Here is a 144,179-nt window from a genome sequence, read left to right on the forward strand (position 1 = left end):
TATTATATGAAGAGACAGAAGGTGTGGAATAAGGAGAACTGAGAGCCTCAGACTTCTAAACTGGATTTAAAAACTCAGACATCTTTAAATAAGAAAGGAAGTGGTACAAAGAATGCTACTTTATATTCCATAACAAGAAAAGCAGAATAAGTCTCATTGCTACCCCAAAGGGATTTTGCTGGTAGTTTTCTCTTACAAAATATTTAAGGTACTCATAAGAGAATCTGTTCCAATACACTTTTAAAAAACTAAGTATATCTCACTTGAGCCTGATAACAAAAAAACAGGTATAAAAAATTCACTGGATGACATTTCACTGTACACAAGACAGTTTTAATCAGAGATGCGGCTGACGTCCTAACTTTGGGCTGTTAATGAGGACTTCTAAACGTATGGCTAGTGACCATAAACAAACCAGCTCTACATGTTGAGATATGAGATTAATAAATGCTGTGGCGGATGGCCTGGACTATTACCCGGCTGGGACGCCAGCTGGGTTGAAGGACTGAGGGAGAGATCGTGTTTGGCTACATTATCTCCCCAGGGATCCTAGAGGGCAGCCTCCCTGGGTTGCTACAGCACCATGGATTCCCGCAGGGTCTGCTGGGACTTGTAGTTTGAAGCAGCCCTGTTGGTTTCCATGGGTGCCACCAGGGGGTGCTGTAGGTGCATCTGGATCCTCGTAGGAACCTCTTCTGCCACACCCAGGAGTGCAGCCAGAAAAGGGTCAAGAAATACCTCTGGGTGCCTTACCACCAATCGGGGAGCTAGAGTCGGGTGGAGGTGGACAAAGCTGCAAGGAGGAGTGGAGGCAGAAGATAAAAAAGAGGAGAAAGAAAAGAGAGAAAGGAACGGGACTGAGTAATCAGTGATTGGTGCACTGTGTGCTAAAGAAAAAGAAAATAAAAGTGTGCTTTAGGGACTTGTGTGTCGCTGAGCCTGTCTAGTGTCCGGGTTAGGGGGCTGTTCAACCCCCAATCTTACACAATACATACAACATATTAGAACATTAGAACAATCTAGACGAGAACAGGCCATTCAGCCCAACAAAGCTCGCCAGTCCTATCCACTTTTTTCTTCCAAAAAAACATTAAGTCGAGTTTTGAAAGCCACTAAAGTCTTAGTGTCTACCACATTACTTGGTAGCTTATTCCAAGTGTCTATCAGATATGTCAGATTATTAGATAGACCTTAGTAGTAACAATCCATAATTATAAAATTATTAAAATTGGGACATTGGAAAATTGTAAGAATATTGAGACATTTGTGTCTGACAAATAATCTCATTGTCAGGACAAATTTCCTCGTGAGCAGGTGGCATTCTGTATATATCAGCTCATTTCCACTGAACCACCTAAATGAAATATTGTCCAGCGTCATATGTCCCTGTGTCTTCTGACAATATACAGTAAGTCTCAACAGTTCAGGGGTGCTGCACCTGCGTTCATGCAACTTCATTGTCATCATGAAGTCAACATCTGACCAGTGACTGGTTTGAATCATCACATTTGATCATCTCAGCCCTGATCTTGAGTTGATGCTGGTAAGCTGCAAATATTAATGTTTATTACTGTTTATCAAGGGACAAATTGTTCTGATTTTACTGTCAGTCATTTGTATATATTTGTATTTTGTATAACTGTGTTTCCAAGTAACCAAGTGCTATATGCAGAAATATTTAATTTCTGTTTTGTAGTACAACTCTAGATCTAATGATTATATGATCATATAAAGAAACAGAAAACAAAACTTTTGCCCATAATTGCATATACAAAAAGATACAGAATTCCAGATATAAAAATGTATATGGTCCACTTTTATTCACAAAAACACAGATATACATTGACGTTCTATACTCTAGCTTCCAGAAGATAGATAGATAGACAGATCAGGTACTATATGAATTAAGGATAGATAGATAGATAGATAGATAGATAGATAGATAGATAGATAGATAGATAGATAGATAGATAGATAGATAGATAGATAGATAGATAGATAGATAGATAGATAGATAGATAGATAGATAGATAGATAGATAGATAGATAGATAGATAGATAGATAGATAGAAGTCATTAAGACTGAGTACTTAATGGGATGTTTAAAGGTCTTCCAAGTCTATTTGATAATGTGGCCAGGCTTCTGTCACACCGTACAAGCTACTGCACATCATCCAAGTTTGCACTGACATCCTTATATGCATTTCATTTCCCACGAATGAGTATTGACTCTGACATGAAATTTATTGGCAAATATTTTTTATGATTTGGCCAAGATTATTGATACTATAATAGAGCATTGAAGCTCTGTCCTAACATCAAAAGCAGAATGAACAAGTGAGGGCAGCTTTTATACAGTAAAGCTTTTCTGAGGCCCCTGAGACCAGCAAAACTTACAGGAGCATAGGGTACACTGAAGTATAATTCAGGATACATTGATTTTTTAAATTTGGAGCTGTGTATAGGGGGTTTTGCATTATTCCATAAAAACACTGCACTGAAATAAGACAATTTAAAGTATTTAAAAATGATGACCTAATGTATTTGAAGAAATGTTCTCAGTGCCACTACAAAATTGTGATGAAACATATTGATTTGAGTATCAAAAATTCAGAACTGCAATAAAACTACAATAAAGTAGATGAGCTCATGAGTAAATCATCAAGCAAAAATTATAAACTTCTATGAATGAGACTTCTTTTTTACGTTCTGCCTCTAATTAAAAGTTTTGTGTTCAAATTTCCCCCAACCCCAAAATTTAAAGATACACACCAACACAAAGAGGTTTAATTATTACAATGTCTTTTTAAGGCAAACTGCCCTGCTGTAAATCTACTTGACATAAACAGATATGACAAACAGATCTTCAATTCAGATTTTCAATCGTTGTTAACTTTTACTATTCTCCTTTGGTTTTTTCATTTTTATCTGGTTTTATGTGATGGTGTTTTGCACCATTGTTATCTGATCAAAGCACTGTGCAAATGACTGTGATGGAGGAATTGTTGACAAGACCTACTGCATCAGATCTTCTAAGATGAAGCTTAAAAACAATAAGGACTTACCTCAGCACATCTAAGTTAAGGAGAACGCCCAATGGGGTTGAGTGCTATATTAGCCCTGGAACCCCTGGAGAAAATGTTTTTCTAACATAAAACGCTAAAAAATATAAGAACATAAGAAATTTGACAAGCAAGGGGTGACTGTTCAGCCCATCAAGGTTGTTTGTTTAGTTATATATATATTAGTTATAAAGAGACATGGATATGACAGCACGATCGGACACAGTGGCCCCTCTATCTCCATATGTAGTACTGAATGTGTGTTTCAGTAAATGTTTGTGTTTGTTATGTTCGTGTACGTGTTTGATTGAGTTTGAGCGTAGTCAACCGACAACATTGATTACAAGATATCGTTGCCACTACCTTTTAAGACACAAAACCAAACATCACATCTTGGACCAGAGAGTTATAGAGATGCTTCGGGGCCTGGGACTTCTCTGCCAGACTATTACATCACCAGACTCGCCTGCTGTATCTTACACAGAGAAGAGGCGCCGGATGCGGTGTGAGAGAAAATGGAAGCAGGGCAAGCGTGGAGGCATCTGGGCTAGGCTAGCCGCTAGACCGTACAGACCTGTGATACCATCTCTCGTTGTGGCCAATGTACATTCACTAGACAATAAAATAGAACACATTCAGCTTCTGAGATCTGCGCGGCATGACACGAGGAACTGCTGTGTTTTTATTTTTACGGAATCTTGGCTTAATGACAACATCCTGGACTCTGCTATCCAGCTAGCTGGGCTAACATGCTATTGAGCCGACCGAGTCTTTATGGAAGGAGGTAAGACTTGCGGCAGGGGAGTGTGTGTTTACTTTAGCAACACTTGGTGCAGAAATACTATCGTTGTGCATAGACACTGGTGGAATTTATTATTATTAAGTGTCGACCCTTCTACCTACCAAGAGAGTATGCATCGATTCTGCTTGTCGCTGTATACATCAATACAACTGATAACACAAGTGATAGGAAGGTGGTACTCAATGAACTCTACCAGGACATTAGTGAACAACAAACAGTGCACCCAGATGGATTCCTCATCACAGCAGGAGACTTCAACCACGCAAATTTAAAAGTTTTATTGCCCAAATTACACCAACATGTGGACTTTCCTACAAGAGGAGACAACTCACTGGATTTGGTGTATACAACCTGCAAGGGAGCCTACAAGGCCTCCCCCTCCCCCACCTAGGTCTCTCTGATCACATCACCATCATGCTGAGACCTGCATACAGACCCAGAGTGAGAACCATCAGACCAATGCAAAGCAGGTACATGTGTGGCCAGTGGGTGCCTCCAGTGCTCTGAGGGACTGTTTTAGCACTACAGACTTGGACATTTTCAAACAAGCAGCCACTTACAATAACCACACAGACAAAAACTCAGCCATTTGGGACTCAAGACCTCTCTCTGCAACTGGGTATTGGACTTTCTTACTGGGAGGCCACAAAATGTGCGGGTCGGCAATAACACCTCTAAAACCATCACGTTGAGCACAGGGGCCCCACAAGGGTGTGTGCTCAGCCCATTGCTCTTTACCCTGCAGACCCATGACTGTGTACCTATCTACAGTTCCAATCACATTGTCAAGTTTGTGGACGATACAACCATCGTCGGCCTCATCACCAACAACAGCAACGAGGTGAGCCAACTGGTCCAGTGGTGTAAAGACTCTTCCTGAACATGGGAAAGACCAAAGAGATTGTGGTCGATTTCAGGAGAGGTCATTCACAGCACCCCGCACTGACCATCGACAGTGCAGCTGTGGAAAGGGTGAGTACATCTCCGAGGACCTCTCCTGGTTAGATAACACCACATCACTGGCCAAGAAAGCTCAAACCCGCCTCTACTTCCTACGCAAACTGGGGAGAGCACAAGTTCCACCCCCCATCATATGCTCTTTTTACCGGGGCACAATCAAGAGCATCCTCACAGGCTGCATCCCTGTGTGGTATGGAGGCTGCACTGCCTCTTGTAGGAAGTCCCTGCAACACTTAGTGGATGCGGCTAGTAAGATCATTGGTGTCTCACTGCCCTCCCTCAAGGACATTTTCCACACCCGTCTCACCCGTAGAGCCATCAGCATTGCTGGTGACTCCTCCCACCCCTTACACTCCCTTTTTAGCCTCCTCCATTCGGGGAAAAGGTACCGGAGCCTCCGGGCCCGCTCCACAAGACTGTCTAACAGCTTCATCCACCAAGCTGTCAGTATGCTAAACTCTGTCTACTACCTTCCTCCCTTGCCCTCTGCCCCTGGACTGTAACAAGAGTCACTATTTACCAAGTATCCTACCTCAGCTGGTATTATATAAAGACTCAATATTACATCTGCTGCTGTCTGTCTTTTTGTACATCTCATAACCTACTCTATAATCCACCTTCTCATTTTTTACTATAATTGGCTTTTGCACTACTGACTATTGAACATTGTACACAGGTCAACTTTACAAGTTCTAATGTTATTTATCTTATATGTTATCCATCCATCCATCCATCTTCCAACCCACTGAATCCAAACACAGGGTCACGGGGGTCTGCTGGAGCCAATCCCAGCCAACACAGGACACTAGGCAGGAACCAATCCTAGGCAGGGCGCCAACCCACCGCAGGACTCTTATATGTTGTACTTTTATATATTTTTTTAATATATTTTATTGTACTGTGAAGATGAGAGAGAAACAGTGTTTCGATTCTCCTGTATGATCTACACATATAGTGTATTGACAATAAAAGGCAATTTGATTTGATTTGATCATATTATTACCATCTGATTATCATAATTCTATTACCATAATTTTTCTGTCCTCCGAGACCATCTGACCATAGCATTAGACTTATCACTATAGTCATTAGAAATTCGAAAAATTAATTTAGCAGATTAATCCAGTATCAAGGACTCTGTCTGTTACTTGTTTTTCTGTATTATGTAAGTGCATGTTTACTGCATTTGTTATTTTTTGGTATTTCATTTATTTTGTTTTTATTTTTGCGCTTTTTTCTTTAACATCTTGAAAAGCACTTTGAGGTACATGTTTTGTATGAAAACATCGGGTTATTTCAGGTCAGATTGGGGGAGTATGCACTGGTACAGCGTGTTGTCACACCCACCACACAACAAAACAGCTTGGGATCCTGGTTGGCAACCCCCCAGGCTGACATGCGGCCCAGTCCCACCCTTCGGAAATGACCCTCTATCTGGCACAGCCAAGTGTTACGTGGGTATCCCCTTGGCCTTTTCCTGACGCTCAGATCCTCAACAATGAGGCTCCTGTGAACTTGATCACCCTTGGGGAATCACGCCACATAGCCGTAGTGCCATAACTGACGCTCCCTCACATTGAAGTTAATGTGCCTCATTCGGGACTCCATGAGCAACAAAGTCAAACCAGCAGTACCCAAGGATTCTCCGAAGAGACACAGTACCAAAGGAGTTCAGTCTTCATCTCAGGTCACTGGATAGCGTCCCATGTTTCACAACCATATAGCAAGAAAGGAAACACCAGGACTGTAAAGACTTGGACCTTCATCCATTTGCATAGATATTGGGAGCGCCACGCATCCCTTTCCAGTGACCTCATGACCCCCCATGCTCTCCCAATCCCTCCACTGACTTCATAGGAAGAGTCACCAGAGACATGAATGTCACTGCCGAGGTAAGTAATCCTCTTGACAAGCTCTGCAGATAGACACACTGCCAATGACTGTGCCTAAGAAGTCATTAAAGGCCTGGAGCTTAGTTTTTATCCAGGACACTCGTGAGCCCAGACACTCAGTCTCTCAAGAGCCCTGATCAGAGACTCCATTGACCCTGCGAAGATCACAGCATTGTCAGTAAAGTCAAGATCAGGGATTCTTTCTTTTCCAACAGATGCCCCACAGCTGTTGGACCCCACGACCTTGCCCAACACCCAGTCCACGCAAGTATTAAACAGAGTAGGAGCAAGAACACACCCCTGACAAACCCCAGAATCAACTGGGAAAAAGGCAGAGGTTCTGCCTGCACTCTTCACAGTACTCTATACCAGTGTACAGGTTGGCCATGGTATCCAGCAGCCTTAAAGTCTCTAGATGTCCCACAGGGCAGCTCGATCAACTGAGCTGCACACTTTACAAAAATCAACAAAGGTTGCAAAAAACTCTTCCAAAATTCGTGTTTGCACTCCATGAGAACCCTCAGTGTCATGATGCAACTTCTTAGGGCTCCAGTTGTTGGTAAGTGAGTAAATGATTGCAGATCCTATTCAGGATGACCCTAGCAAGGACCTTACCCAGCACAGAGAGCAATTTGATTCACCATCTTCAGTATTCAACGTTTCCCTCCTCTTACTTTGCTTTCATCAGGGTCAGCATCACAATATTTACTAGGGTACATTGAAGCACAATTCAGGATATGTTGATTTTTTTTAATTTGGAGTTGTATATAGGGGGATTCACATTATTCCATAACCACACTGCACTGAAATAAGACAATTTAAAGCTATTTATTTCTTAGCTGTAGTTCTATTCTATTCCAATCATATACATCAAACTGTTCAATTTAAGTTACACACAGGCCTAGTCCTCTTTCATGTCAGGTCATTGCATCCATCCATCCATCCATCCTCTTCCGCTTATCCGAGGTCGGGTCGCGGGGGCAGCAGCATGAGCAGAGATACCCAGAGTTCCCTCTCCCCGGCCACTTCTTCTAGCTCTTCCGGGAGAATCCCGAGGCGTTCCCAGGCCAGCCAGGAGACATAGTCCCTCCAGCGTGTCCTGGGTCTTCGCCTGGGCCTCCTCCTGGTTGGACGTGCCCGGAACACCTCACCAGGGAGGCGTCCAGGAGGCATCCTGATCAGATGCCCGAGCCACCTCATCTGACTCCTCTCAATGCGGAGGAGCAGCGGCTCTACTCTGAGCCCCTCCCGGATGACTGAGCTTCTCACCCTGTCTTTAAGGGAGAGCCCAGACACCCTGCGAAGGAAACTCATTTCAGCCGCTTGTATTCGCGATACTCATTCTTTCGGTCACTACCCATAGCTCATGACCATAGGTGAGGGTAGGAACATAGATCGACTGGTAAATTGAGATCTTTGCCTTACGGCTCAGCTCCTTTTTCACCACGACAGGTCATTGCAGCAGATATAAAATGTGTGAGCTTTTCTACAAGAGACACATTGTGACAGTATTACCTGGTGGTGTTCCAAACACATTCTTGTCTTGCAATTCTCATGTCTAGGTTAGCTAAGCTTCACTCATGTCCGCCCTTCAGCCTTTCATCAGCACACACACATTGGTTTGGGGCCATTTGTGACCATGGAAGTCTCAGCCAAGTAAGAGGGGATTAAAGTGCTTGGTGACAAAATTAGAGGATGAATTAATACTAGTGAGGCTGTCAGCTTAAGGGTGTGGAGACAATGAAAAAGAAAAGTTAAATAAGCAGAAAAATGTATATGAAAGAGAAGGAAGGCACATGACACAGCAAAATTGTCAGTGTTAAATTAACACTCAGCACATATAGGGGCACACTTCCCATCTATATATATAAAATTCTTTTCGCGTTTGAAACGGAAATGACGTATGACCGCGCGATATGGAAATTACGTTGAGAACAAAGCGGACGCTGGGAGGCACGGAATGTCGGGCTGCTCTGCCGGGTCGAGAGCTTCACAGTTTCGGGCAGCGTCCTCTCTTCTCGCACTGTTTGTGACAATTCAAGTGCCCCATCAGCTCCTGGGATGGTGGAAATCTTTGCGAATGAGTGTAATCAGTGCCATCGAAGCAGGACTCTGTTTGTAAATTGCCCTTCATGACTAGTTACTGTCCCTTAAGGTGAGTTCGGGTCACTAAAACCCCGTAATATTCAAGGTTGCTTTTGTAATCAATTATTTTAAGAACATGGAGAGTTTACATCTAAGAAGATGTACAGACTTCTTCATGTAAAGTGTTGGACTTGGGAATTGTTTGGACCTTCTGCCCGGTAAGAACGTTAGGGCAGTGTCCACATTTATCAGAATTATTTTTCTCTTGAATCACAGGCACAGAGTGCAAAGTTGTCAGGCGCTGTAATTCCTTTTTGTATTTGGCGCCCTCGCACCGACAATTAACCTGTTCCACGTCATCCCTCCATAGGCACGCGATGACGTGAACATGTCTACAAAAAATGGCGTCTTCTGCCCTGCAAAAATACTATAAAAGTCGAGCAGCCGGCGCACGCGCGTAGCTGTGCCGGCCTTTGAGACGGTGACTGCGCTTCTGCCTTAAGTGAAAGTAAGCACTTTTCATTTTTCTCCTCCTTCCCCTGAGCTACAGCCCAGACAACTGCAAACACGGGATCCTTTTTCTAGACCGCGGCAAACTAATATTAAGGCGCTTCGCACTTTCTTTTGCACATATAGGATTATGAGGTCGCGGAAGGCACGCACAGGAGTGGAGGACCGACAGTGCCATCCCGGCCGGTTAATGGAAGGGCCGTCTCTCCAGTCTACATGAGACCCGCCGCAACGCTCCCCAAAAGGCACTCATATCGTCAGCGAAGACGTCCCTCTACACTATATAAAAGAAAAAGGCAAATTTCCTTTCTTTATACCTTTTTTCCTTTTATCCCAAACCAAAGCCTTTCTCTCTTAACACTGCAGAGGACACAAAACTAATTTTCTTTAATTGCTGGTAATGCCAGTAAGGCACATTACCACAGGCAGAAATTTGGACGTTCATATAGAAAATGTAATTTCTATACCACAGCCGTCGTGTAGCGCCTTTCAAATGGGATCTACTACTGAGAGATGATCCAAATACATTTTAGCTGCTGTTAGTACTACTTGCCTGTTGTGTTATACCACCTGTGAGGGATGGCCGGCCAAATATTCTGGTCCACACCTCCAGGCCGCCAGATGGAGCCCTCCCAGCAGCATGGAAGTTCCCCGAATTCCAGCAGAGCCTTATGAACATTGTAGTTTTTATAAACAACCCTGCTGGATACCATGGGGACCACCAGGAGCCGCTGTAGGGAGGCTTGCAGAGTGCTACGTGCCCTATAACCCGGAAATGCATCCTGATCACATGACCGGAAGGAACGACGTGCTTCCGGGTTGAAGAAAAGGACTTTTAATCTGACCTGGAAGTGATGAGGACTCATGGATTGCAGGGCTGGAACCACTTCCGGGTCAGGGACTATAAAGGACTCTAGGAAACCCCAGATGAGTGAGCTGAGCTGGGTGGAAGGGTGGCAAGAGAGGAGGATTGGTGATTAATTATTGGTGATTGTATTGTATGAGTAGTGTGGAGTGGAGGGTGCTTTGTATACGTTATTATTATAAAATAAATAATAATTGTAATTTTACCTGCTGTTTGGAGTGGTACCTGAGAGTTCAAGAGGTCGATAGGGGCCTCTGCTGCTACACGCCTTTAAAATGTAGTTTACCCGAAACCAATCCAGTAGTGCACAATGTATCTTTACTTCTTAAAATTTTAATGTGTTACTGTTTAATAACTTATAGACTACATTTTAATTTTTTTCCCTCGCACTCAGTGAGCGAAGCCACTGGGTAATCAGCTAGTATAATAATAATATACAGCATGCTTTTAAGGATTCATTTCACACTTGTGAAGAGAGAAAAGGCAGTACAGGGCAAAGTATCCCAGTGCGATCTCCATTTAATAGTGACAAAGCTACACAAAAAAAAAAAAAAATGAAAAGGCAAAGCCAAAAAGACAAACGGCAAATATCCACTAATCATTAGTGATCATAATTTTAAAACTTCTGCAGGCAGTCTAGCTTCAACAGTCAGTGAAAAATGCACACAGGGTGTAGACTATTAAATGGACACTGACTTCCAGTTTCATTATGGTTTTTTTTTTTGTTTTTTTTGTTTTTTTTTATGGCAGGGTGACCAGAATGGGCAAAGTGGAAGGGATGTCACATGTCTTCAGAGGGGTCCTCCTCCACTCTAGGGTTGGTGAAGGAAGAGAGGTTAGTAGCTGCAACCCACCCTCATCTATCCTGTAAATGCAGAGACTGAAAATCCAATATCAAAATGTATTATCAAAAAGATGGTTTTTAATAAATGAGTGTTGTGATGATAATAGTTTTGGATGGATGGATCAATACGCATTAAGCAGTAACATTAAAACAAGTGGGAATCAATTGATCAGCAGATTTTCAGAACAGAGCTAAAGGGTGCTTAATTAGAAATCTGAAATTCTAAATAAAACCATTTCTTTATAAATTCTTGGCTATACTTTTAATTGAGATATCAGTTATAAAGAAGCTATTGACAGTCTATTAACATTTCATTAATTACACTGTTAGCAATGATCCTTTACCATAACAAATAATTCAACTTTTAAAATATGTCACTGTCATTTTTCATAGCTTTTTATCATGTTATTAAACTTTATATTATGATTTATAACATGTAGACCCTTAATAGCTGCTTATAATGTAAATTCTTTTGATACAGCATCTTTTCTTTATCTTTAAATAAGGTGCAGACAAGAATTTACTGCAATCACATGCTATTAAAATAAGACGACATCTGAAATATCATCAATTGATGCATAAGCAGTAACATGCTGAAATGATAAGGTAACCCAGAAAATGACATGAAACACAAAATGACTATTGTGGAAGATTTCTTCTTGTAAGAAAAAAGAAGCTTCACCAAAAAAAGAAGTTTTGGGGACCATCCCCGTATATTGTCGAATGGACAAAAGAATGCAAAAGAAAATGTTTGTGTGATCAAGAGCAAGTATTATTTTAGCAGTACATTGAACAAAATAGTGTTTATACACAGTAATGAATTGAAGACAGGAAGTGGTTGGCAGGATGTGACATCAAAAACGGGGAGACAGAAGCAATGTCATCTTAACGTAAACCAGAAGTGATGTCATCAGTGGTGGCCGGAAGTAACGTCATGGATGGCGCCTGTAGTGACGTCTTGGTGGCCATTTTGGAACCCAGAAGTGAATTGAATTATTTTTCTTCAGTTTTCCTGCTGAGAGATTGAGAGATTTGGGTAAGTACCATGTGACAACCCCTTGTCTTGCAATGTTTCACTCACCTTTAAGCTTTTTGACTGCCTCCTAAATGCACGTGTGTGACACTATGTCAATACATTTTAGCAAACGTTACCTGAATATTAGTATTTATACCACTAAATTCACTGACAATTATTATCCACAGATTTTTAGACAGCTAGTCTCCAAGCTCTGGATATCATCTAATGTTGTATTTAATGCATGATGTTATAGTCATTGCTTGTGTTCTATTCCTTGCCTGTTCCTGGTATTGTAGTACTGCCTCTGGTACGTAAAACACTTGCAATTAAGAACTTCATTGAAGTATGTATTAAACATCTATATAACTTAAAATATAAGCTGCTTGTTTGTCTATTTGTTTGTCTGTTCTCCAGTCATACAAAAACAGCTGGAAAGATTTTCACAAAAATTTGCATGTGCATCTGCGTTGGTCCTCCTTACAATATATGCTATGCATCTTGTCAGGGAGTGGTGTTTTAATTGGTAGGCAATTTAAAAACCTGTGCCAACACAGAAACTACAACTCCCATCAATCCACAGGAGCAGACTGGGACTGATAGGAAGACACCATTATCAGTACGCACAAAGTTTTATAGAAGCCAAAGCTGGACCTCATCTATGACCACAGATACAGTGTTTCCTTCTCAACTAGTCAAGATATAATTATAATTTATTAGGGGGTCTGCACCCTGCTTGCTATGCTCGCCAACACCCACAGCCTGCGCTATGCGCCAGCCATTTCACATTTCTGCCACTCACATTGTGAAGAAGGAGGCTGAATGCACCCCAAGGAGACGCGGTCACTCCTCCGAAACCCTCTCTTAAACGGTGATACATTGAGAAACAAATACAGTCTTTTTTTACCTCCATTTTGCTCGATCAGCCGGTGGCTTGCTGCGGCTTCTGTGCTGCGTGATCTGCATCTTGCGTGTTTTATTTCCGGCCCCGGGCGTGGTTAAATCTCTTGGCACAAAGTCTCGTCTTATGGGATATGAGTGTTTGATATTTTTTAGTTTATAATTTAAAAATGGAATAAGAATCTGAAAATCTAACAACATTACATTAAACTTCGATAAAATCTGAAAAGAATGATACCAAACATATATTTGTAGGTTTTAAAATAAGCCTGATTTAAAGTGTGACAAAAAAGTGACATAAAATCATTGCATAAAATCGTTGCACTTTTAGGCTTAGGATTTTATATATAGAGAGTAGATTATAATGTATTGTTATATTATAATTGTAATTTAATATTTTTATTGTCTCACTGGATTACAGCTTTTGTCTAATTGTGGACTGTATTTAACCATGTTGAATTTCCAAAAGACTGTTTTTCCACATTTATTTTAATCTAAACCATTTTCTGAGAAACATATGGATCCAAAATTGGTGTATAGTGTTGCTAAACCCTTAAAGACTGGGAACTTTAGCACCAAGTTCATGAAACAGTATGTGAAAGGAAACTAAGCTCTTTAGCCCACCACCACCTACTACTTTGTGATGCGCTGTTATATTTGACATAATTTGAAAGTGGCAGCCTGCTCTATGTTGGTCAAACATGCAGATAGGAATTTCAGTACACTCTGTACACATTACAATAACTCAGAAATGAACTTTTTATACCATATACTTTATCAAAGCAAAATCTTAGTATTGGCTTTCTTAACCACATATTGTTTATTAGTTTAATGCATCTGATTGTAATTTTTTTTTAAAATTTTATTAATTTTAATCATTCCATACAAATAGATCAGTTTTTACAAAAAATAGGATTGAAACCAGATCGACCCCCACCCCTGAGAAAGAGATCATGGCCAATGGGGTGAACCTTAAAGCTTGCAAACATACCTAAATTGATTAGTTTAATAGGGCAATAGAGATGAATGGAGAAGAGAAAAAATGCAGAGACAATTGCTTCCTTGGTGCTTTAAGAGCTTATTCTAAAATATTATTGATTAGATCCTGCCAGGTTTTGAAAAAGTTCTGTACAGATCCTCTAACTGAGAATTTGATTTTTTCCAATTTCAAATAATATAAAACATCGGTTTTGCACTGACTTAAAAGAGGAGAGTTAAAATTCTTCCAGTTTAGCAAAATAAGTCTGCGTGCCAAAAGTGTAGTGAATGCAATCACAGTTTGTTTGTCCTTCTCCAATTTAAACCCATCTGGAAGAACACCAAACACAGCTGTTAATGGGTTAGGAGGGATTGTGACACCAAGGCTGTCTGAGAGGCACTTAAAAAGATTGGTCCAAAATAATATTAATTTGGTGCAGGCCCAAAACATGTGACCCGGTGAGGCTGGGACTTGATTGCAGTGTTCGCAGGTTGGATCTTGCCCTGGAAACATTTTGTACAGTTTTAAGTGAGACAGATGTGGTCGATATATAATTTTGAATTGAATAAGTGTATGCTTTGCGCATATGGAGCTCGAGTGAATTCTCTGTATTGCTATTTTCCACTCCTTTTCTGATATAATTGATTGAGATCTTTTTCCCATTGTCCTCTTTTGTCTTTGAAAGGGAGGGACTGTAATATAATTTTATATGTTGCAGAGATGGTGTTTAAGTCCTCGAAATTGAGCAATATTTTTTCCGGCATGGAGGAGGGTGCAAGATGAGGAAAATCGGGCAGGTTCTGTTTAACAAAGTTCCTGATTTGAAGATAGTGAAAGAAATGTGTAGCTGGAAAGTTAAATTTGGAATGTAATTGTTCATAGGATGCAAAGATGTTGTCTATATAAAGATCTCTAAGCAATTTAATCCCAAATCTTTTCCAGATATTAAAAACTGTATATGTTTGCGAGGGTTGAAAGAGGTGGTTCTCATGCAGGGGTGCTACAGATAAAAGATTCTCCATCTTAAAATGCTTTCTACATTGGTTCCATGTCCTGAGTGAGTGAAGCACAATTGGGTTATTAGTATATTGGCGATAACTTGGATTTATTGGGGCACAAAGCAGGGAATATAAAGAAGTACTGCAGGATTTTACTTCTATTGCGGACCAAACCTGTGTATGTTCATGTATTTGTGTCCAGGTTTTTATGGCTTGTATGTTTGCTGCTCAGTAATAAAACTGAAAGATGGGTAGAGCCATGCCACCTTCTGCCTAAGGTCTTTGTAGGGTCGCTCTTTGGATACATGGGTGTTTTAAGTTCCAAATGAATGAGGTTATTGTTGAATCTAATTGCTTAAAAAATGATTTATTGATGTATATTGGAATGTTTTGAAATAAAAAAGAAGCTTAGGAAGAATATTCATCTTAACAACGTTAATTCTTCCAGCTAGAGTGAGATGAAGGGTTGACTATCTATGCAAGTCTTGCTTAATTTTTTCCATACAGAGGGCGAAATTTTGTTGATAAAGAACTTTGTGTTTACTTGTGATATTTACCCCTAGGTATTTAAACTGATCTGCAACGATAAAAGGCAGGGTGTCCAATCTAAGATTATATGCTTGAGAATTCACTGGAAAGTGTACACTTTTATTCAGATTAATTCTGAGACCAGAGATCTTTTGAAATTCTGTAAGTGCTGTTAAGACTGCAGGCACGGAATTTTGTGGGTCTGATATATACAGTACCATATCATCTGCATATAGAGAAATTTTCTGTTCCAGTCCTTCTCTGATAATCTCCTTTATCTGATAAGCACTTCGACAGTGAACTGCCAGTGGTTCAATGGCGATTGCAAATAGTAGTGGTGACAAGGGGCATCCTTGTCTGTTACCACGTTCTAGTTTAAAGTAGTCTGAACAAATGTTGTTAATACAAACTGAAGCTTCTGGACTGGTATACAGTAGTTTGCTCCATGCACAAATGTTCAGGCCAAACCCAAATTTCTCTAATGTTGTGAAAAGGTATTTCCATTCAATTATGTCAAATGCTTTTTCTGCATCCAATGATAAGTATAAGATAGTATTGGCTTTCTAACAAATATATTTTATGCATATTATTACTGAGTGCATTAGAGGTAAGCAACTATAAAAAGAATGAAATGCATCTGTTTAAGGATGTACCAAGTCACCATTCAGAATACAGTAGAAAGAGAATGACAGGTCAGCATTAGCATCTTTTGCTGTTTCTTGATGGTAGTCATTTATTCAGGACCATTTTATGATGAGGCAGTTATAATTTTAGTCTTTGATGCCAAGACAGCATCATGATTTGTGGCAATTTTAAATCTACTTTGATCCATCTTTATAAAATTATACTGCCACTGGTGCTCTCTCCTGAACCCCTATGCCCACCACCCAACTTCCGTCACCCCTCCAACTGTAAATGTTCTCCACAGACTACAGACTGAGTGAAGACAATTGAGGTAGATCTGGGCATGTAATGAGGATCCACATTTACATATGACATGCATAATTTTATAGTGAAATGCAAAAGCACTAACATCAAGTGCTCCATTCCAATACTGTTTATAGCATATCATTTTAGATACAGATTAGGTCTGAGTAGGAAACAGAATATTAGATAGGAGTGTTTACTACGGGCTCCAAACTTTTAAGTAGATGAGCCTTCTCATCAATTCTTTTCACAGAAGTCTGGGTAGAATTAAGACCAAAATATATATATATATATAGAGAGAGAGAGAGAGTTATCTGCAGCCAGGTAGCAAGCCCAAACATTGCTAACGGGCATCCAGGTGTGATCTTAAAGTGGAAAAAGGTGTCATCAGGATACACATGAAATATGAGCAATAAAAGTGAAATTCCGATATGGCAGCAAGATTAAACGGTGCAGAAGAAGTTAGAGGCAGAATGCTTTGAATTTGTTTAAACATACAGATTATGTCCAAGCTATAGTGGGACATCAAATTTCTATGATGTAATTGACCATAAATATTCACTTACTTGTCTGCAAAACCAAATAAATAAAAATAGCAATAAGATTGTAATCACTGTTAAATAATGTTCAGCATTCTTTTAAGTGATTGCTTTATTGCCAATTACTTGTCCTCAATAAAACAAACAAGCATATTATACATATAAAATCCTCTACAAAGTACATTAAAAAAAAACAAATAAATAAGAACAGTAATGAGAAATATGTTTTCTACTCAGAAGTCCTTCAGTACTGGACTGCATATTTCTGTCAGGTAAGTTCCCATGTCCCATCCAGGGTTGAGCCTTATTAAGCCTATCATTAGAAGAGTAAGTATTCAGCACCCATAACTGTTGTTCTGCCTCGCAGAATAGCTGTTTGTTGTTCAAAGGAATATTAACATAACCTTCTGAATATCAATGTACTGTAAATAGTTGTAAGGAAGCAGAAACAGAATTACAGAAAGTCAGTAGTTAGACAGCAAGTGTTTGTTAGTCCCATCGAAGCAAAGCCTGTAAGTATTATTTTAAGTTAATTGGATAAGTATAGAGTGAAGTTATATTGTTTATTTTAAATTGGTAGTTATTTGTAATTTTCTTCTTTTCGGTTTCACTCTAACTTCATAAAATTGAAATAAAATTGATGACTATATGAATCTTTTGTGAAGTAAAGTTTGGCTGCTGTTCAGTTTCTGTTTCAAACACCACAGACGAGTACAGTATAATTGCACACAAGTTAAGTGGACTCAACAACTCAATTTATTTTGTAACTTTAAAGAGAACAATAAACATGGCTTGGAAAACTTGCCGATACATATAAGATTGAATCCAGGAGCAAAACTATTGATGTAAACTGCATTTCATGACTTTACCACACCTTGTTACCTTGCCTCATGGGTCGTAGAATTGTGCAGGAAGAAGAAGAACAGCAAGAAGATAGTAGTAAAGACCTCCAATTGTCAATTGTGGAGGACAGGTGGAGAATGGGAAAGGAATATTGATGGAAGAATGAAATGGACATGACACATGCAGGAGTAGTTCTGATAGTTAGCCTCAAGAGCATATTGGGTTGGTTCCATAGAAATAGCCATCCTGAGCAAAAGAGAAGTTTTTGGAGGCTAATAAAAATGCTGTAACACTACCTAAGAGAGGAACAATATTATTAATAACCATATTATTTAAAGAGATAATATTTTTTGAAAGATCTCAGTAAAGGCAATCTAGATATCCATACAGTACCTTACACAATTAATACAAGCTCATCTTCCATGTGTACTGTTTGTACAAGGTGGCAGCAGTTTAGAGAGAAAACAGAATCTGGAGATAGCACAGAGAGGTCAGAATAACATGGGGGTCATAACCAGCAAGACAACAATTAAATAACCAAGCTTAGTAGGTGTAGCCAGTATCTTAGTCAGAAAACAAAACCGTAAATCATGAGCCAAAAAGGGTACACATAACAAGAGCCTAGAAACACAAGATGTATACCATAATCATAGGACAGAAAAGAATGGTGTAACCAGTAGAAGCAAAAACTAACAAAACAAAATGACACAAAGTTTTTTTCTTTTAGTGATCCAGTCTTGGATGAATTAGAAATGCGTGGTGCCAGCATACTAGTAACATCATGACATGTGACCTTCCTAGAACTGTCTGCCATCTCCCATCCTATCAACCAGTCTCCAACATGGTGGAAGAATGTGCTTCGTTTTTAACAACATTAGAAGCACAGTGAAGGAAAAAATAAATGCAATCCCTAGAGTTCTTGGAATCAGAACCCTGAAAACTGTATTATGACACCATGGTTTTCTAAACTTACTCAGTGTGTTTAAAATTTTTCAGTTCAGATCTTCACAAGGATCTCAGAATTTCAAAATACTACAGTTCTTCAAATGTAATATTAAACTAATTAATTTTAAACCACTGTGGGAACCAGCCCAGACACAGATGGTTTACAACCACACACACGTTTATTCATATTTGAACAACTATTTACAAAAGTACCACACACACAACCTAGTTCCCCTGCACCAAGCACCCTCAGTCCAGGCCTCTTCCAATGCCTTCCTTCACCGCCTCCACTCCTCTCCTCTGAGCTACATCCACTTCCACCCGACTCCAGCTCTTTCTGCTGCCGCCGCGCTGACGAAGCCCCATGGATCGGCACGTGTTGGCCACCGACACGGATCCGGGCAGTCCCTGCCTGCAACACACAAACAAAGTCCAGCCCCCCAGGGCCGACTGCCGTTGGGCATGAGACTTACCTCCCGGATCCCGTCTGCGAGAGGAGACTTCCTCGGCATGGCTTTCCCAGACGCGGTACCGTCCCAGCCATCATTAGCGACGGGTCGCTCATGTGAGTCCGCTGCACTCCTGCTACGCCAGGTCTTTTCTTCCCGCATCAGGTGGAGATGGTGCATCCGTGAACTGTCGGCGGTGGTCTGGGTGAGTCACTCCCTTGGGGTTGTGCGCTTACCGCTACCGCGGTGCGTATGTAGGTTCTCCTGCTGTACAGGGCTGTCCACAGAATTCTGCCTTGTAACAGAGAGTCCCATCTGGGATGCCATTGTGGAGACCAGCCTCAACACAGACAGGCAGACACCAAAGGTTTACAACACCACACACGTTTATTCATATTTACAATAGGTACACAGTACCACACACAACCCGGTGCCCCTGCACCTCATACCCTCAGACTGGGCCTCTCAATGTCCAGCCTTCCTTCACCGCCTCCACTCCTCTCCTCCGAGCTTCGTCCTCTTCCAACCGACTCCAGCTCTCCAACTGTTGGAAGGCAGCGCCTTTTATGCTGTCCCGGATATGCTCCAGGTGCCCCTTGATGAACTTCTGCCGGCACAACCGGAAGAACTCTGGGTGACCCTGGACTACCTTCCGCCAGCACTTCCTGGTGTGGCGGAAGTGCTGGCTTTCAGGGCTTCAGGAAACCAGAACCCGCCCCCTGGCGATGGCCACAGGCCCCTATAGGGTTGAGCTTCCCAGCTCGGTTCCCGTGACCCCCATAGCAACCAGGTTGGCTGTCCTCTCCTAGCAGAGGCGCTATATAGGCGTCCCGGCTGGGTGCCTGTGACACCACGTAGAAAGACTCAAAAGGTAATTTTAAAGTTTATTATGTATCTACTTGTACACAAGCATTACAGTCCTAGAAACCTTAGAAACATTACAAAAATTGTGACGAGAACAGGCAATTCAGTCCAAAAAATCTCATCCATTCTTTTCACCTATCCATCCATCCATTTTCCAACCCGCTGAATCCGAACACAGGGTCACGGGGGTCTGCTGGAGCCAATCCCAGCCAACACAGGGCACAAGGCAGGGAACCAATCCTGGGCAGGGTGCCAACCCACCGCAGGACACACACAAACACACCCACACACCAAGCACACACTAGGGCCAATTTAGAATCGCCAATCCACCTAACCTGCATGTCTTTGGACTGTGGGAGGAAACCGGAGCGCCCGGAGGAAACCCACGCAGACACGGGGAGAACATGCAAACTCCACACAGGGAGGACCCGGGAAGCGAACCCGGGTCCCCAGGTCTCCCAACTGCAAGGCAGCAGCGCTACCCACTGCGCCACCGTGCCGCCCTCTTTTCACCTATATTGTCCAAAATAAAACCAATATGAGATTTGAAGATCCCTAATGTCCTGTTCTCCACCACACTGTGTGGCTATTTTTCCATGTGTCTATGGTTCTTTGTGTGTGAAGAAAAACATTCGAACATTTGTGGAAACTCTGCCCTTAACAAATTTCCAGTCGTGTTACTGTGTTCTTGTTGCAGAGTCCTATACCCACACTCATCCTCTGCTTCATTCTCTTCAATTGCTGTTCTGATGTAAAGGTCCCTGCAGAGTACTAAACAGGTATACCCAATAAAGTGGCCACTGAGCCTATATATCTTTCAGAATGAAAATATATATAAAGGGTGGAAGCTTTACAGCTCCAGAATTATTTTACAGTAATACCTCATTTAATGAATCCTCTGAGATCAAAGCTCCTTTATAATGAAGTCGGCATAAAGTGTACTATGGTGCATGTGCAAGGTTAAGTCCTCCCTGTCCTCTAGACCACTGTGAAAGTCCGTCATGCAACCTCCCTACACAGAATAGTTGGTGTCTGCTGTTGATACTGTGCTTGCTAACACAACACGTGAGAGCTTAAGTATTTCATATGTACCATAGTTATTTTAATATTGTTATAAATTACTGTAATAGATTGTATTTGCCCAGTATGTTATGAAAACATACAAGTAATATCTTTAGAAACTAAAATACAGATTACAAAGGGTGTAGAAGATGGTTAAAATAAATGCTACATGGTACAATCATTGGATTAACAGCCATGAAAGGAGCCGATACAGAGCATGGAAGTGGGAGTGTGGATGGATAGCCCTTTCCAGCAGGCAGGAGTTGCTTCACATCTGCTATAATCTTTTGGCCTGCATGCATGGCTGCCAGCAAGCCTCCATAAAAATCCTGGTGTGGTTCAGCTCACGGAGCTGGGGAAAGTGAGGCAAATGGTGTAAACTCTGATCCCCTGTGTGCAGTGAGATGAAGAGTCAGTGGCCTGAACATTCAGTGGAAGGAGTCATAGAATATAAGAGTAGAGACAGCAGTGAAGGCAACACCCCATTGCTAAAATATGTATCCTGTAAGTGCTCTCCTGGACCAGATGAGAGGCCATGATGGATAGACACTATACACTATATACTGTGGTGGATCCTTGCTGGGACTGTTCTTGATTATTATCAACTAACAAGCTGCTTAGGTTTGTAGATGATACCAGCTAGGTGGATTGGCAGACAATCTAGGAACTATTGAATCATTACAGCATAGAGGCTTTTGCAGATTTGTGGCAGATGAAATTTATTGTAAGTAAATGTAAAGTACTACATGTAGGAAGTAAACATTTTAGGTATGAAGACACAATGGGATTTCTGAAAATGGGATGTACACCTTATGAGAAGGATTTAGGAGTCATAGTGGACTTGACACTATCAAATGCCAGTGTTCAGAAGCCATTAAGGAGGCTAACAGAACATTAGGTTATATAGCACGAGGTGTGGAGTACAAGTCCAAGGAAGTTATGCTTAAGCTTTGTAACACACTGGTGACGCCTGACCAGTGTAAAATGTTGGTCTCCAGGCTGCAAAAAGGACATAGCAGTGTTGGAAAAAGCCCAGAGAAGAGCAACTAGGCTGATTCCAGGGCTACAGGGGCTGAATTATGAGGAAAGATTATAGGAGCTGAGTCTTTTCAGTTTAATCAAAAGAAGATTAAGAGGAGACATGATTGAAGTGTTTAAAATTATGAAGGGAATTAGCACAGTGGATTGAGACTGTTATTTTAAAATGAGTTCTTCAAGAACACAGGGACACAGCTGAAAACCTATTATAGGTAAATTTCACGCAAACATTAGGAAGTTTTTCTTTATGCAAAGACCCACAGATAGTTGGAATAAGCTAGTGTGGTAGACAGTAAGACTTTAGTGACTTTCAAAACTCAACTGTTGATGTTATTTTGGAAGAATTCAAAACAACATAAATGAAGCCACATGACCTCATCCAAGTGAGCTGGACTAGGGTAGAAGAGGACACCCTTACCTGGAGGAAGGTGGAAGGTGATTATTAAATTTGTTTGAGAGATTATTTTGTACATTGAAGAAAGAACCTACAAAAGGTACTGTTGTATAATAAAAGTCACCTTTGCTCGTGGAATCCCAAATGAGGCAAATTACCTGCATTGTGAGAAAGTGTCAGTTACGGCACTGTGGCCGTGTGGCATGATTCCCCGAGTTTGACGTGGCTTGCAGGATCCTCATTGTTGAGGATCCTAGCAGCTGGACCAGGCCAAGGGGACTCCCAAGTAACACCTGGCTGCAGCAGACAGATGGTCATTTCTGGAGGGTGGGACTGGACTGCGTGTCTGCCTGGGGGGATACCAACTGAGATCCTGAGCTGTTTCGTGATGTGGTGGATGCAGCAACGTGATGTGTCAGTGCATGCTCCCCAACCTGACCTGACCTGATTATTCCTAAACATCACGCAGTTTGCAGTAAATGGTTTAAGGTGCCAATGACAATAAATATGCAACTTCTGTGCTACAAGCAGAGTTGTTATATTTCAACTGACTTGTTTTAAAATTGGCTAAATGGGGTAAAACAGGCACATTAAAGGGCATAGTATAGTTCTGCAGGCAATAATTTTTCAATAGAGCTGAAATTTACTAAATACCTTAAAGACACATACTGTATATAGGATTGTGAGCATATTCTGAAAATTCACTTTGAATAAACAGAGGAACTGGGGAAAAAAGTCTAATTAAAGGGTTAGTTTGAAACGACACACAAATGAGACTCAGATTGAAACATGCACCCACTACGACTCTTCAAGGAATGAGCATATTGAAAGCTACAGTATGTGCCATAACTCCAACTCCAACTCTTAGCTCATGTGTTAAGTCCGCACTTATCATAAGACACTGAATTCATGAAGAATTATAATGCATTAAGAAAATCAACTCCTAGCAATTTTCTTGCAAAACCCTCAAGATTTATAAGGTCAGAGCATTTTGATCTATAAACAATCTCCAAATGTATTAACCTCGCTGCCTTCTACCATTAGATATTCACAGCACAAATGTCAAGCAGGAATAAAGAAGGATTAAATATTTGTATTTCAGGCAGGAATTTCATATGATAACATCTCAAGAAATATAAAGTATGATTTGTAAAATGTTCTTCTGATAATTTTAGCATTTCTAATTAATAGAACTACGTATATAATTACTTGGGTTAACTGTGGTGTATGCTTTCTTTGCATGTGGCTGCATCTAATAATCCTGCACAAAGATAACTTGGGAAAAGAAGAAGCAATCACTTCCATTAGCATGATTAATATAACAGAAATATGCTCACCCTAAACTAAACAGCAGCAGTAAATGCTTACTGTATACCTATTTAAATTAATATATAATGCATGATTATCACCTCCCTGTACTCCCAATATGTAATGTGTTGCCAGTTTTATATCTCCCACTGTCTTCATTTCATTTACATTCAGAGACACGCATTTTAAGATTTTCTCTTTTCAACCATTTGCAAGTGCAAGTAAGGCTAAAACGTATCTTGTGCAGAAGATATCTATTTGCTTTGTTAATAGGTAATGTGATAATGACTTTCTTATTATTGGTTTATTTCACCAAGCGTTCAGGAAACTAAGAAAAAACTAAGAAGCTGTCATGCTGAATGTGTTTAAGATTGGCACAGCATGGCAGTACTGCAGTTGGAACTGCTGGCTCATGAAACCAGCAAACTGGGCCTTGTTATTGTCTGAGTGGAATGTGCATGTCCTTGTGTGCATTGGTTTTGTCCAGGTAGTCTGGCTTTCCTCCTAAATATTAAAGACACATTACGTTAATTGTTTATTTTAAACTAGCCCCCTGTAAGCTGATCAAGCCGCCCTGTGGGACATCCTGAGACTTCGTGGTATCCCCTCAAAGTTGCTGGATATCATGGCCAGCCTGTACACTGGTTCTATCAGTGCTGTGCAGAATGGAGGCAGAACCTCTATGTTTTTCCCATTCTGGGGTTCACCAGGGGCATGGTCTTGCTCCTACTCTGGTGAGTTGCTTGCATGGACTAGATGTTGGGCAGGGTTGAGGGGTCCAGTGGCTAAGAGGTATCTGTTGGTGAAGAAAGATTCGCTCATCTTACCTTTGCTGATGATGCTGTAAACTCAATCAATGGAGGCTCTGATCAGGGCTCTCAAGAGACTGAGTGAGAAGTCTGAGTGTCTGGGTTTGCAAGTGTCCTGGATAAAAACCAAGATCCAGGCCTTTAATGACCTCTTGGGCACAGCAATCAGCAGTGTATCTGTCTGCGGAGAGAATGTCAACCTTGTTGAGAGGTTTCCTTACCTCGGCAACAGCATTCATGTCTCTGGTGACTCAGTAGACGGATTGGGAGAGCATAGTGGGGGGGGGGGGGGGGGGGGGGGTCATGAGGTCGCTGTAAAGGGTTGTGTGGCGCTCCCGATACCTATGCAACAGGACAAAGGTCCAAGTCTTTAGAGTCCTGGCGCTTCCTGTTTTGACCAGAGTTGAAGACTGGAGTCCTTCGGTACTGTGTCTCTTCAGAGAATCTTTGGGTACCACTGGTATGACTTTGTGTTGCATGAACATTTGCTCACAGAGCCCCGAATGAAGCACATTACCTGCATTGTGAAGGAGCGTCAGTTATGGCACTATGGCCATGTGGTGCAATTCCCCAAGGGTGATTCAGCTCGCAGGATCATCATTGCTGAGGACCTGAGCAGCTGGAGCAGGCCAATAGGATGCCTTGTAACACCTGGCTGCGGCAGATAGATGGTCATTTCCTTAGGGTGGGACTGGTCCACATGTTTGCCTTGGGGAGTTTCTAACCAGGATCCCAAGCTGTTTCGTCTTGTGGTGGGTGAGGCAAAGTGCTGTACCAGTGCATACTCCCCAACCTGACCTGACCTGACCCCTGTGAATGTACATGTATGTCTGAGAGGGCTCTGATGGGCCGGTTTTCTTCCCGATTGAGTTCCCTGCTGCTGAGATAAACTCTGGTGACCCGTGAATTGGAGTAAAGAGATCTGTGAATGTAATGTCATGTTATTTTACTTTGAAACCAGTTAAAATTTGGACAATGGCTTGAGCCGTTGTAAACTAGGACGTGCACATCATGTAATCAAGACATGGCCCTGAAAATGTCAGGCTCCACAGTTTCATGAAAGAAAGAGACTCTACTGAACATGAGATGTCTGTGTATGTGGCATATTGTGATGAGGATGGTATAATAATATTATGATAAAAAATGTGTACTTAGAAAAAAATATTTTAGAATCAACTGTTGTATTTATTGCAAGTTAAAAATAGCACAGATAAAAATCTCAGAAATTCTGGTCAGCTGACCTGGAAGAATACAGGTGGGTTGAGATGAACGGCCATTAACAGGCCAGTGTAGCCTGGAATGGAAAAGATAGTTTGGTAGAATTTATGATGCCACTTCCCATCCAGGTGGAAGACCTGGTCTAGAATGCGGAACCAACTGGAGCTGTGGCTGAATGAGGTTGGTATGAAGTAGGGAAGCAGCTTATCCTATTGGTCCAGAAGGTACTGTATATCAAGGAATATAAAGACATAGGTATCAAAGACACTCCAACTCTCTGTCATTTTCCATCCATGGAGGAGAAGAAAACCTCTCTTTGCGGCCAAATTCAAAGGCCATGCCAAAGCAAACACCAACACCTGGATGTCTAAACAAGAAGAACTGATTATTACCTAAGCTGTAATAATATTATTTTGCCAACACTTACATTTATATTTTAGGCAGATTATTGATAATACATAAATAAATGTGTAACCTAATCTCTCCTGCCTGTTCTGGTACTCTGTCTTGTTGTCTGAGGTCATAGATATAAAATATAATGTAGAATATTAAGTATATAAGCAAGAATTTGGGGGGCATTTTATTAATGTCTTCATAAAGAGTATAAAGGGGAGAATAGGGTTATCCTAAGATCCTAGCATGACAAAACACATATGTACAGTAGAAGGAGGTGAAGGAAGGCATTGGAAAAACATACCTTTTAATTTTACTCACAGTGCCTATAAAAATATTCATCCTCTTGAAATTTTTCATATTTTATTCTTGAACAACACTGAATCACAGTGGATTTAATTGGGCATTTTTGGTACTGATCAACAGACAAAGGCTCTTTAATGGCAAAGCAAATCTCTGAAAAGTAGTCTAAATGAATATACAAGTATAAAATACAAAATAATCGATCACATAAGTATTCAGTCCTTTTGACGTGATGCCCCTAAATCATCACTGGTGCAGCTATGTCACACTAGTTTTAGAAGTCACAGAATTAGTTCAATGGAGATCATTTATCAGTAGTTGAGGACATTTCAATTGATTGCAGTAAAAATGCATCTGTAACTGGAAGGTCCAACTTGAGGTGAATCAGTATAATAACCTAAGTTGCACAATTCAGACGAAACAAGGAAAAAAAGAAGGAAAAGAAAGAACAATTCAAGCAACTCCAAGGTAAAAGGTGATTGAAAAGCACAAGTCACTGCATGGATATAAGAAAAGTATCTACATTATTGAATATCACTTGGACTCCATTAAATCAATCATTAAAAAATGGAAAGAGAATGGCACAGTTGTACATTTACCTAGAGCAGGCCATGCACAAAAACTGAGTGATCAGGCAAGAAGAAGACTAGTGATGGCCACCAAGACACCCATGATAACTGTGAAGGAGCTACAATGACTGAGATCGGAGAAGCCATGTAGACAACAACCGTTGCTCAAGTGCTTCACCAGCCATAGCCTCGAAGATAAGAAAGCCACTGTTAGAAAACACACACATGACATCTCAGCTAGCATTTGCCAGAAGGCACAGGCAAGACTCCAAGGTAAGTTGGAAGAAGGTTTTATGGTTTAATGAGACTAAAATTGAGCTTTCTGGCAATCATAATAGAAGCCATGTTTGACATTAGCCAATCCCTGCACATTATCAAAAACACACCATCTCCACCATGAAGCATGGTGGTGGCATCATCATGTTGTGGGAATGCTTCTTTGCAGCAGGCCCTGGAAGGCTTGTAAGGGGAAAATACAGCAAAATACAGGGAAATCTTAAAGAAAAATCCAATACAGTCTACAGTACAAGAAAATTTGTTTTCTAGCACTACAACGACTACAAGCATAAATCCAAAGCTACACAGAAATGGCTTAAAAATAACAATATTAATATCTTGGAGTGGTTGAATCAGGGTCTACATCACAATCATATCGAGAATTTGTGGCTGGACCTGAAGAAGGCTGTTTACTCCTGATCTGCATGCAACCTGACAGGGCCTGAGCAATTTTGTAAAGAAGAATGCAGAGAAATGTCAGCGTCCAGATGTGCAAAGGTGAGACTTGTACACACAGACTCAAGGCTGTGATTGCTGCCGAATATGCAACTACTAAATGCTAACTTGAAGGGATGAATATTTATGCGGTCAGTTATTTTGTGTTTTAGATTTGTAATTCATTTTGAGATCTGTTTTACTTTGACATTAAAGAGTCTTTTTCTGCTGATCAGTGTCAAAAAAGTCAAACTAAATACAATGTGATTCAGTATTATTTAATAATAAAGTGTAAAAACTACCAAGGGGGTGAATAATTTTTCTAGGCCCTGTATCTTGAAAGGAAATTGTCTGATTCAGTACTGGGTAGAATGTACAAAATGGACAAAAAATGGACAAAAATCCCTTAGAGATTTACTTCCTATGGCATATACAGTACATAATGTAGCATTGCCTTTATTCTTGTCTGTTGCCATTCATTCATTATCAAATCAGACTAATCCAATTCAGGATTGGAAGAGCTGGAGACTTTCCTGGCAACAACAGAGGGAAGGTGGGGAAAGGGGCTAGAAGGAGCAGTAGTCTATCACACAGCCTACTCACTGACTGACCCACACTATCACATACATGGCCCATAATGCATATAATAATATTATGTTTTATCCATTCATCCATTATCCAATCTGCTATATCCTAACTACAGGGTCACGGGGGTCTGCTGGAGCCAATCCCAGCCAACACAGGGCGCAAGGCAGGAAACAAACCCCAGGCAAAGTGCCAGCCCACCGCAGATTATGTTTTATATTTCTTCAAATATATTAGTGTGTTGTGAGTTTTATTTTAAATGCATTTTATTTATAAATATGTATAGTGTTCTGAGCCTGTGCGGTAAGTAAAAATTGAATTAAATTGAACTGACTGGAGCAAATGTTTATTGTGGTCAAGAGGACAATGTGCACATCACCAATGCAGGCACTGGACTGTACAGTACACAGCTTTGCCTTTTTCTTTAGATTACCAGCTTGCTACACAGCATTTTTCATTAGTTACTTTCAGGCAGGATTTCATTTCAAAGCTTTATGTGAGAACCTCTTAAGTGTTCCCGTTGAAAGATTAATAGTAATAATGAAAGCGTATAAGAATAACAGGCTTCCAGGCATGCTGTATTGTAAGTCTAAAAACAGCTCCACACTGTTCCTTCAAAATAAACAATTTGGAAGGTTCTGCCTCCCATTATAGTATTTTGAATTATACTGACATGCTTTCAGACCACGGCCCTCGCCGGAATAAGTGCCAAAAAAAAAAAACGAATGAATATCTCCAAGTGAAGGAAAGCACTACATATAATTTTCATCGTGAAATTATTGATAGCAAATAACTGCTCAGATTGAGTGTATGAACCCTTGAAAAATTTTAAATGGAAAGTATCTTAATCCTGTAGGATTTCAGATCGGAAAAGGCACAGTTTAAGTGGGACAAAGCCCTCTAGGGTGTAACATTCATGTGCAAGGAGTCTTCAGAAGTGCTGGGAAGGGCTGAGTTTCCTCTTCAATTTTCAAACTAAATGGACAATCCAGTCTTTATCATTAGAGCAGATAACATCATACAGAAACAGTGCTAAATCAGATAATGGAATGCTTTAAACTACTGCAAGAAGAAAAGTTTAAGGTATAATAACTTTTCTTATGTCACCTATGAGGCCAAGATAAGTCAAAAGACTTTTTAACAGTCATAATGTCTTTCTTTTTAAATATCTTAACATGGTAAAGTAAATATTGTTTCTTGTATATCTTGTCACACAGCAATATGTGGTTTTGGATGCGGTTACTTAAAGATTTGTTATTACATTACTACATTAAGTGCGCCTATTATTCTTCTACCAAAGCGATTATCTGTGTTCTATGTAAAGCACAGTGTGCAATTAGCTTATTTAACCTATATAACAATATTATTATTTATTCCACTACATTTGCCAGCTTTCAGATTTATAAAATTTGGACCAAGCCAATTTTTGTTAACACTTTTCTCTCATGAAAGAGCACATGAGATGACATAATGCGCACAGATAATAAAGTGAATGTTTATCTGAGCTGTTAGACAGTTTCGCCCCAGGGAACATGGAAAACTGAGAACATTACTTGATCTCCAACAGCTGGGATTAAGTAATACTTTTTTTTCCTTTTACATCACTATTCTGACACTACAATTAACTTAATTATTTAAACAGTACAGACCAAAGGTGTCTGAAAGTCTTGTGTTCAGGGGTCTCCATATCCTACAGCTCTTAATTTATGATACATGTGGTCTGAGATCTGTTCATGCATCAATCATGTTTTAATAAGTAGGGTTCTGTTTATTTGAGATTATTTTACGGAGCACCATTTCTCTCAAGAGAATGACTGGCCCTGTAAGGGGGGAAGTCTCATCCCATTTTACAGTGCGTATGCTTTGGGGAATGTTTTCTCTTTTTGCTGCATTATGCCTACCTAAGGGAATCCATGTGAGCATACACAGTGAGTCCTCCATTTTGGAGAATATTTTACACCAAATTAATTCCCCCCACATGCAGATTTGACTATTGCTTTAGATAAAAGAGGCCTTATTTGCTCAGCAGCTTATAACACATATGTTTTCTGTTGAATTAATGCGCACAAATGATTTTATTTTTCTGCATTATAAACTCCTGTTTTTTGTTGCATGATACATAAAGTGCAGATTCCATTTTTTCCAGTTTTTCTATTTATGTTGTCTCACTCTTTTAATCAAAAGGGATAAACTGAAACTGTATACTTGGAAAGCGCTGAAACATTTTTATTTTTATATATGCTAGCTGAGTTAACCAGCATTTGTCCTGGTGAGAGGGAGGGAAGGAGAAAGGTAAAAAAGTAATTAAAAATGATATATTAAAACTTTTCCATCCTTAAAGAAATTCTCCGCCTAAAAAATATTTGTTCATATGTTAGCCCATTTAGTTTGTAGTGGCAGCCTAGAAAAGTTTTTAATCTCATGCTTTTATGGTGAAAGTACATGACAAAGATTTGTATTGCATAGGACCCAATAGTGACCAGTGCTGTAAAATGGAAAACGATGTGAAAAACATCTGTCAAAAAAATAAAAAACATTCTCACATAACCCTCATTGCATGATACATATGGCTGTTCATATGCTCCCAAAAAATGCCAAATGCATGTACATTTTGATAAAATATTAATGCGTACACTACTGTTCAAAAGTTTGGGGTCACCTGGAAATTTCCATGTTTTTGATAAAAATGAATAACTTTTATTATCACGATGCCTTTAGATTTTTTTTTTTAAATATAGACAAAACATTACTAGTGATTATGATGGCTATTATTGTGTGAAATGACCGATTCTTAATTTATTATTCACATATGGTTGCAAAGTCCCATTTTCAGCACCAGTTCCTTCAGTGACCTAAGGGTAAACTCCCTTAGCTTATTCTTAATTAGTTATGTGTTAATGCTAATTGGTTATTCGAGAAACCTTTCTAACAACATTAGCACCACTGAAACCTGTTATCATGTTCAATAGTGTTAAAAGGTACTGGGATTCCTGAAGTTCAGTTCTGGGTTGAAAAATGGCTGAAATGAAAAAGTTTTCTCTTACTGTAAATTCTATCAGTCTTGAACATTGGAAGTTGAAGAAGCCAAAACAACCTGGAGTATCACCATTTAAAAGCAATAAGTCATCAAAAGAATTGTGTTCAATGTTCTTGAATGTGACCAGCCCTTTTCAGATCTACCCTGCCAACATGTTGGATCCACTCCGAGTCCAAGTAGAGATTTGATTTACAATGTATGGGACCTGTGAACAGTTCTCTGCAGCTGGATGGTTTTACTTTGTCTGAGGAACATAAATAATAGATAAAATAAAATTGAAGTAAAACACACACAGTATCCTGCAAATTAAATATGTTTTGAGATCATATACTTGCATTATAGTAAATTTTGCATTATCAGAATTCACACATAGGGGCCTTCCTGCCAAAAGGTTTGGTGTGTTGTGTCCACTTGAGGTTGTCAGTGATGATAACTCCAAGAAATCTAAGATTGCTGACCCTTCGCACAGAATCGCCTCAATATATAGTTGAAGAGAGGATGGTCAGATTCCTGTTTCCTGAAGAAGAGTTTGTCACCACTATGTCAGAAGGCAAATGTCTTCTCTGTAAGACATCTCATTATTACTGGTAATGGGGCCTACAAAGTTGGTACCATAAGAAACTTTAATGAGGAGATGTAGATGGGTCTTGATATGCAGTCAAAAGTGAACAAATAATATAGCATAAGGCTCAACACACTACCCTATAGGATACTTGAATTAAAGATCAGTGTGATGGAAGTGATGCTACCAATCCATACAGTACATACTGTGTTCTGCCAATTATAAAGTCCAAATCCATTTGACGACGGTGGCACAATGTCCCAGGTCTAGACATCTTTTGATTAAGTTTGATGCTGAGTTGTATTCTATCACAGTACTCTGGTATCTTCTTCTTTTTCTTCTTCTTCCTCCACACACTCTGGTATCTTCTTCTTCTTCCTCGTCACCTCTTCCCACTTCTATGTGGAATTGATATGCCTGACCAACCTTCTCCATACAGCTCCTGCACTGTTTCCACAGTCAGATCATTTCCTCCAAATTTTTGAATTTATAAAATCAGACTCCTTTTCGGCTTTCCCTACTTTCTCTTCCCCTGAGCTTCCATTTCCATCCCTCCTTTAGATTAGATTAGATAAACTTTATTAATCCCAAAGGGAATGTCACATTCAAATTTTGCCCCCTTATTCATGGTCTCTCCTAATCACTTGTCCATACCAAATCAACCTACTTTCCTGTACTTTCTTAGATATCTCTCTGATTGTCTCATTATTCTGCCCTTCTTTGTATCTTTAAATTTCCATCTCAACTTACTCTTTCCAGCCAGATAAAACTTCTGCTGTGTTCCCTTTACTGCCCATGTCTCAGCTCCATACATCATTGTTAGTCTTGCCAATGTTGTAAAAACCTTACTTTTAATACTTGCCTTAATTCTTTGATCACTCATTATTTCTTATACCTTCTTACCAGTGTATCATCCATTTTGCCCTCTGTGGGTTATCTCTGCATCCAATTTTCGATTTTTAGCTAACACTGATCTTAGATATTTAAGCTTATAAACTTTTTGTTATAGCTCTCCATGCTGGCTAACCTCTGAATCCTGATCATAATTAAATCTCTTTCCTATTTATCTTCAATCCTCTATCTTCTGGTGCTACACAATAAACATTATACAGCAAAAAGCATGCACCAGGGGATTGGTCTTTTGTTCAGTAAGTCAACACATCCACAACCAGAGTTTTAAAAAGAACCCTGGCGCAGACCTACTCTAACTGGAATCTTGCCTGTTACACAACTTCTAACCCTAATCCCTGATCCTGGACAATCTTTACATAACACTCTGGTACTCCTTACACTCTCATGTACCTCTAAACCTTTCATGTGGAACCCAGTCAATATGTCTTCTCCAAATCAAAAAATGCCATATTTAAGCCTTTCTGTTTTTCTTGATGCTTTGCTATTAGCAGTTTCAGTGCAAAGATGGTAACAGCTGTTCCTCTGCCTGCAATAAAACCAAACAGTTCCTCCACTATGATGCTCTTTTCCTGAAGCCTTATATCTCAAAAACTTTCCCAGATTTTCATTGTGTGTGATATTACCTTTATCCCTACATAGATTCCACAATCCTGCACTTTATATTGTTTAGCTATGCCAGAATGTCTTGCAAGTACAAGTGACATAAGAACAGAGGATTTTTCACAAATGAGACGAGACAAAGCAGTCCATCAAGCTTGTTTGTTTAGCTAATAGTTAAGGTGTCCCAATATCTCATTCAGATACTTCTTAAGGGTTGTCAAGGTCTCTGCTTTAACTGCACGTCTCAGTAGTTTGTTTCAGATTCTCACAACTCTCTGTGTATAGAAGTGCTTCCTGGTTTCAATCCTAAATGCATGTCCTGTCCATTGTGGACTGGTTGTGATGATATGCAAGCTGCAGGTGCTCCAAACTATCTGGAATACCATTTTTAACACTAGAATCCCTGAAGCCTACGAAAAGACTCATAATCCCAGCTCACCTTAAATCCCTTCACACCTCTCCATCAGCGTCTTTTGTTTTGTAAATGCGCTCATCAGCACAAGCAGCAAGCAGCCTGCTGTCCCATCCCCCGCCTTGATGGAGCTCACCAAGGGCATGAAGTTTCTCCCAGCTCAAGTCAAGGCTCCTTATCTGCGTGCGAGGTTCAAGGAGTTGTATAGGGTAAATAATATAGTATATCGTTATTTGGAATGCATACATTTCACATGTATTCTGTGTCTACAAAGATCTGGGTAAGTGTAGCATGAAAGGAAATGCCAGGCAAGAAATGCTGAACACATAACTAAAGTAGAAACTTTTTCCTTGTTATACTAATAATGACGTGAAGTGTATAATATGTGAGACTTTAGTCCAAATATCAAATAAACACATGCGCTTCTATTCAAGAACTAGTCATTTAGCCCGTTACAATAACGTGCGCTAGAACAGTAGTGCATAAACATTAGTAGGAACAGTCTATATTAAATGGCAAGGGACTTTGACCTCATTCTTTTTGTTGGTCGTATTTTTCTTTCTTTCAGCCTTTCTTTTGTTGATGTTTACTTGCTGAGCTGACCGTTCTTCGTGGGCTGCCGCCATGTATTGTGTGTCTTTAATTTTCTGTGACAGTAATACTGTCTTGTACGGCTCTATTCAATAAGGGCACGCACAAAAAAGGGCGAGCTTCAAAAGGGCAACCTCAATTGAGCACGGCGAATAAAGGCGTTTGTAGATAATTTAGTTCAAATGGCTCTGGAATATGTGAAGAGCAACAAAGGTGCAGATCTTTATTTACGTGCACCTTTATTCGCTACGCCCAATTGAGGTCGCCCTTTTGAAACTCGCCTTTTTGTGCGCGCCCTTATTGAAGGATGCCTGTGCGCGCCCTTATTGAAGGATACCGTCTTGTACGTCCGCTGGCTTGTACGTGCGTAATATACCTTTAATTTTCTCTGGCAGTAATACAGGCGTGCACATCGGTAATATGCCTTTAATGTCCTCTTACAGTAATACTGGCTGTATGTGGCTGTAATATGCGTCACTTTACTGTGTACCTTTAATTTCCACTCGTAGTAATACTGGTTTGTATTTCCGTAAAAACGCCTCTAACTTTCTCTGACAGTAATATTGCGCATCGCACCGTGCCCCCGCACATGTGCACTTCACCAGAAGACACCACCACACGGACACCTGGACGCACACACAGGGATTTTATATATATAGATATAACCAAAGAAAAAAAAACATTTGATTTACATGTTGCTGTCAATGAGTTAAAAACCCAACCTCAAAGGTCAATCGCCAGAAAGTTGATTTGTATTCTTGAATGGTGTAGAGGTAAGAACTGCTGCCTTATAACCCGAAGGTTCCGGGTTTGAGACCGAGTGCTCCGCGTTTGGAGTAGTGAGCTGCTATTATTATTATTACTATAACATAATAAAAACATTCATTTGATTTGAGTCTACTTGTAAAAGTACTACTTGTAAAAGTTAGCGCCTGTTTTTTTTATTATTCAGTGTTTTTCTCTCAATGCCGTGCACATGGTACAACGAACTTGCCTCTCCGTCTCTGGGTTGATGGCATTTATTTCCATTCTTTTCAGAAGAGCAGCACTGTGGCTGATGCCTGCTCAGAACTATTGGATGTACCGGCAATCAAAGATACGATGTCCTGTGACTGCTATCAGACTGGACAAAGGCAGGACCAAAACAACAAACATGACAACGCTTTCACTGGCTAATAGACTGCTGCACTCTGCTTGGCACCATAAAGTAAAATGGGATTCCACCTGCAGCTATAATCACTTCAGTATATGAGCAATTTGCCACACTAGTGTTTAGATCTGGCAAGTGCCATGATGACAGTGTATGAGAAAAACACAAAGAACTCAGAAGATAAAACGGTTGGCACTTGATCATTAAGTAATCCTTAATGACACGATTTTAACATTTATGCACCACATGGTGTTTGCCATAAAACACATGCCATCGCTTTTACCTGACGATCCATACAGGTCCATACAGTAGAAAGAAAACCCACCTAGCTATATTGCAGCGTCTAGAATCTTACCAATTAACAATGTTTCAGTGAAACAAAAAAGATAGCTGTTTCTGGTGTCTCTTCCTGAAGCTTGTCTTGTGCTAATGTCATTTAGTTATTCACCAGAAAAGTGCTGGTTGCAGCTGTGTTTCCTTTCACTCTGAAACTCCCCTTCATTTACATTTAAAATTTGACATTTGCAAATATAAAATTAGTTTTCAAATTAACAATAATCATTTGTCCTTTATTATTTTCTTGAATTTTGGTCTACTATTTTTTAATTTGAATGATCTGAATCAACATGTGGTAATATTTTTAATATAGCTATTATGCCATAGATCCTTTTTGTAACAAAGTCTTTTTTAGATTTTAGATTTGCATTTCAAATTTACATTTTCCCTGCAAATATTTATTTCTGTGTCAATGTCAAACTTGAAAAATATTTAGGTAGGCAAATGTCCTAAGACCTGTTTAATTCTGTTTAGGGTCTTGGAGATGGCATCTGTCACAAGGTGAAGGCCAATTCCATGTAGGATACCAACCCACTGCAGGCAGTCACTCATACAGAACCTGTTAGAAGTGGTTAATAATGGTGTGACTTTGGGATTTGGCATAGAGATTGCAGTACCTAAAGAAAACAGCAAATAGTCAGCACAGGTTCAAATGGTGAAGGACGTGTTTCACTTATATGCTGGAATTCTATGAGGAAGCAACAAAACCATGCAAGGGGTGCATATGATATTATTTGTCCTGATTTTCAGAAAGTATCCAATAAGGTACCAAGTTAAATGTTAGTGATCAAACTAACTTCAAGGCACAGTGTGTATGTGGGTACAAAACTGGTTCAAACATAGGAAGCAAAGAGTTATGGTAAGGGGAACTTTTTCTGAATTAGATGATGTTTAATGTGGTGTCAGTTAGAGATAAGTGTTGGGGCTGCTGCTCTTTTATTATACATAAAGAACCTGGACAAGGATATACTCAATAAGCCGGTTAAGCTTTCAGATGATTCAAAGGTGGAAGAGCTAATAATGCAGAATCAGCTAAATTGTTATAGAGGTACCTGGGCAACATATAGGCCTGGGCGGATTTATGGCAGATGAATTTTAAAGTAAATGTAAGGTATTACACATAGGAAGTGAAAATGTTTGATTTGAAAACACAATGAAAGGTTTGAAACTTGAAAGTACACCTTATGAGAAGGATCTAGGAGTGACTGGACTCATCATTATCTACATCAAGACAGTTTTCAGAAGCGATCAAAATGACTAATAGGATGTAAGGTTATATATCACGATTTGTGGCGTATATGTCAAGAGAGGTTATGCTTATATTATATAACACACTAGTAAGTCCTCATCTGAAGTTCTGCATACAGTTTTGGTTTCCATATTACAAAAGACGGGAGTCCAGAGAAAGTCCAAGGGAGAGTGATTTGGCTGATTATAGGACTAAGACATATGAGCGATGAATAGATACTGAAGGAGTTAAACCTTTCCAATTTAAACAAATGGAGATTAAGAAGTGACATGATCAAAGTATTTAAAATTATGAAAAGAATTAGTACAATGGCTAGTACCTGTTACATTTAAATTAATTTTCACATTAAGAACACAGAGGCATAGTTGGAAACTTTTACAATTTTAAGTAAATTTTTCGGTACTTTTCTATTATCGTGATGCAAATCATATTCTCGTTTTTAAGATTAGGCACCCAAAGGGAATGTTAGCATTAGTTACCTATAGGTAACTATGCTCCACCCCCACTAACTTTAAGGTTAGTATTTGTGGTTGGGGTAGGCCAGCCTAATAATTTCAATTCCAAAAATTAAGTAACTGGGGTGGCTGCCCCACCAATTTGCGTCACGATAATAGAAAAGTACCAATTTTTCTTCACGCAAAGAACCACACACACATGGAATAAATTACCAAGCAGTGTGGCAGGGAATAAGATTTTAGTGACCTTCAGCTCTTCACTTAATGTTATTTTGGACAATCTTGGTGAATAGAATTGGTGAGCTTTTTGAGCTGAATGGCCTGTTCTCGTCACAATTGTTTTATAGCAGTGCTTCCCAACCTCAGTCCTGGTGAACCCCTGTGGCTGCAGGTTTTTGTTCCAACCAGATTCCTAATCAGTGACAACACCTGATAGCACCGATCTCATTTAATTAGCTGGTATTTTTGTTTCTTTTATTCGACATTCAGAAAAGCACAGCAGCATGATTTTTACATTTATAAGACATTTAGAAATATTTCTGCTTTTGCTCTAGATTTAAATGCTTAACTCTCTTTTGTTGATTTCAGTATATTTTGCCCTTTCTCTGTGCAGTTTTCCCCCTTTGTTGTGTCTTATTGATGACAATTAAAAATGAGCAGAGCAGACACACTGGCAAACAACCCTGAATAATCAAAGGCTGCAACTACTTTAGCATCAGACCCACTAATTAGTAAAAAATGGATTAATTAAACAATTAGAACACCTAGAAAAGTAGAATGAAAATCAAGTTGAAAATATTGTTAAAAAGAAAAAAAATACATTATTCCCATATAACTGCTTGGTACATTTCATTTTTTTTTTTTTTTTTTTACTAAACTTAGTTTTCTAATTTCTCTATCGTTCCCAAAATACAGAACTTGGGAAATAACAGTTCACATAAATAGCCCAGGAGTCCAATTAAAAACAGAAGTTGGCTGGAACAAAAACCTGCAGCCACAGTGGGTCCCCAGGACTGAGTTTGGGAAGCAATGTTCTAAAGTATGATCTTAAAATATGCAACAAAAAAATGTATTAAATTTTTTTCACTGTAGGAGAAAAAGGCTTATCAGGGCACACCAGACCTCTTTTTGTCCAAGCACAGTTTCCAGACACTTCTTGGATTCCCACAACCTCCTTCCAAGTGAGAATAATCTTAAATATGAAGGTATTCAGAGTACCAATATCGATGGCACACAAATATGGGTAGAACTGCAAAAAATCAATGCAGTGTGAAACTGGACCAAGCATTAATATAAAAGTTCCTGGATAAGGCAACTGTATCAAGCACTCTGCCTCATCACATTATACTTCATTAATTCAAGCACAATTATTTACATCTGCTTATGCAAACAGAAAGGTCATAGGTTCATTGACAGTGGAGAGCTTGAATATACTGATTTTGTTAAGAACAGCATCTTGGGCAAAAATGCTTTTGGTTTCACCTTCAAGTGTAAGGAGTTTTTTTCCTCTGCTTCAAAACAAAAGTCACAGTCATTCATTCATTCATTTTCAAAATATAATTATTCCAATACAGAAGGAACAACTGACTGACTTATTTTTCCTTGTTTTTCCAGTCTCAATCTCAACTTTCATTTTCAAGAATGAAATCCAACATGTCTCCTTCCCAGGTCACAAACTGCCCTGATCTTTTAATGGTGTGCTTAGACAGTCCAAGAAGTGGGTGTGGCTTGTGCTCTGACCAACCAGAAACAGCCTTTGTGAGGCGTGGAGTCTTTTTTGCTGGAGATAATAAATAGATCTGGATTAGATCTCAAGGTTTAGCTTCTGTGGCTTCAGTGTCTCTTTTGAATAATCCCTTCTTAAGTGCACCTACATTTAAATGTTATGCTTTGTTAAAGACGCATCTGTAATCTTGTGACTGCACACAATTCAATAGTTCTCCCTGCACATTCATCCAAAAGCATTTCATTCTGAAATCAAAACCCCAACTACAGCTAGTGAGTATTCATATATAAGAGGCATTTTATTCTTTTACAAAATTGGAAAATGTTTTCAAAAATAGTGTTTCAAAGCAGAAGGACAAAAAGCTGGCACTGACACTGTGCCTACAGATAGTTTTAACAGATTAAAAATGTATTATTTCAATAAGCTCCTCTCAGCACTGTGATGACAGATGTCCGCTTTTTTCAACTAAAATCACTTTAACAGCAAATAAAGCACTGCGGATTGCTTCTGGGATTATACATGAAGTGTAAATGTCAATTATTAATTATAGATATTTCAAAATTGTGTTATATAAAATTACACACACATATATATATATATATATATATATATATATATATATATATATATTATATATATATATATTTCATATTTACACAAATGTAAATGAATACAAGGATGTTGATATTTCCAATAACAGAAACATGCCATATAATAATAATACATTTTATTTATATAGCGCCTTTCCCATATAACAAAAAAAGGTCAGTGAAAATCAGTTATACTCACTACAGTATGATCCAATGAGGCCAAGATGAGTACAGTGAGAATGTGAAAAACAAGCCAACATTCTGTAATTTATATCACAATTTTCTATCATTATAAGGCAAGTATGATATCATGATACAACTGTGTATAAATATTTTTAGAGTTGGACAAAGACTGATTAAGTGACTTGGTCAATACCAGAAAAGGAGTTGGACACAGGAGTTAAACCAGGAAAAAGTCAATTTTCCTATCCACTGCACCATGGGAAAAATACTGTATATTCCTTGAAATAAACATTTTTATTTTGTATACAGGAATTTCTTACAAACCTACTTTTTTCATAGCTGATAATTTTCATGTATTTCGTGGTTTTAAATGGGATACTGAAAAATAGTGAAAAAAAATATACAACCGTATATATATATATATATATATATATGCTGTATATATATATATATATATATATATATATATATATATGCTGTATATATATATATATATATATATATATATATATAATATATATATATATATATATATATATATATATTATATATATATTATATATATATATATATATATATATATATATATTATATATATATATATATATAACTGCTCAAAACATGAAAGGAACACTTTGAAAACACATCAGATCTCAATGGAAAAAAAACATCCTGCTGGATATCTATACTGATATGGACTGGGTAATGTGTTAGGAGTGAAAGGATGCCATATCATTTGATGGAAATGAAATGATCAACCTACAGAGGGGCTGAATTCAAAGACTCCCTGAAAATCAAAGTGAAAAAATGATGCGGCAGGCTAGTCCATTTTGCCAAAAATCGTACTCAGTAGTTTGTATGGCCCCCACATGCTTGTATGCATGTCTAACAACGTCTGGGGGGGCATGCTCCTAATGAAAAGACGGATGGTGTCCTGGAGGATCTCCTCCCAGATCTGGAACAGGGCATCACTGAGCTCCTGGACAGTTTGAGGTGCAACCTGGCGGCATCGGATGGACCGAAACATAATGTCCCAGGGGTGTTCTTTTGGATTTAGGTCAGGCGAGCGTGGGACCAGTTGATGATATCAATTCCTTCATCCTCCAGGAACTGTCAGCATACTCTTGCCACATGAGCCCGGGCATTGATGTGCACCAAGAGGAACTCAGGACCCACTGCACCAGCATAGGGTCTGACAATGGGTCCAAGGATTTCATCCAAATACCTAATGGCAGTCAAGATGAGGACCCTGTAGAGGTCTGTGCGTCCCTCCATGGATATGCTTCCCCAGACCATCACTGACCCACCACCAAACCGGTCATGCTGAACAATGTTACAGGCAGCATAACATTCTCCACGGCTTCTCCAGACCCTTTCACGTCTGTCACATGTGCTCAGGTGAACCTGCTCTCCTCTGTGAAAAGCACAGGGCGCCAGTGGTGGACCTGCCAATTCTGGTGTTCTATGGCAAATGCCAATCGAGCTCCATGGTGCTGGGCAGTGAGCACAGGGCCCACTAGAGGACGTTGGGCCCTCTGGCCACCCTCATGAAGTCTGTTTCTGATTGTTTGGTCAGAGACATTCAAACCAGTGGCCAGCTGGAGGTCATTTTGTAGTGCTCTGGCAGTGCTCATCCTGTTCCTCCTTGCCCAAAGGAGCAGATACCGGTCCTGATGGTGGGTTAAGGACCTTCTACGGCCCTGTCCACCTCTCCTAGAGTAACTGCTTGTCTCCTGGAATCTCCTCAACGCACTTGAGACTGTGCTGGGAAACACAGCAAACCTTTTGGCAATGGCACATATTGATTTGCCATCCTACAGAAGTTGGACTACCTGTGCAACCTCTGTAGGGTCCAGGTACCACCTCATGCTACCAGTAGTGACACTGACCGTGAATGAGTGAAATAACAGATGAGGAAGGAAAAATGTCAGTGGTTTCCACCTATTAAACCATTCCTGTTTTGGGGGTCATCTCATTACCCCTCTAGTGGACCTGTTGTTAATTTCATGGTGGCAGCTGAAACTGATTAACAACGCCCTCTGCTACTTAACTGACTAGATCAATAGCCCAGAAGTTTCATTGACTTGATGCTATACGCTGATTAAAAAGTGTTCCTTTAATTTTTTTGAGCAGTGTATATATTTACGGGCAGCACGGTGGCGCAGTGGTAGTGCTGTTGCCTCACAGTTAGGAGACCCAGGTTCGCATCCCGGGTCCTCCCTGTGTGGAGTTTGCATGTTCTCCCCATGCCTGCATGGGTTTCCTCCGGGTTTTCCAGTTTCCTCCCACAGTCCAAAGACATACAGGTTAGGTGCATTGGCAATCCTAAATTGTGCTTGGTGTGTGTGTGCGCACACCCTGCGGTGGGCTGGCGCCCTGCCCGGGGTTTTTTTCCTGCCTTGCGCCCTGTGTTGGCTGGGATTGGCTTCAGCAGACCCCTGTGACCCAGTAGTTAGGATATAGCGGGTTGGATAATGGATGGATGGATATATAGATATAGATAGATATATATTTGTATGAAATTTGTCACATATATTTCCATTAGCTGAACTCAAAATGGTTAAGGGTAATCCAATAACCAGTGTCGACGCAAGGACTACAATTCTCATCGAGCAACGGTAGTGTGCTGGGGCTGATGGGAAGACAACTTTATCAGTGTGCACAAAGTTCTGTACTGGCCAAAGTGGGATGTAAACTCAAAACTGCAGGTAGAGTGTATCTTCTCAAATAATTTGGATAACAGTTTCATTGTTTTACTGGATTATAGCTTTTATCCAAGAGTATGTCTTTTTGTGTCATCATGGGTTCTGTTTAACCATGTTGAATTTCTAGAAGACTGTTTTTTTCCTGTTTGTATTCATCTAGACCCTTTTCTTATATATATACAGATCCAAAAGGGGTGTATGGTATTGCCAAATCCTTAAGGAACAAAATTCATTTTTTTCAACAACCAAAAACCTCTTAAAACTTCAAAACACCATTTTAGTGAGTTTTGTAGTTGAGAAATCTCATGGGAAACAAAGTGTCAGTTTTGCAAAATTGTATGCAAAAGGAATCTTGATGGTTTCACTCACCTCTACGTATTATTTTATGATGATATAAGACATTACCAACAGAACAAAGTTCATACTGCTGGGCCAATGGAGTGGTGGCCTGCTCTGTGCTGGTCAAACAAGGAGATAGGAATTTAACTGCACTGTGAACACATGGCAATAACTTTGAAATGAACCAATGGCACTACATTTTTTATCAAAGCAAAACCTCGGATTTTTGAAAAAGCCAACACTATTATAGTTCTTTATATCGTTATTAGTGCAACAGAAATAAGCCTTGATGAAATAGAATGAAAAGGGATTTATTTTTTAGTCACTGTTCACAATATTGAAGACAGAGAATGACAGAGGACGGTGTCAGTAACTTTTACTCTTTCTTGATAGAAGACATGTATTCAAGTCTATTTTATGTTAGGGCAGTTATAAATTATTCTTGATTGAATCAACTTTGAATCATCTTTAAAACATTTTTGAACACAGCAAGTGGTACTGTGTCATTTAAGGGATGTGTGTGAACCCCAAACCCCCCAATATAGGTGCATTCTGCAGATTCAATTATTCAAGAGGCAATCCAATTTATTAATGTGGGATTAAACATCTACATCTAACACAATACAAAGAAGAAGCACTCATGGTTCCAGTCCAGCTCGGAGATACAACAATTATGGAATCCAATCATGAATGACAAAGACAAATTCTCAACTCATGAATGCAGACATATTGATAGTTATAAGAGATAGTGTGGACAACAACAAATGGGGCAATTTCATTTCTGCCAGCACTGACAAAGGGGTCAGCATTTACAAAACTTATAAATATTTGCTTTTTTTTACCTTAACCCATTACATAAATACACTCAGTGGCATCTTTATTATGTATTACGTACACATGTGGCTGCAACTCATTACGTATAAGATGCACACATTGGTGTGTTTTACCTGATTGGACAAGAAGTGTAACTTTGTGTCATGATATCTGGGGCAAGACATGATGGTCTCAGCATCTCAGAAACAGCAGCTGTCCTACAATTTATACAGCTTACATAGAAAGGTGAAGGATAACAGACTGCAAATCAACATGCCAGTGCAGACTCAAGGGCACTACCAAGGGCAGCATGTCCTTTATTTGTGAAAGATGACCCTGAGGGGATTTGGAAATAAATGGCCAGGAACATTGGAGTGATGCATGGCCTGGGTAGAAATGTGTAAAGTTCTCCCAGAACACTAAAGGGGCAGATGGCCCTGCAGTTGTCAGGAATCCCAGGTCCTCCTTGATTTCAAAAAGTATGCAAATTCATCGTGGGTTGGCAGAACCAGAGAAACTTCCAGACTGATGGGAGAGCAGGGACAGAGCAGCTTTGGTTGTTTCAAGGGAATCCTAGTACACCAGAGGCCTCTTCATGAAACTCTAGAATGGTGTCCCTATTTACTTTAGTAGTAATTCTTGGACTTAGTTGGAAATGAGCTCAGGAAAAGGTTTAAAGTCTCCTTAGACCCATCGAATGGCTGAGTGTGAAGTCAGGTGGAGAGGAAGGACAAACAGTCAACTGTTTGGAGGAAGAGATAAAGAATGTGTGGTAAAAGGCATTGTTAGCGTACTTTTTAGTGGGCAAATGTGTGAGCCATTTCACCCACTAGACAGAGGCTGAAAATCCTTTAGGGAATGTCCAAAGAAGCAGCAGTTTTCTGTTTCCTTCTGTGTATTTTGTACTTTATGTTTATCGTGTGGTTATAGATTTCTAGTTTATAGTCATTTTATATATAATGGAGTTAGTGAAGGGCTGCATCATTGTGCATCTGCAAAGAATATAAAGGTTATTTCCATGCTGAAAAGGAAAGAAGGTAAATGACAAAACATTTTGGCTTTATAGCCTTAATCAGGTATGCAAATGAAAAGGAAAGAGCAGGTAACATACAGTATATAGGAAGGAGAACATACAGTATCTAAGGGAGATGAAAGTAGAACTGGTAAGAAAAAGCTGCCATTAGAGAAGATGAAGGTAGAGAAAAGTTAGTCAGCCATTAAGAAAAGGTGAAATATGTGATCCAATGGGTGAAAATGAGCGTAACTTATTCTGTTTTTCTTTGAAAAATATTTTTGAAGCCCTGTCAAAAAACATAAACAGACAAAAAAGACTGGCTATGATCAAGGGGTGTGAAATTATCTCAGAAATTCGAAAGTGCTCTCGAAAACAATCTGCTAGTTGTACCCCTGTTGTACCTACGTAAATGACTGGACACTTCAAGCTGGAAACTCAATAAATAAAATATTTAGGCTGGCAAGACACCTCTTCATTAATTGTCAATAGGAGAAAATCAAAGGATGATAAGGAAAAATCAGTCTGAAAAATGGGAAGATTTATTTAATGACCTATGGAAGAGATAGAGTGAGTGTCAGGGCTCGTTTATACTTCACGCTCCGAACATGTATGTGCACGCATCATGGCTGCCAAGTGTTCACAACATTCATTTGATGTGTCCTCTGAGCACATCCTCAGAAATTAATGCGACATGTGCGTGAGTTTCAGTACCAGCAAAAAGTTGGGGGGCACAGTGTGATAAAAGTCGGAATGTGAAGTCAGAGTCTCTATTTATTATCTACATGTGACAAAAAGCCGCTATATGGATCCTCCAGGATTGATGTGCGTGCTTTGAATGTTTGATGAATGGTTTGATGTGGTGAAGGAAAATGCCGACATACAAATGCATTTGTGGTGCTTTTATATTCAAGGGTTGCAGATTCCCCAATGTAATTACACAATAGATTTTAAAAGTCTCACATACCATCTTCTGTGCCGTCTGTTTTTTTTTTTTTTTTTGCACCTTCACAACAGCATCAAAATGTATGGCAGCGTATTTGAGCCATAGAAAAAAAATTAAGGGCATGGTGAAAAGGTCTATTGGCACACACAGAACACATTACATTTATGATGTTCCAGCTCTCTGCACATTTAGAATCCTTAAATTTATACTTGATAACATTTTCATAATGAAATGCATTAAATTATGCATGTTACATTTTACAGATAAATCGTTAACTTCATTTAAATAACGAATATTGATAATTACAGATGTTGTGGCGTCACGGTGGCAGAGCATAGCGCTGCTGCCTCGCAGGGAGTCGCGTCCCTTGTGTTCCCTGTCCGGAGTTTGCATGTTTTCCTGGTGGGTTTCCACAGTGTGCTCCGGTTTCCTTCCAAAGACATGATGTTTTGGGGATTTGGTGATGCTAAAATGACGCTAGTGTATGTATCTGCTTGTGTTCACCTTGCGATGAGCTGATGCCCCGCACAGGGATTTTGTTTCTTTCTCACACCCGATGCTTGCTGGAATGGGCGCATCCCCGGATTGATGGATGGAAATCATTAAACATCCTTTTCAGAGATAATGTGGCAAGGTGTCCTCAGAATTTAATGGATGTTTCAGGCAATTCACAACACAGCGAAGCCAAACGTTTTCTCACTGTGATGATATCTCGCACTACCACCTGGTGGAATCTTCCAGATTTACGTAAAGTATGTGCGCAAATATAAACAGTACAACACTTGTGTAGCAGTAGCGTCCGCTGGAGCATGCGTCGTGTCACATGAAGTATAAACCCGGCATTAGAATGCAATGTGAATTTCATTATTGGAGTTTCTCTCAGACTTAATGTTACAAGGTCTGCTTCTGGCTTGATTAAGGGTGTTGTGGTTGACATGAGTAGTGTATCCTCTATCAATGAAGAAACTCCTCATTCTGAGTGCTTCATTACAGAAGTGAACCTCATTACTGCAGAGGTAGCACAGTATAAGGAACTGTGAAAGAGGTAGAGTTTTTATTATGTCAGGGATCAAAGGAGCTGTAGAGAACGTAACTGTGTGAGTCAGCTGTCTTGTAATAGATAGATAGATACTTTATTAATCCCAAGGGGAAATTCACATACTCCAGCAGCAGCATACTGATAAAGAACAATATTAAATTAAAGAGTGATAACAATTCAGATAGACAGACAATAACTTTGTATAATGTTAATGTTTACCCCCCCGGGTGGAATTGAAGAGTCGCATAGTGTGGGGGAGGAACAATCTCCTCAGTCTGTCAGTGGAGCAGGACATTGACAGCAGTCTGTTGCTGAAGTTGCTCCTCTGTCTGGAGATGATACTGTTTAGTGGATGCAGTGGATTCTCCATTATTGACAGGAGCCTGCTGAGCGACCGTCGCTCTGCCACGGATGTCAAACTGTCCAGCTCCATGCCTACAATAGAGCCTGCCTTCCTCACCAGTTTGTCCAGGCGTGAGGCGTCCCTCTTCCTTATGCTGCTTCCCCAGCACACCACCATGTAGAAGAGGGCGCTCACCACAACCGTCTGATAGAACATCTGCAGCATCTTATTGCAGATGTTGAAGGACGCCAGCCTTCTAAGGAAGTATAGTCAGCTCTGTCCTTTCTTACACAGAGCATCAGTATTGGCAGTCCAGTCCAATTTATCATCCAGTTGCACTCCCAGGTATTTATAGGTTTGCACCCTCTGCACACAGTCACCTCTGATGATCACGGGGTCCGTGAGGGGCCTGGGCCTTCTAAAATCCACCACCAGCTCCTTGGTTTTGCTGGTGTTCAGTTGTAGAGGTTAGACAGAGGTTTTAAATCCTGGAAAGCTGACAGAAAGGCTGGTATCTACAAATTGTTGCGTTGTATTGGAAAGTTGACTTAAACCTGAGAAGTGGATGGAAACTAATAAAATCATTAATAAACAGCTGTAGCTGGCTTGGTGAGCTAGACAAGAAAATTTATTTCCAGGCCTAAAGACCACCCAGCCCTCACTGGGCATTCTAGTATCATAAGTGTTAAGAATAATTTTTTTCCACATTCATTCAAACATTTACAGGTGGCTGCACAGGACTTTTAACAGATGGTGGTGGAGCAGAACACCACCACAGAGGAGCCAGAAAAGAAAAACAGAGAAAAGTAAAGATTAATAAACACTGTAGATTCATTGAAGAGTATGATAATCTGGTACAAAGTGTAGGTAGGATGAAAAGAAATGCTCTTCCACTCAGCCAGCAAAGATGTTGGCATTACCAGGTTCTGTTCTAAATGTACGGTATATATAAACACAGCAGACTGTTTCACAACTGAACTGGAAAATGAGACGCCATATAAGAAAAGGAGAAAATTGGACAGTCATATCTGTTTGTTTGTTTTGCCTGAATGATTGAAGATACAAAAGCTTTCTTACCATAGAAAAGGTAGCAGAGGAATTAAGCAAAATGAATATACAAATAATACAATAAGGTACAATTCTTGTACAGGCAGGAATCAATCACTAATGCTTACACAGCTTCACTTCTTGCCCTGGATAAAAGAAAGTAAATACTTTGAATACTGAATGTCAGAATTTTCAATGCTCAATGTTGTCATCATTTTATCATAGCAGATCAAACTTACTTATGGAATAAAAAATTCATGGTGAAATTTTAAAATACATATTAGCTTTCTTAACTATTAAAAACAGTAAACAGTTGAAAAATAAAAACATTTGTTTGATGCTATTATGTATGTTTCATACAATCAGTGACAGGACTGAGAATTGGACAGAGGTCAGTGGAGCTGTGTTAAGTCATTTCGTGTTTTATTTTAAATATGTGATATTCTTAAATGTGCGTAGAGCTGTGAGGCCACCTAACGTGAAGTGTACCACGTAAAACACTAAGGCAGGCAGTGTGGTGTACTGGTTAAGGATTTGGACTTCAAGCCCTGGGATTGTGAGTTCAAATCCCACTACTAACACCAATGTCAAGTCACATGACCTGCCTGTGCTGCAACTGGAAAACCACAAAAATAAAGAAAAGTAACCAATTGTATCATAAATGTTGTAAGTCACCCTGGATAAAGGTGTCAAATTACCAAATAAGTAAATGTAAACTGAAATGAAATTTGAACAGGCAGTACAATGATGGAATTGAAGCTTCTGCTTTCAAATTACTCGAGTTCACTCTATGAAGTTCATCTTGGAAATTTTATTCAAGCAGATTGGCATCTTCTAATGATAATTAGATTGTATGCCTCTTGGTTATGCTAGATTAGCCTAAAATCAGTGAGTGTAAGTGTGGCATGTGATGGACTTGCCTTATAGCCAATGTTTCTGGGAAAACCTTTAGCACCAAACACTCCATAATGGAAGAAGCAAATTCAGTAAAAGGATAGACGTGTGGTGTTTTATGCCTTCCATTTAAGTTCTGACTCTGTCATATACGGTTCTGAGCTAATACACTCCAATGACAACCATCATGATTTGCAAACACATTTGAAGCATTTGTGCAACACTCTGTACAAGAAGACTTTTTTTTAGAATCAATCACGTCATTTTAGAATGAATCGGCTAATTTGCTATCTTGCTTAAAAGAAGAATGACGCTAGTACAAATTATAGTTATTAATCTGTGTTGACACAGAACTTAGAGATACCTGCATAATAATTCATAGCAAATGTGCACTGCTGCCATAAGAAGGAGCTTGCTTGAGCATGTTAAATATCAGTCATTCCAAAAGCTTCCAGGATTCAACAAATGAAATGAAGGGACAGCAATTCTCTTTCTCCTGCCTTTGTACCCTTTACTCACTGAAGTGGCCTCTTGAATCTCCCAATGCACAACTCCTAACATGTCCAAATATGCCATGTAACCTGATTTTTTGGACTGCTGAACCATTCGGTCAACATTTTTAATAAATGTTGGTTAATGACACTTCAAATATCTTAACTCCAGTCACATCATCTTCTGAAAGCTACACAAGGATGCCTGTGGATTTTTTCCAGTTATGTTGTGTACTGTAAAAAAATACACTACCCAACACTCCCCGTAAATTCTATAGGTTTTATTGACCCCCAACACTTATCTCTTTTCTACTTTTCATGTAAAAACACTTATTAATCGTCGCTTTGAATCTTAGTTGGAATGTGACCCTGCTGCAGCACAAAAACACCTCTCACTTATTTTCCGACCACTTCCTCCTGAGCACAGAGCCCGGACCTCTCTGTGCTGCTGCACCTTGACCAAACTTCCACTTTGACACAAGAGACCACAAAACTCTCCTACATTCTCTAAAGCATTGTAGTGGACTTAAAAGGATTTGCTATATCTGAATGTGAAAATTCAGCGTGCAAAGAAAAAATAAAATGTAACCAGGCTGCTGAAATCTTTACTTGTTATGAGACATAAGATTGAATAAAGATAATGACCGCAGCGGCACGTTGGCGCAGTGGTAGCGCTGCTGCCTCGCAGTTAGGAGACCCGGGTTCGCTTCCCGGGTCCTCCCTGCGTGGAGTTTGCATGTTCTCCCTGTGTCTGCATGGGTTTCCTCCGGGCGCTCCGGTTTCCTTCCAAAGACATGCAGGTTAGGTGGATTGGCGATTCTAAATTGGCCCAAGTGTATGCTTGGTGTGTGGGTGTGTTTGTGTGTGTCCTGCAGTAGGTTGGCACCCTGCCCAGGATTGGTTCCTGCCTTGTGCCCTGTGTTGGCTGGGATTGGCTCCAGCAGACCCCTGTGATTCAGCGGGTTGGAAAATGGATGGATGGATAATGACCGCATGGTGTAGCATTCAGGCGCGTTCATTGACTTGGTTAGCTGGTCTAAAAGTTTGAACATTTAGTCATTAGTCACATCTTTAAAGAGTTTGTAATCAGTTTTCTTTATTATATATTTTGTAGCCAGTCAGTCATATTCCAAAATAACAGTGATAATTGAATGAAATTACATGCATTAGTAGTGTACATAAAATGTTTTTTCAATACCAGTTCACAATATCATGTGGATAAAATTGCTTTCATAAACAGCAGATTCCAACACAGTTGATGAAAAGATCCATGTGCTGTTGTTAGTTATTGGATTGGAAGGGTCTGTGACATTTTTGTTAAAATTTTGTAAACATATTTTTCAAAGAAGTTCCTGATAGAGATTTAAAATCTGTGCTGAAGTCTCAAGCTAAAGTTTTGGCTGCATCCAACCATGATAGATAGTGGATGATATGGCCTCTTTCTCTATAAATTACAAACAAACGCTGAATCATTATGATCTTTAGATAATACAGTCATGAGATTGTTTTTAGTGTAATGCATATATGTGTTTAGTCAGTGTAGTATAAAGTGTCACTGAGCCATCTTTCATACATTTCTACATAAGTTAGATTGCTTTTATTTTTGATTTTTACGGACATGAGCACTATGTCACTTACCTGCTTCATTTTCAAGGAGCAGCAGGAATGAGCTGTTGTAACTGAGGTTGATTCTGTGCAATTGAATGGATGAGGAGGCAGATCCAGACTGTTAGTATATGATGAGTCTTTCCCCTGCATTCATAGGCAGAGTGGTGGCTCTGAGGCTAGGGATCTGCCCTGGCAATTGGAAGGTTGCCGGTTCGAATACCATAAATGCCAATAGGGACTCTGCTCTGTTGGGCCCTTAAGCAAGGCCCTTAACCTGCACTTGCTGAGCGCTTTGAGTAGTGAGAAAAGCGCTATATAAATGCAAAGAATTATTATTATTATTATTCTGGTCCAGTAAGGGTTGGGGATTAATATATACACTACTAGCCTTGTCCCACTGCTTAGCCCGTATATTAGTGAAAAAGGACAGTGAGGAAGGCCCTGCCCGGCTCCCCACTCCTGATGTCACACTTCCCCCTCCCCTCGGCCCGCAGCCTCTGTCTCGGATTAGCACAAATATATCATTGCTGAAGCCAACTATGATTCTTAGCGCAATGAGAGAAGTCGCAAAATCAACCGGAATGTTCAAGCAAATTATATAAAAAAAAAAAACAGATCTAAATCCTTGAAATTGTTCTCTCGTTCGCTAGCTAAGCGGAGGTAAGATACACCCTGATGCTGGAGCATGAGTGAGGAGGGACACGCCCCCGCTCCCCTCGGCCCGCTGTGTGTCTCTCAGATTCGCACAAATAAATCGGTAGCGCAAGCGAATTATGATACATAGCGCGATGACAGAAGTCGCAAAATCAACCTGAATGTTCAAGCAAATTATAGAAAAAAAACGGATCTAAATCTGTTAAGTAGTTCTCTCGTGAAAAGCGGAAAGACATGCAGACAGACAGACAGATGTTGGATTTTATATATAGAGAGATTATTCCTACCAGTTAAATAAATATAGATTATCATTATTGGTGAATTGAATAAATACATACACAACCAACGTTATTCCTTCCTAATACTCTGTCATGCCAACCCGCCTACATCTGACCACGCCTACATCTGACCCCACCCCATTCCATGTCCTGCAGCAAGGTGTATGTAGTTCGTTGTGCATGAATGTGGGTGTTTCACTGTTTTCCTGTGAGGACTGGCTGTCAAATGAGTAAAAAAACAATAAATATACAAGTAGAAGTAACAGCTCGCAAGGTAAAACTGACCCAGTAAACTAGTTCATAGTTGAAGTCACAAAGAATATTTCTCTGTTTTGAGTTTGCAAATTTGCCAATGCTTCTCAATTGCAGATCTGAAATTTCAAAAATGTGTACAGTGTTGCATATTCAAGTTATCTCAATGAAAAGTGAACTATCCCAACAAATTTACTTTGAAAAATAAGTCTGCCAAGTTTCAATTGTGAATGCCATGCTGGATGGACCAGCATCCTGGCCAGGATGGGTGCAGGTGCCTTTCCCAGAACAGAGGAATACATAGAAGGACAGAGGGTGTCTGCTTCCCAGTGTTTTCCCCCCAAAGATACAGTGGCAGCATCCCACTGGTGGAACACCCAAGTGGATATGCACAAGGCAAGCTGGGAAATGCAGCCCCAAAGGACAACTCTGTCATGGGTGCTGTCAGGGGAAGCTGCAGGGGATCATTATACCATCTTTGAAGAGCTTCCACTTGATCAGAAAATGCTTCCAGTGTGTAATGCTGTGGTCCCGGAAGTGCTCCCAGGTCCAGCCTAAAAGAAAACAGGTTTCCTGCATGAATAGTCAGAATCGGGAGAAGGTGGATGAGACTGTGTGGGAGGTGTGGAAGAAGAAGGAAAAGCATATTACTTTGTTGTGCAGCTTGAAAAGAAGGAAATTAGAACATTGTGGAGGTGTTATATGGTATAAATATCTTATACAGTATTTGAACCTGGGACTGTGCTGTGTAGTTGTGTCTGGGAGTTTTGGGAGCTGCTATGCCCCCTGGTGGTCAGACAACATATTCGGTTCACTTGGAGCTGAGTTGTTCCATGTGAACAGACAGACAGACAGGCAGAAAGACGCACATCGCATCGCAGTCTGTTTTTGCACTATGTACAAATGCGCCTAACAACTGCATGTGGTTTAACCTTAAGTTCCTAGTGTTCTTTTCATGTTTTTTTTTCTTTAATGTTATCTTGCTTTTATTCTTGGATAGAGCACTTAAAAAAAGTGCCAGCTTTCATCTGTCTTAATGGTTCCTAGGGACACAGCCACCAGCCATGTATTTGGAGCTAATATAAATTTTGCTGACAAAAAGTAAGCCAAAAATTAAATCTAGTGTTTTTTAGTGATATTTAACAATAAATAAATCAAGAATTTCAAGAAATAAACTTTGGATTGTTGTTAACTTTAAGATTTAGCATTTCAGCACTGTACGTTATTTGTCATAAAGTTTCGGTCACACCCAGAATCCCTCAATCCTCATAACAGACATGCCTACTTCCCTGCTAAAAAAATATTTATCCAAGCTAAATTGGTCATTTAACGTACAGATCTAACTACAATAGCCCAAGGTACCACTTGTGATGAAACAACAGGTGCCAAAAAGGCTGAGAATGATTGGGAAGAGACAATAACAGGTAAGAGAAAATGCCAAGAGGACAGAGTACCAAAACAAACAAGTTAATGAGAGAAATGAATGTTTTCAAAAAAGAAAACTAACATTAAATCTCTTTAACAGTTTTCTTCAGGAAAACCAAAGCCAGCATGTTGCCATATCTCATAAATAATGGCACTAAAGTAATGTGCTGCGAGAACATTGATAAGTGGCATAGCAACTAGCATGGTTGCCAACTACTGCAGCACAGCTGTCATGATGCAAAACAATGCACAAAATGGAGGTAAATTACAAGATAAACGAATTTAACAAAGGTTATGGAAAAAATGATGAAACATAAACCTAGAGTACTTTAAATGAATTACGACAGAACCCCAAATTACCATGTAGGAAAAAAAACAAAGAAAAAAGAGCACAAAATAAGCAAGGATGAGTTGCCAAAAACAACTTCAAAACTACTTTGTCTGATTTTTGTATTATGTGTATTATTATTATTATATTTTTATTATAGTATTCATAAACCAAATTGTCTATAAACATCCATTGTCCGTATACAATAACAATACAATACAGATTATTTTTTGTATAGTGCTCTTCACTGAATGCAGGCACACAACAATGTGAACAATTCTCAGTCAAAAGTAAAGACTATACTGATTATACTAAATACAGAACTGGTACACATATAAGTAAAGATTAGAACAAGGTAGAAACTGATTAAATATAAATGGAATCCAAAAATATCTCTCCATTAATTAATTAGTGGATTACGGTCAATTGACAATGGAGGAGATTAAAATTGTGAAAGAAAGTCAAAAATAAGTCACGGTCTTGGAGACCTCAGCCAAATAAATGGTCACCTACCCCCTCCTGGGTTTTCTGTAGTGGAGTCTGTGCTGGTCATCCAATCTGATGAGAAAATCTCTTCAACCGAGGATTCCAACGCTTCTTTATCTGAGATTAGCTTTTCGTTATACTGGAGAGCAGCCTGCCAATAGATACCAAACAGAGGAAGGTTAGTAACGGTTTAAAATATTGGTGTTACTTATATTTCTGTATAGATATTTAACAAACAGAAATACAGTATATACAGCTAATCAGCAGCTCTAGTCAAGGTATGCTAGGCTAAAGTAGTGAGTCTTCGGCATGGATTTAAAAACTGAGACTGAAAAAGGGCATCTCTTATATTAGCACGAAGATCATTCCACAGCTTTAAGGCCCTGTAAATAAAAGCTCAACCTCCGACTGTTATTTTATTAATCCTTGGAATCTTAAGTACATTGACTCCTTGAAATTTCATTGTGCAATCTGGTTTGTGGGTAATGATAAATTCAAATGAGTAAGCAGGACCTTGGCCATTTAAGGCTTTATGAGTTACAAGTGGGATTTTGAAATCATCCCTAAGCTTAACTAGGAGCCACAACATAACAGCTCTGTAGTCGCTCATCCAACGCTGAGTTGTGAGGGGCTGAAGCCTATCTTGGCAGCACTGGGTTGGGTGCAAGGCAGGAACCAGCATTGAACAGAGTCCACTTACACACAACCCTACAGAGCACACTCTCATACTCGCTCTGTGTCAATATAAAGTCATCAATAAACCTTGGATGAGGAAGGAAAATTCATGCCGACAAGGGAGAGAATGTTCGAAATCCATGTGGACAACAAGCAGGTACAGGGTTCAAAGGCAGGATGATGGGTTCATCAGGCAGTTGTACTAACCACAGTAATTGCTATAGATTTTAAAAAGGAACTGTCTATCATTTTCAGCCTCAAAAATAAACAACTTGTCAAAAACATAGAACATTTCTGGGAGTGGTCCAAGCTGCCTCAAGCATGCTTCAAGCCTCTCTCTATCATCATTCTTTACTTTCATCTTTATAACCCACAAACATATTTTTCTGTGCTGTTTCTTAGGCATCTTTTGTCAAGATTATTGCATCTCTTTGCTCAGTAAGAACTGTTACCAGATTGGCATTAGTGTGAAATGCTGCTCTTGAAATTCCACCACCACTTAACCCCTGAGTAACCCAAGCCACCTTTATTAACAGCATGCTGACAATGCTTACCTTACATAAACCTGTGGTATCACAGCAACCTTCAGCCAGGTTTTCTTTCTTCCCAGCTATAGTAACTTATGAGGCTACTAAACCTGTGGTTAGATTTGCATCTCTTTAAAACCTCTTTCTTTTCCTCTATTGATTATCCTCATGTGTCCGACTCTCCATTGACTTCTTCTCTTTTATTATGCTATTTGTAAATAATTAGTGTCCAGTCCAGTCTATTCCTTTGAGGTAATATCAACACTAAGGAAGAGTTAAATTCATGCTACTATAACCAATCTGTTTTTATAGATGTAAATTATTTGTTTTTAAATGCTTTGTCTTATTTATTTAGAACTGTAATATGAGGCATTGATTTGAAAAGCCCTTTTAAGTATTTAAAGGCACCAAACTATACAAAGACTGTTAGAGTGATTTATTTGTTTATTTATCATGGTGAACCATTTCCTACCATCTTCAAATGTTCTCTGAGAAAACCACTTCTTAAAAAAACAAGTTAACAATTACAGGTCTGTTCTTTCTCCTTTCCCTTCTTTGCAAAACACTTGAAAGTGCGTTTTCTATCCTTGTACAGAATGGATTGCTCGATACCAGCAAGTCTGGCTTTAAGAGGAACCACTCGACTAAAACGGCTCTAATGATTGTGATCAACCAGCTACAACTTGCTTAGAGCTACCAACATGTCATCAGTCCTGATCCTGCTAGATCTCTCTTCTGCCTTCAACACAGTCAACCACGACATACTTCTTGGCATCCTCTCAAAAACTAGCATCACTGGGTCTGCTCTCAGATGATTTGAGTCTTACACCTTGGGAAGATCTAACATTGTGTCCTGGCAAGGAGAGTTGTCAAGGGCATATCAGACATGCACAGGTGTACCCCAAGAATTGGTGCCAGGTCCTCTGCTTTTTTTCTCTGTACACCACCTTGCTAGGTTCCATCATCCAGTCGCATGGGTTTCCTCATCGGTGCTATGCCAACGATACACATTTGTAACTGTCACTCCCTTCGGAGGACAACACGGTATCAGCTAGAGTCTCTGCTTGTCTTACTGATATCTCAACCTGGATGAAGGACCACCATCTACAGCTCAACCTGGCAAAAAACGAGCTTCTTGTTATCCCAGCCAACCGGTCTGATCTACTCCCATTCTCTGTACAGCTTGGCTCACTGTCACTAATACCTGCCAGGTCAGTATGCAACCCTGGTGTGGTGATTGATGAGCAGCTCTCTTTTTCTGAGCACATTTCTACAGTTTCTCATTCATGCAGGTTTGCGCTGTACAACATCTGCAAGATCAGACCTTACCTGACAGAGCATGCAACACAACTTCTGGTCCAGGCTTTGGTCTTGTTGCGTATGCACCACTGCATCTCACTTCTGGTAGAAGTACCCATATGTGCGATCAAGCCAAAGCAGATGGTCCAGAATGCAGGAGCTAGACTTGTATTTAACCAGCCGAGACGGGCACATGTCACTCCTCTCTTCAGGTCGCTACCTTGGCTCCCTGTAGCAGCACATATTACGTTCAAATCCATGATGTTTGCCTACAGAGTAGCCAATGGGTCAGCATCTGAGTATATGGAGACACTGGTGAAGTCCTATATTCCTTCTTGCCCTCTCAGGTATCCTATGGAACAGCATCTAGTTATGCTCCACGTGGTATCGAGTTTCAAGAGTCAATCCAGATTTTATTCCTGTGTAGTTCCTAGATGTTGGAATGGGCTGCCCACCTCCATCTGTACTACTGACTCCCTCAAAGGATTTAAGAAACAATTAAAAACCTATCTGTTCTGTGAATATCTGTTGTAATAAAGACAAAATACAAGCATAAAGGTTTGGGGTGTTTAGCCCCGTATACTGCAACAAATAAGGTCAGAATTCTCAACAAAATCATCAGATAGACAATTTTTAGGGTCGGACCAGAAATTAAACAGTGGGATGCTGGGAAAAGTGTGGTGGTGGATGAGAGGCTGACGTCATCAAACGGGGACTAAAGGGTAGAAAGGGACCCGGAAGTGTTGCAGCTCTTTTAGTCGTCCGGGCGATATTATGGCAGTGGTGCTTCGTTCTTTCTATGGAAATAAAAAGAGAGAGGTTAGTACGCTGCCATTGTCCCCCGGCATGACTTGTCGCGGTGCGCGTTGGGTTCTTAAGCTGCTCCCCATGCGCTTGTGCATTACATGACCCCCCCTTCAGCCCAGACCCATCGGGACAGGCGGCCTGAACCAAGAGGTCGTGAACCCACGAGAGAGCGTCAGCATTGACTTGGAGGTTGCCTCAGCAATAAGTGACAGTAAACTTGTATGGCTGCAGGTCTAAAAACCACCTAGTGACCTGTGGGTTCGAGTCCCTGTGCAGGGCCATCCACTGGATGGTGCCATGGTCTGTCACCAAAGTGAACTTCCAGTCCAGCAGGTAGTACCGTAGGTGAGTTACTGCCCACTTGATGGCCAAGGCTTCCTGTTCCACCACTGCATACCTTGTCTCCCAGTCCAACAGTTTTCGGCTCAGGTAAATTACGGGGAGCTCAACACTGTCAATGCTTTTGCTCAGCACAGCGCCTAGACCTGTGTCCAAAGCATCGGTCTGGAGGAGAAAAGGAAGAGAAAAATTAGGAGTTCTCAAAATAGGTACCGTTGTGAGGGCCATTTTTAAATCACTGAATGCCCGTTCCGTCAAATCATTCCACACCACGTGCAAAGGGGCCCTTTTCTTTGTCAAATCCATCAAGGGGGCGGCCCTCTCAGAAAACCAAGGTACAAACCGGCGGCAGTAACTTGCTAATCCTAAGAAGGCTTGCACCTGCTTCTTGACCATCAGACAGGGCCATTCCAGGATGTCTTTTATTTTGGAACATTGTGGTTTCACCAATCCTCCTCATACCAGGTAGCCCAAATATTTGGCTTCATTCATCCTGAAATAACACTTTCCGGGATTAAAACGCAGCCCAGTCTTCGCTAATGTCAGGTGGACAGAGTACACCTGCAGTACATGTTCCTCCCAGGTGCCAGAAAAGAAGACCACGTCATCAAGGTAGGCGGCACAATAGAACTGGTGGGGCCGTAGTACTCTATCTAGCAGACGCTGGAAGGTTGCTGCCAATGTCCACTTGGACACCGAAAGACAAAACCACTGTGAAATGCTTGGTGAATTCAGTCGCCTGTATGTTCACTGTGGTGCAAAATGATTGCAATCAAGTAGAAGGACAAGAAAGACAAATCCCTTAAGCCCTGTTCATAATGCTTCAACTGTCATTTGAGTGAAGGGAAACATGGAAGTCACTAAGCCTTGTGCTGTGGTGTCCTACAATAACAGAAGGAGTGTGCCGATGGTGTGGATCAGCCACTAAAACTCTACCCTCTCAAAGTGTGCAAGGAAACGCACTTCTACTGCAACATTGGGCTGTGCACTGATGAGTGTCTCAAAACATGTCACACACAAGACATGCATTAAATCTACATCAGTACAGCAGGAGACACTAGACATACAGTAGTTGTCCTACTGTATTTATGTTGACATTTTTGTATTTACATGTTTCTGTTACACATAGCGACATTTTTATTGTTGAAAAGGATTCAACATTTTAACTTTTCTTTCCTGGGGCAAATACAACGCTAAGGAGGTTAAACAAAATGGCTAATTGTAGTTTCACAAAATAATTAGCTGAACAGGACAACCGATCTTAAAGACAACATGCAGAGAAAAAGAAAAAAAAAGGTGTCTCATCAAAATCCATGATAAGCATCACACTAACAGCAGACTTACGGCTGGACCTAAAAGTCTTCCTTACCTTCAAGACTTATCGTGAGACAGAACTGGTTCAGGATGGCACACACACATGTACAACAACATCAACAAAATTTATTTATATAGCACATTTTCATACAAATAATTTAGCTCAAAGTGCTTTACATAATGAAGAAAAGAGAAATAACAGACAAAGTAAGAATTAGAATAAGACAACACTAATTAACATAGAATAAGAGTAAGGTCCGATGGCTAGAGAGGACAGAAAAAAACAAAAAAAAAAAAACTCCAGACTGCTGGGGAGAAAAAATAAAATCTGCAGGGGTTCCAGGCCATGAGACCACCCAGCCCCCTCTGGGCATCCTACCTCACATAAATGAAACAGTCCACTTTGTATTTAGGGTTCGCATGGAAGGACTTGATGATGATGGTCATGTAGACATCTGGCTTTTAATCCATCGATGTAGGAACATCACGGTGCTTTGATTAGGTGGTGGTGGCGCGTGTACTCTCACACTCCTTTATACCTGGCTATTTTTGAGTAGCCAGACAACCCAATCAACCTTTTCTTTAGGATCTGATAAATGAAAAGTCCAAGACCTTAGAAAACATCGTGAGGAGATGTGAGACCAGGACATCTTCACACTGGTGGCACCCCAGTGGAGAAATGAAACCAGGTGTTTCACAATAGCTAATATAATTCCACCAAAGGTGGATGCCAAACAGCATCATCGGTAAGAGGAAATGGAGTTATCTGAGAAGCTCTCTCTTCAGATTAACTGAATTCGTTATGAAAGGATGTTGCTTCACTAATGTAATATTTCCTCTGTTCTTATTCAAATACCAGCAAACACAGATTTATGTCTTCAGACTATACATACATTTTCAGTTCATAATTAGTTCTGAAGATTTGGAAGCCTGCACATGACAAGGTTCTTTAATAATTAAACTGCTCTATAAATGCGCCCTGCCAATGCATTTATTGATTTGGCTAAAACTACTCGAGGAGCTTAATTTTCAGCTGCTGCTCTGACAAACAGCACATACCCTTCACAGTGTCCTTGTGAATAACAATATGCAAAGTAAACAATGCCTGCATATATGTTTAATCCCACAACTAATACTTCGTAGGCTGTCAGATTAGTTGGTCAGGGTATCTGACAGGCAGGCTTCTTCTGACACAGAGCAGTAGCAATCCATTTAACGGTTTCTTTTGATAAAGCTTCACTTTTTCCATATTTTTTTAAACCTATCTTAAATACGATTATGAAACAACTCAACAGCAACACTTCCAACCAAAACACAAACAAATCCGGAGTGATTAACTTCTGAAGACTAAAGTAACAAACAGATTTACTTTTAGTCACTGTGAAAAAAAAACAAGATCCAGGAGGAATGTGTGAGCCTTCAAAGCATCTGCTCTTCTGAGCCGTTCAGGGGAAATAAGTACTCTTGGAAAGAGGGAGTGGAGTTGGAATAAACTGCCACAAATCCATCACAAAACTCAAAGAAGGACTACTCAGCTCATTAAGAACAGAAATATTTAGTAAAATGGATTCTAAAAGAGAAATATGTTTTTTATTTGTATACATTACAGAAATATTTGGAAAATATTCTGTTTGGTTTACTGCATATAACGGGACATTTTAAGAGGTTAAAAGCCAACTGATGATATCTCTAGTTAAGGTCTTGTATGTTGTTCTCTTTCTTATCTTTCTTCTGGATTTTGCTTCTGAATCTATCCATTGTTCCACATAGAAATCTCTCCCCTCTCTTCCCTCTGGTTTACTAGATGACCACTGAAATGCACTGACCTTTCACAGAGTGAGTGGGAAGTAAAGCCTATATCTGTACCTGGAACAAAACAAGACAATTTCACTCAAACAATTATATTTTTTGACGTTATTTACCCAATGTAGCTTGTTGTGGTGACCAAGAAAAAAAATGTAACCTCATGTTTTCCTGGAGAAATGACATAATGAAGAAGACTCAAAGGTGACCAGCTTTGTACAATTCTAAACAACGTGAAAAACATTTGTGGAAAAAAGTAAAAACTATTTAAGTACAATGATCGTCATGTCACTTGTGCATTTTTCATCTCGGAACGTACAAAATACATGCACTTTTTGCTAAAAAACTGTTCACTGAGATGGAGAAGTGAATCTTCAATTCAAATATACAATAATATAGGAATGTGCCTTTATATGAATAGTATGAATAGTAGTTTAACAAAATGCATATAGTTTGCACATTCTGAGAATACAAAAGAAAACAATATATAGATTATATAACACAAGTTATGTCAGGATTTTTTATCATGGATTTTTTTCACATTGTTTGACGTTGTCCAGAGCTGAACACCGTGCGGTTCCACTCCATTTGAATCGTTATGTCTTTTCTCCAGGAAAACATGAGATTAAAACTTTTTCTCGGTCACCACTACACATTACGTTGGGTATCTTACATACAAAAAATATAGAATGGTATTTTAATAAAGTTTTTATGCCTTACCCTGAATGAATTCCTACTAATTATAAGTCTGTTCGGGGGTTTTGAAACTCGGAGATTCTGATTCTGAAGTCAGATTTCAGGCTTAATGCATTCTCGAGGAACGTACAATTTATTAATGTATTCCTGTAACACCATTTTGTTTTTCCTTGGGTGCTGCCATTTTGTGCATTCCTCTGCCATGATGCAGATCCTGGTTACTGGGGGTGTGACCTCTAGGGTCATAGCTTTGAGGGGTCAATTGGCGTAATATTAAATGGTCACCCCAATGGCCTTTTTTATTCAAATTTGTGGATAACAAACCTGGTTTATTTTGCTACTTTCCGGACCTTTATTTCTGAATTACTGGTTCTTGAATCTTTTGCTCTTATCTGTGACTTGCGATTTTTGTTCTTACTTTGGCTTTGTTGATAGATTTAATATTTCTATGTTTTGACCTTGGCTAGTTTTTTGCTTTTGCGCACCTCCTGGTAATTATTTTGAGTCAGTAAAAGGTCTCTGCAGCTTCTGGTGTCTTATCAGATCTCTAAGAAATATTCTGAAAAACCCCATCTACAGTATAAACAACTACACCAGTTTCTATTTATAACAAAGGTGATGAATCCTCCACCACCATGAACCTTTATTGGGACAGTTTGGAAATTAGCTAACCAAGTAAGGTTGATGGATTGAATGGTTTTGTCTCATTTGAAAAACTTTTAGAAGTGTTATGTTCACTGTGCCATTTCACAATGTAAATCTGTAGACTGACTTTCCAGGAGCATCTGTCTAAAACAAACGCCCTGCGATCTCTATAACCCTCTCTATCCCTAGCACATTTACCTTTTTTGATACTTTCTCAGAATCTGCATTGATCAAACTGGCTTCCATAATTAAGCACTCAAAATGCCAAGTTTGTTCATTGATTGAGGAAATCCTTCTTAAATTGTTAACACTGCCCTCGGTTAAGCCAGGAGCAGATCATGCAATATTCACACAATGAGGTACACCAAGATTAAACAAGCATACTCCACCTTCTCCCTTCCATTCTAATACTAATTAAACACAAATTTTCTGTTGTAAAGGTGTTCAGTTTCAAAGACATCTTTAAAAACAAGTTAGGAAACGAACACATGGTGTAACATTCAGGTATGCTTGGGGACTTACTGATTTGAAAGTTGGAGTATTTTTATTATTTTACTTTCTTCATCAAAGAGTCAGTTATGACATTTTTGTATATTAAATATTTTTCTAAGAAAAAGCCATACTCAAAAAAATATTAAAAAGTGAATGTAACTACAATTGGTTATTAGACTACAGGAAATGCTATACATGCTCTTTAACAGCATTCACTTGTCATGTAGTTAAAAACATAGCCCAAAGAGGCTTGTGGTGGTTTGAAAGCTTTCAGAGACCGCACATTCAAATTCAAATGATGTGAAAATGGCACTGATTGATGTGCCATTGTTAGATGGTAATCGTGGAGGGTCTGTGATTAACTGTAGGACAAACTTATTAAACATAACATTTTTAAAAGAAGTACCTGGTGGAGAGTTAAAATCTGTGTTCACGTCTCAAGGTAAAATTGTTGTCTGCTTTGGCCCATGATGGAGAGCAGGTCTCCAGCTTTGCTGATAATCATAGTGTCAGAGAACTACTGAATAATTATAGTGTGGTAATAATGTAGCTGTCAGAATGTTTCCAGTGTAATGTAAATATGGAGTACGTATTTGTTCACTCTTTGCTGACAGAGTGACGCTTATAGAATTCTTTTCCTCTAACATTAATATATAGATTCATGACCCTTTGCCTTTTTTCTTTACTTTTATGGCTAACTAACCTCAAGCAGCACAAAAAGTGAGAGTGTTTGATCAACTTTTACTGGGTATCTGTATTGTCATCAAGAGCAGTTATTGGATGGGTAAAAGAAGAACATTTATACAAAACTAGTGGGCTCTGCCGCCTGCTCGCTTCGCTCGCCAACCTATCTGCCTGCGCTACGCGCCAGCAACTTCACGTCTCTGCCGCTCGCAAACAACAAAACTTTTAATTCTTGTGGATAGGCCTCTTCATTGGGAAGAAACACTACTTTTCACTGATGGCAACACGAATTAGACAATCTAAAAGACTCCAACTTAAAGTTTAAAGCCAAACAATATCTACATACTTCTGTCATATCACCTATGTCCATATATTCGATCTCTTTTCGCGTTTACCTTTTTGTCAATATCGCATTGAATCTTGATTCTGTTTTTGGAATTACATCGTGACAATGCAATGCATAACTGCCCATGAGTGAATGTCGTTTCTTTCTCTCTACACGAACTGTGTCTGACAATAGCATTCACACAAATGAGAAATAATTGAACCGTCTGCGTGGTTGTAAATGTTTTAAATGTGGGTAGGACTTTTCCAAATCGCTTTGCATAAAGTCTTGTCTTGCGGGACTTGAAATTTTCTCTCGCAGGATTTCACTTTCCCCAAACAACCAGTCTTTTAATTCTTGCAGATACGCCTCTTCATTGGGAAGAAACACTACTTTTCCCTGATGGCAATTCGAATTAGACGATCTACAAGTCTCCAACTTAAAGTTTAAATCCGAACAATACATTTGATCTCGTTTTTGCTGTTCTGTTATTTCACAGAGTGATAATTTTTGTTTGTTTGCGCTAATGTGATCTTTAATATCATTTTTTTGAGACTTTCGAATTTTCGTACTTCCATTATCTCTAACCTGCTCTGCATGTGCATCGTGCCAACATTTTTTCATTCTTTACGACGTTCTACTTTGTCATCTACTCTTTGTCTTTTATTTCCGGCCCCAGGCTTTGTTAAATCTCTTGGCACAAAGCCTCTTCTCATGGGACGTGAAAGTGTCTCTCTTCAAAAGATCATGTCTCGTCACAGGATAAAAAGTCTCATCTCCTAAATTTTTTTTATTATAATAGAGAGATATACAAGTTGTAGTGCTAACTCTCAAATTAAATTGGCAACAGTCAACTAATCCATAATTGAAGGCGTACAGAATGTTTCCCTGTTTTTAAATAGACAAGGCCATAAAAATGGCCAATGCTTTCCAAAGGTAGATTTTAAAATTTCAAACCTTTGTACAGTGCACTTGAAATATCTCAACTGCTTTAGCCCCAGCAAATTTCCTTGATGAATAAATGTGGCAAATTTCAACAAATTAAGCCCACTGGGAGTCTAGTTGTTTAATGTGGACAGACAGACATGGGCCATGCTAGTAGATGCTTTTTTGTATTATATACAATGCAACTAAACAAAGACAAACCTTTTTACATTAGATTACACATTGTTTTAGCATATTGAGATTAACTAAATTTATCATCTGATGGCTGCCCTTTAATGTTTCATCTTCCTTCCGTTCTCTTTCACTACAGTTTCCTACCTGCTTACTCTCTTTTTAGACACACTTTCTAAGAATAGTCAACAACTGTTTCTAACCTTTTAATTTTTTTTCCCATACATACAGTTTATATGAAAATATAAGCATTATATATTCCCATGTATATTAAAATAGATTATGAAAGGTAAAAAGACCTCCTGGCATCTTCCAGCAAGGCATTGGATATAACAAAAAGGTGAAACTTCCGACAGAATACATGAAATTTTTAATTCATTAAATGGGAAGTGGGTGACACATTTTTCAGCAGCTATGACTTCAACCAAAAATTTCCTTTAGTTGCTAAACTTACAAATCTGGTGTGAGGAATTTTTTCCCCTGTTAATTCTCAAAAAGCAAATTCAGCAGCTCTGTGATATAAAACATGAACAGCCTACTTCAGTTCTTTGATTAAAACCCAAACATTGACTCATTCTAAAACTTTGAAAATCTCTCTTTGTCTTTGTTAGATATTCTGGAATGATTGAGATCATTTTTCATGTTAGGGGGATTTAGATTTAGCCAATCTACTGTACATCTCAGAGACAAGAGGACATACTTTCTCCTCTGAAATATTAATTTATGACTTTAGATTCATTATTCCTTTAATTGACGGCCAGCTTTTCAGGTATATGAGCAGAAAGCAATCCTATGACCTTCTCAACATTTGTTTGACCAATTTTATATTATTATAAAATATAAATTATTTTATAATATTATAGTGATAAGCAGTGCTGTCTCAAGTCGTGAGCAGGGCCCATGGGGGTAAGTGATGGGGTGTTGTCACTGATGTGCGTTGCAGGATGTTTTTTGGAAGTGGTGGTGGCAGTGAGTAGTGGTAAGGTGATGAAATAACCACCTAACTGTACCTGATGCTATTGGTACCTTCTGGTGACTCACTGGCTTCCTTGTCATTGTTCACCTCTCACATACTTTTCCTCTTCATTCCTGGATTTTTAAAACAAACCTTTCAAAGTTCCTTTTAAGAGCTACATCCTCACAGTCCTGTTTCTTCTTCCTTTTCTCTCATCCACTGTAAGTTTTCCATATCCCTACTTAGGCTCACTGACTTTCCATCAACTAACCTTTAATTTTCCTAATCTAGCTTATTTATCTTGCGACTGATGACATAGTTATACAGGATGATCGTGCCTTTAGTTTTAAATAATGCATCTATTCTTCCCTTAATTTTAGACTCTACTATGAGTAAAAATAATAGTTTTGTCAACACTTATTTATTGATATTTTATCTTTGTATGAAGAGGGATTGTAGATTGTGGATGAGGTTGTAGCTTAGATAGCCCCGGTCCCCTACAGTGAGAGGGGCCCTGAGTGACCAAAGTGACCACCTCAGTTCATTCCACTTTTTGAGTCAGTCCTGATAATAGGCAAAGGTTAAATTTGCAAAAAAATTGTTTTTCGCATAAAGAGATCAGTTTCATATACAAACATTCTTCCAAAAATCATCAAAATGGACTTACTGTAAATTTAATGTAGCAAATCAAGATTTTTTTTTGATTGTTTTCTTTTGTCTTTGCGTCCCTCCCATGAATGCCTCTGTAATTCAGAATTACAGTCCAACAAGCCTTTACAAGAAGTTCGACTTTGGCTTTCATCCTGATCACCGCACTGAAACAGGCTTAAATGATAAAAATGATATTATCTGATGCAGGAAACAACACAATTACTATTCTTTTAGATTAAAGTTTGTTTCAGTATTAGCAATGAAGGTCTTGCATGTTAACCAACCACTTTAATCTTTCAAATTTTCTAAACTGACCAAAGCCAGTCTCTGGATGAATATGTGATGACCGAAGGTGGCACCTAATGTTGATTTCCTTTGAATTGACAATAGTTAGTGTGACTTAAAGTGAAGTGATTTTTTGTAGGAATATTTTTTCTTTACACAACAATGGCAAATGTTTTTACAGTGAAATAAGAATTACTGTTTTTTTTCTTAATACAACTTTTTAACATAGAAATCAAAGATAGTGTAGGATATTAAGTTTCAGCCATGGATTTCTCTTTTTGGTTAATTGTGCTATTTTTTATTTATTGCTATGCACCCTCCTCCACCATAACCTATCTATCTTAGAGTGAAAGCTTTAGAGTGGTCAAAAATTGTGATCTTTGGTTTTTTATGGATCTCAATGTTTTAGGGTCCACTGATTCTGAAAACATTGATATCTTGATGATGGGTGTATGTGTGTCTGCTTGTGTGTCACAGTTTCTTGAGGACAGTCTAGAGATAAAATGACTGGATGGAAAAATACAAAACTCAAAATTTAAGCCTGTTATGAGATGACGATGTGCTGATTAGTTTTGGAGCCAAATTGTGCAAGAGAAAAGGGTACTCTAGAAGAACCCTCAAATACCATAATTCTGCAATTAATTATGAATTCTTCTCATCAATTGCTATCATAACGACCTATTTTATGATCAGAAAAATCATCATCAGAGCGGTAATTACTGAAATGTTATAGAATAGTTTGGGTAACATGGCTCCTAGGGCACAAAACCTACTGATGCTCATGTCCAAATTTTTATTCAAGTCAAGTCAAGTTGGGAAGCATGCACTGGTACAGTGCATTGCTTCATGTACTACATGACGAAACAACTGTTATGTGGGCGACCCCTTGGCCTGGTCCAGCCACTTGGGGAAACGCACCACATGGCCGTAGTGCCGTAACTGACGCTCCCTCACAATGCAGGTAAGGTGCCTCATCCAAGACTCCATGAGCAACTGCTCATTCGACGCAAAGTCAAACCAACGGTACTCAAGGATTTTCAGGAGAGACAGAGTACCAACGCAGTCTAGTCTTCGCCTCAAGTCACTGGATAGTGTCCATGTCCCGCAACCATATTACAAGATAGGAAGCACCAGGACTCAAAAGACTTGGACCTTCGTCCTTTTGCATAAATATCGGGAGTGCCACACATCCCTTTCCAGCGACCTCATGACTCCCCATGTTCTCCCAATCTGTCTACTGACTTCATAGGAATAGTCACCAGAGTCATGAATGTCACTGCCAAGGTAAGTAAACCTCTCAATAAGGTCGACATTCTCTCCGCAAACAGACACACTGCTGATGGCTGTGCCCAAGAGGTCATTAAAGGCCTGGATCTTGGTTTTTATCCAGGACACTCACAAGCCCAGATATTCAGACTCCTTGCTTAGTCTCTCGAGCACCCCGATCAGAGCCTCCATTGACTCTGTGAAGATCACAGCATTATTAGCAAAGTCAAGATCCATGAATCTTTCAATAAATGCCCCACAGCCACTGGACCCCACAACCTTGCCCAACACCCAGTCCATACAAGCATTGAACAGAGTAGGAGCAAGAACACACCCCGTGACGAACCGCAGAATCAGCTGGGAAAAACACAGAGGTTCTGCCTCCACTCTGCACAGCACTCACAGTACCAGTGTACAGGCTGGCCATGAAATCCAGCAACTTCGAGGGGATCCCACAAACCCTCAGGATGTCCCACAGGGCAGCTTGATCAACTGAGTCGAACACTTTACGAAAATCGACTAAGGCTGCGAAGAAACTCTGCCAATATTTGTGTTTGCGTTCCATGAGAACCCTCAGTGCCAGGATGCGGTCGATGGTAGACTTCTTAGGCGTAAAGCCAGACTGTTCCAGTCGCTGGTAGGTGAGCAAGTGATCACGGATCCTATTGAGGACAACCCTAGTAAGGACCTTACCTGGCACCGAGAGCAGTGTTATCCTAATGTAGTTGCTGCAATCCAGGCGATCACCCTTCCCTTTCCAGATAGGGACAACAAATCCTGTTTTCCAGTCAGTTGGAATGATGCCAGTTCCCAGATGGAAGCAAAGATTGCTTGCAATGCCAGGAGGACAGCCTTACCACCAGCCTGGAGAAGTTCACTCCAGATACCACAGATCCCTGCAGCCTTTCCCCCCTTCAGCTGGTTCACGACCTGTGCAATCTCAGTGAGATTGGGTGGTTCAGAACTAATTGGAGGATCAGCCTCAAGAACTGTGGACCCAGAGATATCCAACGTCGTAGCTGGAGGATCAGCTTTGAACAACTGCTCAAAGTAGCCAGCCCAGCGGGTCACAACTGCAGTGTCATCCGTAAGGACCGTTCCATCAGCCGCCCTGACTGCGACTCTCCGAGGAACAAATTCAGATGTACGTAATGCTTCGAGTCCTCTGTATGCAGGACGTAGGTCACTAGACCACAGATGGTGTGTCACTTGCTCACAGATCCCTCTAACAAACACCTCTTTATCTGCCCTCAGAGCCCTCACAGCCGTCCTTCTCAGTTTCCAGTACAGACCAGAGTTGCCATTGAGCCGTGAGTTGCGACTCCTCTCAATGATATCCAGGGTGCCCTGCGAGATGAAACACCTCCTTCTGGGAATACCGGTAATACCAACACAACTCTCAGCAACCTTCAGGGTCTTGTCACGGAAGGTCTCCCACATCACATTAGGATCGGCAGTCGTACCCAAATCTGCAAGTTCCTCACACAAACTACATGCAAACTACAGTATTTAGAAACAGCCTGGTCAGCCAAGTCCAGGCTCATTTTCCTGGTAAGTGGTAACCTACTGGACCTAAGCTGGATCCTAAGAGTAGCAACAATAAGTCTGTGGTCAGAAATCACAAACTCGGCACTTCTGTAGACCCTGCAGTTTTGCACAAGCCTCCAGCGTCTGCCCACAAGGATGTGATCGATCTTCTTCACCGCACCACCGGTATTGGAGTACCAAGTCCGACAATGTGGTTCTGGGCGCTGGACCTTTTCCAAAGTCAAGGAACATGGAGTCACTTTCACCACGGTCACCAGACCCATGGGGACCAAGACAATCTTCATAGCCAGCCCTGTCAGTGCCAGTGGCTGCATTGAAGTCACCCATGACCAGAGGAGTGTCACCTCGTGGACACCCATCAATCACCGAGTGAAGCTGCAAATAAAATGTATCCCTCGCCGAGACATCACTCACTGTGAAAAAACCCTAATTTTTATTCATTTATGTTTATAGATTATTAAGTATTTATGTGTTGTGTATTTATGCTGTGTGCTTATGTTCCTTGTTTTGTGTGGTGAGCCCCAAGAGGCAGAGCCCCCTTTACATCGCTAGTGAAGGACCACCTTCAGATTTATAATTTCAAGATGGAGAGTAATTCCCTCAGATATTAATTAACGTCTTTGTGATATTATTCTAACATTTTGTGATTTATTGTGTATTTTTTGTTTGTCTTTGCTTTCTGATTTTTGGATTGTGGACTGGACTTCTTAGTTCTGAGTTGTCTTTTTAGGATCACTTTGCCCATTTATACCTTTTCTTGCCATTTTTCTTTTCCTTTTGATGATTATGATTATGAATGATTATCTGTCAGTAATACAATTATCCTCTCCCTTGAAGGACATTTTTGTGTATGTGAGATGTTTAAAAGTATTTTTGAACATTTAAAAGCCTGAGCCTCATTTTGATGATATGCAAGCCTTGAAGCCAACATTGTGAGTTGAAAACCAGGCTGCCTGGGGAGAGGCCTGTTTCTAGGCAGACCAATTAAATTCTAGTCTGGGTTTTGGTTAATTTTTGAATCCTACCATTTTTTGACAGCTTTGTGGCGCAGTGTCACAACATAATGCATTGGTAAATTAATAAAATGAAAAATAAATACAAGACAGCTAATTAATAACATTCAATGAAGCAAATTTTCTTACATTGAGAATATGTTGTTTTGCTTGTTGTGACTGCAGGCTTTGAGATGGACTGTTTTTTAATTGTAAAAAAGGATGATACTGTGCTAAGAAAGAATAAAATATAATATGTAATGAGAAAAATGGAGAAGAGATGGTAAAATGGAGATCAAAATTATGAGCACCAAAACCATTAGACCACTATCAAAAATTAAATTCAAAAGTGGAGCCAAAATTCATAACTGACATACAAATAAAACATATCACAATGCACTTCAAGAAACAAAAGTTGTTACCCATAATCTTGGATAGAACCTAAAAGATGACCTTTTATCCCATCATTTCAATGAAGTTACGGGACCTGGAAGCCCATAGACAAATGACAACGAGCACTGTGAACAATGCTGTACACCATTTCTCTGACATAACATTAAGCACCTTCAACCAATAACTTAATTAGCAGAAGTGTGTCAAAAAACAGCAATACGCCTGCATGACATCACACTGCGACTGTGAATGCCAAGTCAGAGGTTTTTGTTCTTTTTAGGCATTCTGGTGGATATATGTTTTTCATATGTATTAATTTAATGAGCCAAAAATGCCCCGGGGATAAATTAAGTGCCCATCTATCTATGTAAAAATCCAAGAAAACCAATGTAGAAAGACCAATATAAATTAAATCTGAAATATTTTATGTTATTGAATAATTCTGTAATTCATATTGGCATGATTATTAATCATTGTTTTCGTGCCACTCCTTTACAAATTGTCTTGATAAATATCTGTTGTGAACATCACTATTAAAATTATGTTCTGGACTTCCCCAAGTCTTACTTACATTTTTTTCTTATGGAAACAGTACTTTTATTATGAAGTACCTATGAGCTGAGGTTCTGGGATTATTATGTTTTTTTTTAATTTCTACAAAAAGGTATACTTTATTTTCCGTCATGTACCTTGTTGCCAGACTCAGCTGTCAGGGATGTATGTGTTGTTATGATGCCATGTGGAACATAAAAAATGCAACACATTATATACCTGCATGATCCATATCTTGTTATCTGTGATTGGATAAAAAAAAAACTTTTCAATGTATCCTGCTATTTAATTCTGATTTTCTGGTTTTGAATTTCTTGTGTGTCTTTTTTTACTATGAGTTTACTTTTATGATTCTAGATTAGTTATTTTCAATTTCTCTCTCCCATCGGTAATGACTTTCATATTGATCTTCAACCAGTTTCCATTTCCTGCTCTCAAATCTCTCTTAATTTCTTTTGTTTGTCTCCACCATAGCAATATCTAAATATGAAAGCAACTTTGTTTTGTTTTGGACCAGGGGCTTTTATAGTTTTCCCTGCATTTGTTTTCAGGACATTTATAGATTATGAAGTTTAAAGTAGCCTTGCCTTATTTTGGGCCTATGCAGGTTTGGCCCTTTTTTTTAATAACCATTTTTCTTTCGTTGTGGGACATTTTCACAACTATACTGTAATAAGAAATGTTCTTTTTGTTTTTTGGCCTGGGTTTTATACAGCTTCCCCTATCCCTTGTGAGTTTATGAGCATTTCGCCCTTTCTGATTGTAAGTCACAAAGCCTGCTGCTTGAGTTTGGGACTAGGCTTACTTTGAGCTTGTGAGGTCTACTGGTATTTTTTATGCTGGTCTGGTAGTAAAAATTAAAACTAACATTATGTTTACTAATGTCAGCATATACTAAGAACTAAAAATTGAGCAAATCACTGAGTCTTGAGGGACAGTCCATATAAATACAAAAAATGAAAAGAGTAGTTTCAGTTATCAAAACTACATTTTGACATACAATTAGTATGTACTTGAGTATTCTCTCATTCCATAAAGAACATTACAGAAAGAGTAATTAACCAATAAGGGCCATGTAGGTATAGGGTTTGGCCAAAATGATCTGCAGTTAACAAAATTCAGAAACAAATTCCTGAGCTGAAACATGACAGCATGCAGCTTCAGTTTCTTTTTTAGCTTATCACCAATGCTGGTTAGACATTCTAACTCCATGTGTTGTTTCCTTGTTTGTCCTCCAGTTCTAAAAGGTAGATGAACCCACAGCATGTTTTATGTCTGTTGTTTATTTTTGTTTTTGTGCCTACTGTGGCATGATGGTATTCATATCTTCATGGTGGGTGTGTAGGCTCAAAGAGACAACATTATCTGCTGTCCCAGGTAGTATACTGAAGCAAGCCTTTTCATGGACACAGGAGTGTCACTGGATAGAAATCATTTAGGTATTTTACTGTGGTTTGCTTGAGCCACAACCATATGGTGTTTTGTTAACAACATCCCTGAGAAACTGCTGGTGTCCATTTACCACTGCACAGTAGAGAGCATCCTGGCCTACTGTCTCTGTGTGTGGTTCTCCAGCTACACAGTAGCACAGAGGAAAGAGCTCCACAGGGTCATTAAGGTTGCCCAGCGGATAGTCGTCTGTCCTCTCCCCTCACTAGAAGAACTACATAGTTCCTGTTGTCTCAGGAACGTCAAGAAAATTCTTCAGGACCCATCACACCCAGGACATGCATTGTTTGAACGCCTGCCTTCACAAAGACGTTTCAGATCCATAAAGACTAAGACAAATAGACTGAGAAACAGTTTCTGTCCTTCAGCCATCACCATGCTGAATGCTGCTAAGTGGTCAGTCTGACCAAGTGCACCTTCATGTTTACAATACAATACACTCTCATGTTTACAATACAGCTCTAAGTTAACATTGGCTATGGGACAAGTGCAATGCAATATGACGTATATATGAATGGAAAATTTTAGTTTTAACTTGAGTAATTGTATTTTGTTTTTATTTTATTTTTGCATTGGAAAATTGCACCTAAATTTCGTTGTACAATGTACAGTATCATTGCTACAATGACAATAAAGATTTTGATTGATTGATTGATTGATTTGATTGATTTTTTAAAGCATGTAGATAAGACATAATGGACATTGTGAGGTTATAAATAATAATAATAATTCCTTACATGTATATAGCACATTTCTCGGTACTCAAAATGCCTTTCTTTGAGATTGGGGAGCCACTTCAACCACCACCACCACCTGGATGATCACCACCACAGCCATTTTGCACCAACACACTCACCAGACATTAGCTATTAGGTGGTTACAGGGTGAGCGAGAGCCAATTAGAGACAAGGGATGACTAAGTGGCATGAATGACCAGGCCATTGTGGGCAATTTAGCCTGGACATTAAGATGCACCCTATTCTTTACGAAAATACTGTATACAATATGCCAATATTAAGGATCTTATTAAGCATGTGATCGGTAAAGGCTGGAGAACATTTGATGAAGCAGGACGTAGTCTAACTGTTGGGCAGGTTTTGAAGGTCCCATGGCTATCATGTTTACTGTCTCTTTGGAAGGCTTATTGAGAAAGTGCAAACTTTAGATAGTGACAGACCTGAGTTTCAAATCCAGACTCCGGAAACCACAAGGCACAAGCGCTAACTGCAATTCCACCAGGCTGCCCTCTATTTTGTTGTAAAGTTTACCTGGTTGTGTAACCGAGAAGCAGCTGATCCGCAGTATTTTTTTTTTTTTTGCTATAAGCGGGGAGCAACAGCTGGCTCAACCACAGAGTCATGTTCTGCATTGTGTCAATTCAGAAACATTCCTCTCTCTCGTACTGGGGGCTTACCTTTTGTTTCTCGCTGCTTTATTTAGGGAGGAATTTGTGGCTCTGGTTTCATTTGCACATAGAGATAAGCCATCTCATTTAGTTGGTTCACTTGTTTACTTTGCCCATACCAGCTATGTTTAAAATACCTAAGCATCTGACAAATATATCCTTATTCTATCAGTTCTCCAAAGTTTTCTTTTTTTTTTGGCTAAAAATTAAAAAATAAATATGCAGCCCCATTTCTCCATAAGCATAAGGTGTACTTTTTAATAAAAATATACCCACTTGGCAACTGAAGTCAGAAATGTTTAACAGTATTCTTTTAAAATGATATCATTAAGGCCTTAAGAACAAATGGCTTGCCTGATAAATATGCTTCTCGCCATTAATTGCGCAATCATTTCCCAAAATTTGCTCAACCAGTTTCATCTGCAAGTAACGCTTGGATAACTCTTGGGAGAGTTTAGCCTTTAACATAGGCAGCATGCCAACAACCATTTAATAAAAGTATGAAATGCTGTATAAACAAGCAGCTTAACTTAACTGTTGCGGATTTCCTAACCTCCAGCCCCCCAAAATAAACATTCCAGTAACACAAAACAAAAGCACTCATGTTACAGTTATTACAGGTCAAAATGTGAGACATTTGCATTAATACTTATACAGGATATGAAAGAAAACAAAATGGCAAGATTTATTTTCTTCACAGAATGAATGACTTTGGGGGATGTGGGACCATCCATTCAGTGACATGAGTAATAACTTAAAACTTGATACTATGAAACATGGTGTGTCAGCTATGTAATGAACTTAATCCTTAGGCTATGCAGGTGTTGGAGACATCAAACTGGGCAACAAATTATATCTATGAACTTAATTTCATTTCAGTTACAGCATCTAAATATCATTTTTTTCTCCCAGTAGCTATACATGCCTTGTGCACCTCCTCAGTGCACCTTGAGACTTTTCATAGTAACAAACAGCCATTGCTTACGCTGAATAGTTTTGCAACTTACAGGAAATCAAATAGGAAACCACCATAACATTAATGATATTTGTCATAGGAGCACCCGAATGCTCATTTTTGTTCTTCAGTAAACTGATTTTAAAGATGTAACACAAGATAGCAACAGACTTGGAAAACACCTTTGCTGGCATCAAGTAGAGCTTGATTAATGGATCTTATTAATAAATTTCCTATCTCACAGTTTCAGAGATAACGTAAAATTTGTTCTAGGAGATTTGATATCTCACTTCAGGTGAATTATTTATATCAGAGATTCCTGGAAAGGGAATATAAACAAAAAAAAATTATAGTCTTATATACTCATAGAGTTATATTGTAGTCCTCCGCTAATTCTTGGCAATAATCTGACGTGCACTCTTACATACTCTGTCCACTCTAATGCAATCAGGTGAAGCATCCTTAAACACTGGTATGATCTTTAATTACTACCATATTTCAGACTTCCACACGTGTTCTCCTTCACATGTAACTGCAGTATCAAGGACATGGCGGTTAAAACGTCTGACTTGTAACTTAACAGTTGCCTGAATCTTCCAAATAGATTTAGTAAACTGGGGTATCTTCACTGTCTACAATGCTGTTATTGCAGCAATGTGCATAAAGGGGATCAGATATAAAGATGAATTTTGCAACAGGGCAGTCTGAAGAAATCTAACAGAAAGCGTTCTCTAATTGGCTAGGTTTATTTATATATAATGACTACAAAGCATTCCAAATACACCAATCAGCACACAGACAAAGTCACAGTCCTGAAACACACCTGTGTATCAAGTATTATGTAAAGCCCCAAAATAGTTAATCATCAAGAGTCATGAGTGAATACTTGGTTAAAAGAAATACGACTTCTTATATGTAAACTGTAATCACAGAACACAATATAAAGTTAAATATCATATATGACCTCATTTTCTAATTTAAATGTACTGGTCCAAATGCCAGGATGTTCTAGTTAAACACGCAGGCAGTTTCAAAGTATATTTTCTCTTACAGAGCGGGAGTCTGCTATTGAGGCCCCTGCAGGCTTGTTCGGCCCTTTGGTTAAAAACGAGCCAACAATTTGACAGGGGAACCTGGGGCCTCCAGTGGCAGCTCTTGGCAGACAGGGCCAGGGGTGTTGTTGGCCTATGCCTGACCCAAAGTGACCTCAGAAGTAGTTCAGGGATCTGAGATAAAAGAGGCCAGTGGCCATTGCACACAGGTGGAGTGTGGATGAAAGTTCACTTGGCAGGGGGATAGAGAAGAGAAAAGCAAGAGGGGAGAAAAGTAGAAGCGAGACATAAGAAAGGTCCTTTTATTTTTTTAACTATCTCATTTGTCTCAAGTCCTGTAACATTCTGAATTGCCTTCAGTTGTAATTAAATCTTTCAGCCCTTATATTTTTTGGCTTCTTTGGCATTTTTGGATGTTGGTGGACCGGAACAGCGCCCCCAGCAGGCTACAGGAAGAAACATTTCATTATTTCTGGGTTCAGAGTAACAGGTATATGAAGGATACAAGCAGGAAATTTTTTTTCTTTTGTCTTGAATTTACCAGGATTGTTCTGAGCTTTTCCTCTTGGGTTCACGTGAGAAAAGGCATCTGCTGTGAGTGAATTCAGCCTCCATCAACTCAGGATACCATGGTGGTTTGTGCATCTTAATTCAAAGCACCCCTGGACTGAGATTGATATCGGACACGTCAAAACCAAGTCGTAGTGGTGATCAAATGACTATCATAGGTTTTGTGTGTGCAGGGCCATGGTGAGTGTGCAGAGGGATGGTGTGCTTGGTGGTTCTACCGTGTGCAGTGTTTGGATGTGTGTGTGCATGTGAGGTTGCAGACACACACAAACTCTACAGTTTAATAGTGTCATAAGGCATACAGGTGTAAATGAGACACTTTTGTTATTTTATTCATGTGAAACAGCAAAAGGTGTAAGAGTGGGCCACACATGTCTTAAAGGGGGTCTCTAAATTTAAAGGTGTTAAATCTCCTTGAGTACAGATGTGAAAAGAATGCTCTCTCTTTGAACAATTTGGGGGCTAAAGAAATTAAGATAACTACTGAAAAGGTTGAATTTTTTTCCTCATTTTGTTTTGTCACTGGTCTGTATATGTATATATACTGTATATATAGTTTAATTTATCTTAAGTGTCTTTTTGCTTATTATTTTTTAAAATCATGTTTTCTACAAACCCACTGGTGGTTTTAGAATCACTGTTACTTCATCCTGACTAGACATTCTGGTACTACTAGTCCTAACTGACAGAGTACCAGTTGTCACAGGAGCATCCAGAGAAAACCCCATAGGAACATGAAGAGAAGTGCAGACTCCACACAGATGGTGCTTAGGCTGTTACTTCTACCCATACGTCTGCAGAGGTCTGTATCGAAGGAGTGACACTTCATAGGAGTGACATAACAAAGGAGTGACATAAATATTGTATTAGAGGAGTGACAATTTATTGGAGTGACATAACGATGGAGTGACAAATTATGATTAAAATTTTATTAAAAAAAACAAAAATTATAAAAATTATTAAAATTAACACAACCGAAAGTACGCTCGCCAAAAAAATAGTTGTCGCCTCACCTACCACTTGGATGGTTGGTTGGATGGTTGTCACTCCTTTGAAATTTATATCTGAGGTTTCACTCCTTTGTTATGTCACTCCTATGACATGTCACTCCTTTGAATAGGACCGGTCTGGAGATGTGCTTCTTTTATAATATAACATAATATTCTCAAACTTGTTTAATTCAGTTCAGGCTTGCAAATGATGAATCCTATTCTACCATTGGGCTTGCGGAGAGGGTGGAGCCTTTTCTGACAGCACTAAAGCACGAGACAGGTTTACTTCCTAAATTGTCACATTAGTTGCCATTGCTTATTTGCTAGCAAATCACACAAAAGAGCTAGTAATTTGATGTGAGTAATCACTGTTCTCTGGCACCAGTGTGTCATCTCTTCTCCATAACACTTCTGCTAGATCATGTGAAGTTTCTTGCTAACTGCAAAAGTGACTGAGGCATTTTCAAATATCTCTGCCAATTCAGGGCTCCCCGGGATTTCTCAGGGTTAAATTAAGGTGAAAGATAACCAGGAGTTATACACTTGCAATGTGTCAGACTGTTAGATTGCATGCTAAGCTTAACATTTCTACTGTAACATTTCTTTTATTTTTTTTAACTTAATAATCTATATTGGCTTGTACATATGAATATCACATCAGTCACAGTATATATATATATATATATATATATATATATATATATATATATATATATACAATATATTGTTTTTTACTGTCAAATAATGCAAAGAGTACGCGACACGTGTTTCGCCCTAATTCTGGGCTCATCAGGCGTACACACTCACTGCACTCCCTCTCGGGAATCGAACCTCGGACGTCTATACAGTATATATATCAGACACAGACAGGCAGACATTGTTATAAGTCACCCAACACACGCTTTATTTATAAATACTATGTACAGTGAAGCACACAACCCCAAAACTCCCCCAAAGTCCAGGCCTCTACCAAATGCCTCTCTCTCTCTTCAGGCCGCCTCCTTTCCTCTCCTCCCGAGCTCCGTCCTTCTCTGCTCCCGACTCAAGTCAACAGATGGAGGGAGGTGGCCCCTTTTATAATCACCTGGATGTGCTCCAGGTGCCTCCCGACAATCTTCTGCCGGCACTCCCCAGTGTGGTGGAAGTACCAGCTGCGCACCCAGAAGCACTCTGGTTATCCCTGGGCGTCTTCCCCCCAGCACTTCTGGGTGTGGCGGAAGTGCTGAGGACCAGGTCTCTCCAGGCATTGGGGCATCCCCTGGCAGTGCCCACGGGCCCCTGTAGGGTTGAGCTTCCAACCTCAGTTCCCATGGTCCCCAAAGCCACCAGGGTGGTCGCCCCCTCGTGGTATGGAGGAGGCGTAATCCCTCCTCCAGTCCTTCTGGGCATCCCAGCTCGGTGCCACCCCCAGCCACTTGCCACAATATATATATATATATATATATATATATATATATATATATATATATATATATATATATATATATATATATATATATATATATATATATATATATATATACTGTGACTGGTGTTGGCACTCTTAACAGTAAAACTATGGCAAAGAAACACAACTGCCCTTCAGAAACTCACTCTTACCCATCCCCTTTGCAGGATCAGCTGCAGGCTTTCCATCCAACGTGCTTCTCGCGCGAGGTTTGGAACATTTAAAAGATCAAGCCCCGGCCAACCTAACAGCTCACCCTACTGTCCTCTCTCCCTCAGACTGCCTCTGCTCCAATTGCTGCCTCTGAGCCATTGAACCCACTTGATGAGGAGGACTTTGTGTTGCTTTGTCCTGGAGATGGAAGCTGAAGCAGCATGTTTGGTGTGTGCTTTTCTACTGTTGACAAACCCCATCTGGGTCTCATGTTTGTACCTGCCAGTTCAGCAATAAAGATATTTTTCCTTCATCACAAACGGCAAGATCTGTCTGGAAAAGATGGTAGTTCCTTTACTGGTCAGGAAGCCTTTATAATTGAAGGACTGTGAGAGACGACGTCCTAGAGACATGTGTCCCCCCTATATGCTGGGTGTCAGCACCCCTGTGGTGTAGCTTCCATTTCTTCACCTGCAGCCAAGATATACCACCCTCAGCTTTTGTAGATCTCAGAACTATCATTCTTGGTAGCAGGATCAGAAGTAATAAGGCTTTACTGAAGGAGTATCGGAATGGTGGAGATTGCATGATTCAAACTATTACCAGAATCCTTGTTTTTGATTAGTGCAGGTTTTTGATGTTTACAGAAAATATAGAAAAAATAAGCAGTGTAGCAAATACATCAAGTTATATTATGAGTATGTTTAAAGAACTTAGTAATAAATTACTAGAAATAAAAAATATAGTTTTGCTAAACTATCTAGGTATCTTTGTCCTATACATACACAGGAAAAGAGTTAGAGAACTAGAAGAACATTAGAGTGTTACCATTTTATGTGACCATATGTCTAAAAACCAAATAATTCACCCAAGTAGGAGTACTTTTAACATGCAATACCATATGTCATTACTATCATAAGTGAAGCCAGCCCCAACTACTTCCTGGGTCATTTGGCTGCCATATTTGCTTAGAGGAAGTAAATAACAGCCATACTACTGAGTGGAGTGGTGGCCTGGAGTAAAACCTACGTCTTCCTGATGTAATACTTTCTACCATGAGGAATCAAATAACAGACAAGTTAAATGTATGGCAAGAGATTCTGCCTTTTTCTGTTATTTATGCTAAGAAATAATAGATACATGTATTTCTACAACATATACAAAGTAAGGCTACTCCCACTTTATGGTACTAATTGAGTGTAGAAAACTACTTTGTAAGGTGAAGTTTTGGAATGTGAATACGTAATCTCCAAGCATTGTTACATATTCTCTATCACCAAAAGTAACATTTTTATTCAAATAACATTGTAATACATGAACATTGACAGAATTATCTTAATAATAACACTAGTCATTACAACAAACCCTAATAAGACATCGCCTCTCTTAGTGTTTTTCGACTGTTTCATTTTCTTTTATGGAGCCATTATTCTCAAGATAATGTTAGCAACAAACATGACAAGTTGAGTGAACCATAGCACATGAATGCACAGGTACACCTTACTGCAGACAGCTGATTTTGGTTGTCCCCCATTCAGGGGGCTACCACAAGGACAGCCTCTGGACACAGCATAAGTTATGAGAATGATGTCACCAACATCTAGCCTCTCACCAACTACCCAGCTGCGCTCCTTTCTGTAAGCTGCAGCAAGGCGTACTTGGAAAGACCGCAGATGTAACTGGGTGTTAGTGCCAGCAACACATGCTTGAAAATCATTCAAATCATTGGTCTTCATAAATGTGAAATTCATCTTCAATGTTGATGAAAAGGGTATAAAAGGACTTTCTTCATATACACACATTTTTGCCAAACTGTTTTTTTTTTTATAAAGCAAGGGAACCCAAAACAGTCTACAACAACATGAAAGTTGGTGTACAGAACAAATGGTGCATGTAAGAAATGATCCCAAAAACAGAGCAAAGGTGCATTAGGCCATATCACATGGTTTTTATTTGTCTAAGTAAAAAAACTAATTATAACTTTTCTTTTAAGATAGTTATAGAACATGCACTTACCTGCGGGGCAGATGAGGAAGTCTACTGGGGAGAAATGGCTAAAGCAGCAGCATGAAGTCACACCGTGGGAGAAAGTCCTGCTAGCTGCTTACTTCTTCTTTGATTTCATGGTGGACTGCACCTAACTTAAAGGTGCATTATCGCCACCTACTGTATAGGAGTATGAAGCTGAACAGGCAGTATCAGACACCTTCACTTTACCCTGCGCTAATTAAAAACTCTACTAATGATAACAACAGTGGATCTTAATTTAGTCTTGCCCTTCTTAGCACCCTTGACCCCCAGTCCATGACAACCGAACTGTCAGATCAGGGGAGTTGAGGTGGGGGGGGGGGGGTTCCCCCTTAGAGAAGCACTACTGACTATCATAGTGGAGTCAATGGTGAGTCATGACCCAAATGGCTTCAGCCTTAACCTTAAGACACTATGCCATACAGGATTTCACTTTTCTCTCATTTGCTTCTATATTAACCCTAATGTCTACAACTCCTGGTCTATTTGTCATTTTCCTGAATATCCTCTACAGAATATTTACTACAGTGCATTACATTATCACACGTTCTAAAGTTTCTGGAACCACACACTGTTTGCACATACTAACATGTTTCTCAATGACTTTCAAAGTAGAATTTAAAGTACTGGGACCAAACCTGATTTGTGCTGTCCGCATGTCTTCTTTTCTAGATGTTCCTGTAAAGTGCCTAACCTGAACAGATTTACATAGCCCATAATGCCACCTTCCAAGTGTGCATCTGTCTCGCACCTTCTGCCATTTTCAAATTCCTACTTTCTTAATTATGAATTTATGTAGTCAACTTCGGCATCCACCTCCAAATTTGTAAGTGCTTCTTTTGTAGTTGCATCAGCTATTTCATTTTCATACACCCTGCTGGCATTTTAATCCATGTCTGAGGAGGTCTGTTGGGCCAGTTGAATCTTTGAGCGTTGCTTCGTGCCTGTTGAGAGCGACATTCATTTGAGTCGGAGTGTGTTGCAGCAGGGTTAGTGGATGGTTAAAATGCCAGCCATGCAGAGAAGCCAAGAAGTGGCATTGAAACTTCAGAAAGGTGCCTGAAAGTTAGGGATGTGTGGACTTATGTTTGCTGGGCAGGTACGCTTGCATTTGTGAACAGAGACACCAGAGAGGGACTTCTGGATAGAACGAAGCTACAGATACAACGTCATGACGGCAGTGCCGATTGGTTATGGCAGGCCGATGTGAGTAGTGATTGGTCAGGCATATAAAATTGAGAGTTGCCTAGCAGGAATCATCTTATGACCGTTTGGAATTTGAAGAGTGAAGGTTAGCTGAGTTAGCTATGTGTATCAAGCCTTACTAGAATTGTATTCCTATATATTGATTTTTTTTACTGCTAACCTGTGCTATTTTTTTTAACTTCTGATTTTTGCTTACTTTTCTTATTTTGTGGAAGGAGAAGAAAGGATAATTGTTTGTTTTTGTTTTTTTCATCACCTTTATTATACTGTACGTATTCACCATCACAAGCTTTTATTTATTGTTATATGCATATTCTGTGTCATTGAAGGGGGACATTTTATTATCTTTAAGTGCAGCACAACACAATTATTATTTTGTGGCACTGTAAATAAACAGTATTTGTTTTTGAAACATATACTTTGGTCTGCTGCGGTGGGTTGGCACCCTGCCCAGGATTGGTTCCCTGCCTTGTGCCCTGTGTTGGCTGGGATTGGCTCCAGCAGACCCCCGTGACCCTGTGTTCGGATTCAGCGGGTTGGATAATGGATGGATGGATACTTTGGTCTGTGCATCAATTTTTTTCCACCACTGGTCTACATGGGTACGGTACAGATGTCTGTAGTGTAAACGTGTGCTAAGTGCCAGTGCATGGGGCATCACAAAGGGAACTATTTATTGACCCAAATTGGAGCTACATGTGGGAGTCATTCATAGCTGGGAAAACTCTTGTGGTTCCATTGTGAAGTGGTTCATGGCACTGGATTGTGGTGAAGTGTTGCCAGTTGATTAGCTCACCCAAGTAAGAATGACACTGTACTCTGTGCACATGACAATAATGACCCTATAAATCTCATAAATAGGTATGGAATGGTGTCCAGTACCACTTTCACCCAAGAGCAAAGAGACAATAGATGAATTCTGTATCCTAGGGCAGTCAGACACACCACTGAGAGCCCTGCTCGTCAGAAGTACTTTTCACTAGTATTATCAGCTGTTTGTACATTGATATGCATTCTGTTTTTAAGACTGGCACTTCAATTAATTTTTTTTCGTAGAGAGTGGTTATGATACTCTTATAATAAGAGAAAATATGGTAACAATGAATTCAATAAAGTTGTAACCATTAACACCAGACGGGGTGTTGACTGTGCTGAGATAAATATGAGCTCAGAGGCAAAACAGGAGGCCAGTTGCCAGGTCTCACCCCAGTCAGTGCTCTGCAATGTGTTACGGCTTCTATAAAACGGGTTACAAATTACATGAATATGAAATGAAACATAAAAGCACTGTTATGTACCAAATGAAACAGTCAAATATCCTTGTTAAATGGCGGATAAGCTAACCGGTCTGGACTAATGTGTGAAAGCTTGTAAAGGACAATTTTTGGACACAGCAGGAGGCATTTTTTCACACAGAGTCATAAATTCATTGAATAGTTTCTCAGGGTAAGTTACAGCAGCTGAAACAAAAGTTGCTGAGGACTACTCCTCAGGTTCTCTTAAATTCCAATTGATTTATTTAGGCAATAATCTGAAGGCTCAGTATCTGTGACTGAATGATTGCAGTTAAATGTACTTTATATAGGCATTGATTTGCCAACTAATGCCCTTGTTAATGGTATGCAGAGATATGTGTGTGTGTGTGTGCGTGTGTGTGCGTGTGTGTGTGTGTGTGAGAGAGGCGGTTTTCTTCACGTATTCTTTTAGGTAACCATTCCTCACATAAAATTTTAAAATATCTGATCAGTTCATGGTATCTTGAGAGTAGAGCCCTTTATTTTTCTGTACGTTTAATTCTTCATTTCTTTCATATATATTTATTATTCTTTTCTTTGTCTATGTTTTCCTCTGAATTGGTAAAGCAGGCTCAGAAAATGGATTGACGAATAGATAGATATTAACAAATATGCTTAACATATCACAAATGTACAAAACAAAATTATTTAGCAGCCATAGATGTGCAAGTGGGTTTATTTTATACTGTATACTTTGTAATAGCAGGGAAAGAAAATCTAGGAGTTTAAATATACACAGAAACAAATTAAAAATCCTTACACTATAACATTAACATGACAATACTGGCTTTTCCTGGGCTCCATTTCTTTTGTTTTTTCGTTTTTATTCTTTGTATATTATTTTGTTATGCTTTTAGTTTTGTTAGTTTCTTTCATTTTGTATTTTGTGGATTTTTATTGATCATTATGCTAATTTTTAAAATCAATTTGCTATTTTTCTTGTCTTTTTTAATTATGTCAGTGTAGTGTCTTATGTTGTTTACCGTTTGTTTGTTGAGCCCAAGGGGGCTGCATGACACTGCCGATGCAGAGCTTACAGGGTTGCTTACTGAAGCCTATATCAGGGTCTATCAAGTCATATGCTTATGTCTGAGGCATTGGCTAGATTTCCTCAGCTTTTGTTGCTTGGCTCCCATTGCTGTTTTGTTCGGTTGTGTTATTTGTTCTGGGTTTTTTATAATATTTTGTATTTTTATTCCGGCTTATTGACTCTTATTCTAATTCAAAGCTTTGTGCTTTCTGGATTTATCTTTACTTTGTGTTTTATGTAGGTATTGTTTGTTTCTAATGTTTTGTACCCTGAACACAATGAGGACTAATTGATGTCATTTATGTTAGGAAGAATGCCTAGAGGGGGCAGATTTTATTTTTTCTCCAGCTATCTGGAGTTTTTTTGTTTTTTCTGTCCACCCTGGCCATCAGACCTTACTTTTATTCTATGTTAATTAGTGTTCTCTTATTTTAACTCTTACTTTGTCTTTTTTCTCTTTCTTCATCATGTAAAGCACTTTGAGCGACATTATTTGTATGAAAATGTGCTATATAAATAAATGTTGTTGTTGTATGCCCTGTTGCTCATTTTGCATTTCTATGACGCATCTTAAGTATTATTAGTGTGTTATAAACAGTTTCTTTTTTTTTGTCTGACACCATTAGGAGAAATGTCTAATTTCTTGTCTAATTATGCAAGATGTCCAGCTTTTTGAAGTATCTCACCCTATTTTTAGCCCTGAAGATCCAAAAAAAACCCTAATATTTAGACCATTGTTGGACCATACTTCACTCTTATGATAAAGACTAAACCAATAGGTGTCTGCAGCAAAAATGATCAGAAAGACTTGAAGTTGTGCCTGCCACATCAAATGACCCCAGTCATTCACCCATTAATGGGATAAGAGGAGTCAAAGTTACTCCTTTTCACAACACTTAGAAAAAGTGAGGATCTGCAGTATAGCCATGTGGAATGTCATTTTATGATTTATAACGATTGCTGATCATGTATATGATAATATTTCTGATTTTTGATCTTTACCAGTGGTCCCAGCCCTCCACGAGTCACTGCCAGAAGGTTAAAAATTACAAATTTTAAACATAAGCTTGGTCAGTGATTACAAACATGTTATTTTTATGTCTGATTCCGAACTTGATATCTAGCCCTTTACAGCTCACTTTCTGAGGATGATAAATGATGTTTTCTATTACATTTCAGAATATTTAGACTTTAAACATTTAAATTGAAGCATACATTTTAATATTTCATACATAAGACAAAACTATTCTTTTATATTATGTACTTCTACCTCATGAAGTAAATCGCTACATTTCTTATGAACAGGACAGCTTACACTAATTGTCTTCACAGGTGGTGCAGTGGTAGTGCTGTTGTTTTGCAGTAAAGAAGATTGTGGGTTTGCTTCCCGGTTCCTCCCTGTGTGGATAGCACTTTGAGTACTGAGAAAAGCACTATATAAATGTAATGAATTATTATTAATTCAGACATTTTGTTATTATTTTTGTTCCGCTATTTGAGGTTTGTGATTTTGTTTCTTCTTTTTTTTGGTTTTGGACTTAGTTTTGACACTTATTTTAGTATTAAGGATTTTTGTATTTTGGACTTCATTTAACATTTCATGTTACGTTTCTTCTGAGGAATTTTGGTATTCTTCAAATTTTTCTGGGTTTACTTTAGTGATTTATTGAAATTTTACATCTGGCATATTGAGTTTTTGAAGGTTTTCAATTTTATTTACTTAATACTTTAACTTAAACTTAAAAAATTAAATATGTTGGTGTTGTTTATTTGCGTCAGGTGTTTAGGCAGTTTCCCCTTTTTGAAATTTTAGCTCTTAGGCCTATTTTAAAAGTGTAGGCCTCAGGCCTCTTTTTAAGTATTCAGGCTTTTGTTGAATCTCTTAACCCTGAATCACAACACATGCTAGTCCCATTCCTAGACTATATTTATAAATAATCCAATCCATGAATATGGAGGAATTGATCAAGCATGGGATGGGGTGATGAAATTGCATAGAGATTCCAGTGATTAATGTTGAAGTGTTATGAGCTAAAGAGTTAATAAGCATGAAAGTACCAAAAATCCCAAAAATGACTAATAGAGGTGGATTACCATTACACCCCAGCTAGTTACAAAAGAAGACAATGAAGAATATTTAAAAAAAAAAGATATATTTTAAGACAAAGCTATGTTAAGATAAAGTAAGCCCAGAGGAGCACAAAGGTACAGAAGGCAATGTCTTCAAAATAGGCAAACCAGAGGCAAACAATATCCAAATACAAAATCCGGAAAATATCCAGAATTCACAAACTGTACAGAAAAAAAAGTCAAGAGAACCTACCATCTGGCGAGCGCATTCACAGTGAACAAAAGGAACTGTGGGTTTTCCTTAGCCTTTATAGGGCTGTCCTTTGAGGGTGATGGGTGTGTGGCCCCACCTCTTTGGGAACACCCGCAAAACACATGGAACATAAAAGAAAATACATAGGTACATAGAACTTAAATGACCAACAATATTAACATAAACAAAGGAATCAAAAATGAACAAGAAAGACATAAAAACAGTATTTGAATCTTTGCCATGGGAAGAACCCTGGCTGAAATACAACACGTTGGAAACAGTTCAACTCCAGATATGGTGACTGTCAGTTTAGCCTTTCTAAAAATACTTGTACTTAATCTTCGTCCACATCCAAAGGACCATTTTTTAACATCAGGTAGAGGACAGGAACAGACTCTGGTCAATGCAAATTATGCTTACACTGCACCTATTTACAGTCCCCAGGCCAAGGTCAAACATCTTCATTCATTTCTTCATTTTATAAACCTATCCAGTATGTCATCACCAGGAGCTACAGCCTGTGTATTTTGCAGGGGTCACAAACTACCTGAAAAACAGGTTCTTTTATCTCCAGCTTTATGCTAGTCCAAAAAACACCTTGCACAATTCAAAACAAGCGTCAGAGTGCATAACACTTGGGCATTAGAGGGAAAAAATGACCCTTAGCATGACTTTGAATTCTGGTTTAACCTGGAACATACAAGCAGCTGCAGAGATGAACAACATTCCATTATCATCAGTATCAGAACAGGAGTCGCTAGTACAACAGGAAAGTGGACAAGTTTTTGACTGCTACTCAGTTTTCCTTTTGGCTTTTCAGCTGTGCCCATGCAACTTGGTTAGAAAAAAAAACAAATGCTGAATGGCTTGAACACTTTCAACAAGACAACATGCAGATGCTAACCCATGAAGACAAGTAGATAGCATCAACAGAGTAACCATTAACATCCATCCATCCATCCATTTTCCAACCCGCTGAATCCGAACACAGGGTCACGGGGGTCTGCTGGAGCCAATCCCAGCCAACACAGGGCACGAGGCAGGAACCAATCCTGGGCAGGGTGCCAACCCACCGCAGGACACACACAAACACACCCACACAACAAGCACACACTAGGGCCAATTTAGAATCGCCAATCCACCTAACCTGCATGTCTTTGGACTGTGGGAGGAAACCGGAGCGCTCGGAGGAAACCCACCTAGACACGGGGAGAACATGCAAACTCCACGCAGGGAGGACCCAGGAAGCGAACCCAGGTCCCCAGATCTCCCAACTGCGAGGCAGCAGTGCTACCCACTGTGCCACTGTGCCGCCATAACCATTAACACCATATTAATATTATCAAATACGGATTACAGCACTTGACCAATAAGTAATACAATTTCATATACACAGCTTTTCTTGTCTTTTTCCTTTGGAATCAGAAATTCTGGCAACTTCTAAGCCTTCATCTGTGGTCTTGTTTTTCAATTATCCTCTGGGCGTTTAAATTCAAAATAGGTCTTTCTCTGCCATTCGCATAGTGTCTCATATAATGTACATGTATTTTTATGAGGGTGTAAACATTTAAACTAAACCTATACATAAATATAGCAAAGAAATATATAGATATATATATACAATATATATATACAGTAGTGCTTTTACAGTGTGTTAAACAAGACTCGTAAAATTTAATTTGTGTGATGCATTGATGTAGGAATATAGGCTTATTAAGTTAAGTTAAGTTTTTCAATGAATAGAATAGAATGCAAAAGTAGATTTTATAGGAAAAAGCTAATGAAATTAGCATGGCCAAGATGAGTGTGCTCCATAGGAAAAGCACACTGAAGGTGGATGTATGTGAATAAACTGATGATTAGGCTGATGGGATATTTGCAAATACCAAAAAGCATCCACAAGTTTCTACTTGTATAGTGACAGAGTTAATAGATTAATCGAGCTAAGAGAAAACAGTGTGCATAACTTTGTAAAAGGATAAACTCTTAATGCTTGAGACTTTTTCTTAGTTAACGTGTTATTGTACTTAACCTCATGGTAATGATCAAAGTGGTCCAAGACCATTCTTTGAAATACAATAGACTAAACTTGCATTTTTCTGATGTTTTCAAATATGAGGAAGCAATAGCGACAATTAAGGAGGTACTGAGTGATTTTGAAATTGTAGAGGGAGATGTACTGTTTAGATTAAATAGGATGAAATTAAATAAATCACCAGGACTAGATAACATTTATCACTGAGAACTTATTGAGGTTAGCAAGTGCATGTATAAACACTTGACAGATATTTTTAGAAAGTCACTGCACACTGGGGAAATTCCTTAGGAATAGAAATGAGCAAATATTCTTCCAAAATATAAACCGGGTGACTGGACAGATCCAAATAACTATAAGTTAGTAAGCATAATGTGCATCAAACGTAAATTAATGGAAGGAATTATTAAGGAAAAGATTAAGCAGAACACATCAACAAGATGAGTCAAGTCAGCATAGGTTTAGATGTGGGAGGTCGTGTTTTACTAACATGCTGGAGTTTTATGAGGAAGCAACAAAAACATATGGTCAGAGTGATGTACTGTATATATTATTTATCTTGATTTTCCGAAGGCTTTTGATAAGGTCCTACATGAGAGGTTGAAGCAGAAGGCTATGGTGTGAGGAACCTTATCTGAATTAGGTGATGTTAAGAGTGGAGTCTCTCATGGGCCACTACTATTATTAATATATGTAAATGGTTTGGATAGGAATATAAACAACAATTCTGGTTAAATTTGCAGATAATAAAAAGTTAGGTTGATTAGCAGATAATCTAGAGTCTATTTAATCATTACAGAGGAAATTGAGTTGCATAAATGCTGGGGCAGATTTGTGACAGATGAAATCTAATGTAATTAAATGTAAAGTATTGCTAGTATTGTAAGTATTGCAAGAAGGAAGTACAAATGAAAGATCTGAAAACCCAATGGGAGGTCTGAAAATTAAAAGTACCCCTTATGAAAAGTCAGTGTAATGCTTCACTGTCAACATCCAGGTAGGGTTCAGAAGCCATTAATAAGGCTAGCAGAATGTTGGGTTACATAGCACAATGTGTGGAGTGCATGTCAAAGGAAGCTACGCTTAAGCTTTATAACACATTAATGAGACTTCACTTGGAGTTCTTTGTGCATTTTTGGTCTATGGGGTTTACAAAAGACATAGCAGCTCTAGAGAAAGCTCAGAGAAGAGCAACTAGGCGGATTCTGGGACCACAGGGTATGAGTTATGAAGAAAGATTGTGCTTTTCTTAGTTCAACTCCTTTAACCAGTGGAGGACAATGATTTCAACAAGAACACAATGAATGGCAATGAGTTTTAAAAGAACACGGAGGCAAAGTTGTACATTTTTAGGGATAACAATCGAACAAACATTCTGATGTTTTACTTCACCCAGCAAACTATAGATACATGGAATAAGTTGCAAAGTACAGTGGAGGACAGTAGGTCTCTAGGAATGTTGTTTTGAAGGAATTAGGTGGATAGGACTGCTGAGCTTTGCTGGGCAGAAGTTTTTTTAATGTTCAATGACAAATTATCAGTTTATCAAACTATCAGTTGTCCAGCTGTCAAGTTTCAGCTGATTCAACTTTCAGGCTGTTTACTAGCACATTTCCAAAAAGATTACCTCTTCAACGGGCACTGTAAAAAAGAAAGGGAATTGAGAACACTCGATGATACATTGTTTTGGAGGCAAAAGAAAGCCAATGTTGGATATGTGAGACAGAGAGATATGAAGTATTTGGTAAGTTTGCCACCTACAAAATGAAAATATGACCCAACATATACAACTTTTAAATGGAAAAAAGTGGCTTGTATTTTAAAAGAACACCTTAGCTGGATTAAAAGGAAAAGACTCTCAATGTACACAGACATCTGTGCTGGTTTAAGAAAGAATTGTGAAATGTGTGACTGGTAAAAGGCGCACTGTCTGATATGCAGCTTGCTGTGTGGACTTTGATCTGAATCGTTCAGGTGGTATGTTTTCATCCATGTTAACTCCTAGTATTGTTTCTAAGCCAATACATTTACACGGGTTTAAATAAAATTTGTTATTTTCTCACTGAAACTACCGTGTTGTTTACAGAAACTAGCAATTACCAAGAGGTTAGATGATGTTTGTGTCTAGCCCAGGTCTTACAGGAAAACAGGGAGACATCATTGTTAGCCCTCTCAGTGATGGAAAACTGGGAGTAGACCATAAGATGTGATCCCAGCACCATTAAACTCACCATTGCTGAGATTTACTGGGCTGAGTATTGTGGGGTGTACATGTAAAACAATGTTAATAAGCTAAAGTACAGTATTGGGGCATTTCTTCTTATTCATCAATAAAAATAACCTAGGAGGTTAGTAGAGGCTACTAAAAATACCTTAGATGAGTAGGACAGTATGACAATTTTCATGATAAAACAACCCTGAAATAGCCGCATTAGGTGTAAGGCAGTAACCATCCCTTGTCAATGCAGGTCACACTCACACCAGCATATACTTTATGTGCAACCACTCCCACATTAAATCAGTTTAGGGCCCACATTTATTCATTTTTAGAACAATAGGAAGTGAACCCTGTTGTAGTAGAATCATGCAGATAGCAGGACACCTAATTCTAGAGGAAAATAGGAAGAACAAATAAAGGGCACATACAGTTGACTGGGGCTAGGTCAGATATTGAACCTATGACTCTGGTGTGATGTGGCAGCAGCACTGACAACTTTGCAGATTATTTTCCTGCTAATATGTCAGCATGTATTCCATATGATTTCTTACCAGAGTAAACTGCTGTGAAGTGTAAATTATTCAATCATATATTTAGAATATATAATGCTTTGTGTAAGAAGCACCAAATCAAGACTTTTCTCAATAGCCATGAAATTGCATTTAAAAACCGCAAAACAGATACTTGTACTTTAATGTCAGTTACATTTTATTTAAAGATGATCTTCTGTACTTATGTACCACTTAAAATATGTTACATTTTCAGATGACAGCTTTACGCAGTGAATAAAATGTAGGCCGTCTTATCAAAGCAGTCTGATAACCACAGCACTGAGTGCCAAGACCCAAATGTGTAATCCATGTGCCCAAATGTGACTGCATTTCAAAGAAGTGACAGAGCTGTGCTTTAGCTGAGGCATCTGAAAGAAAATCAGTGTTCTTCTGATTGAATTTGAAAATAAAGCTGCCATATTTGAGCTAGTTTCTAAAATTGCTTTGGAGTAGCACTGGAAAACGGCTTGTTTGCTGATAAGGAAAAAGGGATAACTTTAAGAGCCTTGTAGGCAGTTCTGAAATTGATAGGGTTATAATGGCAGATATTAGAGATCCTCTAGTAGAGCTGCAGAGCCGTAAATAATTTAAAGTGCATAACTGAGTAAGAATCCGAAAAAAATGTGTTATGCACAGATGTTTGGAAGTTATCCTGCAGGGTCTTCCCTTATTGGTATGTAATATAGTGCTTACAGATTCAATACCCGAGGTCACTTTCTGGTATTTAATAAGCTGTGTTTCGTGCAAAGTAACATTATTTGGGCCTTTTCGCTGCTATAAATCCATGCTATAAATCCCTGAGGGCTACCTTAATTTCCCTACACATTTGCATGTATCTTTACATTTCAAGTACTTAGCAACCAGCTATGAATGTGGCTTTTTTGTGAGCCGTTCCTCATCTGTGTCAGTATCTGTTGGCTTGAGTTTCACTTGTGCTGTTTGTCCAAGTAGGTTTTGCTGTGGTATAATAATACTGGAATTATTATATATTGATTATTTTTAAGGGAACCCTTGGCTGTCTATAATTACACTGTAAATGTATATATGGATGAGGACAGTTTATGCACTGTTCATCACAGAAAACTAACATATGATGGAAGTCTGACAGCCTATGATATTTTACCACAAGAATAATCCTTTGCTTCAGGTGAAGCTCTCGTCTTTAATTAACCCCTGGACTTCTGCAAATTGGAATGACCTACAGTTGTTAGCAAGAACCAAGAGATGAATAGATCACAAGGGAAAGAATAACCATAAAGACTGACATGGGTTAAAGATACAAAGTTCAGAGTGCCAGTTAGCAAAAAGCAAAACATTAGGCAAAAATTGTTGGTGAAAAAGATCAAATAAAGGTCACTACCACTACTAGAATTCCTTTCTCTGGCAAAGTTAATCAGAGGATTGTCTAGCTTTGCTTTAAATTTATATGCTTAGATGTTAAGTACCCCTGCTATGTTTATTAATAAAAAAGCCACATTCATGTCCCACCGTACGTCACACCCATGTACTTGGCAACAGGTGTCATTACCATAATCTATATGGCTGCTGCCCTGAAAGTCAAACACAATAGGGTAGCACTCATGTAAACACAATGGCACAGAGTTGTCGAAACAAAAAAAAAAAAAAAAAAGAAGAAGAATAACAAGATGTTCATACAGAAAATCCTGCAGCCATCAATATTCTAAAGGCCAGAAAGCATTATAATTTACAAGCTTATAACTAACATTATGAATGTGCAAATCAGAATACAAAAAGTCACAACTGAGCTAAATTTGATCTTGCTCTACAGATGGAATAGATGGCAGAATGTACATATTTGAGTCAAGCAGGACTCTGGCAAAAACAAACAAAAGGAAAAGGTATGTGAAATAAATAGTGTCTAAGCAATGCTCTTCTGTTGTAACAAGGATGATGTCATAAAAGTAAGCATGGAAGGTTTCAAAGGACATCTGCACTCCTAAATAAATGAGGGCTGGAAACCAGAGTGGAGAAAATAACACAGTATGACAACAAGCTGGTGAGATGCAACGGGACGATTTTTGTGGGGTTCATTTCCAGGTTGCAGCCTGGAACCACTCTTTAACAAGTTGCAGCACCCTTCTGACCTCTCATAATCTCTTAGAAAGTTAGATTAATCATGAAAGATCCTGAGGTGCTTATCGTATTTCATACTAGGACCTCGGTCACTTCCATCTCTGAATCTTCACTGCTTGGGGGACAAACCTTATCATTGCCATGGGCCCTCTCTTCTTTCTTACCAATATTCTTCAAACTTTAAGGTACTGAGTACAGATTATGTGACTACCATCCGTAGCCCATTCCAGGACATCTACTTTATATGATCCAAGGCTGGTTAACACTTGAGTGGTACTCCACAACTCAGTCCAGTAACTAGAGATCATTTTTCCCTGGCCTTGATCCTTTCTTTCGGTCTTTCATTCACTCTCTTTAAGCTCCAGACCAGAATTTCATCTCTGGAGTTGCTCTTAGAGGCCACTGACATACTGTATATATATCACCTCATTGTATTTTCCATAGTGGTTTGTCCTCGGCAGAGTAGGATTATACTGTATATTGTAACAGAAGAACATATCCTTCAACCTGGAATGATGGTATGAGGTGTAAAAATGGTGTATATTTTCATTTAAACATGCAAAGGAGGGATATGTAACAGTTCTTCTGTAAGACATAAGCCTCTACAATGTAGGACAACTGATTTATTAATTGTTTTTCATTATTTCATCTCTGGATTTTTTTATTACTGTGTTTAGACCTGGTGATAAGTGTTGGCTTATAGTTGTTGGTTGAGTAAGGATATTCACAGATATTGATGGCTAAAACATTATTGTTAATTTTCTGTTGTCAATTAAAAGGCATTTTAAAAATCTTTACCTAAGTGTATGCAAACAAAGGATAGACCAAAACAAAACAGAAATTTCTCAACAACCTACATTAATCACATCCAGAGGTAACAAATTAAACAATTTAACCAATTACATTTTTTCTTTGCTTTACCGTTTTCAAACCTTTATACATTTTAAATAATAGTTGAATATTACCTAAAAGTTGTTGAAAAAGGGAGTTGTCTTGGACTATTTTAATTTACGAATATGAACTTTCTGATCAGCTAGAATAATTAAGTTTGCAGTGTCTGAGGACTTATTTATGCAAATACACATTGACATTTGCTTAAATAACATACATTTATTCAACTTGTCTAGACATTGGCTCTGGCTGGGCTGAGGGGTTGAAGGAGAGGCCCGATAAGGGACCCATAGACTTGGGATCCATTCCTACTGCAGCAAACACACAAATTTTGAGGTAAAGAAACCCAAAATTGGACAACTATGGTTGAATTTTGCTTAGAACTGAGTGGAAACAATTAGACAAGTCACTGAGTTTTGGATTTCTAAGCTAATCCAACACCACATAAAGGTGGCACTCAAAGTAGAGGTGTTGATTTTGAACTGAGAGAACAATGGTGCTCTTGTTGACCTCATCCTACAGAGAGCAAGTGTCTGCGTACGGTAAACTGTTTACAGCTGAATAGTCTCCTACCAAGACCCCTACTAAACATATAAATGTGTGTCATGTATTTTGAGAACACATTGCATGTGTTAAAAATAATCATAACCTGTTGTATGGAAAAAATCTTTCTTTAACATGAATTTTACTTTAGCAATCAAACACATCAGTTGACTAGTGGTAAAAATGAATAATACATTGTCACAGGTGCTGTGTATGATCTCTGTTGCTCAGTTACAACAATAGTATAGGAGTCAATGTGAGGTTGAAACAATTGGGAACTATGTTGTAGTATTATTTGCAAAATATACTTTGAGATTAAACAATGTATCATACCCGTGAAAAGGACTGCTGTCAAGAGAGTTGACAACAAACAGCCAAAGGAATTGCAAATTTCAGTGTTTGAAATACTCAGATTGAGAAATCTGCCAATCGACACCAGTAAAAGCATGTACAAGGCTACACAACATCCAGCATCTGACAGCACACTTAAACAAATAATTAAAAGAAGCTAACATTACAGTCTAATTAGAAATGCAAACATACCATGCCAGAATATAGCTGCAGCGTTTTAACACGTAATATATATATAGATCACAATGCTTTTCTAAATTCTATTTGCTATTGTTATGCCATATAGTGATGCAACAACACGTTGAGCCAAGTAGTTGCAGTGGTTTGCTTGTGTGTGTCAATGTCAATTAATTTATATAGCACATTTTAAAACAACATAGGAATGCTGTGGCCAAAGTGCTTTACAATAAAAGAAAAAAATATATAATTAACATAAATAACAAATAGAAATAAAATAAATGAACATAAATAAAATAATGAATATAAGTAAGATTACATAATCACAATGAGGAAACCATCAGTATTACTGAAGGTCACGGAAAGCAAGTGAATAGAAATGAGTCTTTTAACTTGTTTTGAACAGTTCAATTGTAGTCGACTCCTTTATGTAATGAGGTAAAGAGTTCCACAGGCGAGGAGCAGCAGCTGCAAAAGCCCTGTCCCCCTTAGTTTTACACTTGGTACGAGGGACAACAAGAGACAACTGACCAGAAGATCTAAGCACTCTAGATGGCTGGTGTAAAGCACACAATTCAGATAAATAGGCAGGAGCAAGACCATGTAAAGATTTAAAAACTAGCAACAAGATTTTAAAATCAATTCAAAAACTGACAGGCAGCCAGTGTAAAGAAGCTAATATTGGAGAAACGGAATCAGAGGTTCTTGTCCTAACCAGAAAGCGAGTGGCAGCATTCTGGACCAACTGTAACCTGCGTATCAGGGATTTGCTAATCCCAGAATACAGCGAGTTGCAGTAATCAAGGCAAGAAAAGTTAAAAGCATGAGTAGCTTTCTCAAGATCTCTAGAAGATAAAAAAAGGCTTGATCTTACCTAAAAGACGAAGCTGGAAAAAGCAACTCTTGACTACAGAATTAATCTGTTTCTCAAAAGAGAGGTTACTGTCAAAGATAACACCAAGATTGCGGACTTGAGGTTTGCAAAAGACAGAGAAAGAGCCTAAGACCAATTTGGGCTTTAGCTGATGGACCCACTGTAAGCACCTCCATTTTATTTTGATTCAGATCAAGAAAATTATTATCCATCCAGGATCTTAGTTAAAAAAGACAGTTGTGCAGTTGATTCATTGCAGAGTTGCAGACGGGAATATAAACCTGTGTATCATCAGCATAGCAGTGAAAAGAAATGTTAAATTTCCTAAAAATAGCTCCTATAGGGTGAAGGTATATAGAGAATAAAATAGGACCCAAAATGGATCCCTGAGGAACACCACATTTAAGAGGAGCAGTAGACGAAAAACAGAAATTTAAAGTCACTGAAAAGTGTCTACCAGTTAGATATGACCTGAACCAGTTAAGAGCACCCCTTTTAAGCCCAGCAAGATGTTCAAGCCGCAACAGCAATGTCTCATGGTCAATAGTGTCAAAGGCAGCGGATAGGTCAAGGAGGAGAAGGACTGCAGCGCCACCTGAGTCAGTAATAATAGAGATGTCATTGAATACTCTGGCTGCCTGTTCTGTTGCAGTGTGTGTTACAATGTAGAAATGAATCATTGTGTTTCAGTTGTCTTGTGCTACTAGGCTCCTAAATAGATAACAGCAATTTTAGCTTTTTATTTTCTGTCAGAGTCAAGTCTTTTCTTGAGTTTCCTCTGCATTCTCCCTGAAACCGAGAAAGCTTAAAGTGTACGGACTGGAGGAATTGGATTGAGTGTTTTAGGAAAGAGTAATTGCAGTGATGGATTTTGCCGCTGTTCACTACAGACAAGTATTCTCATTTGAAAATCATATCTGGCCATGTCTGACTACTCCTACACCTTACAACCTTTTGCCAGGCCTTTTCTAAATTGCAGGTCAGGCACTTTAATTTGGCTACCTTGTAGTGCCTTTGCAGAACACTGCATGTTTACATCCAGGCCACCACTCTCCTCCTTGTACATGGGTGCCTCTGCCCCTTGCCATTCTAAGGAGCCAAGCCTGGCCAGGTCTGCCATTACACAGTACACTCCATCTTCTCATACTGGAACATTGTGTTGTCCTCTCCCTGCCAGTGTGGATATCTCTCTTTCCTCTGTAAAGGTTAGTTGCTGCACGTTCCTCTGCCCTGTGACATCTTGTTGATGTCCGTAACTCAGTAACCTCATGCCTGGACACACCTTTACGATATATTCACTCAAAAATACAAAGTCATACAGCAGGAAATGCTTGCAAAGCATCTTAAGTATGTGTGATGAATTGGCTTTGCTTCATTGTTCCATGTTTATTTGATTTACATTCCCGACTTTCCTTCTTCCTTTTATTCTTCTTTGATGTCAGCAGCAGTTCCTTCACACTGCTTTCTTGGTCTCAGCTACTTTATGTGCATTTTTTGATTTGTACTAAAAAGAAATTGACCCTTTGCCTCACTTTCTTTCCTGTACAATTTAATTTGATACTGCATAGGAGAAGTTTTTCTTTTTTATGGCACTTCTTTGCAAAAAGCATGAAGTCATAGTTTTGCTTTGTACTTCATTTAGAAGCAGTTACTTTTTTTACAAATGATACTGCTGTTTCACACTTCTGATCTTTCGGTAGGTTCCTCGCCTCTCACCTTGTTACAGAGCTGTGCAAGACAGGTAGTCTTGGTGTGAAAGTGTAAGGAGGTTCAGTTGATGGATCATAATCCAAAAATAGAGAATTAAAGACAAGTTGGAAAAACAGATTCAAAAGTAGCTGCTATGAGTCATCGCAAAGTGTCTGTTTGCTTTGAAACAATTTATTAGTTTCAGGGTTGTTTTCACTTTTACCTGGCTGCTAATACAGTATTGGGATTTCATGTTTTCAAGGTAATAAATATAACAACCTCTCCAAAGAAGAAAAAAACTTTCCTAATTCACATACACACAAACCTTTAAATCTGAGAAACATTATGGCAGTTTGATTAGTCCTGCTGCCTGTCAGCTTCCAGGACATGAGTTTAAATGCCATCCTGGTCATTGTCTATGCAGAGCTGGCATGTTCTAACAAGTCAGAAAATGTATACATGGCTTAACATTCAGGTGTGTTCAAGGATTGTGCAAGTACTGTAGCCCTTCTCAAAGAAATTCAGGGTTGCAGGGGCCAAAGGCTGTCCCACCAGGACTGGGCAAAAGGCCGAAATACAGGCCTGGACAGGTCACTAAGATCAATGTCACTATTTTAATTTACTTCAGTTATTAAAAAAAAATAAAAATTCTCATTTGAAAGCCTAAACTGAGGTTTGAAAGTAAAAGAACAGCTGTTTTTTTACTTCATACTAACATTTGCACTTAAGTGATCAGTGTTTTAGTATTTTTGAATGGTAAGCTTGTATCTTCACTGGTAAAATGGAAATCCTTTCATTTCTTAAACACATTTTTCTGTAGTAGTAGGTCATTGTACTGTATTAACCATTATGGATGCAATGAGAAGACAAGCAAAATGATACCTCTTATTGGCTAACTAAAAAGATTACAATATGCAAGCTTTCGAGGCAGCTCAGGCCCCTTCTCCTGCAAGATGTAATACAGAAACTGGAATTCCCTGTGTTTATATAGACACCAGGACAGGTACAATATTGGAAAACCTTTAATTAAGACATCTTAAATGTAAAGAATGAATAGACCTCTCCAGGCTAAGATTCATTAAGCCAGATAGGAGAACAATGTATAGGCAAGATCTGTGGATAACTGTCCAACAAAGTCTTTTGAAGATTTTGATGAGTTTTCTATACAATGTGGATCTGTAGTGAAGTTGTTTGTGTCATTCTGAGAGATGTATCCTCATATCTGGTCATTGTGACAGTTTGCGGTCCTCTCGACCCCTTGAACCCTCTGACCACTCTTCAGACACCAGGTAAAAGTCCAATAATTATTTATTTGGACAATAATAAAGTGCACAAAGCACCTACACTCCACAATACTCATATAATAAATCAATAATAAACAATCAATACAATCCTCCACTCCCAGACACGTTGCCACCCTTCCACCCAGCTCAGCTCAACGCTCTGGTCTTTCCACAGTCCTTTTATAGTCCTTGACCCGAAAGTGTTTCGCCTTCTCTGTCCACGTGGCCTGGAACACTTCCGGGTTAGATAAAAATCCTTTCTTCTTCACCCCAGAAGCACGTCATTCCTCCTGTCCATGTGACTTGAATGTACTTCCGGGATGTAGGGCAAACAATCCTTGTTCCTCCCTGCAGCGTCCCCTAGAAGCCCCCACAGCATCCAGCAGGGTTGGGGATAAAAACTGCATTGTCCAGAATTCCCTGCTGGCATTCAGGGCACCTCCATGCTGCAGAAAGGGCTCCACCTGGCGGCCTGGGGTTATTGGCCGGGATGAATTGGCCGGCCACCTATCACATCATAAATAAACAATTTTGAAGTTGCCCATAAGCACTTTGACTTTAAAGTCCTTCTCACAATGTCCATAGCTGCTGAAGTGAGCACCTACAGAATCTTCCTGTAAAGCCTGCATATTGTAATCTTTTTAGTTAGCCAATTAAAGGTGTCATTTTGCTTGACTTGTGACTAAAAGCATCAGAAGGAGTAAGATGCTGAATCACTGGTTCTGTCCTGTTTGTGCTCAAGTGATTGGGAAAACGTCATAAAGCAGAAACAGTTTGTTGATTTAGAGTTTTTTTGTGCACACCCAGATCGACTTGCAGACAGAGGATTGCCCTGCTACCAGCCCGCCATAAAAGCGAGTTCCTACCTAGGTCTGATAGTGTTTCTATAACTTATACTGGGAATTTGTTTACCACCAGTAGAGGCTTTAGGACATGAAAAAGAGAAAAATATACAAGTCGGTAATTTTGAAACAGTAAACAAATCTGTAGTTGAAGTCACACAGAATGTTTCTCTGTTTTAAGCTAGACAAGGGTGCAGATTCACCCAAGCATTTCAATGGGAGATTTCAAAACTTTGTACAGTGAGATCTGTTTAAGATATTTCAATGAAAACTGAGTAGTCATGACACATTTTTTGAAGATTAAATGTACTAAATTTCAACAAAATCAGTCTTCAGAGGCTCTGGTTCCCTGTACTTGAACTAATGCAGTCTCAAAAACAAACAGTTTACTAGCCTAAATTTATCTTCAGTAAGGCCATATGAGTGTTGGATATAAGGCAGGATTTTGTTGCACTGAAGAACATAGACACAATGGCCAAGTCCTGGCAACACAAATTCAGTTTAAATTGCTTTCATAGTTTGCAAAAGATTAATAAAGTATCTATCTATCTATCTATCTATCTATCTATCTATCTATCTATCTATCTATCTATCTATCTATCTATCTCTCTCTATCAAAAAATAAAGGCTTTTTTATCAAACTATTTCATACTCTTCTCATCTAAGGTCATACAATCTGTTTAATTAGTTGACTTATTACTGTTTCCACTCACCAAGTCTAATTTAGTCCTCTAGGAATCTAGGCTGCTGAGTGTTGCTCCACCATTCCTGACTAGGATAGGAAGGCATGGAAACTGGCTGAATTATAGTACTGATGTCAAATTTTTCAGAACACAGGGGTCTCTTAATGTTCTTTGTAAATACAGTACAGTTTGTTGTGAGCGGTTTGGTCCTTTAAATGGATTTAAAGCCATAAGTTCACTTACAAACTCACTCATGTGCTCATCCCTTGCTAGTCACTTTACATTTACTAACTTTCTTTATCTCATTCAGGACAGGGTGTCACCGATCCCAGTCTGATAACACAAAGTGAAAGACAAGAAACAATCCAAGATATGGAACTGGCTTGTGACAGGGTACACTCATTCACATCTTCACTTATCCAGAGTAAATGTGGAATCACCTTTTACCCTAAATTACATATATAATAACTGCACAGGGAGGCACCAGTTTTAACTAAGACAGAATCAGGAGACATAACATGATATAATATTTATTTGTGAATTTCAAGTTCAAGCAAGTTCAAGTTCAAACACTTTATTGTCATTGTGTAACACAACGAAATTACTTTTTGTGACAGCCCCGAGGTGCATTTAAAGAAAAGTTAAATAATTCCAAATATGTCATATTGCTCAAAGTACAGCAGCATAAATTGTTATTGCACCTGTTAATGAATAGTACATTACATATTCTACAGTATATTGTAATACATTAGTATATTGCACATTACCATTATAGCCTATTGCACATGTTCAATTTAAAAATGGTTCTTCGACTGAGGAGATTCAGAGTTGAGAAAGTTTATGGCAGATGGGAAAAAGCTATATTTTAGTCTGTTTGTTCGTACACGGATTGACCTAAAGCGTCTGCCTGACGGGAGGAGCTCAAACAAAGAATTTCCAGGGTGAGTTTTGTCTTTGAGAATGTTTTTGGCCCTTCTCACACAGCGAGTCTTATACAAGAGTTCGAGTGATGGCAGTTCAGTCCCTATAATGGCCTCTGCTGTTTTTACGACCCACTGCAGGGCTTCTTTAGCAGCCTTGGTGCAGCTGTTGTACCAGACCATCATGCAGTTAGTTAAAATGCTCTCTATAGTGCATCTATAGAAATTAACCAGCAGTTTCTGGGGGAGGTCAGCTCTCCTTAGCTTCCTGAGAAAATAGAGGCGTTGTTGTGCTTTGCCTATTATAGCCAAGTTGTTGTCAGCCCAGGACAGGTCCTCTGAGATGGTGACTCCTAGAAACGTAAAGCTGGAAACTATCTCCACAGGATCTGCATTGATTTTTATCAGACTGTGATTGGTCTTTTTAGTGGTCCTAAAGTCCAGAATAACTTCTTTGGTCTTTTTGGTATTTAAGACCAGGTTGTTGGTGTTGCACCATTCTGTCAGATTCTGAACCTCTTCCCTATATGCAGCTTCACTGTTGTCTGTTACAAGCCCGATGACAGTTGTATCATCCGCAAATTTAACAATAATGTTAGATTGGTGTATGGGTTGACAGTCATGGGTGAAGAGTGCATAGAGAAGGGGACTTAGTACACATCCTTGCGGCACACCAGTGCTCAGGGCTAGGGTCGAGTATGTGTGTTTGCCCATCCTAACAGACTGGGGGCGGTTGGTGAGAAAATCCAGTAACCAGTTGCATATGGACGGAGCAAGTCCTAGTGCATAGAGTTTTTGGATCAGCTGGTTAGGTATGATGGTGTTAAATGCAGAGCTGTAGTCAATGAAGAGCATCCTAACATTGGCATTGGCCTTTTCCAGGTGCGAGAGGGCACCATGTAGAGCCACACAGATGGCGTCCTCAGCTGATCTGTTTGATCGATAGGCAAACTGGTGTTGGTCTAGATCAGCTGGGATGGAGGCTTTGATGTGGGTGATTACCAGTCATTCAAAGCACTTTACGATGACAGGGGTGAGAGCAACTGGTCGATAGTCATTAAGACAGGTTATCCTCGGTTTTTTGGGAACAGGTACAATGGTTGTGGATTTCAGGCACAAGCGGACTACACCTGAGGAGAGAGAGGTTGAATATGTCTGTAAATACCTCCGCTAATTGGTCAGCGCAGGCCTGGAACACACGTCCTTGCACATTATCAGGACCTGCTGCCTTCCTTGTATTGATATTTTCGAGTGCCCGCTGCACATCATGTATGTGTACGACCAAAGGCTGTGAGTCTCCGTTTAGCTTGAAGCTGACTGGAGGCTGGTTATTGTCCTTGTCAAACCGTGCTAGGTTGGCATTGTTATTGGCCAGTGTGTCTTGTACGTCATTTTTCTTTTTGTAATCCATGATTAATCGGATGCCTTGCCACATCCGCTGTGAGTTTGAGTTACTGTCAAAGTCCTCCTCAATCCGTTGTTTGTACATTAGTTTAGCAGACTTGATGCCCTTCTTGAGGTTGGCTCTGGCAGCTCTATAGGCTGAGGTGTCTCCTAATTTAAAGGCTTTGTCCCTTAATGGTTTCTCATTTTGGTAGACCTTAATCCTTTTGTTGACAGTGACATTGTCCACACAGTAATTAATATATGACAGTACAGATGAAGTATATGTCTCTAAGTCTGTCTGATGAGAAAATATATTCCAGTCTGTTTGTTCAAAGCAGTCCTGGAGTTGGCAAATGGCCGTTTCAGGCCAAACCTTAACTGTCTTGCTAATTGGATTAGTACTGCTGATAAGGGCTTTGTGCGCTGGAACAAGAGACAAAGAGAGATGATCAGATTTGCCGAGGTGGGGACGAGGAATGACCTTATAGGCGTCTTTTATGTTTGTATAGTCCCCTTGGGATTAATAAAATATCTATCTATCTATCTATCTATCTATCTATCTATCTATCTATCTATCTATCTATCTATCTATCTATCTATCTATCTATCTATCTATCTATCTAGCAAACCAAGGTCAAAGCTGGGAGTACTTGATGGTCATGTGAGACAAAATCCTAAGTCTATGGTCATAGCGAGGGAGTCATACACCAGGATATTATACAAAACCTAAGCTATAACACAAGACGTAAATTAAAGTCAAAGAACAGAAAACAATTCATAGCCAGGAAGTTGTTTAAGGCAATAATGCTTGAGTTTCAAGCATTGAATTAATCACAAACTCGGACAGTAAGGAGTTCTATGATGCTGACATTTATACTGTCATGGTAATTATGTCACATGTCACACACTCCTAGATGTCTTACATAGCAACAGCCTGGCAACCCGTCATTACAAACAACACACAGCGTATCAAAATGGCACCTTGGGAAGATGTATTTCAAAATTAATGTATTTAAAAATATCTTAAATTTAAAAAAAAAAGATCATCCCATTCCTTGACCTCTAAAACCCCAAAATAATACCTTCATTATTTGTAGAGGCCAAGGAAAAGGTTGTAAAAGAACAGCTAAATGTAAAAACAAAGTCCAAATCATGATAGGATATATTTGGGTTATGGAAAGAAGATCAGAGTATAGACCTGGACAAGGAAGGTATACTAAAAGAAGGGTCTGCATGTGTGGGTAAATGAAATATCTTCTTGAACAAATTACTTTTAAGCTGTTTTTCAAAAGAATTAATTGAATTGACTGCGGTGGGCTGGTGCCCTGCCCGGGGTTTGTTTCCTGCCTTGTGCTCTGTGTTGGCTGGGATTGGCTCCAGCAGACCCCCGTGACCCTGTAGTTAGGATATAGCGAGCTGGATAATAGATGGATGGATGGATTAATTGAATTGACTGATTTCATTCATTTAAGGAGGTTGTTCCCCAGTCTGGGAGCTCTTTAGCCAAAGGTTCTGTCAAGAACCTCACCCTCAACACAGATAAGACGAAGGAGATGATAGTGGACATGAGGAAGGAGGGCTTGAAGTGGAGAGGGTGAGCAGCATTAAATACCGGGGCGTCTACATCAGTGAGGACCTCACTTGGACACTTAACACCACACAGCTGGTCAAGAGGGCCCAGCAGCGTCTGTACTTTCTGAGGAGGCTGAGGAAGTTTGATATGTCGACTAAGATCCTCTGCAACTTTTACAGCTGCATTACTGAGAGCATCTTGACCAGCTGCATCACTGTGTGGTACAGTAACACTACAGCTATGGACCACAAACGCCTGCAGAGAGTGGTAAAGACTGCTGAGAAGATCACCAGGACCCCACTGCCCTCTCTGCAGAGCATCTACAACTGAGGAGCAGAGGAAAACTGCCTCCATCCTCAGGGACTCCATCCTCAGGGACCCCACCCACCCCAACTGTTCACACTTCTCCCCTCAGGCACGATGTATAGAAGTACAGTATGAAATGCAGGACTTCCAGGCTAAAGAACTCTTTCTTTCCCAAGGCCATTAGAATTCTAAATAAATGATTGCAGTTTATAACCATGGTTCACCTCATTCTATCTACCTCACACAACTGTAACTGAATTTGACTTGTCCATCACACACCTACCTGCACATTACACTTTATACTTCTATTCTGTTTTTATACTTTATGCTGCCTCTGTTACTTATTATCTATGTGCTACTAATTATTTATGTTTATCTTTATACGTTGGTTTTGTCATTTGGTGTGGACAGCAAAGAAAGAATTTAATTGTACAATGAAACGTGTTTCCTTACTGTGTACATGACAATAAACTTTGAACTTGAACTAGAATCGGTAGACCTTAGTGGGAGAATGGAAGCATAGTGATGGAGTAGATTACTGATGTGCAGTATAAGGCCATTTAATTTTTTATAGGTTTTATATTTTCAATTCTTTAAGACACATGGAGCCAGTGAAGGTGAAGCAAGATGACTGTTATGCGCTTGCTGCTGCTGGACCTTGTAAGGAAAGATCCAAAACCTACTGGATCTGTGATAACCAATTAGAAGGGCTACCCGCTAGTAGGGAGTTACAATAATCGATGTGGGATGTGATAAAAGCATGGACAAGTTTCCAAACATCAGGAAAGGAGAGGAATGTGTGAACGCGGAATATGTTATAGAGGTGTAAGTAAGATAATTTCTAAATGTGGTTTATGTGGGTAGAAATACAAAGGGAGGAATAAAAAAAATGCAGAAAACGAAGGTCTGATGATATCATCACCAAGAAGGACATAGAAGGAGCCCATTTTCTTTACCTGACCTTTAGTGCCAGTTAGCCTGACTTTAGTTTTGTTGCAGTTGAAGAGTTATGTTCCATCCACGTTTTAATGTCAATGAGGCAAGTTTTGAACTGAGAAAACTCAAAAAACTAAAACTAAAGTATAGTATCTCCTAGATGTTCGACATATCCAATAGTTTGAATTTAGAATTTTATTGCGTTTTAAAATAAACAAGGTCAAACATTTTCTATAAGTTACTCAGTGTTGCTTTCACAGAACACAATGTGAGCAGACAAGCACATTATTACCTTGATTTTTTTGTTTTAAACAATAAGTCAAGGTGGTTTGTCAATGCAGTACTACTTGACCTTCAAGATTACAAGTCACCTGTCTCTTTTTATACTGTTGTAGAGAGCAGCAGTGTTAGCATGCCAACCTTGTCTTTAATGTGACAGAACCACTGTGATGTCTAATGTTTCCAATGTAAATGAATCCATCCATCCATTTTCCAACCCGCTGAATCTGAACACAGGGTCACGGGGGTCTGCAGGAGCCAATCCCAGCCAACACAGGGCACAAGGCAGGAACCAATCCCGGGCAGGGTGCCAACCCACCGCAGGACACACACAAACACACCCACAGGCCAATTTAGAATTGCCAATCCACCTAACCAGCATGTCTTTGGACTGTGGGAGGAAACCGGAGCTCCCGGAGGAAACCCACACAGACACGGGGAGAACATGCAAACTCCACGCAGGGAGGACCTGGGAAGCGAACCCAGGTCCCCTGGTCTCCCAACTGAGAGGCAGCAGCGCTACCCACTGCGCCACCATGCCGCCCATGTAAATGTTTATCTTTATACGTTGGTTTTGTCATTTGGTGTGGACAGCAAAGAAAGAATTTAATTGTACAATGAAACGTGTTTCCTTACTGTGTACATGACAATAAACTTTGAACTTGAACTAGAATCGGTAGACCTTAGTGGGAGAATGGAAGCATAGTGATGGAGTAGATTACTGATGTGCAGTATAAGGCCATTTAATTTTTTATAGGTTTTATATTTTCAATTCTTTAAGACACATGGAGCCAGTGAAGGTGAAGCAAGATGACTGTTATGCGCTTGCTGCTGCTGGACCTTGTAAGGAAAGATCCAAAACCTACTGGATCTGTGATAACCAATTAGAAGGGCTACCCGCTAGTAGGGAGTTACAATAATCGATGTGGGATGTGATAAAAGCATGGACAAGTTTCCAAACATCAGGAAAGGAGAGGAATGTGTGAACGCGGAATATGTTATAGAGGTGTAAGTAAGATAATTTCTAAATGTGGTTTATGTGGGTAGAAATACAAAGGGAGGAATAAAAAAAATGCAGAAAACGAAGGTCTGATGATATCATCACCAAGAAGGACATAGAAGGAGCCCATTTTCTTTACCTGACCTTTAGTGCCAGTTAGCCTGACTTTAGTTTTGTTGCAGTTGAAGAGTTATGTTCCATCCACGTTTTAATGTCAATGAGGCAAGTTTTGAACTGAGAAAACTCAAAAAAAACTAAAACTAAAGTATAGTATCTCCTAGATGTTCGACATATCCAATAGTTTGAATTTAGAATTTTATTGCGTTTTAAAATAAACAAGGTCAAACATTTTCTATAAGTTACTCAGTGTTGCTTTCACAGAACACAATGTGAGCAGACAAGCACATTATTACCTTGATTTTTTTTGTTTTAAACAATAAGTCAAGGTGGTTTGTCAATGCAGTACTACTTGACCTTCAAGATTACAAGTCACCTGTCTCTTTTTATACTGTTGTAGAGAGCAGCAGTGTTAGCATGCCAACCTTGTCTTTAATGTGACAGAACCACTGTGATGTCTAATGTTTCCAATGTAAATGAATCCATCCATCCATTTTCCAACCCGCTGAATCTGAACACAGGGTCACGGGGGTCTGCAGGAGCCAATCCCAGCCAACACAGGGCACAAGGCAGGAGCCAATCCCGGGCAGGGTGCCAACCCACCGCAGGACACACACAAACACACCCACAGGCCAATTTAGAATTGCCAATCCACCTAACCAGCATGTCTTTGGACTGTGGGAGGAAACCGGAGCTCCCGGAGGAAACCCACACAGACACGGGGAGAACATGCAAACTCCACGCAGGGAGGACCTGGGAAGCGAACCCAGGTCCCCTGGTCTCCCAACTGAGAGGCAGCAGCGCTACCCACTGCGCCACCATGCCGCCCATGTAAATGAATAAATATTATAATTTCTTTAAAAGTGTATAAAATAAAGTTGACACAGATTTGCAATTTACACCTCAATTGGCTGGAATCACTCAGTCACAGATTGTCGGAGAAACTCCCAGAGGGACACGATGAGCTCTGATACCTACTGTGCCAGGCCTCACACTTGTGGCTCATGCCCAGTCCTTTGCTTCTTTATATTTCATTTTAAATTCATGTATGTATTCCTCCTTCTCATGTAAAACCCTCTGAGGAAAACAAAACAATTTTCCATAATTTTGATATAATTAGATGTATTTCACTTGGCACTTTGCTATTGATTGCTTACTTTATGCAAATCAAAATAAGAACCTTGTGTTAACTGTCCTCCCTGTGGTGTATGAAATGTTGGCTCTCCCAATGCAGATAAAGGGTTTTCACTTAGTTGCACTTGTCATGACAGTTCAGATTGTGGTGGGTATGAAATCTAGTTAGGATGAGCTGATAGACATCTGCTAAACCCAGTGCCTCAATTCAGTTCAATTTATTCTTCAAAGAGTTAAAACTACTTGTCCCATATTCAGGTGTACTGGTCAAAGACGAAATACAAAAGAGACCATTTTGCTGCTAACTAGCAGATGTGATATTTTTTATTACCTTTATTTTGCTGTACAGGTTTTTTTTTCACTCATTAAAAGTTGACATTTCAACTTAAATGTAAATTAAGCACCACAGAAATCATAATCCAGTTTGGTGGTTTGGTACCAGGATAGAGGCAGTGCTTTTAGCTTCTTTGCTGAGGTAATACAAATGATCAACAACATCTTCACACCACAAGGGACAGGTCTTTAGCCACACATGACACACATGGTCACTCTTTTCTGCCAACAGCATCCATTTTATATGATGATGACAGTTTTCAGAAAAAGATGTCATTAGATTATTAGCAATACTATCTCATCAAGTTCACACAAACCATCACAGTGACACGTATGTGATATTTGTGTTGTATATTTCCAAAACTTTGAGTTCCTAAACCAAGAGATCCTTAAACACATCTTTTAAATCTCAGTGGCCTAGAGATGTTTTGGTAAAAAAACAGATCCAAGTCCATATAGTGTTATTTCTAGAATGCACCTGAAGGACTGTAGAGTACTTTGCCAAGGTTTTCCTATACAGTACATTAATGAAGTGAGCCCATACAGAATTACCCTGTACCACTAAAGGCACAGTAGCTAGACTGAGCATTGTCTACTTGAAGCGAAGATCCAGTATAAAGGTTTTATTTTATATAGCTCAATTCACATACCTTGTGAGAGGCTGCCAAAAACCACCAAAATTTGTCATTAAATAAGCATGTTTGTATAGTGCAACAGGAGATCATGTATTAGTGGGGTATTATTTATTGTCTTTGCACATTAAACGTACTTTTGGTGGGGCACATGCTAAGTGACACACAACTAGAGAGTCAGTATAACCTCCCTCACATAGTAATGCAGGATATGCACTGCTGATTTATTTATTTTTTCTTTATGGTGTGAATTTGTTGGAAATAGGAGAGGCTACAAAATATGTTGTCACACACAACCCATTATAGTTGATTGTTATTATAATATAATATAATATAATATAATATAATATAATATAATATAATATAATATAATATAATATATCCATTCATCCATTATCCAACCAGCTATATCCTATCTACAGGGTCACGGGGGTCTGCTGGAGCCAATCCCAGCCAACACAGGGCGCAAGGCAGGAAATAAACCGGGGGGAGGAAACCGGAGTACCCAGAGGAAACCCACGCAGAAATATTTTAACAAATGTAAAAGGAATAAACTCGACACATTTAAAAAGGTTTGGGGCAGCCACCTGTATATTATTCCTGGCTGCAAAAGATTCTTGAATGAATACAAAGATGTTCTCTATACCGAGTCCAAAACAGAACTGTCGATGGTTTGTCAAGATGGCGGTTTTAAGAGATAGGACAGGAAGTGACGTAAGGGAACCAGAAGTGAGGTTCTGCAGTAGTCAGAGCAGGTGCCGGAAGTGATCATCTTCTAGGCACCGGAACTGGAAGTGATATTCTTCTGGGCACCTGAACCGGAAGTGACATCATCCCAGGTTTTCCCGCAGCTGGTCTGTAGAGATAACAGGCCTGGCGTGGAATTATCTTTGCTTGGTCCATACACCAATACACCAAAGCCACTTGATTTGACTTGAAAAGAAAGAATAGAATTTTCACCTAATTGCTGCCATTTTTGGACAGAACGTACAGTAAAGGACATGGGCACCCCTATGCAGAATGAGCCACTGTGCCACATTGTGAGACAGTAAATAGCCACATCCACCCATCAGACAAGAATGGTATCATTTCCCTTTTTATATACTGAGTAATTAGTATTCATCCTTAGGGTTAACAACTACAATCTATTAGTAAACAGTCACTTCATGTTTATTGCCATCTGCACATACTGCAAAGCAAACCTGACAAGAATGGCCCTGGATGGTTGCAAATGGGACCATATTTAACCTCCATTCATCTAGGTATTTCATGCAAAATTAACTTTTACATGGACTGTGAAGAATATAAAATTATCACTGCACAATGCCGACTGAAAGCCATGTTCAGTGATTGTTGATTGTTAAAGTAAAAGTTAAAAGATTACTTTTGCAAACTGCTGAGTCATTTTATAATAATAACATATTATCCAACCCGCTATCTTGAAGTGGCTGCATGACAAAATATAACCAAAGAACAATGAAAATTTTCATCTGATATGTTTATAATATTGCATATGAATCCATCTCGAACTAGATCTTGTAATTTAAACTGTTTTACTAGGGTAAACTTAGCTAAACTTCGTAAATAATAATGAGTCTTAAACCACCCACCTCTTTTCTTGATCATATTCCATCAGGTATCTTCAAATACATTTTTCACATGTCAATTGATTCATTAGGTATTGTGAACTGTTCTCTAGCCTCTGGTATTTTCCCAGATCTATTTAAAACCTCAGCAGATAAGCCTCTGCTCAAAAAACATAATTTTGACCCCTCTGTCCAAAATAATTTTAGACCTATTTCTACCCTTTCTTTCTTAAGTAAAATATTTTAAAAAGTGGTTTTTTTAAACAACTACTTGAAGAAGCATTCTATACTACGTACTGTAAATTTGAATCCATGTTTAACATTTAACTTTAGCTCAGAAACTGTCTTGGTAAAATAGTCAATAATTTATGTCTAAATACCAATACAAATGACATTTGAATTCTCGTTCACTTGGATCTGAGTGGAGCATTTGATACATCAGGTCATAATACTCTCATTAATAGACATGGAAAATGGGAAGCTTATCTAATATAGCTCTAAACTGGTTTGAGTCTTATCTAATAGGGAGAGGTTTCTTTGTAAATCTTGATGTCTGCGTATCAGAAACACATATGGTGACCTGCAAGGATCAGTTCTAGTTTTGTTACTCTTCTCACTTTACATGCTCACTGTTGTGATGTGAAATTTTCCATACAAGTTGAAAAATATTTTGTATGTCTTTATTTATAACTTAGACAAAGCAATATAATATTAGTATTACATTATTGATAATAACAGCAATGGTTTAAGAACCCCTTCCCCCCTTTTAGGAATGAGTCTTTGTAATTTTACGACAGGGTTGGTGGAAGTGCCTCAAACAAATTTGACGAATATTTCTCTGCTAAAGTCTCTCAGTCAACCCCCTCAGGAAAGTCAGGCTGCCTAACTGCCAAGCTTTACCTTAACGCATAGTTTGGAGGGCAGGTGTGAAGGTATTCTGTCCCCCCATTGATCTGAAGTATGGCTGTTTGGAACTGGCTTGTATCAGAAGCCCTTAAGTACCATGATGCTCTATTGGCTGTAGGGGTTGGACAGAAAACCTATAAATTTGCTTGCTTTACCTCGCTGTCTTCTCTCTTATCAAACTGATGAAAGACCATCTCACACCATGAACTGAAAAGGACAACACAATGAATAGCACAGCTCGGCAGCCATATTGAGACAGAAGAAAGCTGACCACCAATGATGCCTTAACTAGAGACATTTTAAATAACTAGCAAGTCTGTGTGCCGCCTGAAACTACACATCACCATTTATCATGATGTATGGTTGCCAATATTCAAATGTACTTTGCATATTGTTATTATTTATGAATATTATCAATACAGTGATCCCTCGCTATATCGTGCTTCGTCTTTTGCGGCTTCACTCCATCGCGGATTTTAAATGTAAGCATATGTGAATATATATCGCGGATTTTTCACTGCTTCGCGGATGTCTGCGGTCTACAGTACGTGTGCTTCCTCAGTTGATTTGCCCATTTGAATTCAAACAAGGGACGCATTTGAATTCAAACAAGGGACGCTATTGGCAGATGGCTGAGAAGCTACCCAATCAGAGCACGCAGTTAAGTTCCTGTGTGCTGCTGATTGGCTCAGCAACGGAGTGCTGCATTAACCAGGAAGTCTCATCTCACTCATTCAGCATTAATGCACGTTACTGCTAATGCTTCAGGATTGCAGAAAAGGTAAAAGTTTTGGATATGTTGAAGGAAGACAACAGCTACACCGCTGCAGGACACAATTACATTATCAATGAGTCCACGATTCTTTTTATTTAAAAAGGAGGAAAAGCATATAAGATCTATGGCCGCAGTGTCCTTTAATCAGGGAGAAAAACGAGTTGCAAGTGGACGTGATAAGGCAGCAGTCTGGATGGAATCTGCTTTAGGGATTTGGATTGAAGAGTGCTGGAAGAAGAACAACGGCAGTGCTAAACAGTCGCCTGAAGAGGCTCCTTTAGAAGAGCTGTAATGCTATCCTTTGTTGTGCAGTAAAATTAAACTCATCGTTATCAGACAAGTCGTCATGTCATTGTTGGTGAGTAACCATAATTAATTATTTACGTACAGTACTTATTACATGTACATAGTTTAGTGTCGCTGTACACACATTTTACTGTATACAATTTTTCTTGCATTGTACATATTTATTGCTGGTGGCCTGTCTGTTGTAATGGCTGTAACGTATGTGATATTGGAGACGCTCGATATCTTTAAAATAATATTTAGGTTTTACTGTATGTTTACATACATAATTTCAAAGAATCTTACCTAATATCTAAGAGAATACAAAGGGTTTATGCTGTATAACTGTGCGTGAAATGTTTATAATAGTGTGGGAGAGTTTATAAGGGCTTAAAATATATAAAAATAACCATATGAACATATGGTTTCTACTTCGCGGATTTTCATATTTCGCGGGTGGCTCTGGAACGCAACCCCCGCGATGGAGGAGGGATTACTGTAATACATTGTTTAAATTGTAACTTAACTCCTGCTTGTCTTTTACTACACCTAATTGCCTGAGGTTATACATGTAGAAGAGGAGGTGGGGAGAACGTATATGGTACAGTACCTTATAAACAGTGTTAAGTCTGGGAGATCTGAGGCATTCTGACATTAATAATACAAAAGGGGAAAGTAGAGTAATATATTACTCAACCAAGACAAAACACTCACTTTAGGCCAGATCATCACAAACTACAATGTAAATTGCCAGAGCTATGCAGATGACATATAACTTTATTTATCCATAGCCCCAGATGATCCAAAGACACTAGAATGTTTGACAGATTGTATAAACAGTATTATGCAGTGGCTAAGTTGTAATTTTCTTCAATTAAATAAGAAGAAAACTTAACTATTTGTTGTCAGCCACAGTAAAAAGAAATTAAAAAAAATAGAAAAAGTTGAAATCAGAACAAAACCTGAGGTAAAAAATCTTCTGAATTTTTAGATTCAGAACTTAATTTTAAATCTCACAATAATAATGTCACTAAAGCTGCATTTTTTCATTTAGGAAATATAGTACGTGTAGCTACATTTTCCCAAAGTTACCAAAGTTCAACAGCTCTAACTTAAAAAATGGGATTCAGCAAAAGTCTGACGCGCAGAAATGATTCCACAGACAAAATATCTTCGTTTTTAAAACTTTAGTTAAGTTTCAAAGTAAAACAGTTCACACAAAAAAGAAAATTAAAATAGCAGAAAAAATGGAAAAATTTATAATAAGAAAAGTTCAGTTCTAAGCTCAATCTTGTAAAATCTTAAATCGTTACTATTTATTTAACATTTCTGAACTATTTCAAGACGTTTCTGAACCATTTCAAAATGGTCAGAAAACTGTATGCTTATCCCATCTTTCTAAACACAACAACTGAGCTATTACCACACTATTTCTCAGTTATAACAAGAAGGTTCTATCTCTTACTAACTTATAGGGGGAAAAGACCATACCATTGTCTATGACTATGGAAGAAATTATATTCTATTCAAATTAAGCAAACATTAATATGAGTTTAACTCAAAACTTTAATTTTCTAAGACTGGCTCTTACAGTACATGTTTGGTCCTTTATGTCTTCAGAGGATGCAAAACAGACAATACATTGTCTTTAGTAATATAAATTAGTGCAGTGCTACTCCTAACAGGTTTCCCGAGTTCAAATTGATTATCGTTGGTTCAGAATGAAGCTGCAAGAATACTAATTGAAAAGAAGAAATTTGACCACATTGCGCCAGTATTAGTGTCTTTACACTGGCTGCTAGTATCTTTCAGAATGAATTTTAAAGTACTGCTAATTGTTTATTTAGCTTTGAATAACCTTGTACTTTTATATATCTTGGAATGTCTGGCCCTTACATTCCCAATCACAACCTTAGATCCTCCAACTCTGCTTTGCTGGCTATTCTGAAAGTAAAACATAAGTGGTGAGACTGCTTTTAGCTTCTATGTCCCAAAAATATAAAACAATCTTCCTATAGACATTGCATCAGGTCTGAATTGTAGAATTGCTTAAGTAACATCTGAACATTTACTTTTTTAATGTTATATATTGGTAAATGTGTGACTAGTCACACTCAATATCTGGTGGTGGTCCTGTGCCATCACCATCTGGAGGACATTCCCTGAGGCTGGTGGAAGAAAGAAGAATACTGAGATCTCATCCTTTTTGTATCTTGGATATATGATAGCATCCCAGAGCATTTTTTTCTCCACTGGAGTTTTATTTATTTCCTTTTTCCTCTAACCATGTGATCCTGGTATATTTGTTCATTTGATTGTTGTTTTTTCTTTGTTTCCACTTGATATCATTTGTAAATCACCTTGAATTATACTCTGTGTTGGATGGTGCAATATAAATAAATGTTCTTGTTTTTGTAATAGAAAATTAGAACATTAAAAAGATTTTGATGAGAAAAGGCCATTCAGCGAAAAGATAACCAATCCTATTCATCTAATTTCTCCAAAATAAATAGTGTTTGATAGTCCATAAAGTCCTACTACCTACCACGCTACTTGGTAACTTATTCCATGTGTCTCTGGATCTCTGTGTGAAGAAAAACTTTCTAATGTTTGTGCGAAATTAACTCTTAACAAGTTTGTCCCCATGTTCGTATTGAACTCATTTTAAAATAATAGCCTGGATCCATTGTACTAATTCCTTTCATAATTTTAGGAACTTCAATTATGTTACCACTTAATGTCCAAGTATTCTTTCCTGTAGCTCATTAAACTTTACTCATAGCTCATATATGTGTGTGCTGTTTCTCAACTGGCTAACTGCATTGATTACATTTTCTTTGTGCTTACTTACCTTTAAAAGGAGATGATTTTCTGCCGCCATCCCCATTCCTATGGTTGTCACACAGTTGTGACATTTACACAGAGGCTGTCAGAATCTCACTTGCCCCAAGGCATAAGCACACCTGCCCCGAGTTGTGCATAGCATGCATGTGCTTGCATGTGTGATTGAGACAGTTGACTTTTGTAAAAAAGACTCAGAGGTGCTGCCTGTAACCTGTAGGTAACCCATCATCTTTTGTTTACTTAATTGCTAGACATTGTTTTCATGGTGTGTGTGTGGTTGCTTTAAGGAAATAGATTTTTTTTGTACTTGTCTTTTTTATTGATATTTTTATTTAAAGTTTTCATGTATTATCACCATTGTTTATCTCTACTGTTTTATTTGTTTGAGCCAGAGCAAGTTTCTGCCTTACAAATCCTAAGAAGGAGAAAAAGCCCTTGTGGTTGGCTCATATGGAACCTGTTAGCTTCCTTCTTGTCTTGTTTAGTTATTGGGCATGTTAGGATTTACACTATATGGTTTTTGAATCCCACATCATTATGACATCACATTTTGGTATGTTAAGAATCCCATGTCAACTGTTCCTTTACAGTAACGAAATATTCCACAACAATTTGCCCCTTCAAGACTCCACTAGGTTGATGGGTTTGTGTAAGAATGTGTGGAGGGCACCTACTGAAACGCAAGGATAAAACACAATGGCCCTTAAAGAAAGGCTAAAGAAACTTCTCACATTTGTAAAATTATTGGGAACAGGAGTCTCAAAATCAGTGCTATAATTGGGGATGAGCCCTTTGAATTATTTCCAATACAGATTTGACATGTGAATCATATAAAGGAATGGAGGAAGCAGCAGAGTACAAAGGAAACCCAGCTGTCTGAAGAGGAAACTGTAGCTGATACTATAATTCTCACAGACATAACTTTAAGCAGGCAAGAAAGAGAAAGCCTTGTCAGAAAGATGAAACCAATGTTTTCTCCATTTTCTAAGAAAATGTTCTCCAAATTGTACAAGGTGTGGCTTTATAAGGTTCCCAAGGCTAGCCAGTTCACTGAAAAGAGGTAAATGTTTAAGTTAAATCTGATGAAACTGAAAAGTGATGTTTCCTGGCAAAAGTATCCAAATTTATTGTGTACATTATGACACAAGCAGATGGTCTTTGGAAAATTTGACCAAAATATCTAATATCACAAGACTCAGCCTGATAAAAGGATACAGTCAGGTGTGGGAGAGGAAGACAAATTGTAAGAAAATCATATTCTCCAACTCAGATTGAGTTTTTGGAATTGGTCAGGTGACACTTGGGCTCCTTAGGGATGTTCTAAAATTATGATGGACCCTTTTTTTGTGAGTCTCCTTGTCATTCTGTAGGAAATGTTAGTTAGTCTGAAGGACGTTTGTTAGACTGCTAAAAAAATTGAATTTAAAAATTTCTGAAACTCTCTTTTGGGAAATATGTTTTGAAGCTCCAAGTGTGAAAAACAGAATTTGTGCACCAAAATTGTGAATTTCTTAAATAAAGTAAATAGGATGCAGAATTGAACAGAGGAAAAGTGCAAAGTAACAAAGTATACAAATGTAAAACAAAATCATATAGCCACTCTGGGCGTATCTTGGTTGTTGTTCCCCTGCCCTTCTGAAGGGAAGTGGTTCACACACTTACACGTTTCAAAAGATTTTCCATATCTATCTCATTTCTGGACTCGCTTCCTCCCACTGGTGAGTTCTTAGCCCAACTCATCTACTGACTCTAGATTGAAAGGGCTCTCCTGTTTAATGATTTTTTTTGGTCTTGTATTTTTGTAATTGTTTAGTATATTTATCTTTGTTACTTATCTTGTTCTGTGGTGGGCTGGCACCCTGCCTGGGGTTTGTTCCTGCCTTGTGCCCTGTGCTGGCTGGGATTGGCTCCAGCAGACGCCCATGACCCTGTGTTAGGATATAGCGGGTTGGAAAATGACTGACTGACTGACTGACTGACTTGTCTTGTTATTTTCCTTCTTTTCATATGTTGAGCCCAAGGGGAAATGAGGCACCCTAACGCTGCTGCTGTGGCTGCTTCTGTCTGATATAAAGCCCTAGGATGCCTCAGATCTTTGCTAGGGTGTCAGCTCATGCTTGTGTTGCTTGGCTTCCATTTCTGGATTTCCCCATTTGAAGAATTCATAATTTTCAATTTATTTATTGGCAATTGTTTGATATTCTTTTCTTGTTTCTGGATTTGATTATTGTTTTTAAGATTTTGGTATTGTTTGCTTTTAGGTTGCCTCATTTGAGGTAACATTTTTTTAATAACTTTCCCTATTTTTGAACATAATTTCTTGTAATCTGATTTTTGAACCTTTCTGTAAACAAATTTAATATTCAAAAAAAGGATAATGTTGTTACTTGAGCCAGGGTTTGTAATAATTCCCCTCTCCCATTTGGGAATAATAGGTACTTAGGCTTTTTGAGAGTTCAAACACTGGACATGTTTTTAAGTGTTAGCACTAGGCCGATTGCGTATTTTCAGGCTTATTTTTCACACCAGACCTTCTTGTAATAGTGGGCTTCAAGTTTCTCAACAAAATGAAAGTAGCAAAATTATTTTTTGCCTATGTTAATAAACAGTTTTGCCAAAACATTCCTATCAAAAATTATTGTGCTTAATTCATAGTTTCTTCAGTTGTTTAATAACATTTGGTATTTTTAATGATCTACCATTAAACATACTAACTGAGAAAATTGTTAGGAACACTCTACTAATACTGAGTAGAGCCCAATTTTGTTCTCATATGAGCCCCAATTCTGTGTGGCATGGATTCTACAAGATGTTGGAAACTATTCAGTTGTGATTATGGTTCATGTTTTAAGACAACGTTTGCATTGTGACATGCTGCATTATCATGCTAGACATTGCCAGTAGAAAATGGGTAAATGGTCAGCATCCATCCATCCATCCATTGTCTCCCGCTTATCCGTGGTCGGGTCGCGGGGGCAGCAGCTTGAGCAGAGATGCCCAGACTTCCCTCTCCCCGGCCACTTCTTCTAGCTCTTCCGGGAGAATCCCAAGGCGTTCCCAGGCCAGTTGAGAGACATAGTCCCTCCAGCGTGTCCTGGGTCTTCCCCGGGGCCTCCTCCCAGTTGGACATGCCCGGAACACCTCACCAGGGAGGCGTCCAGGAGGCATCCTGATCAGATGCCCGAGCCACCTCATCTGACTCCTCTCGATGCGGAGGAGCAGCGGCTCTACTCTGAGCCCCTCACTGAGCTTCTCACCCTATCTTTAAGGGAAAGCCCAGACACCCTGTGGAGGAAACTCATTTCAGCCGCTTGTATTCGCAATCTCGTTCTTTCGGTCACTACCCATAGCTCATGACCATAGGTGAGGGTAGGAACATAGATCGACTGGTAAATTGAGAGCTTCGCCTTGCGGCTCAGCTCCTTTTTCACCACGATAGACCGATGCAGAGCCCGCATTACTGCGGATGCCGCACCGATCCGTCTGTCGATCTCACGCTCCATTCTTCCCTCACTCGTGAACAAGACCCCGAGATACTTGAACTCCTCCACTTGGGGCAGGATCTCGCTACCAACCCTGAGAGGGCACTCCACCCTTTTCCGGCTGAGGACCATGGTCTCGGATTTGGAGGTGCTGATTCCCATCCCAGCCGCTTCACACTCAGCTGCGAACCGATCCAGAGAGAGCTGAAGATCACGGCCTGATGAAGCAAACAGGACAACATCATCTGCAAAAAGCAGTGACCCAATCCTGAGCCCACCAAACCGGACCCCCTCAACGCCCTGGCTGCGCCTAGAAATTCTGTCCATAAAAGTTATGAACAGAATCGGTGACAAAGGGCAGCCCTGGCATAGTCCAACTCTCACTGGAAATGGGTTCGACTTACTGCCGGCAATGCGGACCAGGCTCTGGCAACGATCGTACAGGGACCGAACAGCCCTTATCAGGGGGGCCGGTACCCCATACTCTCGGAGTACCCCCCACAGGATTCCCTGAGGGACACGGTTCAATGCCTTTTCCAAGTCCACAAAACACATGTAGACTGGTTGGGCAAACTCCCATGCACCCTCCAGGACCCTGCTAAGGGTATAGAGCTGGTCCACTGTTCCGCGACCAGGATGAAAACCACACTGTTCCTCCTGAATCCGAGGCTCGACTATCTGACGGACCCTCCTCTCCAGGACGACTGAATAGACTTTTCCAGGGAGGCTGAGGAGTGTGATCCCTCTGTAGTTGGAACACACCCTCCGATCCCCCTTCTTAAAGAGGGGGACCACCACCCCGGTCTGCCAATCCAGAGGCACTGTCCCTGATGTCCATGCGATGTTGCAGAGGCGTGTCAGCCAAGACAGTCCTACAACATCCAGAGCCTTGAGGAACTCCGGGCATATCTCATCCACCCCCGGGGCCCTGCCACCAAGGAGTTTTTTGACCACCTCGGTGACCTCAGTCCCAGAGATGGGGGAGCCCACCTCTGAGTCCCCAGGCTCTGCTTCCTCATTGGAAGGCATGTTAATGGGATTGAGGAGGTCTTCGAAGTACTCCCCCCACCGACCCACAATGTCCCGAGTCGAGGTCAGCAGCGCACCATCCCCACCATATACAGTGTTGACACTGCACTGCTTCCCCTTCCTGAGACGCCGGATGGTGGACCAGAATCTCCTCAAAGCCGTCCGAAAGTCGTTCTCCATGGCCTCCCCAAACTCCTCCCATGCCCGAGTTTTTGCCTCAGCAACCACCAAAGCCGCATTCCGCTTGGCCTGCCGGTACCTATCAGCTGCCTCCAGAGTCCCACAGGACAAAAGGGTCCTGTAGGACTCATTCTTCAGCTTGACGGCATCCTTCACCGCCGGTGTCCACCAACGGGTTCGGGGATTGCCGCCACGACAGGCACCGACCACCTTACGGCCACAGCTCCGGTCAGCTGCCTCAACAATAGAGGCACGGAACATGGCCCATTTGGACTCAATGTCCCCCACCTCCCTCGGGATGTGGTCGAAGTTCTGCCGGAGGTGGGAGTTGAAGCTACTTCTGACAGGGGGCTCTGCCAGACGTTCCCAGCAGACCCTCACAACACGTTTGGGCCTACCACGCCTGACTGGCATCCTCCCCCACCATCGAAGCCAACTCACCACCAGGTGGTGATCAGTTGACAGCTCCGCCCCTCTCTTCACCCGAGTGTCCAAGACATGTGGCCGCAAGTCCGATGACACGACCACAAAGTCGATCATCGAACTGAGGCCTAGGGTGTCCTGGTGCCAAGTGCACATATGAACACCCCTATGCTTGAACATGGTGTTCGTTATGGGCAATCCGTGACGAGCACAGAAGTCCAATAACAAAACACCGCTCGGGTTCAGATCGGGGGGGCCATTCCTCCCAATCACGCCCTTCCAGGTCTCACTGTCATTGCCCACGTGAGCATTGAAGTCTCCCAGCAGAACGAGGGAGTCCCCAGAAGGTATGCCCTCTAGCACACCCTCCAGGGACTCCAAAAAGGGTGGGTACTCCGAACTGCTGTTCGGTGCATACGCACAAACAACAGTTAGGACCCGTCCCCCCACCTGAAGGCGAAGGGAGGCTACCCTCTCGTCCACCGGGGTAAACCCCAATGTACAGGCTCCAAGTTGGGGGGCAATAAGTATACCCACACCTGCTCGGTGCCTCTCACCGGGGGCAACTCCAGAGTGGTACAGAGTCCAGCCCCTCTCAAGGAGATTGTTTCCAGAGTCCAAGCTGTGCGTCAAGGTGAGTCCGACTATATCTAGCCGGAACCTCTCAACTTCGCGCACTAGCTCAGGCTCCTTCCCCTTCAGAGAGGTGACATTCCACGTCCCAAGAGCCAGCTTCTGTAGCCGAGGATCGGACCGCCAAGGTCCCCGCCTTCGGCCACCACCCAACTCACACTGCACCCGACCTCCTTGGCCCCTCCCATAGGTGGTGAGCCCATGGGAAGGGGGACCCACGTTGCCTCTTCGGGCTGTGCCCGGCCGAGCCCCATGGGTGCAGGCCCAGCCACCAGGCGCTCGCCATCGAGCCCCACCTCCAGGCCTGGCTCCAGAGTGGGGCCCCGGTGACCCGCGTCCGGGCAAGGGAAAACGCCGTCCAAAATTGTTTTTCTTCATAGGAGGTTTGTTTGACTGCTCTTTGTCTCATCCCTCACCTAGGACCAGTTTGCCTTGGGTGGCCCTACCAGGGGCATAAAGCCCCGGACAACAGAGCTCCTAGGATCATTGGGACACGCAAACCCCTCCACCACGATAAGGTGGCGGTAAAAGGAGGGGAAATAAATGGTCAGCAACAATACTAAAATAGGACATGGATAAAAGGTCCTCTAGGCATATGCTTCCCCATCTGACTACATGGATTCAAAACCCCTTCAAACCTTTTTTGATTTTTTTTTTGTGTTGCTCCTCTGGTTTTTGAGCTCTCTGCATTTCTTCACTTTTGTCTTGTGATTCTTGGCTTACATTACTGATACTTTTTTCTCTTGGTTCTGACCCTCACTACAGTTTTTTAATCTATGTCCTTGTCTTGCAGTTGCCCCCTGAAGTCTTGTGACTGCTGGACAAAACAGACTGTTGACGCATGGCAGACTGGGTGCATAGATTTATGCTGTTGGCACCAAATGTTGACCCTACCATCCATGTGGCTCAGACAAAATCAAGATTCTTCAGTCCAGGCTTAATTTTTCCAGTCTTTATCTGTCCAGTTTTGGTGAGCCTGTGCCCACTACAATCTCTGCATTCTTTTCTTAGCTGACATGAAGATAAGATCAATAATGGCAGCCACCTCTACTCAAGTTTAGCTTTACATTAACAAAGGAAAGACAAACATCATCAAGGCCAACACAACTAATATTGAGCCTGTTCAGCTGAGAGTTTGGAAGAAGTAGAAACCTTTTACCACCTGGACAGTGTTGTCGACAAGGAAGGAGGCACAGATGGTGATGTTAGGACCAGAATCAATTAGGCTAGGGCAGCATTTCTGTAGCTGAAAAAGAAAATGATACAAACCAATGTAAAGGCAGCCCTTTTTATGGAATTGAGACCTTGAGGATGACAGTTATGACCAATAAGAAAGATCAGACCTTCATCAACACATGTCCTCTCCAGACACACTGGCCCAGTACCATCAGCAACAATGACCTCGGGCAGAGAACGAACCTGATACCTGCAGAAGGTGACATTTTAAAGAAGAAATGGGGATGGATTAGACAAACCCTTGGAAAGCGTCCCAACAGTATCAACAGACAGTCCCTGACCTGGAATCCCCAAGGCAAAAGGAAGAAGCATGTGGCACCTGGACATGGAGGCAGATATCATGAGGATGGGCCTCACTTGGAGCCAATTGGAATGACGGGCACACGGCAGAGGTGCCTGGAGGACACTTGTCAGTAGCCTATGCTGCAGGAGATGTAGAAGCCATAAGTAAATCTGTGCTTCAAGCACAAAATACAGGCACACTACTGTACTATACTGCTTTTTTTTGTTTGTTTTTTTTGTATATCACAAAATGGTCAGAGCTACACAGTGGCCTTATTTGAAATTCAGGTTGTTTGTGTGTCCATTGTATGTTTATGGTACTTAGAAATTCACGAGTGATCCCTAAAATGATCCCAGCATGGTCAACACACTTTTTTCATATTAGACCCTTAATGGCAGACACCTTCCAAAGCACAACACAAAAGAATACTGGGAGATAAAGTATTTAATCATATATGTGGAGTGAGCAAATGAAGGTAAATGACTCACTCACAATTACACAGTAGGATTTCAAAGGGTCTGACTTCTTAAAAAATATAATAGAACAAACTGCTCCAGTCAGCTAACCTTTATACTTTGTATGGCAACTATTAATAGCAAATGCTATCACGAAGTGCTTTACAAAGTATGGAGAATAAAATAACATGAACAAAGAACAATTCAGAAGCAGTGAAGATGCTTACAGCATTGACTTGATGGCTTTGTGTTTTATTTAAAAGTTGGCTTGCTGCTCTGGGTTTGTTTTGACCACATATAACTGTAGAAGGAGAATGAGGAAGACTAGGGGCTGCTTTGCATGAAATTCAATCATTATAAACAAGTATGATTCCAATTTTTTCATATAGTACCTTTTTATAATGACCGTTGCACCAAAAATCTCCAAAATTTTCTTTACTTTCATTTTTTTTTTCAAAACCTCTGGGCACTTAAAAAGAATTCAAAGTGCCTGAGTATTATGTTAGAGAAAAGTAAATATTATGTACCTAGTACAAGACAAGTCATTAACATTAGCTTTATAATTAGACATAATTAATCTTGTCTGTGTCAGCAGACAAAGCTGTGGTGCCTGCTATGTCTCTAAAAAAAGGCAGCAGCAAGTTGTGGCCGATTCCTTTTAGGAAGACCCTTGAATCAAGTCACAAAGTCTCCCAGGAACTGCCACAGTACACTGTGTGAATCTACAGCTGACAAGTGTCATACAGTAGAACTAGAGATAATTAATCTATGAGAAGAAAGCAAGCAGGGCTTCTACTGGCTGGGGCATAAATAGGACATCTCTACTGACAAGAAGGTTGTTTCACTGCATTAATAATAAACAACGGGCCATACAAGGTGCTGAACCTATCCTGAGGTATGCTATAAGTGGTCATGGTGTTGTTTGCACACAAAGTAAGAATGTCTGCAGTCCCCCAGACAAAACTGCAGTCTGGTATCTTCACCTAGCTTCATAAATGCAGTCCCTCACAGGTTCACATCAACACATGTATGTTATGAGCATGTAAAAAGAGTGTCCAAATGGACTATTAAAAGCAATAGTACAGTAAGAACGAGAGCAGGAAAAATCAGAAATACCAGGGAAACAAAACAAGAACAATCATCAAAGTAAAAGGAGCTAAACTAGAGTTGAAATCCACCAAACAGACAATCAAAGGAGGAAATAATTTATTACTTGACCAGGAACAAATATAGCAACAGTAAGCAATACAACTGCAGCCCATGCAAAGATTGGCACAACTATCACTGATTGCATCAAAGCAGAAAACAATATGGTGTTGCCAGAATAACAATAAAGATGTTATAACAATCACAAAACAAAAGTAGGGCATAAGAAAAAAAACAGATCATAATTACCGTATATATTTACTGTGGCACGCGGCTGGGGGTGGCACCCAGCTGGGACGCCCAGGAAGACCGGAGGAAGGCTCACGTCTCCTCCAGACCACGAGGGGGTGACCGCCCTGGTTCTTTTGGGGGCCACGGGTACAGAGCAGGGAAGCTCAACCCTGTAGGGGCCCGTGGTCACCGCCAGGGGGCGCCCCCATGCCTGGAGAACCCTGGACCCCAGCACTTCCGCCACACCAGGAAGTGCTGGGGGGAAGACGAATGGGGACACCCGGAGTGCTTCCGGGTACGCAGCCGGCACTTCTGCCACACTGGGGTGTGTCGGTGGGAGATGGCCGGAACACATCTGGAGCACATCCGGGTGCTCATAAAAGGGGCTGCCTCCCTTCGCAGGGAGGCTGGAGTTGGGAGAGAAGCAGGACAAGGTCTCTGGAGGAGACAAGGAGGCGACCTGAAGAGTGAAAAAAAGGCAGTGTGGTTTGGCCTAGACTTTGGGGGGCTTTGGGGTTGTGGTGCACTTAACTTTGTAAATATTAGTGTAAATAAACGTGTGGTAGTGCTTAATAATATGTCTGCCTGTCTTTGTTCAGGGCTAGTTCCACATCACATATAAGTCGGGTCTTGAAACGCGAAAAATTGATCATAAAATCAAACCCCGACTTACACGCCTGTTCAAAAATGCGACACTTAATTTTTTTTTTTTTACATCTTCTTGCCTCCTCCAATCTCGCATCAGTTTCTCAGTTGCATCAAATTTTGTTGCAGCAGCGCAGTTACCAATTTCTTCCACTACTTCAACGACATTTAATTTACCCAGCTTCATATTTCCTTCTGATCGAACGCTCCATCGTAGATAAGGGATGCTCTTACGATAAAGGTGTATGAGGGTGTGAGATACAAAAAACACAAATCAGTGCAAACGTTGCTTCGGAATAGTTTGGGTATTACTGTGTGGTCATGTAGGCATAATACATAGATACATGTGCTCCATGGTTACTCTCTCAGTTGGGTGTTAGCATATCATCATCTCTTGGACCAATAGCGCGAGTTTTCTGCATTCGACTTATACGACTGACATTATAAAATACCGGAAAATATAAGGTAAAATCAAATCCTGATTTATCCGTGGGAGAACTTATACGTGAGTATATACGGTAGACACTATGCTAAGCATATAAAATCGGTTTCTCTGAAACAGCAGTTGAGCCCTTTTATACGGTCTTCATGTAAAATACTCTGTGATACTTTGAATGTATTGTATAGGTGTTATGCCTGTGTTGAAATATGGCAAGTATCATGTGAAAAGAGATAAAAACAAAAAAAAAGGTTTGGGGTTCCAAGGGGAACAACTAGAAGCCAGGTTTATATCATTCCAGGACCGAGCTGTCAAAGTGCTTCTTTGGTGAAGAGATGCGTCTCTGTTAGAAGCTGGGTCCAAGTGAACATGGACTTCCAGAAGACATTTGCTTAAGCGAATGGTCAGCAGTCACACCAATGAAAAAAAATCACAGTCAACTGGGAGATCGGCCAGAAATGCAAAAACCCTCAGGAAGCTGTGGCTGGCCTCACAGAAATTATATAGCCAGTAGGATAGGAACAAAAGCATGAGTAAAGCTGCCTCTTCTTTTCCTGAATTCTTATTTTGTGAAAAGTCAATTCAGTTGCTCTTTTTTGTTCTCATCCTTGGTGTCAGCTCATCCACTATTTCTTCATCATCCACAACCCATGTCTGGTTTGTCATAATTGTTAGCCTCTATCACAGTTCTTCAACAATTGCTGAATTAAAACATTTAGTAAGAACTTTTAGCACTGAATTGTGAACTTAGAAGATGTTCCAGACTCACCAAGGTATGAAGCACACAGAAGAAGGGATAGTATACTTTATTTGGTATAAATGTACAGTACTTGTCTATGTAACTCAGGTGTGCATACAGACATTAAAATGATCTGGCCGCCTTAAGGGATGTCAGCAACCAGAGACCACCCCACCTCTTCACATGCATGCAACGGCGAAGTCCACAATAAAAAAGCACTAGAAGAGTGAAAAGGTTCATTAAAAGCTGTTCTGCATATAAACCAATGCAGTTTGCACTGTGTGAGAATGATGATGGCAGTGAGGTGGATATGAAGCAAACACAATATACAACTTAATTACATAGATTTAGACCCTTGTGAATTCATCTGCATTCAAGTATCTATGGATGATATTCTTACCTTCTCAAACTGCATGTCACATCTTCTTTCAGTGTGATCAGCAATTCAAAAAATGTATACTTTGTCTCATTTTAAGTCCCTACTGCATCGCAGTACATTTCCAGCTCGATTTGGAAGGCAAGGAAATTCTTAACTATGCTGGCAGTCACTTATCCAATGCTGACTACTGGAGGGCAGAATGATCATTTCTGAGGACCACTAGGGAAAAAAAATGCACAGGCATATTTGTAAAAATGGGTTCTGACTGAAACGGACACATCTCATTGCTCTAATGGCCCTTAACAGCCGCTTTCATGTTGAGATAAGCATGCTAACTTTGGCATGCATCAGAAAGCTACAACAAATTGCACAAATTTGCCAATCATTCCAAAGAGAGATCATAGAGTGCTGACTGTGGACAATAGAAACTATTGGGAAAAGAATGCCGCTCTGCACCAAACTCATACCTGTACTACCGTAACTGACTGAGTTTATTAAGGTATATGTAAGCCACTATATGTTGTCAAATACATGCATTCCTGCTGGCAACAGAGTAGTTTTTGTCCTCTAAAGAAATTATTATCACTGTTCAGAAAGCTGTAAATTCTAACAAACAGTAAGAGTACATAAAATGAGAAACCCATCTAATTTTTCTTACAATATGCTTTTAAGAACACCTAACTACAAAGAGGATGGCTATTCCCATATCTAAAATATTATCATCCTCTTTGTCCTTTCTCCTTCATGTTTGCCTTAATCATCCCAGATTTGCCTTTACTGACATGTTTTCCATGTTCATCCCAAGTTCAGTCTCAATATGAATGCAGAATGCATGGCATTGACAAGCTAATAGGTTGACTGTGTGCCTGAATTCAATCAGAATGCCATATGTCTGCAGTCTACAGAGTTGCCATCTTAGACTCAGGGTGCCACAGTTTTGAATGAGGCGGCAAATCAGTGATAACTTGAGATGAACTACTTAGTACTAATCAGAAAATGTTTAAATTTAATATTTACGGCAAATGGATTCATTCTTGTGAAACATGAGGATGAACCATAACACATGCCAGAGAAAAAAAATACAAAATAATTTCCTAAGAGATTGAGATTCTTCTGTAACCTGACTAAATGACAAAATCTGTATTCAGTCAAGTGCAATGGTTAGATTGTAAATAAAACTGCACCCTCACAGAGGAAGAACAGGATATTAATGATCTGTTATTACTCCCCTGCTTGCTGATATTGCTGTGCTGAGAACTTGCCATTAGTCAGGAAACCAGCCAGGCAGGCAGGCAGGCAGGCAAAACGCTAAAAAGAACAGTTGGAACCTTTTCCATAACTCTTTGTGCTATCATTTTACTTGGATGTTCATGCAAATTCTTTTCACTAAAACCTTGCTAGTCTTTTTATAAAACATTAATCTCCTTTGTCAATGTGCTGATCCTTAAACCTGCCCTCTTCACAGTTAAAGAAGGTATAACAGGATTTGGATGAGTGCCAGGCAGCCCAATGTCTTGGAGCCACTACATTACAGGGAACAACGCTGTTAATTTGTTCCAAGGCTTAGGTAGTACTAAGAGGTGCCTCGTCACAATGTGCTTTCTCAATTTAATGTTGCTGCAGATCTAGACAGGAGTCACTTTTTATCTCTGAGTATAATAATATGTGCACAGTATGTGTGCCTGTTGTAGCAAGAAAGCTTCTTCTTTAGCAACAGCAGCGTACTGACTTTTTTGGTTTTAAGTTTGAAAGGGCACAAATCACACGAGCAAAGTGTAAAAGCAAACAAAATGCAGCGTCATGCATATTAAAAATTAATCTGTCAAAAAAGATGAAAATTAATGGAATTTTTTTTAGATTGGGGCAATGAATTACATTTTTTTTCTCACATAACTTAAAGAACTATTTTAATGTTTTAAGCATTTTTCTAGCATAATGTATCTGTTAAATTTGCAGAAGCTCATTCCTTCCGCGAAAAAATCATTTTTATTGCATTATTTCACAAAAAAATGGATTGTTTTGCAATAATTATTGTATTATTCTGCAAATATTTGGCCTGCTGCTGGTATCATTGTGCATGTGTGTGCAGTCAAGTGCCAAGAACTGAACAGACTTTATAGGAGTACATTTACTTTTATTCAGATTAAAGTTTAGTATGTTTAGGACAAATGTTTTAACATAGGCAAAGTGGTAGCACAGAGCTGGCATTCCTGCCTCACAGTGCCAGGGTCTGCATTGTGTATGCATGTTCCTCCCATACATTTGTGGATTGATTGGTATCAGTGAGTGTTTTAAACTATGATTACTTGTTGTATGTGTCTGAGTGGATGGACAGACATCCCAGCTGGGTTGCTTACTGGTATTATTCCTGGTCAGGAGGCCATAATGGAAGGACAGAGGGAGACAGCTTTCCAGGGCCATGTATTCCTCCTGTACACAGGGCGGTAGCATTCCTCTGGTGGATCTCCCATTTGTAACCCCATAAATGTATATTGGGAGCTGTAGTCCTGAGAGGCAGCCCTGTTGGGTTAGTTAGGTGCCACCAGGGGGAGCTGCAGGGGAATGCTGTCCCTGCTTGGGGGAACTTCCATCTGGCCAAGACAATGCTTTCACCCCAGAGGTACTGCAGAGTCTGGCATAAAAGACGCCATCTCGTCTGCAATGAAGAGTTGGTGGATAACACACGTGGAGGAGTGTGGTGGGAGAAAGAAGGTGACCAGTTGTATATTTTTATTGTGCCGGACAGATTTAACCCTGTAAGTAAATTATTGTATATTAAACAATCTTTTATTTTACGAGTTGTAACTGGTTTTTGGGGCTCTGGGGTTCCCCCTGGTGGCAAGACTGAATACTGGAAATATGTCAGTAATACTTCTCAATTATCAAAAAATGTTTAGGCCTTCACATGCCGTGAAGTAAATAACATCTTTCCCATTTTTCTATCACCAACATAGCCCCCAAAGATTTGAGGAATGACCACTAGACACTGCGCAACCAGATCACGCTGTTTCAAAGCTATATATATATAAAATAACTGGATTGAAATTAAACTGATACTTTATTTATAGGTTTGTGTTAATGAATTGCATGCATTTCAAATGGGTTATGTGATTGTGCCCTGCAAAGGACTGGCATACTATCCATCATTTCTGCTGCTTGCGAACCCCCCCGCCCCCTCATTACTTTTTGTGACTCTGAACTGGGCGGATGCAATTTAGCCCACAGGACATGTAGGATTAAATGTATAGTTTATGCCTATGATGTCCATTCAGCTCTTGTCACTTGATTGCAAGCTATGATATGCTTAACCTCTTCCTCACTTAGTATTACCAGATAACTGGAGCACACGCTAATCTTGAGAGCAGCAGGCAATTTTTTTGTGAAATAATGCAATAATTATTGAGGATTATTGCAATATTTTGGAGAATAAAGCAATAACCTTTTATGAGTGTTGTGAATAATCTTCTTTATACTGTATTTATTTCTGTTATAATAAATGTTGAAAAAAATGCACGTGTATGCAAGATAATTAAACTTAAAGATTAAAAGTAGTCAGCCAACTGCTCAGACAAAAAGCAAAAACACATCACTAGACAGATGTCCAGAGAAAAAAAAAAACCCATCCTGTTGGACAACAGGCTTGGCAAAGAAAAGAGAGCTGCTGCCTTCCTAGATGGCTATCTTAACAAAAACAGAACAGCTGTTGCTCATTGTTGCACAGTAGTCATAATAGGACAGGACACCAATTTCTCAGTGTGAAGATTGTCACTAATTAAATAGAAATCATTATGATTTATCATTTCTTTTATTTTTGTTTATTCTTTGGTGTTTGTTATTATACAATAATAGATTTTACTTGGTTTTTTGGATTATGGTCATGCGTGTGATGTTATGGTAGCAACATTGTTTCAAAGAAATCCACAAGCTCCATAACTGTTTGAACTTTCTTTTCAAAGGGAATCATTTTTGTTAGCTTGAGAAGTTTCCCTGGCAATATCTGTTCAAGGCTGTTGTTTTGACTTTTGTTTTTCTCTGTTTTTATACTACTTTGAGCTGCCACGTCCATTGGTTTTGGTTGCTGATTTCTTTGAGCCTTTTGTAAATCTAGCCCTGCCTTCTCTCTGGATTTCTTTTTTTGATATGTCATTAAAAAGATCTTTGTCTCTGACTGTTTCCTTAAGAGGCATTAGCTCTCTGGAAATGTGTTCTTTTCCATTGCGGCATTTTAATTAACCTGAATTTAAATAATTGTAAATAAAAAAGGTATTATCCCCCCCAGCATGCAATATGACGGTTACAAGATTACACAAGAAGTAAGGATAATTTAGCTCACTTTACTGACGGGTTCACGCGGTATTACAGACGGGAAGCTTATGACAGACTCTATCAATCAATGTGTGGGTCTTGACCTACGCAGTCTGCCATCTTTCGTCGCCACGCTGAAAGGATTTTCACCAGACGGAAGACATAATCTTCCACCCGGCAGCTTCAAAGTGTGTTGGCCGTAGGTCCATCCTTATATTCTGGTTGCTCCATGTGCAGGCTCCTTCTCTGGATCCAAACAAGGATAGGAAAGGACTCAAACCCCACCTTCAAAAATACAGGAATAGCACAATGCCTACATACAGTTCTCATTCTCCCAACAAGGAAAGAGAATAGTGTGCTGACAGAAAACAGAAATATACTAGTCTGTCTTTAGGCTGACTATTCAATTCTCCAGTTGTCTTTGGCTCTCTAGTCCTGTGCTTGGCTCGGCAATTCTAAATGCTGATGCTGAGCCCCTGTGTACCATACTTGGTCTGCCTGTATGAATGAGTCCATAACAGTGGGCACAGAGAACAGTGACATTAAACTTAATAACAAAACATATTATAACACTGACCTTTTTAGTGCACGTTTATAGAAAGATTGACTTGATTAACAAGACACAGCCAGTTCTTTTTAGAACACAAAGTTGATGTTTCAGGACTAGACACTTGTCCCTCAGCAACACATGGATGCCTTTGCAAGAAAGTGAGAACCACCAATCAATGAAGCACATCTGATTCTCATGATGGCACAGCTGTCCCTCAAACAAGACACAGTCAGCCTCCCCACATTTACAGTACACATGGCTGGCTTTTCGAGAAAGGGCAACAATTGGTCAATGATACACAGATGATTTTTGGGACAGAACAGCCATCACTCAACAAAATACAGCAGGCTAAACTGGAATGGAACAGTAACACCTTGGTGTTAGAAAATTGGTTTAAAATGAACAAAAATACAACAAACCAAAACAAAAATCACTGAAACATTTCATGGGATCTCCAAAACAGTCCAACACAAAAAATCCACACAAGAGCAAGGATCTGTCAACCTTTGGCTTGAAACAAAACAGGCAAACAATCATCTTTATATGTAAAAATGTTTATTTTGCAAAAAATGTTCTAAAAAAAAGGAAGTTCTGAGGAGCACAAAAGGAATATAAGGAATTTATGGAAATGGGCAATAAAGTATCTTACAAAATCCTAAAGAACTGTAGAAAACAGACAAAAAAAAGGTGAAAAGCAATCCAGAAACTCAAAGAATTAATTAAAGAGTTAAGCAGAACTCCTCAACACCGCAAAGCACATTCAATGAACTGCAAGGGACTGCTTGTTTTCCCATTCCCTATGCTATGATAGGCAGGTGGCTCTGCCTCTTGGGGAAAACACCAACAAAACACATGGAACATACAGTAGCAGGATGGGCAGAGGTGCACAAAAATGATACATACATAGTTACATCAAAAATAAAGATAAGTAATAATATTGACATAAACAAAAAAAATTACAAATTAACAAAAAAGACATTTAAACAACAGGTTCGTCCAAGAATTTCCTTAGTTAATTCCAGGTTAACAGGCAACAAAAATGGTGTCACGAATCTAAACCATTTGATTTGATTTGAGCTTTGTTTTATAAAATTTGACTTGCTTATATGGAATGTCATTTGCTTTTAATAAATTCAATAAAATGTCAAAAAAATCTAAACCAGATTGATTAGGCACTTACCCAGACCTGGTATTACTGCCAACAAGTTCCCAGGTTTTTGTACGTGTGAGTAAAGACAGACAATTTTCCCGAAAAACATGCAAAGTGTCACTGGATTCTCATTAACAGTATGCCAAAGTTCTTGTCAGTGAGACAGTAATAAGTGACTTGGGCATCATGGATCAATATCACTTCAATCACTTTGCTGAACTTTGTCAGTGTAGGTTAGCAAGGGAACAACAGGCAGGAGAAAAGAAGCAGTGACACTGGGGGAATGGGGTGCATGGTGCTTGACACAGGTTTTGTGCAGCTTTTCAGAACAGTAAAAGTGCACTAACATATGTCGTTGGATCCTAGTTGATTTGCTTTTTACTTTCTCGTATACGAAGTATTGTAATCGTCCAAAGATGCGATGTTGAGACTTTGATGAATCTCGATGTTTTAGACCTCCCTGAATTTCTTGTATACGAAGCATAGGGAAAGTATTGGAAAACTCCAAAAATCCAATTTCAAGATTTTGATGAATCTCGATGTTTTAGAACTCCCTGATTCCGAAAATACCATATTTGGAATTATGTCTGTCTCTCTGTGTGTGTGTCTGTGTGTGTGTGTGTGTGTGTGTGTGTGTGTGTAAACACAATCATTTTGAGTACACTTTCACTTAGGTCAACCAAATTTTGCATACAAGCACTAGGTACAAAATGTTGATTTCTATCAACTTTTGGGCTATTTCCGTTTACCGGAAGTGGTACTTTACCTTTTATTCATGCAGCTGCCTTTTACCTTTTATTCAACAGTGACTGACTTTTATAATAATTGTTCAATAGATTATTAATTTGATTTGATCTGTTGTTGATGGTTCTTTAATGTACATAATATAAAAATATAATCATTGTCTTGTGGTTTACTCCTCAAATATCCATCCCCATATCTGAGTATACAAGAAAGTCTAGGGGAGACCACTCCTGATTTTTTTATTTTCTAATCAATGGTATTATTTGTCTTAAATAAGTCTTTGTGAAACAAGTAATTTTTTCATAATAAACAGCAAACTGAACACTTAATTATTGTTCACAACCATAGTTTTTTTAAGGGAAAATTAAACAAGTTAGAAAATGTATGTGTGGTGGAACATTCAGATGTGCTCGAGGACTCTGTAGACACTGTGGCCCTCAATGGAATGAGTTCAGTAGGTAGGTTACATAACCTTCTCAACACATTTCAAGGTGGGATGGGCCAAAGACTATCTCAGCAGGATTAGTCAAATGGCTGAATACAGGCCTGGACAGGACTCAAGTCCATCACAAAGACCACTCTAATTCACATACGCTACACACACACAGACACATACCATATTCACACACAGTAACAATTTGAAATTGACAATTAACATAACCTAAATTAAAAACACACACACACAAAAACATGTTAATGATTCCTTCTTTGCTTCAGCATGTCTAGCTATTGTACTTTTCATGAATGCCACCGCTTCAGTCCTATCAGTGCCATCCATCTCAAAATATGCAGTCTCATCTATTTAACCTTTTGTTTTTTCGTGCTGCTGTTGTTAAGGACCTGACTACCCAAGTCTCTATGATTGAGATCCTGTTTTTGAGAGTTGCCAAAAGTGCTCCAAACTTTGCTGGAGAGGCTCAAAATTTGACCAAGGGGCTTTCAATGCCAGTACCTCTGGAAAAGCTTCCATTCCTGGAGCTTACTTGTCCCCAAAGTACAATAAGATGCATTGTGCCATGCTCCCAGGTGGTAGCACTTTGTTGCCCTGTGCCATGGTCCAAGGAGGGAGTACTCTGTTACCGTATATCACATTACCAGGAAGTGAGTGAATTCTTGTGATTATTACATGTTGTTTGTTAATTCTTTGGATTTTTGACCTCTTTGCCCTGTTTTTGATTTCGTTTTCTGGAATTGTGTTTTTGGGATTTGTTTGTTGTGGATTGCCTTTGCTGTTTAAGGCAACTCTTTCTGGAGGTTCTTGTAATACAGAGCATTTTTGTAAATAAATCTTTTATTTTATAAAGATTCTTTGTCTGCTCTCTATGTTTTACAAGCCAACGACTGACAGAGCTTTCTACTTGTGGGGCCTTTTGCAATGTTTTTTGGGACAAAGGAACTCCCTAGTTTCATGACATTTAAGGTTAAAGAAACGAGTGCAGAGGCCAAAACTCTAAGAAACTGTATTTTTTGGAATGCCACCAAATGAATGTCAGAAACAGAGCTAGAATCAAACCAGAGATTGCTGACAGTGTATTACCTTCTATACTAGATAGATAGATAGATAGATAGATAGATAGATAGATAGATAGATAGATAGATAGATAGATAGATAGATAGATAGATAGATAGATAGATAGATAGATAGATAGATAGATAGATAGATAGATAGATAGATAGATAGATAGATAGATAGATAGATAGATAGATACTTTATTAATCCCAAGGGGAAATTCACATAATGACATTAACTAACAGTTAGTTATACTGAATCTGGTCAAAAGTAAAGCATGGTGGAAAATCAGAGCAGAATTCTAGCAGCTTCCATTTTCAGTTGATAACCAATCCTCAGAGTTTCAGGTACTCGAGAATGGAGTTGGGGTGCCTAACCTCACTTGCAGTAGGTGGCCTATCTGCTGCCATCTAGTTCCACCAGACTTCCGTAGTCCCCTGGCTTGGACCTATAAATATTCTCTTGCCTTAGTCATATAATGGTTCTTTGTTCTGCTAAATAAAAGCTTACAGCACATGTATTGCCATAACTGACAGGCTCCCTAGACCAGACACTAGTGATTGTCTCCATAAATTACTCTCTAAATGCAGTTTCAGTATTACTTATGTGGCAATCTGTTACAGCACTGCTTAGTATTAATTCCTAAAAAAATTGTCCCCATACATCTTGCATTCAAGGATGTCCAAGGTTGCCAGTATTTACACCCACAAAGGTCACAATCACTCCTACCTTATACTGAGACTGCTGCTTTTGTTGAATGAGTGATTAATATGATGCAGTTCTTCTTTAATAATTCACACAATATGTTTTATATGTTTGTTCAGTTTCCATGCAGTGTTTTACATTTTTAATTGTTACATATGCTCTTTAACCCATAGACATCAAGGAGCTATTTCAAATTTTATTTTTAAAATAGCAAAACTAACTGAAATGGAGCAGATGCTTGCATATGGTGCCTATGCTGAAGGTTAGAAGAATTGTGATAACAGTATGTCTAACACCATAGTGCTCAGAGTTGTATGAATGACCTTGAGTTTCTGTGGTGGTGTGAGGTCAGCTTGCTTCATTCCCTTCTGACAGAAAAAATAAGTAAAAAAAATTGAGGAACCTTGCTTACTGCCTTATAGCTGTTCACTGAGATGTTTAAAGTGTTTTCCTTTAAGGTGCCCACTGAACTGTGATTTGACACATTCAGCATGTAAATCTGTGCTTCCTAGGTATCAAGTCTGCCTCCCAGATTCTGAATGGAGGTCCTGCCACATAAAATGATCAGTTTGCATCCTTTTCTCTGATGGGTTGATTTTTTTTCAAAGCATTCTATATTCCATTCCCACAACAATATTCTTGTTCATTCTTTAATATAACACAAGACCCTATGAGAGGTCATCCCATTTGACTCTTTCAGAAATTAGTTTGTCACATCACTTGGCAGCAATCTAAGATATTCCACACAAAAAAGCTCTTTTCATTTTTTTAGCCCAGACAAATCACTACCCAGTTGCTTGACTATATAGAGATTTGGCTCTGTAACAGACCTCTTATCTTCCAGCCCCAGAAAATCCATTGACTCTTTTCTTTATTCACTTTAATCCTCAGGCTCTCCCTTAGAAGATGCTTTGTCACTCCCCTTACCACATGACACTACCCCAAAATGTACTCTTGCTCTCTAAAAGAATTCTCTGTGTCATTTACCCTGACTCTAATCTGCAGGCCCTGTCAGACAGCACCCCATCTAACAGCCTCAGAAAATCTTCTGTCATGTCCCCTTGCTATACTCAGATCTACAGGCCCTGCCTCTGAAAATGCACTGTTGTATCACTTCAGCTTGATCTGGGGCCCTGTCACAACAACTCCATCTCACCGCCTGCAAAAAAGTCATCTGACAACTGCATTTTGATGCCCTGTCACAGAAAACCTAACTGCCTTTGAAAGATTTTTCATGCTTCAACCCATGAATATACAGGCACGGGTTTAGAAATTCTGCCAGACTTGCTTCTCTTGATTACGGTATGTCTTTAGATTTTAAACTTGTGTCTCTACTTGTAAATAAAGCATTTGGCTTTGAATCCCAATGTCTGACACATAGGACCACCTCTCTCTTGCTCTCTCTCTCTGGTTCCGAAAGTGCCCTGCCGTTCCCCCTCTTTCTTCTCTTCATGGAATTGTGGACTGAGTCCCAGACAATCTCTTTTCAATGCCACAGAATATCATCTCACATTTGTCTATTATTGACTGTAGCCCAACCACTTTTCTGTGATGCTAGTGAAGCCAATAGCTCATCCAGAGAACTATGATTTAGATATAATGAAAAAAAATACAAATGAATATCTTATCATGGTCTGCAGTAAACAACCATGTATCTATCCAATCATCCATTCATTTATACTTGGTACAGTTGTAGGAGGCTGGAAATATCTGTGCAACATTAGAGGCAAAAATCAATACTGGAAGGACTGCCAGGGAAAGCTAACACAACACTCACATTTATTCACATTTGGCCTAACACTATACAGTGGCGTAGCTAGTGGGGGCAAGGGGGGATATCTGTACCCGGGCACAGCATCCAGGGGACACCATTTTAAAAATTTCTTTCCCTTCCCCATTGCATTTTGGCAAACAGGAGAGGGCGCAAAATCTTCAGTTGTGCCCGGGCGCTGAAAACCCTAGCTACGCCTCTGACACTATATGGCAGGAAAAACAAAGCACATGCAAAGTCCACATAAGCGGTGACCAGGGCAAGATTCAAAGCAAGGTGTCCTTGAACTGTGAAACAGTAGCAGCAGCACTTACTACTGTGTCTCCCACAATACTCTCTCCTTAATGCAATGTAGTTTCCATTAGATTTTTTAACATTTAACAGTGGCACATTTGTACAGAGGGTATTGACCTGAAAAGTTTAAAGCCACTTCCCAGGTGCAGACCTCCTCATGGCACTCCAATGTTCAATCCTAGTACAAAGATCTGCTCCATTCATTTTAGAGTTGTGTTTCTGTATGCTATGTGATGCAGTGGGCTCACACCTTGGGCAGCATTCTGCTATTTGTGCATCACTGCTGAAAGTTCCAGTCCATGTGACCGTATGTTGAATGAATCAAATCTGAAAATTGATTGGATGGATGGAAGGATATAATCATGTAGACAGATGCTGCAATTATTTAATTATTTGTACTGTGAGACTTTGGTTAATTCCACTCAGGCTAGCATTAAACAAATCAATCATTCAATTAAAAAAGATGAAAATGCCAAAAACAATTCCCACAATATGAGCAGTTTCCATAAACAGTATCCTATAAAGAACACCTTGAAAATCCGAAACACGTGACTGGCATATTATAGATAGTCAAAACCCAGAATGTGGTGTTGTCATCATTAGGCTTTTGTTTTGATGTTTTATAAATTTTCCTTGACCTCAGAAAATTATTTAGACCTTGTAATAAGGATTTTCAAGGTCAAGGGATCTCGTGGGCACATCTGTTTTTGTCCTTGATATGCTTTTAACAATGTTCAAAATAAGTAGTGTTTTCCCTTGACGTCATGTTGTTTTTCTACTGGGCACCACCATTTTAAAGTATATTTGTACTTGCTATGTGCCATTCTGTTGCTAGATGTGATCAGCTGGAAGTGTGTGCTATGTAATACATCAAGGTCAAGAGTATAAAGGTCACGTCGTGCACTTCCTGGTTGTCCTCAGTTGTATTCAACCTGACCCTTAAAACTATTATTCCTTTCTTGTTTTGTAAGATTTCTGGTTCATAAATTTAAACTCTGCTTTTTGACTACAATTTACAGTTAACTTTTTGCCTCTGGTTATGTATGTCTATATTGTTTTCAAATTTGATGAGTTTTATTACATGCATTGAACCTTGTTTATTTGTTTTTGACTACACAGTTACAGCTCACCGCTTGTTACTTTGGTTACAATTCTTCGCCAATTTCCTTTTCTAACTAAATTCTACCATTTCCTGTGCAATCATCTCACCGTGTCCAAATTGATCTATTCATAAAATGAAATAAATATATCAGAATAGCTGCATGATTAAAGTCTCATTTTGGGTCAAATGAATAACAGTTGTCTGAACAGAGCAGGGTTGTATATGCTAAATTTTAAGAAACAAGCAAACTCAAAGTTGAAACAAAAAAACAGATCAAAAGCAAAATAAAAAAACCTTGAAAGAAATTAACCGAGAAACTAGTTTTCTCAAGCTAACAGAACATTTTTCAAAGACAGAGCATGAGGCTCGATCTTTAATAAGTTGTCCACCAAAATTACATAACCACTCCTGTGATGATCACACATGTGTGCACAAACACAGCCATGGCCCATAGCCATGTTGGAAAAATTACAATTGGTGGAAACATATTACATGATATCCCAACAGTAAAAAATAAAGGAAAACAAAAAATAATAATAAAATAAAAATAACAAAAGGTTGCGGTTACTGTTTAAATCATAATAGTGAAATCTGCATTTTATCTGGTTTCATTGGAGCCTCCTAGCTGACACCACTTTTAATGTGTAATTCTGTGCAAGATATTTTTCTTTTACACCTTAATATTGCATCAGTAATAGAAAGTCGAGCACTGCTGACATACAAACTGGTGTCTTTCAATGACCAGGACATAATGTCAAATATAAGTACTTGCTCTTTGTGTGGTTCTAGGCATCCATGCATTTACTGAACTGACTAAATAAAAATTTCAGATTGTGTCCATGCCAACAAAATTGGGCAAAAGGTAAGAACAAACATTAGATTAAGTGTCAGTCCTCTACAGAACACAGGGCACATCCACACTCATTCTTATTGCTCCAATGAAGAGTAGTAAATTAAATCATAAAAGTATGTCATGTAGATACAGGAAATGAATTTCTAGAACATTAAAACATTACAGCAATTATGAAAAGAACAGCCTTTTCAGCCCAACAAAGCTCATAGATATCTATTATACTAACTATTGCATCAGAACATTACAACATGAGAACATGAGAACAAAGTTAAGAAACTGGTCACTACCCTGGACCTGCCTCTTGGAACTGAGGGGCAACGGTGCCATTCACTACAGTCACTATTCTGCCCTTTCTATATACAAAATCAATTTTTAACAGCTACATTGTCAATAATTATTTTATACGGTATACTGTAGGACTATTCACATTATCTTATGTCTCAGAATATCGGTCCAACATAACAAATAGTTAATGAAATCTTGCGAATGCAAAATTAGTTAACCAGAGAGATGAGAATAAATTGTAAGAGTCCTGAGCTGAAATAGTCAGGTTTGGGAATGTTATGTTATGCTACTATGTAACCTATAGAATCAAGAGTTTACAATTATTAATACAACTAGTCATTTGGCCCGTTACAATAACGGGCGCTAGAACAGTAGTGCATAAACATTAGTAGGAACAGTCTATATTAAATGGCAAGGGACTTTGACCTCATTCTTTTTGTTGGTCATATTTTTCTTTCTTTCAGCCTTTCTTTTGTTGATGTTTACTTGCTGAGCTGACCGTTCTTCATGGGCTGCCTCCGTGTATTGTGTGTCTTTAATTTTCTGTGACAGTAATACTGTCTTGTACGGCTCTATTCAATAAGGGCGCGCACAAAAAGGCGAGCTTCAAAAGGGCGACCTCAATTGAGCGCGGCGAATAAAGGCGTTCGTAGATAATTTAGTTCAAATGGCTCTGGAATATGTGAAGAGCAACAAAGGTGCAGATCTTTATTTACGCGCGCCTTTATTCGCTGCGACCAATTGAGGTCGCCCTTTTGAAACTCGCCTTTTTGTGCGCGCCCTTATTGAAGGATGCCTGTGCGCGCCCTTATTGAAAGATACCGTCTTGTATGTCCGCTGGCTTGTACGTCCGTAATATACCTTTAATTTTCTCTGGCAGTAATACAGGCGTGTGCGTCGGTAATATGCCTTTAATCTCCCCTGACAGTAATACTGGCTTGTATGTGGTTGTAATATGCGTCACTGTATTGTGTACCTTTAATTTCCTCTCGTAGTAATACTGGTTTGTATTTCCGTAAAACGCCTCTAACTTTCTGACAGTAATATTGCGCATGCGCACTTCATCAGAAGACACCCACACACGGACATCTGGACGCACATAGGGATTTTATATATATAGATACGGATCACAAAAGATATAATTTCATTTAAATAGAGAATCATCCACACATATCACAAAGCTATGAAAATATAACTTCCTTACAGTTTGGATTCCTACTCGACATATCCATCCATCCATCCATTTTCCAACCCGCTGAATCCGAACACAGGGTCACGGGGGTCTGCTGGAGCCAATCCCAGCCAACACAGGGCACAAGGCAGGGAACCAATCCTGGGCAGGGTGCCAACCCACCACAGGACACACACAAACACACACACACACCCGGGCCAATTTAGAATCGCCAATCCACCTAACCTGCATGTCTTTGGACTGTGGGAGGAAACCGGAGCGCCCGGAGGAAACCCACGCAGACACGGGGAGAACATGCAAACTCCACGCAGGGAGGACCCGGGAAGTGAACCCAGGTCCCCAGATCTCCCAACTGCGAGGCAGCAGCGCTACCCACTACGCCACCGTGCCGCCCCTACTCGACATATGTCATTAGATAATGACAATACAATTTATTTTTGTAAAGCCCAAAAGTGCCATAATGAGCTTTAACAGGCCGTTCCTCTTGACAGCCCCCCAGCCTTGACTCTCTAAGAAGACAAGGAAAAACTCCCAAAAAAACCCTTGTAGGGAAAAAAACCTTGGGAAAGGCAGTTCAAAGAAAGACCCCTTTCCAGGTAGGTTGGGTGAGCAGTGGGTGTCAAAAAGAAGGGGGGTCAATACAATACAATACAATGCACAGAACAGAACACAAGTAATAGTGAATCAGAACATTTTTCAAAACGTCTAATATTTTGAAAAAAAAAATGGTAATAAAGGTATTCATTAGGATAGTCGTCAATGAATATATTTTACTTTTTCGATTTATAAACAAACAATTGATACTAGGAGTGACAGCAAGCAACATGTAAATATAAATTATGTATGTTCAGTCAAACCTATTAAATGTGTATTAAGTATATAATAAAACACAAAGGTCTGTGTGTTCAGTCCCTCTGAGCAATCTGATTGGTCAGTTTGGCTTTGGTCATGCAATAAAAGTGGAAGTGCTAGCGTGAGACGCATAAGGAGGAAAAACAGCATGGTAGGTATGCTGGATGCGAAAAAGCCGCTTCGAAAATAATGAC

Source organism: Erpetoichthys calabaricus, chromosome 8, assembly GCF_900747795.2.
Source record: "Erpetoichthys calabaricus chromosome 8, fErpCal1.3, whole genome shotgun sequence".
Classification (NCBI taxonomy): Eukaryota; Metazoa; Chordata; class Cladistia; order Polypteriformes; family Polypteridae; genus Erpetoichthys; species Erpetoichthys calabaricus.